Source organism: Xiphophorus hellerii, chromosome 1, assembly GCF_003331165.1.
Source record: "Xiphophorus hellerii strain 12219 chromosome 1, Xiphophorus_hellerii-4.1, whole genome shotgun sequence".
Taxonomy (NCBI): domain Eukaryota; kingdom Metazoa; phylum Chordata; class Actinopteri; order Cyprinodontiformes; family Poeciliidae; genus Xiphophorus; species Xiphophorus hellerii.
The window spans coordinates 19,228,074-19,372,252 of record NC_045672.1 but is presented as its reverse complement, the minus strand read 5'-3'; the positions used below and the strand labels follow the sequence as shown (position 1 = coordinate 19,372,252).

Below are 144,179 nucleotides of genomic sequence, written 5' to 3'. Positions count from 1 at the left end.
ATCTCACCTTTCTCTCAACCCATACAAACTCACTCCTTCATTCTAATTTGCATTCAAAAAAAACTTTTTCACTTGAAATCCAAGACCCCATTCAGAGAAATGGTTTAACCATTTTCTGAAACATTACAGAAAAAAACTTTCATAAAAGAGAAATAATTTCCTTTTGCTTTTATTCCCAGCAGATCTAAATCTACTTGCTCCTAAACATTGAAGCCTGAGCTGCGAAGATCAGGTCTAGTAACTATAAGATGTTTGATCTGATAAGCCACACTCATATAATCAGCTAAAATAATCCAAATAAAAATGCTCAAGAACTCTATGTATTTTACCTGCGTGTGTTTTGTATTAGTGTGAAACTCTATTGGCATGTGGTTAAATCTGTGCGGGATTAACATGCTTCAACATTTATTGGTCCACATGCTGCTGCTGTGTTTTCCTTGACTTTGAACTTCCTAGAAAAAGAAACTTTTCTGTCTGTATAACACCGAGTAAGATGTAAAGGGTTGTTTCTGTGTTGATGGTTAAGTGCGTAGCTTTGCAATTTTTTTATCCTTGCGAGGTAAAACCGAATACACTGGGATTATTGTGGAATATAACCAATGTCACAGTTGGGTTCATTTTGGGGTTAAGATGATCTTTAGTCTAGAGCAGGGTAAGGCTTTTTCTGGTTCTCAAGGTCTGCACCTGTACGTGTTTTATATGGATTCCTACTTGAACATCAGATTTAAACATCAGATTTAAAGGGAGGATTGTTTAGCAAACGTAGTCAAAGCCTGAGAAGAAAAAAAGACCCAACCCTTTAAATCAGGCGTATTGGAACACATACTGTACTTGTCAGGCACCCGCTGTTGGGAACTGGACTTGACCATCTCTGGCCTACACTCAGGTTCAGAAATGTAATTTCTTACCTGGTTTTCAAATTTCAGATACCTGGTTTTAGCAAATAAAATGCAAAAACTCTGACATGCATTCGTATGTAGTCCCATTTTCTTTGATACCCCACAAAACATGTGTAAAATACAGCTGGTCTGTAATTGCCTTAGAGGTTCTTTAGAAAATATTAGTGTTCAAATCGCACAATAGAGACCAAGAAGCACATCAGAAAAGGGTCTGTCATGAAGATGTGAGGAAGTGTAAGCAAAGAGAGGTTAACAAAGAAATACCCAAGCTTTGTACTGAGAGCATGATTCGTTAACGAAAAATAAGATCCCCACACAACTGCAAACCTGCCAAGACATAACTGTTCACCTTAAATACTGGGCAAAGAGGGTTCAGGAGATTTGTTCTGAACTTGGAAAAAATGCTTTTCTGAAAGAGAAGCAAGACAATAGGCTTGGTGAAAGAAAGCAATAAGAAATCACATTTGCAATTTGCAACAATCCAAGTAAGAAATCCAAAAAATATGGTGGAGAGTTCTCTTGTCAGAATTGAAACGTACTTCATCTATGTGTTAGAATGGTTGAGTCGAATCTAGATCTAAGTCCAGCATGCAAGACTTAGAAATGGCTGCCCACAAATACTCAATTATCAGTAAAATATATTTTAATATTAAGTATCCTTTTTGTTCTACAATGACTTCATTCTTCACAAAAAAAAGAAAATACTGTAAAACAGTAAAAGACTTTAAAAACTCTACTTTGTTTTCTTTTTGCATACTGACTGCCCTCAGGAAGAGATGTGGTTTAACATGGATGGAAATTCTATTTTTGTGTGTGTGGGTGTGTGTGTGTGTGTGTGTGTGTGTGTGTGCTGAATAGTGTAATGATTATGAGATTAGCATGGTTGAACAAGCACAGAGAAAAACTACAACTTTTGAGAAGCCAAGTCAGGAAATGCTCCACAATGATGCAAATAATTTACCCTTTAATCTACTGTTCAGCTTCATGCTAACATGTTAATGCCCTCCTTCTGTGTTAGGGTTTATACTGTTTGAGCTGTGACTTACAGCATGCTGCTGTTTGTTTGGAGGTTCAAAACCACAGAAAATATCCCCAGATTGCAGCAGCTATGTAGGACTTCTGATTGCAATCTGAATTTAAACCTGAAACGCTTGTATGCTTCTTGTCCGACGTAAACAGAATCTCTTTAGCTAGAACCGCATTATCTCTAGAAACAATGACATCATTTTAAAAGAGCCACATTTGAGTCTTTTTTGTCATGCTTTTTCATGCTTTCTCTCACAGCCCATCTGTAATGAGACCTCTTTGTGGGAGAGTTTAACATAGCTATGGTTGGAGGCACCAGCCAGCGTGGCCTCAACTGGGTTTCCTGATTTTCTTTTATACCTAATTGCTCACCGCATATGTGACAAATGATGCCAGATGCCACAATGAAGAGAAATCCAGCGCTCTGAGATTTATGAGCTGCAGTTTGCCTTATTTATAGAAGGCTTTTTACGAGACCTGGCCCCAGGGAGTTAAGAGTGACTGGACCAAGTTGCAAATTAGACTGTGGCACGTGTGATCCATTAAATACATTAGGTAGTGATGGGAAGGACAGCGCTCTTCAAAGATTCAACTCGTTTGGCTTGGATCGCTTAGAAGAACCGGTCCTCATGGATCTCTGATGATTTTGCATTAAGTCTCAATTAGAGCCTTTAATTCTACCTTAATTTAACAATTATATACGGTTTTGTGTTAATCATAAAAAAGGTTTACTGTTTAACAGTTTATTTAGACATTTAAAACTCAAAATATGCTAATGTTTAAATCCGGCTTCCTATGTTTATGTCATTCCATATGATTGGGGCATACCGCAAACTTTATTTTGATCTGCACATTAAAATAAAGTCCCACCCTTGCCTACATGGATCGCCAACAGCAATATTATTAGTCTATGTTATTCTTAAAGTAGTTTTTTTAGATCAGTCTCCACCTTACCTATAAAAAGGTATCAGCTAGAGCAGTCCCAGTTTTGAAAGTGAAAGAGAAATAAACATTTTTGAAAGTATTACTTTTGTATACTTTTTTTTTGTTTGCTTGTTAACTAAAACCCTAACTAACTAAAAGCCTCTCAGAATAGGATGCATTCGAGAGTGAATTTACACTATCTAGAAGAATTGAAATCAAAAACATTTTTAATTTGAGCACACTCTGCCACATTTAAATCAGACACAATATCCATGCTGTCACTCAGTTCGTCAAACATCCTTTTGTGTGCGTAGGATGGCTCATGCAGCAACAAATAAAAGTGTTTTCACGATATTGAGAATAAATAATTCTGTGTTTTCCTCAACCTCTTTTAGCTATTTGCATGCTCGTATATACATACATGCACTCACATAGCACACACGGGCAAAGCTGAGGCTGAAGGAAATGACACACTAGAGAACGCCAACTTTAGGGCGTAGCTTAGGTAGAGGCTAACAAAGGGAATAGCAAACTGCTGTTTGATGCCATTCTGTTCTGCTAACTCATAAAGGTAGCTTGAAAATTGGTCCAACTGTATTTTGGTATTTGTTATTGTAATAAGTGGAATTCATGAATTCAACTCACTAACTCTTCTTCAGTCTCATACATCAAGAACTTGGCATGGAGAAGGATAATTCTCCACAACGACCAGATTTATTGTGTTTTCACTTTCTTTCTTCCATCCATCCATCCATCCATTTTCTGTTCACCCTATGTCCCTAATGGGGTCGGGAGGGTTGCTGGTGCCTCTCCAGCTACGTTCCAGGCGAGAGGCGGGGTTCACCCTGGACAGGTCGTCAGTCTGTCGCAGGGCAACACAGAGACATACAGGATAAACAACCATGCACACACACACTCACACCTAGGGAGAATTTAAAGAGACCAATTAACCTGACAGTCATGTTTTTGGACTGTGGGAGGAAGCCGGAGTACCCGGAGAGAACCCACGCATGCACAGGGAGAACATGCAAACTCCATGCAGAAAGACCCCAGCCGGGAATCGAACCCAGGACCTTCTTGCTGCTACTGTGCAGCCCTCGTTTTCACTTTCTTGTCACACTTAAATGTTTTTGATCATCAGAAACAACAGCAGCCATTCAAATGTTTCAAAAACCATTTGAACAGTCTTCAAATGTTTTTTTCTGTTTATGAAGGGATTCAGGTCTTATTAAGGACACTTAATGAGACACAAAGAAGTTACAAACAAAAAGGAAATGAGTAACACTGATATAAGAGAAATAGATGTAAATGACTAGAATCCAAGAATAAACTAAGAAAAATAAATATTAAGTGATGAACAGACAAAATCAAAACACTCAAGAATTATGACAAGTACAGTTTTATGTAGCAGAGCAGAATATTGACGGTAAGATAAAAAAGAAACAAGCAAAAAAATGGTGTCATGCAAAAGTAATAATATGTAAAGATGTAGAGTAAGATTTGTTTTTAGCTTCCCATGAAATCCTATCTAGGATTCCACAAACTAAAGCTGCTCTACACTCTGACTAATGCAGATAAAGTACAGACTATTTTTAAAATACTCCACAAAACATTTCCCTAAAATAAAAAAAAGCATTTTAGTTAAAACTTTAGATAAAGAATCATTAGTAAATCATACTAGCTTCTCGGGATTTATTGTAATACCTAGTTTCTATTTAATTCGTGATAATACTGTCAAATGGTAACATTCTGTTTGATACTGCTGTTTTCTGCCTTTTTTTGCCCTTTCTCTGTTCACTCAGGTATTCAGGCCAGAGGTTATTGGCATTCATCGCATTCAACTGCTGCCCAGATGAGTCCTGTAATACTATGTCCGCTCTGCTCAGCTCACAGGAAATTAACCCAAGTTTAAACTCAAAAGCTCTGTTGACTGAGCTCAACTCCAGGTTAAATAACTGTGGAGACAGATATGTGATGAGATATTCATGCTGATGCCTTATTTGACAAAAAAAAAAACACATTAAAAATATTGGCAGTCAAAACTCTGTCTGCATGTAAAAGAGATTGATAAAATGTATGAATATTGAAAGCATCATCTAACAAATGCTTGCATGTGTGTTTCTGGGGCAAATAACCCAGAACATTTAGTCAATTGAGCCAAACTAATAAAAGCCTTCATCACGGCACTTATTGCAAAATAAAAGGTCCTTCTTGGCAAGCATTTCCTGCCAAAAGCTCCTGTTTTCTTCAATCATTTTCACCCCAAAGAGATGTTTATAAATCACAAACTCAACACACGTTCAGAAAAACAATGATATACAGAGTTGATACAATAGACCTCCCTTAAGTTCTGAAGTAAATCTTTTCATGCATGCATGTTAACAGCTGCAGTGAAAATCGTTTTAATAAAAGCAGTTGTTTGAATGTTTTTGGTTTATTAATCTAAACTTACTGAAAGGTTACAGAACATAGCATGGGTCTGTTTTTTTAATCAGGGTTGTCAGCAACAAAAATCTAATGATAGTGGAAGGGAGAAGAAGAAAACCAGCACAGAAAAATGAGGTTGTGGTTAGGACCCTTAGGTGAATAGAGTGCTATAGACTTTATTTCCAAGATGCAACTTTCCATCTAAGGTCTTCATAGACCACAAACCTGCATTAAGCAGTTCAGAGAATCCTGAAGCATAAAAATATCCTATCAAGTCTCTCTTCCCCTGCAAAGAAATATTACAGGAGCTTCAGCGACCACAAGCAGGATGCAATGTTAGCCGACAATTCCTTTCGAAAGTATTCATACCCATTCATTCTTTCACATTTTATCCTGTTGCAGTCAAAAAAAATCCAGTTGGTAGACCAACGCAAAGAAGTGCAAATTATGGAACAGGGGGAACCTGATGGATGGTTTACAAAATGTTTCACCAACAACTTAAAAATGCTCCTGAGTCAATGCTGTATAGAAACACCATTTGTTGCTTTTGTAGTTTTCTGCCACACAAAATATTTAGAATGTGTTTGTTGTGTCCTCTACAAAGAAAGCCATACTGGTGTAATGTCTTGGTTGGTTGCTAGGTGTTTCTTATGCTTTTCCTTTTTCTGATGATGGATGAACAATGCGCTATTTGATGCTCATAGGATATTGTTTTTTGTCTGACCCTGCATCAAACATGATGCTGTGGTTCTTGGTCATCATGATGCTGTTTGTTTCTTAATGTTTTCCAGAAAACACCAGAACAGCTGAGTTTACAATGCCTAAAAAGTACTCTCTCTACCTACCGGAATGTTTTGATTGCTTTTAGAAATAACAACAAATGGCAGTTTGTTTGACATTTCATGACAAAGCGAAAACTGATTTCTACAAAATAAGGACAATTTAATAAAAACATATAAAGTAAGTGATTGCATGAATATTCACTATCTCCAAGTCAGTATTTTACAGATGAACTATTGCTACAAGTCAATGACTCGATGCAATTAAATAAAATTAAACAGAAACTTTTAAATCTATTTTGGATAATTAATTGAGTATACCGAATGCAATGTATGTCATTTGTAAAGTGACTTGACTTCTGAAGGCAAATAATTGCATTTTATTTAATTTTTTCTTTTCAAACAGGTGGGGGTGTAAATACAAACCATTTCCACACTTACATTATTATTGAGGCTATTATTGTTAAAAATAATAATTTAAGCCATCTTTTATTTTCCTTTCATTTCACATCCATGAATATCTTTGCTTGTTACCTAAGTTTAAAGGTTATAAATATGAAAGGTTATGTCACATAACAAGAATTCATGTATAAAAAAATGTGAGCTAATGCTCTTGGACTCCAATTTCACTCTAAGTTACTTGTATAAGGCCATGTGATGGATATTGACATGACCAGCGATTACCTTCCTTCTGGTCAAAGATACCTGGAATGGTCTCAGATAGTCACATGAGCTTCAAGTGGGCAAAGGGAAATAGAAAACGAGTGACTTAGAAAGTTATTAAATCATTTTAATTTGCAGCAGTTGCTTTCCCTTTAGTTGGTATTGACTTTGGATAGACGGGAAAATCTCCCACAGAATTTAGGACTGTTTATGATACTAGAAAAACAGATGATTCACATTACAAATCTATTATGCAAATCTTGCACATGAGCTTTGTCAAAACACTAAAAAGGTCAAGATGACAGCTCTCAACAGGCTTCTTTTTTACTACATAACAGCATCTGAAATAACATCTCTGACAGGAACAAGTCCAAACTCTTTAAGATCCCGTTCCCATCATCCATTCGAGAAGAGACCTTTGACAGAGAAACTACAAGTCAAACTGCTGGGCCTCAGTCAGTTTGACCTTCAAATCTGAATTTTGGAGCATTGTAAGCCAAAGTAACATGTATGAAACTTCCTCATTAGTGGGGTGGATAGCTGGATCTACTCATACAAGCATAAAAAAAAAACTAGGACGGATCCAGTACAAACACATAATTGGGAATGATGTAAAACACACAGGAGTTTTGCAAGTCAGCTGGAAAATGGAAAAAAAGGTTCATGTAGAGGGGATGAACACATTGAGTCCAACATACATGTGTTTGGTTGTACTTTTGAGTTGGTCAGACTTGTTAGAAAGAATTTAAGATGTTTGAAGGGATTTGTTGATTATTCTTTGAATAATGTGCAGGAAGAACAATGACAGGCAACAATAAAAACGGTTAAGGATCATACATTTTTATCATTCAGCCACAAAAAGCAAATTACATTTCTTTTCTTCAGATGATATTTCCTCCATATGTCAGATGTTGCTTGCACTGAGTTGCAAGAACAGAATATGAGGTATAGGCATTATCTAAGAGACAGAAAATAACCAGCAAACTTGTGATACACTCAGTGAACCATTGCGAAGCTCTGGTCTGATCAGCTCTCTGGAAGAACAGAACAACTAATCACAAACAAACACACACAGGGTGTAAAGTCACTGTGCTTTCTTAAAAATATCTGACTAATTACAACGAAATAATCTGAGGTGGAAAACAGAGGCGAGTAAGAGCTTACATTATCACATTGTAGTGTTTTTAGGTCACCCACCGTCTAAAAGTGATGCATTTTATGAACAAATCTCTTCTCAGGAGCGGTGTTGTGTGAAACCGGCTGATTTCTTTGTATAACCAGGAAAATCAGCCTGGATTTTGAAATAGTTTTATAGACTTGATCTCCTTCACAATAAATTTAGGTACAGAGTTAAAACCTGACAGCAGCAAGAGCCTGCGGTGGGTCAGTCAAAAGTTAAACTCATGCAGACTCTACAGGTCCCATGATTACATTTTGTGGCATTTGGAGACTTTTGCCATCTGCTTTTATGGTGAACTTGAACAGCCAGACCTGGGAATGTTGGTGATTGTTTTGAATTGGTCTCCACTTGCAGATTTTTTTCCATATGGAACAATATCTGATTAAAGTTATTTTTTTTTGGTTTGTTTTAATGCTTTTGAAACCTCTATTATTTTTTGGACATTTCTTTCCACAAAAAGATTACAAATCAATCATAATGAAGCCATCTGACAATCTGTTGAAAATTTAAAAGTTGTTTTTCATCTTTTACTGACTGATTCTTAGTTGTGGTTTTGGGGGTGATTCCATCTGAACAGCTACTAATGTTACACCAAGTGAGTTAAGCTGAAACCCCATAGCTTCTTTGCTCTTCTGCGAGAAATAAATTACTGCATTATGATGGGGTGCTGAAGCAAGAAAGGGAGGGGAATCGGCTGGAATATGTGGAAACAAACAAACTGAAACTCTATATGTAAAAACAGTGCTGGGATAGAAAGCACTTCAGGACTCAATATTTACACTTTACAGATGGATAAATAATAGTAAAAAAAAAAGGAAAATGAAAAGGAAATTTATTATTCTGAGTTTATGGCCTCATTAAGAGTTGACACTATTCAAACATCCCAGTGTGAATATGGTGAACATACAAAAGCCAGCTGACAAAAGGACAGCACATGTAGTATCTCCACAACCTTTTAAGACAGAGTGGCTGATTTCTGTTGTTTTTAACCCCGAACTGCAGGAAAGGGAACCGACAAATCGCGAAGCAGCTTTCACCACCAAAAAGGAAAGGGGAACAGGAAGTGGGGCCAATTTATTTGATTGATTTATTTTAGCGAGACCATTTTAAGTGATGGACCAACACTAGTCCTTATTCCACACTGTTCCCACTCCAACACCCCACTTAAAGCACAGTAAGAATCCCGAACCCACTGACCCTGAGTGAGAGGAACCTTGTTTAAATAACAGTAATCCTTCCTCATCATCTCTGTTTTGCAGTTGGAGAGATTTCAGAAGGAGTGAGGGGGATAAAAAAAAAAAGGTAAAGATCATGTCTGACACACATGGAGAAAGTTATGACGACTCCCATTCCTATGCAGTGCTAACACGAGACACACCAGACGGGTGCCGTGGTCCCTCTGTGAAAACACACAATCTATACAGCTCATACCAGTGTGAGCTGTAGAAAACGCCTGACTGAGAAGCAATAATATTTGAACACACGATATGCAAACACTCAACAATTTGACTCACCGGTTTATTCTTTACGGACAGAGAATAATAAATACATTCAAATTTGTTACATTTAATCTCAGGAGAAAAAAGTTATACATTTTTATTATAGATTCAAATTCCAGAACAAAGAACTGATGTTTAGTTATGGAATGTCAAAAATGATTCAGAAGTCGTCCATCCATATTTTATTTTATTTTTTTTTTACATTTGACCAATTCTTACTGGACTGCTTGGCGATTGATAGTCAATAACCGAGAGGCAGGGTACATTCTGTACCCACCACAGGGCAACACAACCATGAACAGTCGTAATTGAGGGTAGTTAATCTAACAAGCATGTTTTTGGACAGAGGCAGGGAGCCAGAGAACCCAAATGAACCAATGCACTCAGGGTTAGGTTATAAAATGTTATGTTATGCTATGAAAACCTCAAAAAATGTTGTTCAATCTATCATCTGAATACAAATGATGGCATAACTGCAATGGAAGCATTAGCCAAGCCCAGAAGACAAAATAAACAAGCAAAAACAAATGTGTACCCACACTGGTATAGCTGCAAAACTTAATATGCTGTGTTTTTGCTCAGAAAACAATCAAGCGACACAAGGTAAAGCAAAGTTTTGGTATTGGTAAACACAAAATAAAGGAAAAAAAACACACAAAATACACAATAAAAGGACAACACATCACATAAAAAGAAAAAAAAATGTTAAAGCTCAAGTCGATTTGCAGCAAACAATAATGCTCAGCAACAGTTTCTGCAGAGGTTTCTGTGAGTCTTAGGTTTTCAGGGAGTTAGTTCCAGAGCTGAAGAACTTAGAAACTAAAAGCTGCCCCCGCTTGTTCAGCTCTGAATCTGGGAACACTGAGTGTTTCCAGACGACCCGAGGGGTCTGCATGGTTCATAAATGACCAGCAACTGCAAACTTTATAAGACATGACGATCCACCACCTAAAGCAACAGGATGAGGAAGGAGAGGATTAAGAACATATGAAGCCAAGAGGTCCTTGGTATGTCTGGAGGAGCTGCAGAGATCCACAACTCGGGTGTGAGAATATGTCACAAAGAGAGAAGCACTCTACAAGTATGCTGTTTGTGGGAGAGAGGCAAAAAGAAAACCATAAGAAACCTTATTAGCAGTGTGCAAACAAGATTTCTCAAGCGGAGTTGGTCGTTACATTGAAACATGATGGTGGCAGCATCATACTGTGGGAATGCTTTTGCTAAGGGACAGGGAAACTGCCCAGAATTGGAAGATGGATTTGGCAAAATACAGTAGAATTCTTGATCAAAAACCTGCAAAAGGTTTCTACAGGTTTCCAGTAGAACCATCACCGCCAGAGCTGCATTGAAGCACAATGTATTCATGCATGATTCCCTCCATCAAATTTATCTCACGTTGGGGCATTTCGCAAAGTAGACAGGGAAAACATTTTTATCTCTAGATGTGCATAGCCAAGAGAGACATAAAATTGTAACATAAAATTACATTAAATTAAGTTAAAGTTCATGGTCACAATTGAACAAAATGAGAGAAAGGTCAAGGAGTTCATAAAGTTTTGAAATACACTAGATTCACGCTGTGAAAAAGAAAAAGACAGATTGTGAGGCTATTATAGACTTAAACTTAAATGACTTCAAACTTTAAATGAGAATTTGTGGGCTGCATATTTTTTTTTAAAGAATAATATATTCAGTACTTTTTTATGTTTTTCACTTGCAAATCACATATATTTACATATTGTAGAAAAGTTGTAGAAAACTACTAAATGAAAGTTCATCATTATTTTTTATTTACAAAATAGTCAATACTATCAGCAAACACCTCCTAAGGCTCATTAGGCTTAAATGCTTCAACATCTGTGTTTTGCTAAGCCAACATGTTAATGACCGTAAGTTCACATGATGTCTCTGTCACTCATCTGAATTTATTGTAATGTCGCTGAAGGGAGAACCTTATACAGTGTATCCCTTGTGTTGCTGCTGATGTGAAGTGTTTTCCTTCTGGCAACTCTGGTTGAGAGCTAACCGATGTGTGTATGTTGGGGTGTGCACGCCTGCGCACCCCACACACATGAATGTGCTAGTGTGTGAGCCATCAGTCAGTGTACAGCTGGGCAAACCCGGAGGATTGCGTCACGCGCAAGGAGCAAAAAGCAGCCCCTGCCAGTAAACTAGTCCTTAATTGCTTTACAACTGAGAACACATTGCAGTGGAAACAAGGGGCTCATTGTGAGTCTGTGTTCATCTCAACACACCTTATATTTTCTGCAGACCACTGACCCCCGCTAGCATTTATAATAAAACACAAAGCCAGCAATTAAAATGTTTGTATGCGCACTCACATGCAGACACCACAGAAACGCCTGCTTGCATCTCCATATGCATTTTTTTTCCTGAACAGTAGAGTTGTATGTTATTGTTTTCAAACAGCAGGGATTACGGTGAATTTGGTTTTGCTTGTTTAGTGATGTGCAAATTTATGCTTCTGTGATTTATCCCGAAAGAAAGCTCTGCATGATGCATGATGTCATCATTTGAAAACAGAGATAGAAAAAAATTGTGTGTCGCATGATAGATTCAGGTTTTGGTGGTCTGGCTGTGATGTAAACCAGATGTGGTCTAAATGCAGACTTTCATACCAGCCTGAGGGTAAAAGAACCATGTGTGCATATATATATATATATATATATATATATATATATATATATATATATATATATATATATAATATACAGTATATACAGTATATACAGTACAGACCAAAAGTTTGGACACACAGTTGTGTCCAAACCTTTGGTCTGTACTGTATATATATATATATATATATATATATATATATATATATATATATATATATATATATATATATATATTTATGTAATTGCCATACTCTTTCTGAAAATTGTGATAACTTTCATGATTAACTCATATTTATGGGACTCTTCTTTTTTTCCTCTCTGACTTATTGCATCTCTGTGTGGTTTTCCAGATGCACCATGGCACACAAAAAGGCACTACAGAGAGTTATTAATGGTGCTCAGGAGATCACTGGCCACCCTCTACCCTCCCTAAAGGACCTCTACAGCACCTGCTGTTTTAGGAGGGTGCACAGCCTTCTGAGAGACGGCACACACACACACACACACAGGACATTGTGTGTTTCAGCTGCTGCCCTCTGGTAAACGTTTCAGGGCGCTTAAAACACACAAACAGGCTGAGGGACAGTTTTTACAACAGGTCCTGTTAAATGCAGATATTTGGCACTCTCAGGTGTTTTTTCAGGGACGGTCCTAGCGCAACAAATGTTTGTGAGATAGATGTTTTTCTTAGAATTTATATGCAGTACTTACATTGATGAGATATTTCACACATTTTTGTTTATAGTCCTGTTGTCCCTTTATTTGTATATAGTATATTTTTAAATGTAATATTTAGTAATTTACTAACTCTCATGAGTTTTAGTATCTCAGCCACCAATAGAGCATAAATTATGCTTTTGATTTTGGATGTATCACACTTGAAATATAATAGCACACCAAATATTGCTTCCAAAAAGTCCTTTAAGATTGCAATGTTGCATGCATTCATATTCAGCCCCTTTGATCTTATAATAGCAAATGCAAGCAAGCAGGAGTCACTTAATTAGTTAAACACATCCACATTTGAGAAATTAAATCTCAGTATTGTTAGAGAGCATTGATCAACAAACCGTAAGCAGAGCCATAAAACAGGTCAGAGATTAAGTTGCAAAGATGTTTGAAGCAAGATGAGGTTATGCAAAAAATAAACAATAATCAAAGCACTGCTAGACTCATTACTACGTCCAGCTGTAAGACACAACCATCCAGCTAAACCAGAAGGAAGGCAATAAACACAGAAACAGCCATCAGGGACCATGGAAACTCTGGGGAACCTGCAGAGATTGACACCTTCTGTAGGAAGAAATGTAGACAGGACAGCCATTAACCATTCACGCCACAAACATTGCATGGAGAAGAAAACATTTGTGAAAGAAAGCCATTAGAAATTCTGTTTATAGCTTGCCACAAGCCATGCAGCAGACACAGCAACAAACGTGGCAAAAGATGCTGTGGTCAGACGAGATTAAAACTGAACATTTTAGCCAATGTGCAAAATGCAAAATGTTATGTGTGGCCCCCATTCATCCCCCTTCCCTCAGCCTAACCAATGAAATGTGGTGGTAGAAGAACTATGCTTTGCTATTTGGCAAAGACAAGAAAACTCGTCAAAGATAATAGGAAAATGGAAGGAGCTCAATACTGGATTAATGAAAGAAAAGCTGTTAGAGTCCACAAAAGACTTGAGAGTTGCTGGGCAGAAGTTTGACTCCAGGCAGAACAATATCCCTAACCAAACAGGCAGAGCATCAATATTCTGGTTTAGATAAAAGAGTTGTGTGTTATGGTCCATTTAAGTCCAGGCTTAAATCCAATGAGGAAGTTCTAGAAGTCCTGGAAATCAATCTTTGAAGATGTTACACATCAGACTGACTGACTTGAGCTGTTTTGCAGACACAAATGAAAAAATATTTTGCTTTCTAGATGTATTAAAGCTGCTAAAGAAGTAACCCAAATAAATGCAGCTAATGGTGATTCAGCAAAGAACTGACTGAGGGAAACTGGATACAAACGCAATTTATTTTCAACTTTGTGTTGGCCTATTACCTAATAAACCTATGAAATACATTGGCATTTATGGTTATAACATGACATAATTAGTTTAAAGAACAGGTTGTGAGAGTCATTTTTCCAAGAAAAAGCCACCTGACAAATATCCCTAAAAGACCTAATGTCATGAAGTAAAAATCCTTCATGACGCAAAAATGATCTTAATTTAATAAAGTATTTCTGCTTGATTGAGAACACTGCATTCATCTGATGAACATTTTCACAGTACAGATGTTTTTGTGCACAATGCTTGCTGTGTTTGCAGCAGTCTAGATGCCATTCCCTCCCAAACTGATGTTTCCTCTTCCAGTGAAACTGCAGGAAACTCTGATGAAGAGAAAGAAAAGAGTCATTCAAGCATGCAGATGTTTAAATCTGATTAAAACAGGCAAAGATGAAATGAATAAATTGGCATTGCGAGAGTCTGCTCAGTGGATCTGCAGCTCGTATTTTGAGTCAGTGCTCTGATCTTGTTGCTCTCAGCTGCAACGCGCCAACTAAATCTTTCTTATTAAACTGGACATTAGGATGGCTATTTCCTCTTCTGAGCTTTCAGTGAAGAAGAATTAATACAGTACGTACAAATGACCAACCAACTGTTAATTATAACCTGATGCAGCAGGCCTGATGAAGAGCTTTCTGTATTTATCTTGTGCGTCGTTTTGCTTTATTTGCAAGCCAAAATACTTGGCCACAGGTACAGTGTTTGAAGAAAAATAATCCCTTGATTTTTGTATGTTAATTTGAAATTAAGAATTTGAGAGCTTGATTGCACAAAGCAATATTGATTGGGTTGCTATGAGTTATAGTTATGTTTACATTGTAATTTTCTGGTGCACAACATTAGTTTATACTGGAAGCAAGAGCAGCGGACCTCCCGACATCATTATGTTGAAGCTTACACAGGATCAACTTTGCCAGTTAGCATAAATATTAGTATTCAAATCTCACCACGTCATAAATAACAAGTATAGAAATGTTACAATATATCACAAGGCGCTTGTCAAACAAGCCAAAGGAGAAAAAAAGAAGCTTCATCTGCTACCAGAGATTCATTGAAAATGAAAAATGACCTGGACTTTGAACTGCAGATCGTTCTATTTTATTTTATTTTTTTCTATAATTATCAGTGAATGACCTTAATTATAAATGATCTATTTTTAACCAATGCAAAATGTAAGTTTGATTTCTTGGGAGGATGAGGGCTTTTCATACAGCAATTAAGCTGTTCTGACATTGAGCATGCTGCAGCAATAGGTTATTAATGAAAATGTAATGGAAAAATCTGAAAAAAAATAACTTTGACACAACATGTCTCTGAATTGTTTTATAAATGAGTGGCATGCAATAGGTTGTTGAAGTAGTGAGACATTACAGTGGGACCTGTGGCAGTGGTTCCCAAACCTGGTCCTCAAGTCCCTGTGCTCTGCATGTTAGATGTGTCTCTGTTCCAGCACATCTGATTCAAGTGATTGTATGACTTCTTCTGCAGTCACCAAATGTTAATCACCTATTAGGTTAAGTCAGGATGTTGGAAGCACCTAAAACATGCAGAACAAAGGTACTTGAGGACCAGGTTTGGGAACAATTGACCTTTAGCTTTCTGGTAGTAAAAGATGAGCACATGCGCTAACAACCTTTTTCATCATTTATTGATGACATTTCAAAGTTTGTAATCCAATTTCATTTCACACTGACAAGATTGTTCATCTGATTCTTACTAACTTCTAACAGAGGTGTTGTTGCTCTTTTCTAAGAACAGATGGCCTCTTCTTGTTTGAAGACCTTCCCTGGCAGTAAATATCAGTACATACCTAAGAAGAACAAGAGTAGTGACACAGAGGGGGAATAAGTGTGTGTCTTTGCGAACATTGTGAAATGTCGTTCCATTCCCACACCTGCCTCTTTATGACTTCATATCCTCAAGGTCCTATTGTGGAAACCGAAACAGTTTCCATCACAGGAAGACCTGTTTGACCCCTGTGAAAACGGTGAAAATGTCCCCTGTATTTGACCCCAATGTCACTGTTGAAAAGTCTCACTGTAAGGTACTGACTAAGGCTACGCTGTCTAGTCTATTTGTTTGTGTTCTTCAGTCTGAACTGCAAACAACACAAAATGTGCAGTGGAGGACAAGTAACATCATACGTAGCGAGCATGCTCAGTGGAAATAAACATGGATGATAATGGTAGAGCACATATTGTGATTTTAAAGCTGTTGTCTAACTGGAGCCAGCAAATTAGCAACTTAATCCTCATGATCGTCTACTATGGTTGTTTTACTTCCTGTTTCCACATTTCAGGATGCAGAATAATGCACACACTCACACCTAGAGAGAGTTTAGAGAGACTGAATAACTTATCGGTCATGTTTTTGGACTGTATGAGGAGATTGAAGGACCCACAGAGTAGCCACACATGTATGAGGAAAACAAGCAAACTCCATCCAGAACCCCAGGTCAGGATTCAAATCCAGGACCTTCTTGCTGCAAGGTCCTGGATTTGTTTTGCAGATATGTTTTGGTTAATTGTCATGTTGCAGGTTCTAGTACTACTTCAGCTTACTTCTTTTCTTTTTTTATATACAGATCTTATATTTTCTTCAAGCTCCCTCAGATATATTATCGAATTTATAGTGGATTTTATGACGTTAGGTTGTCCAGCTCCTGCTTCAGCAAACCATCCTCAAACCATGGCACCTTTGGCTCCATATTTCACAGCTGGTATTAAGTTCTGTTTCTGGGTTGTTGTATTTGATTCATACCAAACATGTCCTCTATTCTAATGTGCAAATAATGCACTCTTATTTTCATTTACCCAAAGAAATGTGTTCTTGAATGTAGTCTGCCCATAGGTGTAGCAATGGCAGTGGAGGAAGTGAACAAAGCCTCTGAGTCCATGTTGCCACAATTTCAAATATTGAACTGACATGAACAGCCGCCTCTTTCGGCCTGGCACTTCTCTCTTTGCAGTGGAAGATGGCAAGTTCCGGTAAGTTTCATGTTGTCAAACTGGAGCATTACATACATCACTGGCAAACCTTTGCAATTGGGTAAAATTTAAACAGAGTCCACACCTTCAGGAAATAATACCTGAAAGAATACCTTTCAGGTTTAGGTCTGAAAACACACACTGCTCAACTATCATTTCAACTTGTATTAAAAGAACAAAAAGAGAACAAAAAAAAAACACTGTATAAAGAACAATCACTATCTGTCAAAGGGTTTTGAACTGTTCGAGATGAAAGTCTGATTTCATAGTTAATGTCACATTTTCTTTAGCACTTTTGTTAAAAAAAAAAAGACTGAGAGTGACATTAATTCACAAATATGGCCGAAAGGCAAAACAACTTCTATTTATTTCACTTTTATTTGTTATGGTTGGGACTGCTCACCTGAATTGAGTTGGACTCCTTATGAAACAAAGTTGCTTTTCGAGTCTGAAAATTGTTTAAAAATCTACCAATTGCTGAGTAAATAAACTGGTTTCTCTTCATGTTCTGTACATCTTCTTCACTCAAATGTTATCTATTTGTACAAATCTAATGTTTGCACTGTAAAATAAGTATTAAAAAAACAGTTGGCAAATGTTGGGAACAGTTCATTTAAAGGTCAGACAAATGAAACTAATTGTGTTGTGTCCTGTTTTGCCAAATTTGACTCATTAAATTTGTCTCTCTTCACTACAGAACTGTGTACAAAGACTGCAGAACAGGATGCCTGTTTCATTGAGAAACACTGTGCAACAAAGAGAATAAAATATCAGAACTTATGACGAATAAAACACAATCTGGGCTTCTGTTGTCACTGTTTAACTGACACTCGAATATCCATCCATCCATCCATCTTCTTCCGCTTATCCGAGGTCGGGTCGCGGGGGTAGCAGCTTCAGAAGGGAGGCCCAGACTTCCCTCTCCCCAGCCACTTCTTCTAGCTCCTCCGGGGGAATCCCGAGGCGTTCCCAGGCCAGCCGAGAGACATAGTCCCTCCAGCGTGTCCTGGGTCTTCCCCGGGGCCTCCTCCCGGTGGGACGTGCCCGGAACACCTCACCAGGGAGGCGTCTAGGAGGCATCCTGACCAGATGCCCGAGCCACCTCAACTGGCTCCTCTCGATGTGAAGGAGCAGCGGCTCTACTCTGAGTCCCTCCCGGATGACTGAGCTTCTCACCCTATCTCTAAGGGAGAGCCCAGCCACCCTACGGAGAAAACCCATTTCGGCCGCTTGTATCCGCGATCTCGTTCTTTCGGTCATGACCCAAAGCTCATGACCATAGATGAGGGTGGGAACGTAGATCGACCGGTAAATCGAGAGCTTCGCTTTTTGGCTCAGCTCTCTCTTCACCACGACGGACCGGTACAGCGCCCGCTTGACAGCAGACGCTGCGCCAATCCGCCTGTCGATCTCCCGCTCCCTTCTTCCCCCATTCGTGAACAAGATCCCGAGATACTTAAACTCCTCCACTTGGGGCAGGACACCCCCCCTGACCCGGAGAAGGCACTCTACCCTTTTCCGGCTCAAGACCATGGCCTCGGATTTGGAGGCACTGATCCTCATCCCGGCCGCGTCACACTCGGCTGCGAACCGCTCCAGCGAGAGCTGCAGATCACGATCTGATGAAGCCAAAAGGACCACATCGTCTGCAAAAAGCAGAGATGAGATCCTAAGGCCACCAAATCGGATCCCCTCAACACCTTGGCTGCGCCTAGAAATTCTGTCCATGAAAGTGATGAACAGAATCGGTGACAAAGGGCAGCCCTGGCGGAGTCCAACTCTCACCGGAAACGAGCCCGACTTACTGCCGGCAATGCGGACCAGACTCTGACACCGGTCATACAGGGACCTGACAGCCCGTATCAAAGGGCCCGGTACCCCATACTCCCGGAGAACCCCCCACAGGGCTCCCCGAGGGACACGGTCGAACGCCTTCTCCAGGTCCACAAAACACATGTAGACTGGTTGGGCGAACTCCCATGCACCCTCCAGGACCCTGCCGAGGGTGTAGAGCTGGTCCAGCGTTCCACGACCAGGACGAAAACCACACTGCTCTTCCTGAATCCGAGGTTCGACTATCCGACGGACCCTCCTCTCCAGGACCCCTGAATAGACCTTGCCAGGGAGGCTTAAGAGTGTGACCCCTCTATAATTGGAGCACACCCTCCGGTCCCCCTTTTTGAACAGGGGGACCACCACCCCAGTCTGCCAATCCAGGGGAACTGCCCCCGATGTCCATGCGACATTGCAGAGTCGCGTCAACCAACACAACCCTACAACATCCAGAGCCTTAAGGAACTCCGGGCGGATCTCATCCACCCCCGGGGCCCTGCCACCGAGGAGCTTTTTAACCACCTCGGCGACCTCGTCCCCAGAGATTGGAGAGCCCAACCCAGAGTCCCCAGGCTCCGCTTCCTCAGTGGAAGGCATGTTGGTGGGATTGAGGAGGTCTTCGAAGTACTCTGCCCACCGGCCCACAACGTCCCGAGTAGAGGTCAGCAGCACACCATCCCCACTATAAACAGTGTTGGTGCTGCACCGCTTCCCCCCCCTGAGACGCCGGATGGTGGACCAGAATCGCCTCGAAGCCGTACGGAAGTCTTTCTCCATGGCCTCTCCAAACTCCTCCCACGCCCGGGTTTTTGCCTCAGCAACCGCCCGAGCCGCATGCCGCTTCGCCCGCCGGTACCCATCAGCTGCTTCCGGAGTCCCACAGGCCAAAAAGGCCCGATAGGACTCCTTCTTCAGCCTGACGGCATCCCTCACCGAAGGTGTCCACCAGCGGGTTCGAGGGTTGCCGCCGCGACAGGCACCGACAACCTTGCGGCCACAGCTCCGATCGGCCGCCTCGACAATGGAGGCACGGAACACGGTCCACTCAGACTCCATGTCCCCCACCTCCCCCGGGACGTGTTCGAAGTTTTGCCGGAGATGGGAGTTAAAGCTCCGTCTCACAGGGGATTCCGCCAGACGTTCCCAGCAGACCCTCACAACACGTTTGGGCCTGCCAGGTCTGACCGGCTTTCGCCCCCACCACCGGAGCCAACTCACCACCAGGTAGTGGTCAGTGGACAGCTCCGCACCTCTCTTCACCCGAGTGTCCAAGACATACGGCCGCAGATCCGATGAAACGATGACAAAGTCGATCATCGAACTGCGGCCTAGGGTGTCCTGGTGCCAAGTGCACATATGGACACCCTTATGCTTGAACATGGTGTTCGTTATGGACAATCCATGGCGAGCACAGAAGTCCAGCAACAGAACACCGCTCGAGTTCAGGTCGGGCGGGCCGTTCCTCCCAACCACGCCCCTCCAGGTCTCACTGTCATTGCCCACGTGAGCGTTGAAGTCCCCCAGCAGAACAAGGGAGTCCCCAGGAGGAGCACTCTCCAGTACCCCCTCTAAGGACTCCAAAAAGGGTGGGTAATCTGAACTGTCGTTCGGCCCGTAAGCACAAACGACAGTCAGAACCCGTCCCCCCACCCGTAGGCGGAGGGATGCTACCCTCTCGTTCACCGGGGTAAACCCCAACGTACAGGCGCCGAGATGGGGAGCAACAAGTATGCCCACTCCTGCCCGACGCCTCTCACCCTGGGCAACTCCAGAGTGGAAGTATGTCCAGCCCCTCTCAAGGAGACTGGTTCCAGAACCAGAGCCGTGCGTCGAGGTGAGACCGACTATTTCTAGCCGGAACCTCTCGACCTCACGCACTAGCTCCGGCTCCTTCCCCACCAGAGAGGTGACATTCCACGTCCCAAGAGCCAGTTTCTGCAACCGAGGATCGGACCGCCAGGGTCCCCTCCCTCTGCTGCCACCCATCCCACACTGCACCCGACCCCTTTGGCCCCTCCCACGGGTGGTGGGCCCATGGGAGGGGGGGCCCATGTTTCCTCTTCGGGCTGAGCCCGGCCGGGCTCCATGGGTAAAAGCCCGGCCACCAGACGCTCGCCATCGTGCCCCCCCTCCAGGCCTGGCTCCAGAGTGGGGCCCCGGTGACCCGCGTCCGGGCGAGGGAACACCAAGTCCAAAGTTTTCCTTCATCATTGGGGTCACTCGAATATGTCCTCCATTAACAATGATCAAAGCCTCCAGAAAGGTTTAATGTGTCTGTTCTGATATTTAAATTCAGGTTATGTAGAGCAGATGAGGATATTTTAATAAAACTACTCACAGATGTGGCACACAGGATACTCATTAAGTACAGGGATACAAAACAAAAAAGAAAGCAAAACCATTGTTTAAAAAAAAATCCAGATGTATCGTTACCAACTGTTTTACTTTTAAGCTTAACAATTTTATATGTTCAGCATTATAAGAGTAGAGGATATTTGCATGCACTTTCAGTTTTGCCAAATAAAGTAATAATCATCTTAGAAATTGCCCATATTGATTTAAACTTAAACTAAATGTAACATCTGATAAACAGATACTGCACATATAGATAAATTACAGCCTTCTCTCGCCCATCTGGACTGTCTGTTTGCTCAGACCTCTGTAAAATCCTTCCCTCCTTTTCTTTGAAAAACAGTATTTCGGTACACCACTGCTTGCCAAAATGGCCAGGTTTTGAACAGTTTTCTTTTGAGCTGATAAAAGAAACCAGGACATGATTTCACACTGCAAGGCATACTTTGGAATAGCATAAAGGAATCTGAAGGGACTATCAATCAAACCTTCTGTTCAAGGCTCTGAGTTCATTTTTATTGAGCCTTTTAGCAGTTATAAAGCCTGAATCCTCAATCCCTGGTTGAGTTTGAGTGGCTTTTGTTCAGTGGTCAGGAAGTTGACCACTTGTGTGATGTCTCTTGCAAACTACAACTACGGTTTTCTCTTTCACATCAACCTGCAAATGAAGAGTAAATAGACGAAGTTCAATGATGCCTAGTCAGCACGACGGTGAGAAGGATGTCGCCAAGCAGCCGTTCAACAAGAAGATTAGACAATCACATCTTCCATGTCTGTCCTTTCTATGTGGCATTGACAGTGTTTATCCTCTGAACATCCTTTCATAATTCAATTGTGAGGCTTGAAATGTTGCTTCAAATCTGATCTGAGTATAAGCTTCTTTGAATGTCTTGAAATTACAACAAAAATCACAAAGTATTGTTTGGGATTGTAAGTGATAGACCAACGAAAAGTAGCAAATAATTGTGAAATAAAAGGAAAAGGAGGCAAGGTGAACCTCTGCCCCAGTCTCAAGGTTTTTACAAGTGGTGTAGCTTTTTTAAGCTTTCTATACTTTTTAGGTTAATTCTGAATCACGCTGTATTTTATGTATGGATATCAAATTAAGATTGTGTGAATATGGAGGCCACACTTTGACATTTTTCTTTGCAACAAATTACGAAACCATGTAAAAGACTGGAGCTGTATCATAAAAAAATGTGAAACAGTTAAAGGAGTATTAATATTTTCCAAGGCAGTCTAAAGTTTTCCTTGAGCTTCAAACATTCGGGTTTGAAACCTTAAAGTTAAAGTTTCAGGTTTAGCTTCAATTTCTGCATCAAAACACCTCGTTGAGGGTTGTAAAGAACCCTTATCTTTTTACAACTTTGCTTGGACTGCAGAGATTTTATCCTGGGTAATTTTTCTAAAATGTATAGAGCAACAAAGCCTCTTTGATCAAACATTAGCACCTAAAATCTAAGAAGTTTCCCCTGAAAACCGAGAGGTACAGAGGGCAGTAAAGCCTGAATTTGAAAATCAAACAGAAACGCAGTATAGCACAAGCAGGTGGCCGGGTGTGCAAGTTGACCGAAGATCTTGTTAGGATATTTAATGTCTGACTGCAGTGAAGCAAGGAGGTCTATTGTGTCCAGCTCTGCAGTGTCTCAGTAACACACATGGTGTTGCACATTAGGATACATTTCATGCACAGCTGCTACTGCAAGACATGGAGAGAAAGGGAAAAAATGGGCAAAGGCACAAAATCTTTAACAAATTTAGGAGGGCAACAAAAAAAAATACATCTTGTAATCTGAACTTTCTTTGTATTGATGTGGGAAAACAAACAATAAAAGCAGTGACCAAATGACGCTGCCACTCTGTTCCCTCAGCACACAGAGTGAGTTAGGGTGGGATATGCAAATACCGGCTGTCTGCCTGCCCCTTTTGAGGCTGCAGAGCAGCACGCTGCTTCTTGTACTCACACACACACCCTCACTCGTGCAGAGAGCCGATTGCTGGGAGGGTCGAGCGTTGTCGGCAGGTCTTGAACAATCTTGCACGTGTGTATCTGGAGCTTGAATTTTAGATGCTTTCTTCCCTTATCTTCTTCTTTCTTCTGCTCTCCTCTTCCTCCTCTCCCCTCCTCCCGATCACCTTTGGGTTGTTTTCCTTGCCTTTTTCCCCTCCCCTCCCCTCTTCATCCTCTATGCCTTTCTGACTTGCATGTTTAGTGTGCTCAGACCTTTCTTGCGTTTCTTGAAAAATTGAAAGTGCACACGGGACAGGATGCTATAGCAGTTTGGGCTCCATGTGTCCTTCAGGGTCCACTAAAGAAAACAAGACTCCACTTGTAGCAAAAGATGACTTTATATACCGTTATGTGGAACTAAAGCTGTTACTTTTTTAACCTGTCTGCATCACTAGGCACTTGCTTTTTTGAGACTCTGGGACTGATCAGGCTTTTTTTTTTAATCACAACAATGTGGAGCAAACTGTGCCAGCTTTCAGCACAGATCTTTCTCTTGGGAGTGATGCTGTCAGTGGTGAACAGCAAAGGGACTTTGTATGGAGGCCACATCAACCCATTCTATGGAAGCCGATACAACCTCTACAAAGCTGGACTCAATCCTCAGTACTCACCAAACAAGCCTATGACCCGCCACAAGTAAGTGTCGATTACAGTTAATAATGTTTTCCCCTATCAGATGTTTAAACATGAGCCTAGACTACAAGCTGGAGCCAGCCCATGCTGACCATCCACCGACAGAGCCATGTCACCAGAGAGTTGCAGAAACATTGGCTCTAGTTAGGGTTTAATTGACATTTCTGTGGCTCAGACCTAAACACTATCCGTGACAGAGGGTAAAAAGCAACAACAGGCTCGCCGTACTCAGAAACAAAGTCATCATTATGGTGTTTATGATGCAACAGAGTGAATTATGGGATCCCTCGCAGTGAACGCGAACTGTAAGAGGAAGGCGTTAGTGGCAGAGCCTGACAGCGCAGCTGGATGCTTGCTGCCAGAAGGGAGTGGCACAAAGGATTTCCAGTCAATACTAAAACAATAACACTGTGGGTTTATGTTTGTGTCCTCTGATGAATTCTCTCCCCATCCACACAAATATATGAGGTGCTATTACTCAATCGTTTCTAATGAATAGAAGACAAGCTGAATAAACACAGCTACCTATGAGATGATATTAAATAGACATCACCTGTGAGGTTAATTAAAGTTTGCGTATATGTTTGTGTAGATAGCGGTGACTGCCTGACCTGCAGACAATTTTTTTTTCAAATTTTCTTCTCTTTTTCTCCTCCCCCTTTTCTTTTTGTGCTTGGCTTCCCATCAGAACTGTTATGTCTTTGGACAGCTCCCCAGCTACCTGCTGCTCCACTCAAAATGCCCCAGGAGGCCGCTGATTGCCCAACCTTACTTTATTGGCTCTCCTACATTAAATATGCCTCTCCTCATCCTGTACCAGTAAAGGGAAATCTCAGGATTTTGGAAGTGATCTTCTGTAAAAAGGTCAAAGCAGTTAATATCATACCTGCAGAAGATAACTCTCTTGGGTTCTTCATTTGGTATAAATCCAGACTAATTGGTCCCGAAGGTTGAAGCTAGCAGCTTGACTGAAAAAGAGTCAAAACTGAGAAGGACTTAAAACAACTATCTTAAAACTACTTCAGTTTGGTGAGATGGCGTTTAAAAGCTCACAGTATAGAACTTTGTTGGGATAATAACCTCATAAGCAGCCAAATTAATGTTGATATGAACATGGTTGCTCTGTTTTCCTCTTTTGGGATGTGCACTATACCAACGTGCAAAATGAGAAGTAAGCCAAATTTTGATGTTACATAAAAAAATAAAGGGGGACAGTTCAACCTGCATTAAAAAGTTAGCTAAGGATTTTTAAAGGGATGTTCTGCTTCAAGGTTATAAACATTTCGTTATTTTTAATCCATTAGATCACTTTCCTTGTGCCTTCCGTTAGTATAAATCTCTATTAGTTGTTGCTGGGGGCTAAAGTTAACAAGTTCTGTGAGAGAAGCCATGACCAAAACAAACGTCTACAATCTTAAAACAATTTTTATCGTACAAACTGCTACAGCAGTTTGTGCAAGTACTGTTTTATGAGCCTTAAAAGATATCAATACATGTATTGTGTGATTATTTAGAACCTGGCAACCTGCACCCCACTTTTTGCCCAATAACTGCCAGAGACACCAGTCGTCACTGCCCCTCCCCATAACCTCTACCCAACTCTGTTAGATTAACCATGTATAGACAATGGATGGATGGCGTTACGAGATAGTGCATTATTAATTATCAATCTGAACATGTAAAGCATTTTTGAACAGTAGTAACTAAATAATATAAACAATCACAATAAACATACATAAAGATGGTTTTAAGGTACCGTACACAAAATAGTGTTTCCTTGAACTCTTCATGGAAACACCAACTCTGCTTTAGTTTTGACCTCTCTCACACAACCCTTTAGCTTCAGCTGCCAGCATCAACTAGATTTATACTAAATGAATGTACAAAGAATATGATCACCTGCAGGTAAGTTATTAATGGCTTATAACATTGAAACAGAACCTTCTGTGTTGTTCCATTTATTTTGTTCTTGCAAAAGCAAAACTGGATTTGCTCCTCACATTAACTTGAAATGTAATGTATATCAAACCCTATAAATTAGTATAATGCATGTTTCAAAAGAAAAAGAAAAATAGCCATCATTATTAATTGGGAAAAGTAAGTGAACACATTGCTGATGGAGTTATCCAAACAAAAGCCCTGTCATGGGAGCATTTGAATAGCATCACACCAGCATACTCCAAATTACTAACACGTGCAAGCATTCAGCTTTTTATTTAGGTGGGGTCCAACCTTCAGCCTCTCTGCATTGAGTGCAAGCTTTTATAAAGTGACAGGGCTCACACAGCTCTGAATATAACATGTTATTATTAGAGCTGCCAAAGCTCCAGTGGCAACTTGCAAAACAGCGAATGGGTAGATTTTTAACAAACATATAAAGAAAGCAAGATTCTTGCTTCACTCTGACCATTCTTAGGACTTTCCTGTGAGCTCTGCATCTCATCTTTCAGCAGCTCATAGGAAGCTGCCATTCAGTACGAGTTTCCAGCATAAATAGCAAGCGCTTAGTTTTGACATTGACTCAATAAAAGCTGAATTGACATTAAAAACCATAAATTTTTTATCGGCCTTACGTCAGCGTTTATTAATCAAAAAATTTAATTTGACAATCCCTACAGTTTTGACTCTCAATCCTTCGGGTGTTTTTAGCCTCACTCCACACATCTGCAGCATGCCAGTGTCATAAGACAGAAGCATCCATTAAGGAGCTCATTATGGTGCCAAATCTATTTCTATCTTGGAAACTATTTCATGCCTGATTCTGCGTATTAACTCATTTACCAGCACTTTGAATTGCCTTGTTGCTGAAAATGTGCTACATAAATTAAATTACCTACCTACCTACCTACCACATGCTTGTTGTTCTCTATAGATTTTTGAGCACCAGTAGGAATTATTTCTTAACATTCATGCCCGTGAGTTTAACAATGATGTTTACCGAGAGCTGATGTCCTTGTTGGAGCAACAGCGCCCAAGAACGTGTAAGTGTCCGACCAACACTTGTGTTAGGTGAGCTCAGTTGTTGTCGACCTGACTGCTCAGTGGAAATAGAGGCCTAATAATAATACTTGTTCTGTAACTTGTACACAATATTACCTCCAAGTGTGTAAATATTTAATAATGTCTGTAGATTTGTGTTGCGTTGAGGAAATCTTCAAGGTCAAACCTTTTCTGTTTCTTGCTGAGCACACAGTCACATTTTACGACACACATTCCTGCTGCTGAAATATTTGGGAGTTCTCAGCTTGGTTTGTCGTCACTTTCAATTATCATCTATGTTTTGGCAGCAAAGCGAGTGATTTGATTTCACAGTCATTTCTTTCATTCAATGCAACCACTTGCTGCTGTGAGACAATTTATGGTCCTGAAAGCCTCTGACAGTGACATCTTAGACGGCTTAGACACTGTATTTAATGTTAGGATATTCTTCTCCTTCTGTTTTAAAGTTTCATTTTATTAAAACAGAGACACAAAAACAATTGCATGTGAAGATTCTCATCCTCTCTACTGTAAAACAGTGGAAGAATAACTAAATACAGAAGCAACGAACAAGTCATTTGAAAAAAAAAAAAAAGGTTTTCCCTATATCATCTCGAACCTGGCATTTGTTGGGTGTCACGTGTAACCACTGATCAGATTTGAGTTATATCTGTGGGTTTTTGGGTGATGTATATGACAGAGATCAAGGGGCAAAGGTCAGGAAGCTGATAGAGGTTAGAGGTTGTGGGTTGCTCTTGTAAGCTTGGGTTGAGTGCCCAGTGGAGGACGGGAATTGAGCCAGTCTCCTGCTAAGAATTACAAAGACTGGGCAGTAAACTCCCAAGCTCCCTTTAACCGAGTTATTAATCAAACTTCAAGCTCTATCTGGTGCAACTTAAAGGCTTTAGGCGTACCAAAGAAATGGAGGCAATTTTTCATTCTGTGTTTTACCTTTTAATGAAAGTAGGATGATTCAAATGTTCTGAATAGCTTTGATTTTATCACGGAAGAAATAACTCTACTTCCCCTTTTTCTCTAATTGAGGCTTTTGTGTGGTTTCAGCAGCTGCATCTGGTATTTCGTCAGGTTTACACTCAGGAGGTCCCATCTGGATTGCAAGTTTTGTGCAAGAGTTGGTTTTAATTTTCTATTACTACAGCACAACGGATGAAAGGTAGAAAAACCACGGATAACGTCCATTACCTTTTCTTTGAAGTATCACGTCATATTGCCATAGTGAGACCAGTTGTTTAGGACACTTTTGTTTGATGAAGAAAACTGCAGCAGAGAGTCACTCTGAACCAGTTCCTACTTGTTAATAGGAGTCATTCATTTGAGACGAGGAATTGGAGCAAAGTGAATGCAATTGACTGGACTTACTATTGCCATCATTTGAGCAACTGGATTTAATTATATAGCACTATAAAAGGATAAAAATTAGTACTGCATTTTAAATTGACAAAGGTACAAATAAGGCAGGTAAGGTATGATGCTGAATTTGTTTGGGATTTAGAGATGTGTTTAGAGGACAGATACTCTAAGCTGAGATGAGCCTTTTAGGGATAGAAAAATTAAAATTAGTACTTTAGTAGTATTTTCTCCTAAAGAAGTGGGCAAATTAATCATGTTATGAATCTTAACATCTTGCTTACTAAACAACCTTTCAGAATTTAAACAACTTTAGTCTCTAAATTTCTCAATCCATTTCCCATTCACAACAGCCCGTTCTTCTTGAAAACATATAAGTTGCAAATATGCCAAAGGATATTGTTTCTGAAGATTTAGCTGATTAGCCTGGAAATTAAGATGTAATTATTTTTGGCGTTGGGTTTAGATATTTGGTTACTGTGAGCACTTCTGCACACATGGTATCCACATTAAGTAAGTAGCCAGAGGACTACTGTCAAAAACAAAAAAATTTGTACAAATCTGTTTTATAAGCATGGCAAAACTGAAAGATTTGTTTCCCCCCCTTTAAGGGATTGCATTATAGTTCTGTTTATCTATTTTAATTATGGCAACAAAAAAAACTGCGCTCTGTTTCTTAAAATGTTAAGGTTTGTGCTGAGTTGGTGAATGAAAAGGCAAAAATCAATTAATTGAGATTCATATTTTGTTTTCAATGAAAGGCTCAGTTCTGTCCTACAGCTATGGTGTGTACCCTGCTCTTGTTTTCAAGCATTTTTATTCAGCGACTGAGAAGCTTATATCCCACACAGTAGCTGCAGTGAGTCTAACTAATCTAATAATACAGTTTAAACACATTTTTCTTCCACATGCATAAAAAGTAAAGCAGATTATGTGCTCTGGGAAATGCTTAGGGATAAGTGAAGCAGATTTTTTTTCTAACTTGAGCATCTTTGCCTCTTCCTGCTAAAAAAATAAATAAATAAAAAATTGCCTAAAAGAAGTAGAGAAGGATTATGCTGTTCAAATCCATGAGCTAATAGATAACATGTAATACCTCTATTAGCAATTACAAGAGTTGGGAATTGAAATGAAAAGCACATTATTTTGAGGTGTAATAATGGAAGGTGACTTGGCTGACATTTTCCTCTGAATGTCAGATGGATCCCCCAAGGTTTTAGAGCTGGGAGTATCTTTGACCTCCATCATTAGCCAGGAGAAGCCTCAGTCAACCAGACCATAGAGCTTGAGGATATGCCAGCTGGCATCATTAAAAGCATTTATGAAAAGAGATGGGCCCTGGAGGAGATCTGTTAGCATATAGACACAGCTGCTGAAGGCCTTATAAAAGATTGCATGGGTTCCTATCAGCCCCCGGCCAGTCGTAAATCTGTCTGAGCCGACAGCGGTGGCCCGGGTTCAAACAGTCAGGGACCCCTGCAGGTGAGAGCGTGGAAGATGAGCCACTGAGTGTCACAGTATCAAAATAAACAGAGGCTGATGATGATGAGGCAACAGATGGACGCCAAGTGGAATCTCAATCAGAAAGATAAATAATAAAATATTAGTGACATAGGCCAGCAAACGATTGGTATGCAGTGATGGTTGAACAGTTTTTACATTTTAAAAGGAAAGAGAAAGCAATGTGAAATGGAAGATTGAATGGTGAGTTAGGTTGAGCCTAAGAAGCGTAGAGATGTAATATTTTTCTGACAGTCTTTGGCGGCACTTCTGCTTTTTCCCTATGATGCTGTAAAACTGTTATTTGCTGGAACCTTTCACTAAGGGAGAAGAAAGGAGGTTAAAAAAATCAGTTAGTCAGCAGAAGTGAACCAAAAGTGTTGTGCGGTGTGACAGTGAGGACATTTCTGAAGATTAAAGTCAGGTGAGGAGGTATACAGCAGAGGTTACAGAGTTTGGCTCAGTTGGAGAGGTTACAACTGGGTGGTATGTCAAGGGTATACACCCATACTGGACATCTGTTTTTTCTTACATTTTTGGTTGTGTTTTCTTGCAAATTTCAAGAAGACAGCAAGGGAGTTTCTAATAACACATGCTCTAAAAACTGCTGGGTTAAAAAACTACCCAATCTGGACTCTTTTGTCAGTCCAGTCTTTGGTCAAATATGCACTATATTGGACCATATTTAACAAAACAGACACCAAACAACATGCAGTTGGATTAATGGGTTTAAACAGCTTACTACGTCAGGATTTCTAAAATCTAACCTTAACATACTGTATAAAAGGAACCAAAAGTTAGAGTAAAGCAAGCTCTCACCAGAATCTTGATGCAGTTTTTGTGTCTTATTATCCACAAGAGATAAATTATTGATACTTGGAAAACAGCAGGTGTCTCCTCACAGTTTTTAGAGTCATTTTGTTTTTCTTCTGTTTGTGATCCGTTTATGATCAATGAAAGACATGGTTTGAACTTCCTCTTTCTCTCTCTGCTCTTTGGTCCTGTTCTGCATGCATGAAGAAATCACCTAATTAGTAAACAGTTTCCTCCTGCATGTAATGTCATTTCAATGCGAGTTGTTCTGTGAAGGGCTGATGTTTTTTGTTAGAGAACATTAGTGAACAAACAGCATCATGAAGACCAATGAACACAGCAAACAGATCAAGGAGACAGTTCTGAAGAGATTTAAAGTTTAAGTGAGGAGTCTTCTCACAGGGCAAATACCAAGAAAAATAAGATTATTGGTAGCATATTGGGTAAATCTAATTGTTAAAAAAGGTCAATAAACTTTAAAGAAAGTCAATAAATTAAACAAAAACTAGATTATAGGAATTTTTATAATTAAATATATCAGTATGATAGAAATACGAATATGCAAAAATGCAGATGTAGGGGCAGAAAAAGTATAAAAACAAGTGCTGTGGTAAAATGAGACCAAATTTGAAAGTTTTGACCTTTTTGAATGAAAACTGACACTGAATATTACCCAGAACATAATCACTCCCTCCATCAAACAAGCTGGTGGTAGCAACATACTGAGGGGATATTTCTCTTCAAGAATGCCCTTTTTTCCTAATTAGATTTGATTTAAATCCTGTGTGCAAAGCTGTTTATGTGCAAAAAAGCATTCCCCTCCAAAACTTTCAGATTTTATTTGAGAAAAAAGTGAGTCTAAGATCCCACTTCAATTTTTTGCTTCTTGGCATTGGTCACATACAATTCAGAAAAATGACATCTATGATTCGAATTGCAATGAGTCAAATGGAAGTTTGGGGGGTTTTAAACACCTTTGCTAGGTAATTCATACAAATTCACAATGCACTACACTTGATCAAGTTATAACAATTTTGAGACACATTTACCTCTTTTTTTTTTTTTTTTTACCTTTGCTCGCCTTGTGTGAACAATATATTTTTCTAAATTTGTTCCTAAATATTCCCAACACTTGGATCTACATGAAAGGTCCTCAAAATGGAAAAATCATTAAAAAGCTTGTTCACAACCGGTGCTTGGTCTGTTTGTTCTGGGTGACTGCTGAAACATAGTTCAGCATGGAGGCTCACAGGAAAGGGAAGTCATGTCTCTTATCCCCTAAAAACACACATGAAAAGGTTAAGGGTAAAGGAGAAGCTCTGGGACTATTTTTGTATCTATTATATTTGGTCATGCAGTTGAAGAGGGGTGTTTTATTTTGCAAAATTGTTCTTTCGGGACAATCTAGGAATAGATTTTCTGATCTATGTTTTCACCGTTGATCTTCACATCCATCTCAGATCACATGGATCTGAATTGTCTTATTATTTTTCCAAAGTTCCCAGATTAGGACTTTTCCCAGCTGTGGAACACAGTGAGAGCCAAAACAAATTTCTCCCCACCCTGGAGCAGACATGGCAGAAAAAATAAAGTCTAAAGACAGCTCTCAACTTTTATATCCAGGGATCATATTTTTGAAATCAGGTTTGTGTAGACTGTGCAGGGTTTGGCATATTATTGTTGTCCTTCAAGTAAGAACTCAAATATTTTTTGATACAACAGAGGAGTTGATCTAATGTGCCCAACACCGCAGTGTGGAACAACAGGATTTTCATTGCAACAATTTTTTTTTTTTTTTCACATTTTGTCACATAACCTCAAACTTGGATGTATTTCATTCTGAAAATATGGGATAAAAATGACAAAAAATCAATAACATTTTGAAGTGGAAGAAAAAGTATACAGTACATGCTATTAAAACAATTCTTACCCCACAAAAAATTATATATAATATGCAAATGTAGAGCTAGAGTTTCACTTATTTTTGTTTCCAGAATATCTCAAGTATGGCCAAACTGGGTGGAGTAAGTCAGCAATTTGTAAGTCCTACCATTGATTCTCAATTTTATACATTAATGTTGATTTTAATTGGCCCATTGTAATCCAGGAATCAGTTTCATTGTCGCTCTGGGTATACATTTATGATTCTTCTCCTGAAGGAAAGTAAGCCACTGCTTAAGTTTCAGACCTATAACAAATTTTATTCCAGGAGTTCCTGGTACTTAATTCCAGCTATCTTTTCATCAATTCTGACCAGCTTCTCTCTTCCTGCTGAAGAAAAGCATCCCCAGATCAGCTACCACCAACAAGAATCACCATGGCGACAGAGTGCAGAGCTGGATTTCCACCATGCACAGCAATCTCAGCCAAAGAGTTTTCCAGCACTTTACTCTCCCTGGTGTCATTCTTTGGAGTATTGAGAATTAAATATTATACAGAAAAGCATCCAAATGACACCGACAACCTCAAACTGTGAAAACAGAAACAGTGATGATGAATGAGAGAGTCTAGCTTTGCCCTTTCTTCTTCTGGACTTATGTCTTCTTTGCTGATTGAGTGTCAGTTTCAAGGGCTCTACCCCCCAGATGTGCACCTGACAAACAACTCGGTGATCATGTTCACTTTTCATTTCACTCAGCAGCACTCCATGCATATGTGTAAGAACAGGGTCACACACCTCCTGTGATTTATTTACATTACACTAAGCTGCTTTCTGTCAGCTGTTACAAGTACATATGTAAATTTTGCTCAACATTCACGCTCTCAAATACAAACTGCAACTCTTTTTAATGCTCTAGATAAACCTCAGATATCAAATCTGATTTAGATTACATACAATTTTGCATCATTGTAAAACACCCTGAAGAAAAAGAGAAGTACTGTAGATAAAGGAAAAGAAGAAAAATGACTGTGTGTGTGTGTGTGTTTCCTCTGAGGCATACAGAGCAACAGATGACAGCGGAGGGAGTGATCAGTGTCAAAATTTCTCAGAGATCGTAAAAAAAAAGAGCCTCCAAGTGTGGTCCTGGGTGAAAACAACATGAAATCAATCTATTAGCAGTGCAGTCATATTCACTGTACATGTGTCAAGTTGTTTCTTGAAGGATCTGACGAGAAACCAAACATGTTATCACATTTGTTGTGCAATTTCCACCCACCATACCTAAAGTAAACCACATCTAATAAATTATTTCAGCCAAATAAATCTGCTTGCTTTCTGTTTGTCTGCAGCAACCAGCTGCAGCTGCACGTGTGAGTCTGAATGCCGCCATCATACCACATCAGCGCAGGTTGTCAGGGTCATGTGAAAGGAGCTCTCTCATTCCGGCGCCAGCCCTTTCCCATCTGATGCCATTAACATATGTCAACACTTTCAGAGTGGTGGCACTACGAAACATTCTGTCCATGCAGTCAGAATTTTGCAGCAGAGCTGTTCCCTCATAGATTCCAAACTGGTTGTGCTCCCTGAACCTGTTAACTCAACCTTCCTCAGATCCTCCCTGCTGCATCCAACATGACTATTTATGCCAAAACAGCTGGGAGGCGATGTTAAGTAACATGTGCTGTTAATTACTCCCCTCTGAATCCAAAAAAAAAAAAAAAACAATTCTTCACATACGAACCTGAAGAGTTTGGAGCCTCACTTCTCGAGTTGCAGCGAGTCCAAGTGAAAAATTTAACAGTTGCTATAGCTGCGCTGGCTGGAAAGAGAGAGTGAGGGGACAGAGGAGGCCCAACTCCAGCATGATGCAACAAGTAGCTGCAGTCAAGTTGTTATGTGTTATGTGGATTCTGAGTCCATCTGAAGGACTCAACCATTCTTTCATGTGTAGTTTAATGCAGTGTTGCCAATTCATACAATGTTGTCTTTAAACCAGTGCTTTAGTCATGGATGATTACCTATACAGACTTACAATTACCCAGTTGAAATACTTACATGAAGGAGAACCCCAACAGATAATTGGATCTAGAGGAACACAATCAGCTTTGTCTTTAGCAAATATCTTTTTTCTAGCAGAAACATTCCCAGCCCTCTGCTAAGGGCAGAGTAAAAGTTTCACAGTGGCATAATGTAAACAAGCTTTCCAGCATCTATGTGCTTGTTTAAAGTGAATCTGACAATTTTGAGAAACAAAACATTTTGTATGGTGTCCCTCAGGGCTGTTCAGTATGCCAGCACAGTTTTGTTTCTTTGAGCAGGCCTGGCAAAGACTCAAGCGCTATAGATAACGGCTAAAATGAATTCAGATCATTATATTGAATATTCCACAGGGCGAACATCAAAAAACAGTCCAATTTTCTGAACTGGTAGTATAACACTAATTTGAGAGCTTTTTCAATTAGTAGATTTGCTAAAGTGATTTCAGCTGCCGATGCACCCGAGTCTTGTCTAGAATTACAATTTGGAGAACAAAGCTTGGGATCTTAAATAAAAGTGATTTATGTTTAACCTGTCTTTGTTCTTCACTAGGCCTGATTTCACTCTGACATAATTCTTTAATGCCTGCAGAAACCACTGTGCTTACATGGTTCAGAAGAACATCACCTGCATCCTCCAGGATGGAGTGGAAACCTATGTGAAGGCCGAATACACCACCAAGTGCATCTGGGGTCAGAAATGCCCTGTAATCATGTATGTCAATCAACCTGATCAACAAAATCCAAGCATTTCAAAACGATCTTAAACTAGTGAATGTCCATCTAAATTCACAATCCTTGGATGTAATGGTTAAAGTGTGCAATTGTGACTTTATGTTTTTAGAAAAACTGCATTAGACAACTGACATAACCCATGCAAGTGCTGCCCTCTAGTGATCAAATCACATATTGTTTTACAGCTGGAGGTTTTATGCATCTGTGCCAGAGGTTGTTTTTTTAATTATTTTTATTATTATTAACAGCTTACAGGGAAAATGAGGGAAATCGGTCCTTAATTTTCTAATTATTTTCCAGCTTAGATATGGATTAGAGATTTCCAAACTATTGATCATGTGTCAGTTAACAGTTATAATTGAGTCATAACCCAATGGGTTAGTAACAAATGTTGAAAATGGTACTGTATCCTCTCTGATATTATGCAATATGTATTTAAAACACACACTGACAGAAAAATTTAACTGAACTCTATCTTCAAAAATGAAAGTTCAATTTGTGAGTGTGCGCATTAAAGGAGGAGAGTGAGTTTGATTTTAAAGAAGATAATATTAAAACTTGGGCATTGATCTGAACTCAATCCTCTGATGCCACACCATTTACACTACAATTTATCTTAATCTCCTAATCTTCCTTTAATCCACGTTTAATCCCATAGAAAACAACTTCCTGCAGTTTTTTTTCTCTGTGCCATCTATCCATCTGGAATCTGTGCTCCAAGTTGAATTATTTAACAAACAAAAGCATATTTATATAGCTGAATCATCTCTATTTGCACTGACAGAAAGCATTCTATTTTTATCTCGATTAATTCAGGTACAGAACATTTCACAGGCCAACATATAAAGTGGGGTATAAGACTGTGACAGAACTCGAATGGAAATGCTGCCCTGGTTACTCTGGTGAAGCTTGCCATGGTGGGCCCACATCACTACCTGACATCATAGGTCCCCATCGCCCCGGTATTAAGGGATTTCCTCATGGACCAAGACCTCCAGTGGACCAGAAGCCTGGAGGAGCTCCATTGGATCCAGGCAAACTCTTCCCTGGAGGAAAACCTAACTATGGTAAGAAATGAGTCATGATTGTCTTGTCCAGAAATATCTTGCGTATCAATCTTTTTCTTGAAATTCCAAGTAATAATGTGACTTTTTAGGAGTGACAGGTGAACGTTTGGACCGCATGGAGCTGGACCTACGTCGCCTCACCCAGGGTCTAGAAACCCTCAATGGTGTGGTGACTGGCCTCGAGGAGCGACTTCGAACATCCCTCCGTGAAGAAACCAACAAATTACTGGTGTCCCTGCTGACCAACCCTCCAAGAACACCGGACTCAACGGTGGGATTCGGGGTGATCCCAGATGGATTGGAAGGAGGAGGAACCATAACTGGATTTGGAGACTTAGCAGGCAGAGTGACTGAAGTGAGGGATGAGCTGCGAGCCAAGTCTCACATTTTGGAAGAAATCCAGGTACCTTGTCTAGATATGATATAAAGATTGAAATCATAACAGTTCTTCTATGATTTTTATTACATTTTTAATACATTTTTCAATATATACGTATTTCTTTAGGGCATGGTCATAGGTCATGATGGCCAGCTGAAGAAACTGTTGGATGGAGCCACCGGCAAACCCATCCCTGGTCCAGGCTCAACCTCTTATCTGGACGAGATCTTGGATATTAAGTTAGCTGGTGTGAGAGCTGAGATCCTCGACGGCTTTGAACGCCGTCTTACTGGCATGGAGAACCACTGTGAGGAGAAGATTGGGGAGATGCAGCGGCAGTGCCAAAAGGAGCACTTGGATGGCCAGGAGCAAATGCAGCAATCTCTGGACGGCAGAGAAACTGGCCTAAGGGAGGAGTTGGGCACCTTGCAAGCTCAGATTCAGGGTCTAACTCTGACTGAGAGCTGTTGTGGACAGGTATGGGTGACTTTAGTAAGGTCAGCAATTTCCCAAATTTTGTAATAATAAAAATCTTGACAATTAATTCTAAAAATATATGTTGATAATTACAGGTGAACAGCTTGTCTGAGCGCATGTTGCGGCTAGAAGAATCTGTAAAAGATATAACCGAATCCCAGAGGCAGCTGCAGACGGTCCTCTCTGACCAAACCCTTCACATAGAGACCCTAGTCGAGACACGTCTGGTGGACATGGAAGGTAGACTGAATGCCACCAATGGTGAACCTGGTGGGGTTGAAGGGTTTCATAGTGGTCTGGATGGCTTCAAAACCTTGCTTGAAGACAAGTTGAAGACTCTAGAGGAGAGGGTGTTTGTGGCAGTGGAAGAACTAAGCAATGCTACAACTCCTGCTCTACTGGAGGGTCAGGTGGTTCCTGCACTGGAGACAGAAATTGACTCAGTAAGGAGGAGAGTAGAAGGAGACTTGAGTGGAATTCAGAAACAGCTATTAGACCTGGAGCTCCTTTGCACTTCCAATTGTGCCCAGTCCACCCCACAAGAGGAAGTTATCACAGACACCTTAACAGGTGAGGAATGTAAAGGAATGGATAAGAAGATGATAAACCGTTTGGACTCCCATTCTACCCAGCTGGACCACCTAAACAACACCTTGAATAACCTGCTACTCCGCATTGCTCAGGAGGAATCAGAGGGCTCCGTTCAAGGAGAGATCACCCTGCTAAAGGTCAACATAAACTCTGTGAACCGCACTCTCAAGGGCCTGAAAGACTCTATTAGCTTCATTGCAACTGAAGTGGGCCATGCTAACTCCTCGTGGGAGCAGAAGGAACATCAAATTGTCAACCAAGTGCAAGGAATCACCAAACTCATGGGCCATCAGGCTTCCCTTCTTGGAGCAAGCGAGAGGCGATTGGCAGAGCTTCGGGGTGAGCTAGCAGCTCTGAAGAGACAGTTGTCAGGGGGGCTACAAGGCTGCCGCAGCACAGCAATGGAGGTGCAGAAAGAGGTAAAGGTCGTTGACAGCAGAGTAAGCCAGGTGGAGAGCCAGTGCAGCAGCCTTGGGGAACTTGCAGAGAACCTGGAAAGAATCAGGGCAGAGCTGGAGAAACACTCTGTTGCCATTCTGAGGCAGGTGAACGGTACAATGACCTCTCATTCAGAGCAGCTGGATGATCTGAAAGGTGACTTTGCATCCAAGGATGCCACCAAACAAAACAATGACCAGTAGCATTTAGGCTACAGTTTTTATAAGAAAGACACTGTATGTGTGCTTCTGACTAGGCCCAAGTGCCTTATTTTTTTGTTTCTGTCTCTCTTGTTCATATAGCATTTGCACAGATGCAAATTACTGCAACTGGTAAAGGCTATCTCACATAAGCATCTTTTTCCAGTGGCTCCAGATCTGCTAAACAAGAAAAACTTCTTTCCGATTCTGTAACATGGCAAAAATATTTCCATAACTGTTTTTTGTAGGGTATTTGTTTGTATTTCTCTTGAGTATTATGATTGTGTATGTGCTATCATTTTAACTTATATGAAGTGACTGCATAATGATGACGTTAAAATGTTTTTATGGAGAAATACTAACAAAAGAGAAAATGCTGCTACAGGTTTCTGCTGACAAGCATACCTGACACCATCCATGTGGATACTAGCCTTGTCTTTTAAAAAAAAAAAACAAATACTGTATGTCAACTTGGTGCTATGTACATTGTTTTTCATCTTTGTTTTAAATGTGTTTAAGAATTGCTTACATACATATCTGCTTAAAGAGTTGCCCATATTTCCAGACCCATTGCTCTAAATTACAGAGGTGTTCCACGATTGACCATAAGGGGACAGTGAGAGCACATTACATGATATTGAAATCAAAATGAAAATGAAATAAAATCTGAATTTTCAAGACTGGTGCTTTTTTCTAGTGCTTTTAGGGTCCCTTTTATTCAAAAGATTATGTCAACACTTCAAGACAGTCTACTACGTTAAGCTCAGTGCAATTGTTTGGCCTAAGAAAACACATCCATATCATTGTGTATGTAAAAAAAAGGAAATCATAGCTTTATTTTATATTTATATATACTGTATATATATATATATATATATATATATATATATATATATATATATATATATATATATATATATACACAGTACATACACAGTACAGTACATATACAGTACAGACCAAAAGTTTGGACACACTTTCTCATTGAATTCAATGAGAAGGTGTGTCCAAACTGTGGTGATCTGGTGTGAACTATAAGTGGCTTTTAATCCTCCGTTTGATGCATATTCATTTTAACCACTGAAGCAGCATCATGCAAATATATTTTAGGATGGAAGTAGATAAACCTGGGTAACAAAATGGTTATTCTTTTGACTCAGGCAAACTATTGGAGGGGGAAATTCCCCTTGGCATAAAAAAAAGCAAAGGGTTTTACTTTCACTGTGAAACTAAACAACACAGAAGGAAAAGGATAAACAAAAAAAACTTTACGTTAAACATTTCCTTTAAGATCCTGCAAAGAACAGACAGAAATAGTAAGCCAGCCAGGTAGTAAAAGATTGTCAAAGGTTTCCATATGAAATTCCACCCACAAGTTTTCACCCAAAAATAGTTCAGCATATGGTTAAACAGCAGTGTCAATTCCTCTCAGTATCTGTTACCACAGATTTAGACTGTAAATATGGTGGGAATTACAGCAAAGCCAGTTGTCAGGTTGCACTTACTGCAGGTTTCACATAATATCATCGTACAGTTTGAGAACGCAGCATCTTCTATTAATTAACTGCCTGTCAGAAGGTAATGGGGACCAGAAATATGCCATTAATATACACTGTGCGGCATATGGGCCAGAAGAATCTTAGGAACGGCTGCACAGCTGTCACAGACTCCAATAAATTAAAACACGCAGGAAGTTGTACTCACTTAATGTTTCTCAAACAGTTAGGGAGCATCTTGCAAAAAACAACAAACTGTCACTGCATGAGACGGTAATCGCATCAAGCAGACTCAGCCCAAATAAGGGCATGAGGTGAAAATGTGAGAGATATTACAATGTGTGCCACATCAACAGCTGAGATTCTACATCAATGAGTGAAGCAAGCAAGGAAGCGAGATGTGAAATTTAGCTGCTCTTGCAGGCCAAAAGCTCCGTCAGCAGCTCTTCTGTGGGCCGTCAGCACATAGCTTTAAAAGACAACATTTCACGGAAACCAGAACAGGATAAAGTTATTCAGCATAATGAAAGCCAGAGGCTGTACATAAAAAAAGACAGTGCTGGAAGCAAAACATGGAGCGGATGTAGGAGGCTGAGGTCAATGGAAAAAGAAAATATAGATATACAGAAAGGGGATACAGACCTGATGTGTGGGCAAGCTACAGCACTTCTGTCATGATTTATATATCTCAACATGTGGAATGTTTTCATCTTCTTACAGGATCTACTTGGATGTTTGTCTTTTAGCAACCTTCCCATGCTACCTGAAATTAGCATGGGAAGTTTAGGATTTAGCCACACTAAAATATCAAACTTTCCCCACATTCACTTTTGTTGGGGCAACATTTATTGCCACTCAATTGCTCTGGTTACAGTACTCTGCATCATCTTTCTACTCCTTTTATTTTCAGAATCAAACAATAATGTATTTTAATGTAAATTTATGTGACAAAGCCAAATTAAAAAATCTAACTTTGAAAGGTAGAACAAAACATTTTACTTCATTATTTTTAAGTTGTCGTCAGACGCTACCTAATTTGTTGCTGGAGTCCACCTTTGTGTAAGTTTACCACAAGTGAAGAGTCTGTTACTTTCAGCAGTCATAATCAAGACTAGATTTGATTTCTGGAATCTGGTTAAGATTCTAGTCGACTGAGTAAATGTAAATATCCTCTGTTAGTAATTGTTTGTGACAGTTGCATCGTCTTCACTTGCTTTAGTCATGCTTGGTTTTTGCCCAGTGGGGGTTTTTTTTCTTTTTTTTTGCAATATCACAATTGCTCTTCCACTTACCGTGGAAGAAACTGCGCTTCTAAATAAAAGAGAGCCCTCCTGTTAATTGATGCTTTAGCAAGAAGGATTGGCTTTTAAAGTAGTGGAGCATTTTAACAGGGGGTTGAAGACAGATGATTATATGTGCTGTAGGAACGCTATGAGGAGATGCAGTCAGAAGGACACAGAGCAGAGTGAGCGGGCATGTCACAGTCAGCTGAGAAAGAGGCAAGCTGAGAGAACAAGGCAGACTCACTGACGAGGAATACTCCCGCTGACAGACAGGGATGTGACAAGAGCGGGCCAGACAGGGGTGCCAAAGGATGGACACCAAGACAGAAAGCACAACAGTGTCAAGCACGATGAACGACGTGGGAGGTGGAAGTATAGATGTGTTTACAGCCTCCTCATTTCTCAGCTGTACGCCTCGTGTCCTGACAGGAGAGCCACAACACATGCTTCAGAAAAGAAAACGCTTTCCCGCTAAGTCTCAGAAACAAGCGAGCTAAAGCAGGGCTAGCAGCAGCCGCAAAGGTTTAAACCCCAGGGGGCTGAAGCAGCTGGATTTCCTGCCAACCATGGCAAGAGGCATAACACAAAGGTTTGTCCTATTTGTGACCTGGAGAAGATGCAGCATGATGGGGCAGAGAGGGTGATGAAAAGGAAGTGAATATGGGGAAAGGTGGAGGCAGCAGATTTTTTTTCTAATGCTAAATAATGATAAATGGTTATGTAATGCCAAAATCATGTGGCCTACACTAGTTTTGTTGCATTCTCTCCTTTCTTGTTTGTGTTTACATACAGAGTGCCACGAGGCATTGTTGCTCTGTGTTAATGAAACATGATTTAATGCAACATGAGAGCAAGGGTCTTTGAATTTATGTCAGCTGCAACATTCAGTCCAGCAAATTCTAGACGTTTTCACATTCTGTGAAAGATAAAATAGTAATGAGACAACAAAACAACAAAATTGTAATTTTGGGATTTTGGGGGATTTATTTAGGTGTCTAAAGTAGCTTCCAAATGAAAGTCTTTTCAAAAAAAGTCTGTGGCTTTGGGTTTTATTAGAAATGACTTCCTTCAGAGAGCATTTCAGATATGCAGGCAGATTTCTGAGTTACATTTCATGTTCAGTGCAGAATTATTTAGCTCCCCTCATCTTTATCTCGCCACAACATCAACTTCAAGTCATGCTACAGTCACAGTTTCTAAGAAATAGGAAGTCAAGAACTTTTTCACACTTTTTTTTTTTGCTTTTAAAATAAAAGTGTATTTTTAATGTACCTTCAGAAAGAAATACATTTGATTGCTGAAAGTAATAATGATTGAGGTGGACCAACCAGAATACTAGATGTCACAAAGGCCCTCCAACCTCAGAGACTTGTAGTTTATAGACAGTGATGAACCAACAAATGTTTTTTTTTATTATTGATAAACATTTTACTTTGTTTTTGTTGTTTAAAAGGGGGTGTATTTTGCTTCTATTCTGTTTAAACAAACTTTCGTTAGGCTTGGTCAGCATAAAAAACAGTTCTTGAAGATAGCCTTCACCTAAGATCTGTGGAAGAGTGGGTAGTTTTAGTGAACCTTTCAAATCATTCAGAAAGAAATTAGTTGCCAATTCTTTATGTCATGTTTGACATACATACATATGCTTTGGTTTTGCCAGATAGAAATTCTTATGTTATATTTTGTTTATAAAACTAATTTAGACTTTCTGTCAAGTCTCTGTGAAGAAATAGAGCAGTGTAGCAGTGCAATTGTTATGTCTGATCTACCTGCTTGGCAACTTTAACAAAAGGTATGCATCATTACTTAAGGGAAAAAGATTGGGGAATTCCCACGCTAGAGGGCTGTTGACCTGTGTGTTTAAGAAAATCGGCTGTTTTAAAACGCTTGCTTTAAATGGACAGGTCATCAAGACTAGTGAAAGACCAAATCAAGACAACAATTGACTTTAAATCGATAAAAATGTGACCTATATGACCTAAACAATTAAGTTTAGGGAAACCCTCCTAGATCCTGCAGAGTACATGTTAATCTGGAGGACTGATGCAAGCTGCTGATAGGCAATATATAATTTTCTTTCCCAGCCAAATAACCAAATGCTACATCTTCTACTCAAACTTCAAACTTTATTGCAGATTGTAAACAGAAAGCCTTAAATTATGGGAAACTCGAAGACGTGTCTGTTTCTTTCTTTATACACAAGGGAAGGAGCACAGAGGACGTGGAGAGAAAGGGAGGGATAATTATTCGGCACAACTGAAAGCTACAAATTCTGAAGATCCTGATACAGGTTTCGGTCTGAGGCGTCCTGTAGGGAGAATTGGACTGAAACAGATACGCAAGCGGTGCACAAAGGCTGAGGCGCCACAGATCATATCAAAGCCTCTGAGTGGCACAACACTCCAGGGATGTGCGTGGATGATTCATAATGGTTATGCATGTGTGTGTGTGTGTGTGTGTGTCCTTGCATGTCTCTACACACATGCCAAGGAAACTCTTGAGATCTTAAGAGCTGCCCTCTGTGTGTGGCTGACAGCTAAGTGATACTGCTGCAAGCATGCCACAGCCTTATGTTTCCCAGATTCCATTAAGATGTAGCTGCACTGGGCTTCTTTGTCTTTATCAAGTTTTTTTTTTTTTTTTTTTGAAATACACCCATGCCGTACTGTTTCTTAACAGGTCTCATTTATAGATAAATAGCCTTTTCCATGTTTTTGTTTTAAACTTATCGTGGGGAAGGATCCATAGTTCCTGCAAATATTCTCAAAGCAGCATCATTGTGTCCAATCCCTGCCACATAGCATTTTCTTTTCCGAGAGCGTAATTAAATCATTAGCTGTCACTTCCGTTAACCAGCAGAGATGCGCATCTAATGTGCTAAACGCCACAGGGCCGGAGCTCCTCTGATTCAATGAATCTTAAGTGAACTCTAGTGAAAGCATTTCGTTTTGCGTTTTATTTTACTCACTGGGTGACGGGCTGCAGGACAAGAACAAGCGTCACCTCTGTTTCTGGGTCCGGATGTGTGTGCTTGGTGAGGGGGTGGTTCCTTTCAGGGATGTTATGAGGCGACATGGGTGTTGAATAGGACAATTATAGAGAGTTCGCAAAGTCGACAGGAATCTGTTCCCAAGAAGGGAGAAATTTTATTATAAACTGGATTAAAAAGAGCTGTGTCTCTGAGCCAAAAGAACAGAGACAAACAAACCTTTGTTAGGGCGTCTAAGAGGGGAAGTGATGCCGTTTATATCTCTGCTGCAGTGCAAAGCTCCTCAGTGACTGTGCAAGCATGCACTCCTCTTAACTAAGTGAAATGGGGATCCTGACATATATCACTGTAATGTATTTAAATTAGCTTTATGGAACATTTAAGTTTTGCATCTACTCCACCATAATCACCCCCCATTATCCAACCAGGCTTCAATGGAGAGCATGGTTCAAATGAGATTTTAATACTCCTATTTTAGCTATTACTGGCAGCTTATGTCCCCAATTGTGGTCAGTGCATGTATAGTTCCTAGTTTGAGCAATGAAGTGAAACCTAAACATCAGTTTAACAGGAAGTTGCACATTTATGCGTGTGCATATGTGTGAACACTCTGCACAGTTTAAGTTAAAACCACATAATTTTTTCCACAGCATTTAATAGGTGAATCTATTCCCCAGAACCCACAGTGTGGGTTTTGGGGAACTCTACACACTAACGGACAACAAACAGACAAACAAAAAACATAAGCTCTTAAAATAAAAATAAGATGTGCAGAAAGACTTTACAAGTTTCCATTTTATTGGTGTACTTCTGACAATAACAATGATGGTATAAAAGAAAATCTCCATCATACAAATTTCAATAATCAAATGATAATATGCCAATACACAAACAGATCCACATAAGGCTGACATCAAGTTTTGACAAGTGGCTTCGAATGGCTTCAATTCAAGGAGACGGGTCTCTCCTTACAATCAAAGAATAAATATTTTGAAGATATTTTAGTTATCTTGTCTCCTTTTCTTCTTAAATAGTTCATACAAAAAAGAAAATATCCGTGATTATTTTTATGTGGATTGTGTCGCTGGTTTGGGTGCCTTTGTTACTTTGCGATGTAAGACTTCTTTTTTTTTTTTTTTGGCTTAAATAAATAACAAAAAACAAACTATCTTGCAGCGCTTTCCTGTGACCTCCACCTAAACTCAGATGCCGTCACACTCAGAGATGTCCCACGGACATTCTGCACATGCGAGAATCCATGCCGATTTACAACATGATACGCTTCTCGCGTTTGCCACAGCAAGTTAAGCATGGTGGAGACACTGGAAGTGCAAAACTCTGCAATTATGAGAGAAATTTTAAATCTTATGGAATTTTTTTTTTTTCTCAAAAAGAAGAAAAGAAACAGCTTGTGCTTGGAAGCAGTGATGTAAAAACATTGATGTGTAAGCTCCACTAGCACTTAAATGGCACCAGATAAACCCCGAGCCAACCCCCCCCGTCCCTCCCCGCCCTCCTGAAGCCTTGTTCTTTATGCTAGCATCTGTAGTGATTTAAGACCTTAATAGAATTTCTAAAACACTACACACAACAACGATATTTACAATGATCATTTTCTTGATATGCACTTCTTTTTCAATTTAAATATTCTTGCTTATAAAAAATAAAAACTCAAGTGAAAAAACAAACAAACAAAAAAAAAAAACAGAACAAAAAAAAACTGCAATAAATTAAAAAGCTTTAAGGCTGCCAGTCTTGTCAGATGCCCAAAAAATGGTCCCTTCATTTAAACTGGCACAAAACGGATTAGGACAGGTGAGATTAGGATATGAAGAAGCCTCTTTAGAGAGTCTGTGCCTGCTCTCCTCACACTGTAATCAAATATTTACCATTCTAAACACAAGTCCCTGGTGAGTAAACTAGTGGCCAAAGCTGTTCAGTAGTTTCCAAAGAAAATAAGTGTCGAAAGTGTAGAGCTGATGCGGCTGCCTATCATGTATGGTGAACATAGAGCCTAATACTGACTCTGAAAACGCAGAGGGCCTCTTTAGATCGAGGGTGTCACAGTCTGAATCTTCACCTGAACACACACACTAAAACCATTTGGCTTTTGCTATATGTCCATTTAGCTTTTAATTTTAATTTAAAGCAATGAAAGTTTATATATATATATATATATATATATATATATATATATAGCTGTGTTTAGAGATAATATACAGCGTATCATGTAAATGTGAGGAACTACGCGGAGAACTTGCCAGCTGTTCACTACCAGGAAAGAAAAACTTCATATCAGTGCTGGTAAACAAAATCCCAAACATAAAAATACAAAAAAAAAAAAAAAAAACTTGAAAAGAAGGTTCATATGGAGGATGGTTGCACCTCTGAAAGGTTTTAGCCATTTCACTCAAACACACATGGAATAGAAAACTTAACACAATTGCTTGCTACTGTCCCTAACTTCCACTGGGCACCTCCGTAATCTGGAGCGAGGAGGTTTGCATGATTCGTTTCTGAAAATGAGCCACAGCTCTTTCTAAACACACAGATCGTCTCTGAAGTGTAAACACCACTGTTAAAATTCCAGGCTGCGGTGATTTCAAGAAACAAAACTGATTTTACTTAAGTTTGCGTCCTTAATTCAATACTTTGATGAAGCATATTTTTGATTCAGTTTCAGCTTTCATTCATTTTAGGTTCAAATCTGCCATTGGTTATTGTGATTCTGATAATGTGAAACAGAGGTCAGATGTCCTGATGAGATTCTTTTACATCTGTGGGATTTAGGTTAAAGGAGCAATAGCTATTCAATATCTTGTGAAGAAGTTAGAAAGAACCCAAACTCAGTCAGAAGATTATATGTACTCTTGTGAAAAAAAACTCTTCACTGATTGGAGAAAATAAAGAGGCACCATAGACGTAACAAAATCTGGATATTTCTCCAAAACCGAAGACATACCAAGATGGTAAATTGTCACTGTGGTTACCAATATCCTGACAGCAACCCTGAAGGTGCTGCAAGAATTTCTGGCTGGTATTGCTTGTTCTCCACATTTGAAAAGAGTATTCTCCATATGTGCAATGTTTGTTTTTGTAATGCCAATGTCTCCTAAAATGTTACATAGTTCAAAACTTCGACTATTGTGCTGCTAAAGATATTTAGAACAACCACAACTACACACCACCACACTGAAGCACAGTGGTGGTAACATCAAACTCTGGGGGATCTTTTCTTCTATTTGTTTTTTGGCAAAGGTGGACGAAAACATGATTCATAGTTTAGATTAACTTTGCTATAAAGCAGAAGATGAGGATAGATTTCATTTTTCCAACAGTAATGTGATTCTAAGAATACTTCAAAACCAACAGGAAAAATACCTCACTGTAAGTTTTTGAATGACCAAATCCACAACTACTGTAAGTGTGACAGAAAATATAAAGAATCACCGGAGCCGGAACATGGATAAGAAATGTCCTCACAGTCTGACTAATTTATAGTAGATTTGGAGCAAATTAAGATGTGACATGCTCCTTGCAGACTTTTTTTTTTTTAGTAAAGTAATTTAGAATGCCTCATTGTTTTAATCAACAGAAACCTTGTATTTGAACAGGGGTGTAAGCACTACTGAGATCTGTTAGCATAACAATTCACACATGGGTTAGTTTAACATGGCAGGATGAATAAATTCACTGAATGATATCATAATAGTATCTAGCCCACATGATGAATAGACTAAATGAAAGAGCCAGAAGTCTCAATAATGTTTTTTTGCCACTCAGTATCACATCATGTCCTGGTAAAATTGGCTCCAGTAAGTACGTCCCCCAAAGGGAGCTGTGGAAGGTCAGTACCATTGATTATCATCAGTGTAATGGAGGTGATCAGTGAAAGAAAGTGTCCACTAGCATTTTTAAAACTCTGTCTTGCTCTTCCTGTGGTTATCACACAAAATGGCCTCCTCCAACACCTCTGCTCAGAAGAGTAATAACACCAAGCTACAATATGGGTGCCATTCCATTTCATTTCATCTCATTACGGCGGTGCAAATGGCGCCGCTGCTAAAGAGAAATAAGATCTGTGTCTGAATGAAACGGAACTGCCCCCATTTACACAGAACCGAACCTCAGAATCCCACACTACTACACACAGCTATGTTTCAGTGCACCTAACACAGTCTGTCACTTCCTAAGTCATCACGTCAACCCGCAAGAAAAATAAAAACTGAACAATTAAAAGTAAGTAATTCGTCAAATAAATAGACAAGAGGGCCAGCCCCTTTTAGTTTGTATTTTATCGTTGAAATCCAACAGTTTTTTTTTCTTTTTCGATTACGTACATGCCTCCTAGGAGAAACATGTTTAGAAATGTATACAAGGCGATTTGTGTGAAATGATGTAGCTGCATGACAAGAAGACAGTGAAGAGTATATGTCTGTGTGATATCTTAAAAATGGAACTACATTGGTTTGGGGATATTTGACCCCAAAAACGAACACTGTTAAACAAATAGAGAGAAGCTGCTGTGTAACTTGAGAGGACTGTCAGTGTGTGTCATAGCAGAGTGTTAGGCAGCACGCCTCTCCAAAATAAAAATAAAAATCTCTACATAGATCAACACTTCAAAGTTTGATTTAGACGAAGAAAAGCTTGGACATAAAGCCAATCAGTAGTAATCACACAACACCATCATTCAGATCATCTTTTTTTTTCCCAATCAGATCATCTTTTTTTTTTTCCAATGCGAGAAAATAAGGGTCAATTTAACAAAAAAGGCAGCCAGAAAAGGGTTGCTGAACAGATAAGATGCTTGAAGCACCCTGGGTGGAGGAAGGCTGGCTACAAACACTAGACAAGTTTGAGATTCTGTAAACACCAGTGATGGTGACACAAGTCAAGTATCTGCAACCTCCAGTTTTGTGCTGTAAAAAAAAATTGAAGGTGAGTAAACATTAAGAACGTCTAAAAATAGACCTGCACCTCTTTCTTTCTGACCTAGATTTACACGCTGCACACAGAGTGAGGTCTAAAGTCGGCCAAACAAGAGTTGAGAGACAACGTCTCCTCCTTTCCTGGTGACCAGACGCATGCAGGCCATTTGCATAGCTTGCCCTCACTCACACACAGATGTAGACACAAGGTAGACGTGAGTTCTGGGAAAAAAACAAAAAAACAAAAAAAAAAAACAAGGGGGCGCCACGTTTTGCTTAAGCAAAGCTGAGCTCAATTTAAGGTTTGCATACGCAGTCACACCTTTTCTTTAGTCCAACAAGGGAATGCTAGCACCCATGCTATTGCATCTGTACAATAAGGAAGTCAGGGCTAAGTTCTGCTGTCTGATATTACAGCTTATTGCTAACAGGATGAGCATTGCACTCCAACATACAGCCATTAGCAGGCAGCCAGAACATTCAATGAAACAACGCAAACACAAACATCACAGTCTTTAAATGGTATGTTCACAAGACGGAATACGAATGATTAAGGAAATAATTTTTTTTTTTTTACTTGGAATAAACTATTTCTCGCACAATATATCATCTTTTCTATCTATCTTTACTTTTAGATTTGGCATTCCTATTGCAGAACCAGCTGCATGAATCCACTCAACTGAAGTCGCTGCGTGGTGCTGTAAGGGTTGTGTGCACATGCAAATGTTTTCACAGGCTTACTGCATTTATGAAATCAGAAGAGCAAAACTAAAATCAAAGATCTAAGCTCCAACGCCCTCCCACCCCCATGTCAGCACATGCAAGTACATAATCCTGTGTGCATACATGTGTGGCCTGTGTGTGTGTGGGGGTGTGCGTGTGGGTGTGTGTGCGTGCTTGAATGTGTAGCCTAATTCTGTAGTCAAGCACAACAGCTCAGGGCGGAGCTAATCAAAAGAGAAAATAAGGAACAAACTTGACAAATGGGATGCTGAAGGCCAAAATGGTGCAAAAGGCATGTGGAGACTGACGTGTACACAAGCCCAGATGAAGAGTAATGAACTGTGGCACGAATAAGTGCAGCATTTATCCCTACTTCTTTTTTTTTTTTTAAGATGATTTATCAAATCTGCTAATTTGAGTCTCCATTTCAGTTTTTTTCTGTTTTTGCATACAAACAAACAAACACAAAGCAAAACAAAACAAAACAAAGCAAAAAAAACAAAAAACTAAATAAGTCCTAAGCAGTGCTGCGACTGGTGAGATATGGCTGATGTCCTAAAGGACTTTTGATTCCCAGGTGTTTTTGCAGTCCAGCTCTGCCTACGTCAGTAGTCAGCCACAGGTGCAAGCTTTCTGCTCAAGCTGACTGTGATATTGGTGAAGAGTCGACTTCTTGAAATTAGGGGTGAATAGTTTAGGTTATTAAGACCATCCACTTTCTGTCTCTCCTTTGAGTGACGTAGTAGACTATACCTGTGAGTAAAAGAAACAAAAACAGATGCAAAATAAATCAATCATCTGAACAGCAGAAAACCACAACAGTACATGCACCAATTAGACAGAGGCAATATATGGTGAAATACAACAGAGGACTGGGAAACAATGTCGAGAAACAAACTGGTATAGATTAGCTGAAATAGTTAAAGGTCCAATGTGAGAAAGACCTCAAGAATTTATCCACATTTTGTCATGCTTCAATTGCAAACTTTAAGGTATTTTAGAGGGATTTAATGTGACAGACTAACATTGGTCAAGCATAACTGTGAAGGGAAAGATAGAAGATAAAACGATTAGAGATAAGTCTGGAGGAGCTACAGGAGAGCTACATTTTTCTCATCTATGCACCTTTGAGGATGCCAATGACCAGTCAGTAATAAAATGGGATGGTTAAGGTGAAAACATATTCAAATGCTAGATTAGACTAGTCGAGGTAAAAAAACAAAAAAACAAATCTTAATGAGAATCTGTTTTAAGACTTGTGTTATTGTGTGCGATTGTATTCACACACAATCTCCATCCAGTCTCACTGTTCTTAAGTTACACCGCAAAGAAGAATAAGCAAAACAATTCACTCTCTAGATGCAAAAAGTAGGAAGACATACAATGGTTTCCCTGGTATTCCCCGGAGCTAGGAACCACGGTCAGGCCCAAATATTAAAAATCCATGAATATGTGAAACTGCCTCTATAAAAATATAACTGCCTAATTAAATAGTTAAAACACCAAACATACCTTAATGTTCATTAATACATTCAGTGGAAATTGTCTTAGCACTACTGCAGAAGCAAGGTATTTTAACGTTTATTTCCAATCTGCATATTCTTTCGAATATTGCAGAAAAAATGCGGAAATAATTTTGTCTGATATTGCACATAAAAATTCACTAGTACTGAGCCTTTAATAGGTGGGGATCCACTGTACCCCAAAAGGCTGATAGCTGTAATTGTAGTGAAAGGTGATACAGACTGCTCTCATGGAATTATGGATTTTAAGTTTTGGAAACCGTGCATTGTTTTAAATATATTTTTTTGTTTTCAAAAGAATAAAAAATGTAACTTAACTCTTCTTAAACCTTCTCAAAGTAGCAATTGTTCCTGCTCATTTTATGTCACATATGAATCCAGCCCCACAGCATTCAAACACGTCACATGAAAAGTCTTTAAATGAGTTGAAATTCACTCAAAGTCACCACTTTGCCTTCTCATGTGACTGGCTTACATCACATGAGTGTAAGCCTCACTGGAGTTATCAACTCCTTCTTTAACCAAACGCTGTCTGGTGGATTTTGCCTTTGGAAATGAGCCGTGTGTATTTGAACACCCACCTTCCCAGGAACTGGGCTTCTCCACGATGGTGATGCGGAATAGACATGTAGCGTCCCAGGTCTCCATATGGTCTGCTTACACTGTAATTGGCAAACTGCACCCTGTGCAAACAAATTTAATGATTTTAAACCAGTAGTCTACACAGTTAAATAGAAGGTTTTCAATATTAGCGCTCACTGAGACATTTCCATAAACCACTGTGCTATCGTGTTACAGTTTTCAATAACATGATATTGGCGCTTGTTTGTCCAGTCACTGCATGCAAAAGAGGCTCTCTTGACAGGAAAGAAAAAAAAGAAAGAAAAGCATAAGTCGATCAGTTGAAGTCAGCAGATTATACTGGAAGCCCAGTACAGCTGCCTGTGTGCTGTGTGGGCGGTGGGAAATGCTGTGCGGCAAAGAGCCACATGGAGGAAAAAAAAACAGCCAACACAAAGGCCTGCTATGACCGACCTACCTAACTTATCTAGTAAGAAAGTCCAAAGCTAACAATGCAGCAAGCCTGGTGCTACAGCAGCATGCACTAAGCTGGAGTCTGTGTGTTTTATGTGCTGTTTTCCCTACCTGTTCCAGAGGTCATCGTCCTCGCCTCCCCAGCCCCAGAACGCATTGGGAAATCCATTAATTCTTTTAAACTGCTTCACCATCAGGCCACTGACACCACCAAAGAACTCATTATATGGAAGCCTTGGGGGAGATAACACATATTTGAGAGATTCAGTATTATATATATATATATACTGTATATATATATATAAATTTACATATAAATTTAGATATATATATATTATATTATATATAATATAATTTTTTTTTTCTCTACAAGGAACAGGGCGGACACTCACATGTAGGAGTACTTGTCAAGTTTGACTGCAAAATGTCGGGGCATGTCCGTGCAGCCGTAGTAGTTCCGGTCGTTCTCCATGAGGTGGTCCACGTCATGGAAGATCAGACAGTCCCAGTCCAGGTCCTTTATGGCCTCCTTATAGCCCACGTTGAACAACATGGCTCGGTTAAATGGTTCTGTTCCTCCCTGAAGAAAAAAAAGGGAATAAAAGAAAAATATTCAGCCATTTCTGACAGAAAAACACATGGAATTTTTCCAAGCATGGTTTTAAAGAAGTTTCTCTTCATGCATGTGTGTGTATGTGTGTGTGTGTGTGTGTGTGTGTGGGGGGGGGGGGGGGGGTTCCATACCTGCTCAATGACATAAAAGGCAAACTGGAGTCTCTGCTTCTGCAGCACAGGCACCAGGTGTCTCAGTAGGATGGGTAAGTGTTCGTGACGATTCCTGAATGGAACAAGGATTGCCACCTGGGGATGGAAAACAGCAGATAATACAACAAATATCAACTAAGAAAAAAGACAAATAGAGCAAGCTGAATGTGAAAATATACGGGGCTGCTGTATATTTAAAAGGGAGAGCTGTTTAGTTTGCTCTACTGAGTTTGTTTAGAGTTTGTTAGAGACTTTAAGTCTTGTGTCCTAGAAAGAAAATATGAAAGTCTGACAACAAACAGAACAAAAAATTCAAACATAGAATCTAATCTACACAATTAGATCTGATATTTCTGACTTATAATGAGCACATGCAAATGGGAATTTTTCCAAATTCAGTGGAATGGTCAAAAATAAAAGGGCTTATAGGTAGTTCATAAAAAAAAGATAAAGTGGCTCTTGCCTACTAACAAATTACTGATCGCTTATCTGACAGTTTGCAGAATTACATACAAAAGGAAGAGGGCATGATTTCTCTGTTGAAATAAAAAAAAAGAAGGCTTGCTTCAAATCAAACAGTAATGTGTTTTTTGCATTTAGAGTCAAGTATAATTGCTTTGTTTGCTTCTTGTACTGTGTGTGTGAGTTGTTCCTTTTTTATGGCAAACTGATTGGCCACATAATTTTCCATCAAAGCATAAACAGCAAAGTGCACAGACCATATAAAACAATTTAATGCTGGTTAATTACGCTCTACAATAATTCCAGTGAAACACAGGCTAGATGAATCCTTTTCTGGAAAGATGTAGCTGTGTTGTGCTATCAGAGATTGAAAAAAAAATAGGGCATGTAAGAAACCAAATGCAGTTCAACAGTTCAACCTCCAGCTGATTAACATCCCCTTTACAAAATGCTAATAGAGAAGTGTTGCAACCTTAAAGCGGAACCAATCTTTTTGATTGCCCTCTCCTTGGGCTGCCACCTTATCGTGGTGGAGGGGTTTGAGTGCCCCAATGATCCTAGGAGCTATGCTTTCCGGGGCTTCATGCCCCTGGTAGGGTCACCCAAGGCAGATAGGTCCTAGGTGAGGGACCAGACAAAGCGCAGCCTGAAGACTTCGATGATGAACGGCAACTTTGGACTTGGTGTTCCCTCGCCCGGACACGGGTCACCGGGGCCCCATTCTGGAGCCAGGCCTGGAGGGGGGGCACGATGGCGAACGCCTGGTGGCTGGGCTTTTTCTCATGGTGCCCGGCCGGGCTCAGCCCAAAGAGGAAACATGGGTTCCCCCTCCCATGGGCCCACCACCTATGAGAGGGGCCAAAGGGGTCGGGTGAAATGTGTGATGGATGGCGGCTGAGGGAGGGGGCCCTGGTGGTCCGATCCTCGGTTGCAGAAGCTGGCTCTTGGGATGTGGAATGTTACCTCTCTGGTGGGGAAGGAATCAGAGCTAGTGTGTGAGGTTGAGAGGTACCGGCTACAAATAGTCGGTCTCACCTCGACGCATGGCTCTGGTTCTGGTACCAGTCTCCTTGAGAAGGGCTGAACATACTTCCACTCTAGGGTTGCCCCCGGTGAGGGGCGTCGGGCAGGAGTGGGCATACTTGTTGCTCCCCATCTCTGCGCCTGTACGTTGGGGTTTACCTCGTTGAATGAGAGGGTAGCCTCCCTCCGCCTATGGGTGGGGGGACGGGTCCCGACTGTTGCTTACGGGCCGAATGACAGTTCAGATTACCCACCCTTCTTGGAGTCCTTAGAGGGGGTACTGGAGAGTGTCCCTCCTGGGGACTCCCTTGTTCTGCTGGGGGACTTCAATGCTCACGTGGGCAATGACAGTGAGACCTGGAGGGGCGTGGTTGGGAAGAACGGCCCCCCGATCTGAACTCAAGCGGTGTTCTATTGCTGGACTTCTGTGCTCATCACGAATTGTCCATAACGAACACCATGTTCAAGCATAAGGGTGTCCATATGTGCACTTGGCATCAGCACACCCTAGGCCGAAGTTCGATGATCGACTTTGTCATTGTTTCATCGGATCTGCGGCCATATGTCTTGGACACTTGGGTGAAGAGAGGTGCAGAGCTGTCCACTGACCACTACCTGGTGGTGAGTTGGCTCCGGTGGTGGGGAAGGATGCCGGTCAGTGGTGAAGAGAGAGCTGAGCCAAAAAGCAAAGATCTTGATTTACCGGTCGATCTATGTTCCCACCCTTATCTATGGTCCATAGATAAGGGATAAGGGACACCATAGGGTGTCTGGGCTCTCCCTTAGAGATAGGGTGAGAAGCTCGGTCATCCAGGAGGGACTCAGAGTAGAGCCGCTGCTCCTTCACATCAAGAGGAGCCAGTTGAGGTAGCTCGGGCATCTGGTCAGAATGCCTCCTGGACGCCTCCCTGGTGAGGTGTTCCGGGCACGTCCCACCGGGAGGAGGCCCCAGGGAAGACCCAGGACATGCTGGAGGGACTATGTCTCTCGGCTAGAACGCCTTGGGATTCCCCCGGAGGAGCTGGAACAAGTGGCTGGGGAGAGGGAAGTCTGGGCCTCCCTTCTGAAGCTGCTACCCCCGCGACCCGACCCCGGATAAAGCGGAAGAAAAAGGATGGATCGATAGAATCTTTTTGAAATCTTTTCTTATCAAGTTCTGCTTCTGCCTGTTGGCTCCAGTGTACTACAGAGGAAACAATTCAAGTTCAGATTTTATTTTTTTGTATTTAGGATTTTTAGTTTGGTTTTGCACATCTAAAACTTTGAGCATTGGGGTTAATAACAGCTTAAGGCTAAATAATGCATACAATCAGATCTAGTTAATCAACCAGCCATGATTTTGATGTGTATAGCATTTATTTGGTGTAATACCCTTACAAAAAATACCACTGTTGTACACATCTGATAGATTTAATTGAAGTTCTCAAGAGCTTATTTTGCAGAATTTTACAGTTTTTACCATTCTGACATGTACACAGACTGAATACAAGCATAACATGTTGATTTTAGTTGGCAAATGGATTGTGCTATCTTCTCCTGTAATTATCCTGAGGTTGGCTGTAGAGACATGTTCCCTGTAGCTTGCTTACATTAGGTACCCGAATACAGGTGATTGGTGGCGCTTACTTTTTACCATGACTGTATTTTTCATGATGAGAAATATTTCCAAATGAGAATTGAGCAGAATTGCTTAGGAAGGCAGCTGTGCCTGGATAGCACAGTAAATATTCTATCTGGACCTTCCAGAAAGGATGAACAGCAATTCTGTAACAAGTCCAACAATTTGTAAGACGCTTTTAGTAACATTTTGTGCCCCAAACAGGAGCAGTCATGCATTTGCCAACCCCACTGGCCAGTCAGTTTATGCTCATCAACCTGCTCTGCTTTTGAGAGTGCCACACACACAAGCACACTTACCTTCCAGCGAGGTAAACAGTCTTTGGGCTTCCAGAAGCCTCCCAGAGCCATGGTGGGCTCTCGCTCCAGCAAGGACCTCTCCACCTCCTCCAGAGATATTTCACTCATGTTCACCTCCAACCTGCCCTCTGAGAGTGGAAGGAGGAAGGGAGAGGAGCAATAAAAGTCAGAGATTATAGGAGGCAAAAAATGCCATAACAGTGGAAGAAAAGAGGAGAATACAAAGTCAGCAGAAAGACAAGAAGTGAAAACGATCAAAGTAACATGAAGGAATATTAATGAAGTTGAGCAAATTTGGACATACATTTCTAAATAATTATGTAATAATTGTGTACTCAGTTTGTAAGCAAAAGGAAGTCTAATCCAAAATGTCAACAGTGTGCTTACTCATAGAGGGCAGCTTCTCAGGGCAAACCTGCGAAGGGAGGTATGTGAAACCCTCAGGGAGGTAAGTGGTGGGAGGAGCATCGCTCTCGCTCTCGTTGAAGTCATAGGAATAATCTGGGGCCACAAATGAACAAGTTTCAAAAAGACATCAAAGGAAACCTAATCTTTCTACTGAATAACTGTTAAGTTATCATTCTTCCACATGGCTGTGTGTAAGACATACGATAACATTTCTGTATTAAACATAGTTTGGTGAAATTAAGTATTCTTATTTTCTGAGAACTGAATTTTGGTTCTTCATTAGCTGTAAGCCACAATCATCCAAATAGACAGACATAAGCACATAAGCATCAAAGATCCACTTATTCAAATGACGTAATAAAATAAATTATATTTTCAATGATGTTCAAATGCATCTGTATGCTTTGCTAGTTCAATATACGTTCACTTCCCTAAATATTTACATCTAATTTAGATTTTAGTTACAAAAATGCTGAAGCTCAGAGAGGGTGTTGGGGAGAAAAAGAGGAGAGTTAAAGCTTTTGATTAACCACAACTGATATCATCATTTCAACACTGAAAAATAATCTTGAAAGAAATCACAATAAAAATCTATAGAAAATTAAACTTGAAATATGTCACTCTGTGCCTAGTGACTCTAGCAAAGTATCACATTTTGAAATAAATTATTGAAAATCTATCGACATTAAGATATGGCTGTATGCGCACGTATTTACCTGTGCCATTGATGCTGTAGGCCCCTCTCACAACTTGCTCCAGAACCTGAGCCCCTATGTTCTTCACGTTTTCTCTAATCTGGATGCCTCTAGCTTGGACCATGAACACATACTCATTCACTGTAAGCAGGAGAGAGAAAATGAAGTTGAGTTAAATTATTACACTCAGATAGGGTCACAATACAAGAAAAATGCTAAACACTTATTCCCTTTTTATTATCTTGTGCAAGACCTTCCTCATTTTAGTTAGTCACCATACTGTTGAACAATAAAAGTCAATACTCATATTTAAGGAAGCTCGTGTGTACTTTGCGCAAGAAAGTTGTCCTTTATATTAAGCACAAACATATTGTGTGTAGAGATGATTCAATAACGAGAACTTCCTAAGCATACACCAAGGAGGAAAAGGGAACAACTGAATGGTTAATTTTTAAAAAAGGGATAAAGTAGGAATCAAAGAGACTGAGATGATGTAGCTAAATTAACTGACTGGTTACTGCTTTCAGTGCTCGATAATGGGAGCGCTTCATCTTATGATGCACCACCTTTTCCATTCAACACTGTAAATAGTTGAGTATATTTTTGATGGTAATAGGAAAACATAAAAGGGGACAAAAATGATAAGGGAACAAAAAAAATAGCAAGAGAAAGAGGCAGAATGAATGTGGAAGCCAATAAAAGTTTTTAGGAGCCATTTTTGTTTTTTGGTATTTTTAGAAATGATGCCTTTAAAAAAATGCCATTTCAAATCTTATGAAACCTCACCCCATGTCTTTTAGGGGATGTTTAGGGGGGTGTCTTTAGGAAATTGTCTTTTAGGAGAGCATTTGTCATAGACAATATTTTTTCAAAGAAGCAGATTCCACTTGATGAGATTGGGCTGACCTACATAACACCACCGCAAAGGTTAGCCTCCCGAAGAAAGAAGCAGTAAAGTGGAACATTGAGTGGTGGTTTGTGGTCTAAATGAGTCAACGTTTTAACGGAAAATAAAACCACACCTTCGCTCCAATGAAACCTTGCAAGCAAATATATATGCATAGTAAAATTCTTTTTTTTTTTTTTTCTCCGAAGAGTTTTTGCGGCGCTAGTGGCTCGTATTTTTTCCACAGTAGGCAGACAGGAAGGAGGGTGAGGAGAGGGGGGAAGACACGCGGCAAAAGTCGCCGGGACCGGGAGTCGAACCCGCGACGTCCACGCCGAGGACCAAGGCCTCCAAACGTGGGGCGCGCCAACCCCCCGCGCCACCACAGCACGCCCCCATAGTAAAATTCTGCACTTTTTGTTCACTTAAGCTGTTTCAGGAAGAACAAAAGCAAAAAAAAACAAACAAACAAAAACAAAAACATTAAGTTCCTCCATTGACTTATGCAGTTGAGAAGTACAGTAGATGTCAAGTGGTGCACTGCTACAAAAATGCAGAAAACCAAAGTTCTCCCACATTAAAGAATCCTGGTCCTTTTGATTCTACTTTCTATGCACAATCACCGGCACAAAAAAAAAAAGCATTCATGTTAAATCAATCCCAATATGATCTACACGCTTCAGTACAATAGATGTCCATGCGAGTGCAGTGTGTGCGAACTCAAGTGAAGCACTGCTGAGCCAGAAATCCTTGGGATGTGATTTGTCATTAGTAATTGTATTACAGTTTCCATCACATTCATCTTATTTTATACAAACTGCCAGGCTTGCAAGAGTCAAGACTAGCAGCAAAGCGCTTACTAAAATCAATGTTCCTGTTTTACGTCCGCAGCATGCAAAGGCTACAGAGCAGCTGGAACAAAGAATCTGTGGTAGATGGTGACAAAAATAAGGGAACCATGCAGAAAAGATGTTGTTCACTGCTCGTTAGAAACCAGTGAGGGTAAAAAAGGAACTGCATTTAACAACTCGCAGATAACCTTCTGAGACAGCATATGATGGAAAATCGCTGAGAGACTTCTTCGCCTAGGGCAGGCGCAGACATATTCTGACATGTTTCGTTCTCATGCCTTCCAAGCATATGGAGATTTATATATTAGCCTATCAGGGCAAACCTGACCTACATACATCCTGAACACTCAGATGGAGCACATTGCCAAAACGCTTTGACATTTGCAGAGTCAAGTATAACTGAAGCTGTGTGTTTTTTTTTGTTGTTTTTTTTTTTACACTATTAAAAACATCTGAAGGTCAATAATTGTCTTTTCTGGTGGCAGAATAGTGGGGTAGACTTTCTGAAGTGGTTCTAGACATGTACTCTACACTTGATCTGCTCTCAAGGTTCTCACACTGTGGTACAAGTACCACTACTATTATTTAGGCTGCATTCCCTTATACTTTGAGGAGTGTAAATAGAAAGCTAGCTAACTGTGTGGCAGTGCTATTAAGCCACAACCAAAAACAACTAATCACTTGTTTCAAATTGAAGATACTCAAAAGATAAGGTCAGAGCAAAACTGTTTCAGGACCTCAAACACTGCAAAACTAAAATGAGGGCTGGTCGCTACTTATTCATCACTGCAGTCTGAGCATGGATCCGGGAATGAGTTCCAAACTTATGGTGTTTCAGTTAAAACTTTAAGGTGTGCTGATTCCTCCACTAAGTGATAAGCGAACTGCACTGTTAATTTGTATTTTATATAATCAAATTAGGCAAAGGAGACTCTATTATCTCTCTATCAAGTAGTCTAGCTCTAAGTGAAGCAATATTCTATTTAATGGAGAGATGGAGCTCAATTTGTGAAGGTAGGTCAAAGTAAGACAACGTCTGTAGTGTGTGAGGAATCAATGCTTTGAGACTCTTCATAGATTTTCTAAGACTGGAGAAACTGTGAATAAGTAAAGAATAATAAATTTGACAAAAGCCAACAATTGCTAGTCACATATATAAATCTCCATATGCTGCATATGTTTAGCAAAATGTATTCGTAGGGTAACCTGATAATAGATCTCTAGCGTCTCCAGGCAAGTCCAATAAACATACAAAGCCTTTACCCAGTTAATCTGTCTGTATAAGAATATATCCCCAAAGACAGAAATTCTTCTTTCACCAAGTTCAATTTATTGAAGAACTTTTGAGACCATTATGACTCAAAATCAAGATCTACATGAATTATGAAAAATAACTAATATTTTATTTAATTTACAGATTCAAATTACTGGCATGCATCTCAAACGTTTACATTTATGTTTCCAAACTTATTGATGACGGCTTTAGCTACAGACATCCCATGTGACCCAAAAAAAGACAGAAAAAGAAGAAGGAATAAATAAACAAACATAGGAGATCAACAAATGTAAGATAGATCTAAAAGTATTTGAATACCTAGTAGAGAAACCTTGATTATAGTTAAGTCTTTATAACTTGCATTAAGATAAATACGGTAATTTGGAAACTTCATAACTTTTTAAAAACCTAATAAGTATCAAGAGTATATAAGTATACCCATTCACATCCTACTGTTATTGGGAACAAAAAGACTGACTCCAACAGTAATCATCGGAAACTAATTCCTGGTATAGTTCTTGGAGAGCTTTACAATTTCAAAGTTTTATAGACATACAAGCTATCAAATGTGCAAATAAATGCCATATTTCTATAGCAAGTGTTACGTTTATTTCCTAAAGAGACACAAATACTGGATTTAAACCAGTTCCATTTCCCTTACAAATCCAACTTCATTGAGCCTTCCTCCTTTAACTTCTGAGTAAAAAAGTACACCAATCCTGACACTGAAAAAACTAAATTTAAAAGCTGAAGTTCTGTTTTCTTACCACTTTTAAATGTCAGTAGTTGAAAAGTTAAGTACATGCTTAGATGACACAAAAAGAATTATATAAACAAAACTTGAGAACTGGTGATCTACAATATTCAAGGCAGTTGGCTTGCAATTTCTCGCACTTCACCATGTTCCCTCCAGACTCTGAAGAAATGGTTCTTGCTGACGTACTAAAGCCAAGAAGCTGTGACAGATGCAATGAGACACGGGAGACCTGGACCTTGGAGGAAACTAACATAATAGGCTACAACACAAGGCCATTAGCACTCGACATATAATACACACATACACGCGCAGCACTTTAATGAACTGTAGTCAGCAAAAACAATATGAAGACCTATAGATTGAAAGGACTAGCCAACCGCTAGTGTGTTTTATCCCATCAGGCTCCCACACCCACTGTAACCCATCAAGAATGGCAGTAGACCTTGAACAACCTTGTCTTCCAACAGCTCACAGAACATGGTGTCCACGTGCCTCGTTTTGTTGTCTCTCTCTACATTACGTCCTCGTACCACTTATCTGTCCATGCCCCCATATCGCTCTTCTTCTCTCAGTGCTGCTTTGTGTCACTTTATGTCAAACGTAATTGTTCTTATTTCTTAAGTGAATAATCTGAAGAGTGGGTTTGCAGGCTCATGGGGACAACTCTAAGCAAAGACCAAGTCCAAATGCTGTACTACATAGAGTTAAAAAAGACAGGAAAAAATGTCGGCAAACAATGAAAAAGACAGGATACATGGCATCTTCCTGTTTTTCTCTGCAAGGCAATTAACTCTACATTGATAACTCAGCAGTGGGAGATGATCTGTCCCGTTCTGCTGGCGCCCTGATAAGAGCTGAAAGGCAGTTCTTCTTTACTCCAGGCTGAATTGGATTCTGTGGGCACACATGCCATGCTCACTCTCATAGCTTTGAGGGTTTAAAGCTGTCACTCTGAGAGAGGGTCAGTTTAATGCCGCGGTCTATCAGTGACACCCACAGATCCACACATTCAAGGAGATAATCAGAGGAGAAGGACTCCATGCAGTACAGGCACATGCTCTTCATATTTGAGTGAATCCTGAGAGTATATTATGGCGGTGTAATTAATTCAGCTGTCATCTACACTATCAGAAATCACTATTACATAACTTATCGATGACTAAGCAAGTCAATTTCAATACCTTATTGGAAAGTAAACAGGCTATTACTCAAAGCATTAAGAGTAAATCCCTCACAATTAGGTCCTACTGCTGCGAGCCGAGTATACTGATCCACCTGTGATGTTGGGATAGGCATATGACAGGGTAAGTTCTTTCTTCTTTTATATATATAACACAAGAAACATGTTTTAGCTGGGGGAGTTATGCATATCATTGCTGCTCTAGATAAAATAAATGAGGCACAGAAAGCTAGTGTCCTTATTGGATCAATAATTGCATCCTGCAGCTGTTTGACTCAGTTCTATTAAAAAAATACTTTATTATTCCAAGAGGGATATTCAATTTTGTTGAAACTCATATATTACACAATTCACTTCAATGAACTATTGTAGATGCTGAATGATCAGATTCTCAATAAATGCAAAACCAACGCTCTGAGATTTTAAGTACTATAGAGATTAAATTGTTCCTAGGTGTTACAGCTTAAATTTCCCATCAATGGAATTATTGTTTTAAAATTAAATTACCATTAAAACATGCATGACTACAGTGCAATCAAACTTTTTTTGTAAGTGTCCATCAAACCCAGTGTCGCCAGAACTTTATTGCATCCACAATCAGAAGGTAGTGAAATCACACCAATTACATTGACTCTTAAATTTAACTTTATTACTGTATTACATCAAAAAGGAATTATGCTAGTCACCTGCTTTGAACTGCCACTGGTGGCTTAGCGGCAAATGCCAAGGACGTAAAATTGCATCTGAATGTATGAGGTCTTTCAAAAAGTCTTGTTTGTCTATTTCACTTGTTACCAACTTCACAATGGATGGGGTCTGCCTACAATACATCAGATGATCTGAGACATACCTCCCTGTAATCTTTAAAATAAAAGCCCCAATATATATTCTGGTTTTTTTTTATTTCATAAACAAAATGAACTAGAAATTATAAAGCTACATATTTGACATTTTAATATATACACTAGTTCTTCGACTCCTTATTTCCCACAAAAATGTCATTTTGCGCAAATCCCACATCTGATGGTCCCAGGTTTAAAATCAAATCTGGAGCATTGACATTCACCTCCTATGTGTCATCTTTGTTCAGTCTTACAGCTAGTAATCACAACCCCCTTTTTACACAGCCAAGCCAAAACTATGCAACCTTCTAGCCACAGTATGTTTAGAAAGGACTTTATGATAAAAAATTCAGACTTCTGTGGAGGGACGTTTTACTATGCAGGATTAGGGTTCTTATAAATCAAAGATATTTTGCAACAAACCTCAAATGGTCTTTATCCTTTAAAAAGCAAAATGTTCAACACAAAATTGATGCATAGTTTTCTAGATCCAAACCAATAATTTCCAATCCACGCCTTCTGTAGTTCCACAATGTTGGTTTCAATTATAAAAGCTCAATGGGTTTTCACCATCAAAAACTGACCGTCAACTCAGAATGCCAAAACATTGCCTTGGACTGTCTGATCTTAGGTGGATTATATTCAAATTGATAATTATGGGACGGTATCTGTACGGATTGAGTTTTGTTTCAACAAATGTCATCAAAACACCCCAAGAATGGGAATAGAGGACATGTTATAAAAGGCAGTGTTATAACTCCTTGCAGGGTTCTGAAGAACATTGCTGCTTACTTTTTACAGACCCAACTGCTGCTCTGCTGTGGAGGTTGACACATGCAGCATAAATAATTGATTTTTAAAAAGTGGTCTTCATTACTGGCCAAAGCAAAATAACAACCATAGCTTTTTTAGAAGTAGTATGGGGTACTGCTATTTTTATCCTATCCATTGTCAAAAACCTATAGTTCAAAGGTCAAATGAAAACATGAAGACAGGATGTTTTAGTTTGTGCTTCTGGTTGTCCAGTTTCCTGTGACTGATGGTTTCTACGTCAGTGTGTCCCACAGACAAACACAGAGGTAAGTTTACATCCTGTTTGCCACGTTCAACCATTTAAAGCTAACATCCTCCTTTTTGCAGGCAATGTTACATTTTGCAAAACCTTTCAGATTCATTTTACAAGATTCACTGTTGACCATCACCAGAGACTCTCTGGGTTCTGTAAGCGATTCTGAGAAGTACAAGGATATGTTAAGCCAAGACATCCTACAGGGTGGAGCCTGCGTGAAATTCTCTTGAAAAAGTTCTGAAAAACATTCCTAATCTAAGCACAGCCTTTGTGCCGAAACACATTTACTTCTACTTGTAGATTTGTCTGATAGCACCTCTGGTATTTCTAAATGTTTGACTCCCTGATTAGATATTGTTTGTACAATATTATTGGTAACAGTGGAGCTCATATGGTCAGGGGGTAGCTACAGGTTATGTAAACATAAGCGTGTGTGGCATCTGTAATTCTTTCCCGAAGAAATTGCCATTTGAGGCACACATACCGATCCATCACGACACTGAAAACACTAACATGCAATTGTGTTGTAGTGTGGTGCTGTGCAGAAAAACCTTGGGTCTAAGTGTTCTTGGTAGTTACTATTTTTAATAGTACATGCTGCAGGCAACAACCCCCGATGACTCCTAGAAGCACTACTATTGTTACTGGGCAAGGGAGCGCTACTGGTATCAAGCAATATTAAGATTTTAAAGTTAAGCTAAAAGTTGCAAGAAAAAACATCTTTATGGCTTTAATTCTTTTATTGAAAGGCAAGGAAAAGAGTCTTAGAGACCGGTTTTCTCTGGCTGTCTGGAAAAAACAGTAGCAACACAGTGTCTCCACCAACCTGTTTCAAACTGCTTTACAGCTTATATGAAGAAGGATATTACATTTTTCCATTATTATAATAAGGGGGAAATGTATGTGATTAGCAATATTTACTGTTCTATTGCAAAAAAATATATATATATTGCAGATTGTAGAAAACTTAATACTTCTTCAGAGCAGTAGAAGGCTTAGAGCTAACCTGATGAATCTCTGTTTTAGCTGATTTTAGCAATGTAAAAAAACAAACTAAGAGATATTCATGTTCACTGCCCATATTAGCAAATATAAAATATCTACACTATCACAAGACAGTTATTAAGTTTGTTTCTATTTTCTTATTTGAACAACATCTGTGTTGCTAAGTACATGCTATTTTGACAGAGGTTGCCAGCTGTTTTCAGTCCCCTTTATGCTACATGCTATCTGTCAGTTCTAAGTTCACCAACAGCAAGTGAACTTTTGGATTTTGAAATATGTTTCTCTATGTGTAACAGAAATGGTATGTTCTTGTGCTTTAATCCAGCTTCACAATCAGCTGATTAGATGGACTGATGCGAACAGCAGTATCTGCCAGAATAACTTCACTTTTGTACAACAAAAGTTGGAATCAAACTTAAGTCTTGTGAAAGTGTAGAACTGATCAAAACTAGTAAAACTAGCTCAAACAATGAGTCATACTTGCTGCTAGCTTTTCAATGCTCTGACAATCTTGATTTTTCTAGGAATTCACAGTGATAGGATATCCTTATAGCTAAGGGACCTATTATTCAAAAGTATTTTGAATAAACGCCTTCAAAAAATGTGTCTCTTTAAGTGTATGTAATGAAAACCATGATAACAAATACTGTAGAATATCATAACTACTATAATCAATATGCTATATAATTTCAGAGGATTTGGAAATATTTGTTGCTGAAAATCAGTTCATATTTTACTTATTTACATTTCTGAGTAAACTCTAAAAATATAGCGAGGCCTTTTTACTCGAAGTTATCACACAGAAAGAATATCATATAGGTCCATTCCTTATTATTACTGTAAAATGTAGCTGGTGTAACATTGGATTAGCACTGATGTACTGACAGGGCCAGAGGACATTTATGACAGAGACTTTATGAGCAAATTAGTTTAACCTTCGTCTGTTTCCTGAAGCCTACACAAATAAAACACAAGTAGTAGCAGCTATGACAGGCAATATAAGTCCAGTGCAAGTTGTGGTCACATGACATTCAGTCATGCGTGAATCATGAGGATTCCTCCAAACCCACCACTGTTCTGCACACACAGGCCAGCTGGCATGCACCCATTTCAGATTCTGTCTGAATTGACTGAAAAGAAAAGCATGTGTGTATGGCTACAACAACAATTGCAAGTAAAGTCATGTCTACATTCATAAGAATTCTCATGTGCATGGCAATCCAAAAATTTTCTCAGCAAAGCTCAATTTCTGAAATGGACAAGACAGGCAAACTGGGTGGCAAGAGATAAAGAGCCAGAACCATTGGTAGTCTGACAAAAGAGACAAGGTTCTGAGAGAGCAGATGTCTTCTTGACATGCAGAGTGTTCATTTATCTCCACAGAAATGACAGAATTGCTGGCTGACTGCCCACTTCCTGAAGTGCTTTCAAACTACTAGCACAGCAATACTCTTTCACCCTCTTCCTACTTTCTTTTTGGAAACACAATGTCACTCAGCCATTCTTGTACCTCATGTTTAAGAGTTCTTCCTTTGATTTCTCCATGCTCACTCTGCAATTGAGTTAACTCGCTACCTGCACAAGTAATCTTGACTCAGACTATCAAGATGTTCTTAATGGGGCATCTGATCTACCACAACTTCTTTAGAGGACTTTTTTTTTTTTTTTTTGAGTCTTGCACATCGACATTGACTCAAGTGAATCAAAAGTCCATCATATTCGTGCTTGCGTGGGGTGAGTCAAGTATGCTTAAATAACTCCAATAAGTCCACTGAAAGGTAAAACAGCTGAAGCATCCGGGAGAACTGTAGGCACTTCCCTCCCTAAATTAGTTTTATATTACACACTGCCGGTTAACATCACATTGCTTTTAGCTACCTCCACCCACAAACCTAACAAAGTAAAGCTACGCACAAACACAGTTATAGTACTGACAGGACTCCATAAACTGTGAACCTAACACTCTCAAAGCCATATTGCCCAAATACATTTAGTTAGCTACTTTTTTCTCATTTTTTTTCTACAAGGGTGAGATTGCAGATAGCGATTACATAACCAAGGGTTACATTCTTCCACTATGTCTGCCATTGCAGGTCAACTTAATTCTGCAGGAGTAACATAGAGGGAAGTCCAATTGTGTGGGCAATAAAACCCTCAAGTTAAAACACAACATGCCATCAGCAAAAAACAGCAATCAGAAGGTCTCTGAGAAAAGCTTTCTTCTGCTCATCTGTAAAAAACATAAATGCGTTTTAAAAAGTAAAAAAAAGGGAGCAATTCTCTTTCTTAAATTGATACTTTTTGTTTCAAAAAAGTATCAGTATGATACATTATGTATCATATACAGTAATTCATCATGGTAGAGCACATCAGCTGTACAAAGCAAATCATGCTTTGCACAGCTAATTTTTAATAACCACTGTGTCTTTACTTGTGCTTGGCTTGCAAAACTGTAAATAAATAACACCCCGTATGCTGTCAATTATATCCAGAAATTTCACTTAAAGTATCATCTCATTTTCACTTTCTGCAGTAAAGTTCACAGAGCGAGCGAGAGAGAGAGAGGCTGTAGAGGGTTCTTGTCTAAGTCATGTGACCTTTTCAGCAGCTGTAACAATATATGCTCCTTTTTTATGATGCTGAGTGATTTTCTGGAACAGAAATATGTTTTGAGTCAAAATAAAGACTCAACATCCTAATGTTAGCCTAGCATTGAAGCACATCAACAAGTGAAAGACAAGTTAATTGTGGAGTCTGGCTGGACCTGCAGATGTAGTTTCATGTTTAAAATCCAGTGATCAAACTATTAAATCTTAAGTGATGCTTTGACTGAGAGATATAGAAGTCCTCTTAAATTAGTTAAGAAGAGAAGAAGATTGATGATGAGCTGCAGAAACTCCAGTTGGTAAAAATACATCACTGACAAGAAAAGTTGAGGAAGTTGCACCACTGGATCAATGTAGTGAGTATTTTTTATTTTTTTTAACCACTGAAAACGAGAAAGCAGGTCAGGAACAGTGGTATATGTCTATTAATAAATGTGCAGCTTTTACTCTTTGGATTTGTCTTGCAGCAAAATAAACCTGATTAAGACCTGATTAGTCTTGAATGATATTAGCAAAAAACGTTTTTAATCTATCTAAGACTGTAATGATTTATAGAATGATTGGAAAACCTTGATTTTTAAAATTCCTTTACACAAATCATCTGCCTCGATAAATTATGTTTTAGTACTTAGCACAAAAATAAACAGCAAATGATAATTTGTGGTGCGCAACGCTCTTACTTCCTCTGATGAGCTGTTGATGAATGCTAAGTGCTATTTGCTGCTATGGACTGAGTCAGAAAGAAATGCCACCAAATGTGTCAAAGGTGTGGCAACACTTTAAACTCAGTTTCTAAAATAGTTGTTTATACACAGCCCTAAATCTATCATTAGTGGTGACCCTTTACAAAGAATTACAGTCCAAAATTGTCTATGAAATACTTTCCAGACAATAAACTGTGGTGTAGTCAACACAAAGATGCAACTTCCTTTATTGGAAGCCTAGAAAATACTAACCAAATTGTTGCAATATTTGAGAAAAAAATTCATGTTAGATCCCTACTAAAAGACAAATTACTACAGTCAGTCTAGACTCTAGACTGATTCCATGTGATCAGTGGGTGTTCATGTGAAATTTCTTTAAATGTAAAATACAACAAAACTATTAAAACTAATCTCCTTGGTTAGGTTGTAAGAATCACAAAACTGCGGTGGAGCAGGGGGTAGCGCACCACCCAAATACCGAGGCATTAGTCCTCGACATGGCCATTGTGGGTTCAAGTCCCAGCCTGATGACCTTTGCCGCATGTCTTTCCTCTCTCTCACAGCCTGCTTTCCTGTTTGACCACTCTCAAATGAACACCCCTAGAGCCAATAAAACCTTTTTTTTAAAAAAAAAAAAGAAGCCTTAAACCTATACCAGAAATAACCTCACTAGAATAGTGGTTAAATAAACTATTGGCAGTTATTTACAGAGTAAAACACATCTGTAGAGCTTAAACAATTATTTTTGACCATTCCATGAAAAAATGTCCAAGACTCAATGGATGTTTTACAACATGTTATGAAGCACTGTTAAGTCTCATCTCTCTTTGGAAAGGTTTCATTCTTTCTTCGCCTTGGAATTTTTTAAGGCTATACTGAATGACTCGGGGTTAATCAGTGACACTAAATGACTAAGTTTCCATACAGATAACTCCTAAGCAAATAAATAATTTGTTATATATTAACATCTGGGTGTAACTCAATTGAAATGTCATCGTTTCCCACTGATAATGATGTACACCAAAGAACGGACAAAGGGATTAGCCTGATAACCTCCAATAACCTGGTATTTTGCAACTTGAGGTGTGTTGTAATGGAAATGTGTGTCATGGAAAGTTTATAGTAAGGAGGCTCTCATCACTGTTAAATTATCAGAGCTCCAGTCACCTTCCATTGCAAGGAAACAAAATCAGAAAATGACACTTTCTGTTGCACTGCAGTCATATAAAAAAGCATGTTATGTTCTCACAACATAAAATGCTTTCTCGCAAGTTGAATCAAGAGCTGTGTGAAAAGGGTTACTGCTTTTAAGCCATTTCAGCAACATTGCATGTGCTAGCTAGCTGTCTCTTCTGCTTTGTTGTGCATCCCTCCAATGACACATATTGAAAGACAGTCTCCCACTATTACATAATGAGACAGGTGTGCATTCAGAGATGTAAAAAAGCGTAGGAATGTAAATAGAAAACAATGATTTGCATATTTAAAAAACAACAGTCAAAAGAGAAAAATAGCTATGCTTGAATTAACATAAGTAAAATTGAAGAAAAAAATAAAAGCACATAAAAAAATTACACTTTAATTGACTTGGTTACTCTTGATCCTATAACTTTCAAATCTCCATATGTGCATGAGCTTAAACATATGTCATATTCTCCCCTCCGTCTGCCGCTCTGCTGTCCTAAATGTGTGTTTGCCCATATCAGTTTGTGCATGTGTGATGCTTCCATGATGGCCACTGAGCAACTGCATGGCAGAGAAACACAAGGTCCAGAAATGGTGAAGAGAATTACATAAATGGCACAGCAGTGCCAGAGCCCCCTGTTTTTACTCTGCTGCAAGCAAATACTGGGAAACAGATCTGAGGGGAAGAAAGTGAGAGATGAAGAGACAGGGACAGAAAGACTGTGTGAACATATGTATGTGTAAGCCTGGGAGAATTAGAAAAAGCTTTCTTCTCCTGACAAAAACTATTATCCATTAACATAGCGTGGAAAAGACTGCAGAGAGAAATGCGGGGAGTTATTTGTGTAAATGTTAACTCATTTGTGCCAGTGTTTATCGCAGGTTTGAACCATGGTTGAAAAGTAATTTCTTCCACCAAAACATGCAATTCAGATGTGGATAATATTTGCAAAACAAAAAAGAAGAAAAAAGCTATTACAAGTAGAAGATCGTGAAGAAACAACCATCTCTTAATTAAAGATGCACATGTAAACATGCTGTCAAAGTAGCCATTTTTTTAGCTTGATTGCCCCAGATTAGTGGTCAGAGAATCGGAATTTTAAAAACTTGTTTTTCCCCAATCAGTGAATTCATAATGTAAAGCCCACTAAGTTATATGTATGTGTATAATCGAGTGCCATGTGCTTCGAATTAGAAAATCATATTTTCCATGTGACACATCAAGACTGCATTTGCTCTGTTTCATCCTTTTGATCTTTAAGTCTTTACCCCTTTTCAGATCATAGTTCCACAATAAACTCACAACCAGGAAATTCTCCGATACGTATCGAATTGTAATTTCAAATTACACCAATCAATTTACAGAAACCGAGTGCCATGTGTGCTTTAAAATGACGATTGACACAGATTTAACCTCTGTGTCATAATAGTCATCCATACATTTTATGTGCATCGGATTATGTTCCATATATTTTTCATATCAGGTGAAGATAGTGCCCCTCTGCTCTGGTTGCACCAGCAGATCATTCCTTTGTTTAACCTCACTTAGACACAATTGTTTAGCAATACCAAACTACCCCTTACAGTTCATCATTCCTGAGGGTTTCTTACATCCTCCTGAGGTGGATCAGGTGGATACTATAAGTGGGTCGACTTTAACCTACATTCTATGTTGGGACCTTGATTGTGAGATGTAAAAAAATATGTGTGCATCACTGAAGTCTTATTATTGCTAGCCATGATATTGGCAAATAAATTGCAAAAAACTGTTCACCATTTGACCTAATCTTGTCTTAAGTTTCAAAATACTGCTCCAAATTCACTACAGTGAGGATTAAAAAATAGTGAGGGGAAAGGAAAAAAGAAAAAAAGTTCTTAGTTCTTAAAGAAAAAATTAAATAGCCAAAGTGGGTTTCAGAGGATTGTAGCTTTACATAACCTACCAAGTATTTCAAAAATGTTCCATGCCATTTCTCTCCTAAGCTTGTGTATTGAATACTGACACCTAATTTGAACAATCCACATTTGTAAAAAGGAACTGCTACTTGTATAAAAATGATTTAAAAAAATTTCAATACATAAGGCGCTTTTCCACTACAGCGCCTCTAACCGAGAGAGTTCACCACAGCTGCTGCATGCTCACGACCCGCCCACAATAGTGAGGAATAGAGCGCATGTAGAAGTTCACTGCCTGGGGTAGATCCAAACCGCACATTAATGGGTTAGTGTGCGACTACTCAGTGGAAAAGCGCCTATTGTAACAATTATATACTGACATTAGGAAAGTGGACGTTACGATCATCTTTTATATTTTAAAAGTAAATGTTTTACTTATTTGCTTGTCTTTTTATGTGCAATTAGTTTCCTTACTATTTACCTTATTTAAATCTGTTATATTTTTGCTCCATTTAATTGATGTCTGGAACTATGATCTGCATCCATTACAGAAAAGTGCTCTATAAAAAGGCTGAGGCAGCAGTCCAATCTAATTTCCTTTGTGTAACAGGAAGTTGGCCACTCTTGATCTAATGAGTCAACTACTATACTGTTCTGGTTCAAAGTTATTCATCTGAAGCTGTTATTTGTAAACTTTAAGAAACTGATTTTTTTTTTTTTTTTTTATTACAACAACTTCAAATGTCACACAGGGACAGCTTTGTGACAAAATCAGCGACCCTGTAATGAACTAAGCAATTTATTTAATGATTTATTTTGTACAACCCCTCCATAACAGGACACTATTTACAGAGTGATAAGACTTAACATTCACATTTTACAGCACTAGAAGGACTGAATTCTGAATCTAGGTAATGTCAGTCAAGTATATTTAAATTTTTACACGTATCAAAAACAAAATTGAGAGAATATAATGAAAACAGGCTGGATAGTTTTCCACTGCCTCTCCACAATCTGGAATTTTTCAGTTTCACCTGCATGGTTCCCTCAAATGCAGGTAGAAGGAACTTCCAACAATCATCAGCAGTATGCTACGACATGTCAATAACTCTACTTATGATTTATTCAAACCCTTCGTTAACTTGTTCCGTAGTTGACTCATCTTGTCTCATTCCATATCTCTTTTCAAGAATTTTATCCACCGGCCCAGCCCTTTTAACCTTGCTCAGCTCGTTCATTCATTATCTCTATTGTAAAACATGGCACAAAAACAGCTTTGGTGAAACCAGTTTATCCACATGATCTCAAATTGTATAATAAGTTTCCAAAGCTTCATTGCTTTAAGAAACCCAGGTAATTAATACCTGGAAATAAGGGGCTGTTTGTACAAATCTTTTCCTGCTTTATGCCGCACCCTTCTGTCCAGTTCTGCCTGATTTTGCAGTTGGCTGCCCTCCAGGACATTCTTGTAATATTGTAGAGGCTCAGCCTGCAGAGTGCTAACAGGACATGTGTCAGGTACACTCAAGAGCCACACAAGTCACACAACTGCCACATGATGAACCACCCTGCCCCCTGCTTATACTCCATTCCTCCCAATCCCATTCCCAACCACACATACCATACTGTTTATTTTCCCCTGCTTCCTTTATATTCCTATCCCCCTGGCAGAAAGATGAGGTCTTTTCACAGCTGGAGGTTACTCCTGCTGACTGAACAAATGGGCCAGAGCAGGCAGCTAGTATACCGCACTGCCACAGAAGCTACACTCAGTGGAGCGAGCCCTTCCCAATGGATTATTAAATTTAACTCTTTGCAAAATAACCATATAGCTTCTGTGCCTAAGTGCTTCTGGTCAACTTAATACATCTTGCAAAAAGCAATGTGGTTGAGCCAAACACCTCATCTCTTTGAAATAGTGATACCAAGGCAAATCTCCATTTGAATTTCAAATGTCATGAGAGATACCATCAAGTTAAGACTGCATACTGCATGTCTTGTACCAAATATTTTCATTTAACTCCAGGAATCAGTGAAATCCAAACAGGTAAGATAACAGAAGAACGAGGGAGTATGAAGTCACAGAACAACAATGCAGGATGTCTGTCTTTCTAAGTAATGCATCTGCGTTTGCAGTTTCAGTTATTCTCACATCGCCTTTCAAAAATTTTTAAGGTGAGGAGAGGTGGCTGTTTTTCTCATCACACCTTAGTTCTGTATAGTGCAGGTCATTAGCACCAATTCAATCTGTACTGTTGAGTGATGTTACATCTACTGTTTCCACGGCTACGCTCTGCCCTCCTGAGGTTTAGTCAGAGAAGCCCTCCAATCAAGCTCTTACGTAGGTTGTTTTTGTGCAGATTTGTTTGCATTTGTCACCACAGGAAATTCGCAGAGCATAACAGAGTATGTCAGGATTTGGGAAAAGATTGGAAACTAAGATATCGAAGGAAAACTCAACCAAAACAAGTCGGTCCACATAAAACTGTTATAGTTGAAAGCCTCACAATATTCATAACGAAATATTATGAGGTTTTTTATGGTAGGATGAGTAAAATACCACGGTATCACAGTATTTAAACACAAATTTGATATATACATCACTTTTATTTAAAAGAAAAGTGCAATTAGTCCTACAGCTACTAAAATAATACTGATTGATTATTAGAGGTCTGTAACATCTGTATCTGTAGGATTTTTTTAAACACTGACTTGTGGAAATACGGAATCAAACCACAAATTTTCGTGGTAGTATACAAGTGTGTTTTATGCAGAATATTGCACATTTTTGACATTTTGTTCCTAAAAAGTAACACAAATATAATAATTAATGTTAGCTAATTCATTAGCTAGTTTATCAGACAGCCAGCCTGCAATTTGCTCCTTAACAGACATGCTGCTCAGATTACTTTTATTTGATATTTTCAGGAATCTTGTTTTATAATGTTTTAGTAGTACTGTTATCTCTTCAGTATATTTAAACAGGTTTCTCTTGGAAATTAAAAAATCTTTCTCAAGGAGAATTACCTGTAGAATAAAAATTATGAGTTTGGGTGGTGCTCCTTGGGTGGTGATCTCAACGTGGGACCAAAAAGCCAAATGTCTCTGTTGGATAGTAGTTTCTTTCAGCTAGTTGACCAACAACATGCAGAACCAGATGGGGGATGGGGAAGGAGTGCATTACTTAATGCCCTGTACAGCCAGAGAAAACACACTTCAGCACTCTCTCAGGCATCTCAATAAAAGAACTTTACACTTAAAAGAGCAATACTTAAATTGTAGTCATTTTAAAACAGATATTTTTAAAAACTTGAACCAGTAACTTGCCCATGGACAGTTAAAGATTCAGTAAGTGAAAAAGATTAAGAGAATACTTTAGTAAAAAACTAGCCTTTATTTCATTTTGACAATTATAGGTTGAAAAAAAGCAGAACAATGCAGTGTTAATTCTCATTTTCTAAATCTACTGGGATGCATTTACATCCAAATGCAGCTTAGCAACTTAGCCATGTACATAAAACACAATAGGGAGCATGAAGTTGTTATCAAAAACTAATGCTTGCCTAAACTTGTCTGTCAGATTGCTCAAGCTTCACATTGTTTTTTGGACCATGCAGTTTTTATTTCATTTGCCCCATGCTCAGAAAGTAACCCTGGCTATCATTCCAAAGGCACTGATTTCAATTATAAGGAGGAGTGGTGCTTCAATGTAGAGATGAAAAACGCTGATAATGGACAAAGTGTTTTCTTCAAATGAAGCAAACTGCCATGTGTAAAGGTGCTCAAATAGTGCTTCAAAAGAAACCTATACTTTCAGCAGATTTGCAAACATCAGGCTTCCCGTGCTTGTTCAGAGCACGGGAAGCTAAGTAAGGATTAGACAGATTGTTCAGTGAACATTTATTGAGGGCTAGGTGTAAAACCTCACAATAAAGATTCCTGACCGTCAGCAGTTCTCCATCGTCTCACTGTGTTTGGATTCTGCCTCACCAGCAACATCAGTAACGTTCACCAGTTTATCACAAACCGCAGTTGTAGACACCCCTCAAACGCATGACTAAAAAGTAACCACGGTAACCATCTCAATAACAAAGGAAGGCTTAGTATGGGTTAACAAAGAGAGGGGATCTCCTCAGGATGATTAGGTTACATAAATGATTAGAGCCTCCACACGAGACCCCACGTCCACCTCTAAAATGACTCACCCCTCTCTGTCTAAGCAGTGATACACCTCCACCCCCTCAGCTCTTCCACACTCAGCTCAGCCATCTGTCTACGGTCAAATATCAAGACTACAGCGGCTGGATAGGGGTCATCTTACAGACAGCAGTTTAAAACATAAAAGCATGATTGCTATGTGCGTGAGGATAGCCTCTGAATCAGCAGTGTTTGCGGTATCGGTTAAATGATATTTATTACAGGAACATGCAGTCAGTATGATGGAAGCTGACTGCATGGAGCTATATGTACAGCACACAATGTAAAACCTTAGGAAGTAATTCAGAATATATGCAAAGCAGGACACCTTAGTGAAATGCACATCAATGAAGGAAAGTGCTGCTGATCTTTTCAAAAAGGTATGTTGTTCAATGCAATTTCTGATTTTGGTAAAGTAAGAACAAAGTTAGGGGAAAATGCTTTGGTGCATTGTCATTATCGACTAAGAATGGGAAAGCAACAATAAGTAAACAAGGGTTCTGTCACATCAATGCCCTGCGTGATTTAAAAAGAGATGCTAAAAACTACAGGAAAAGGTGTGACTAAAAAAACTTTACAGGGATTTCACAAAGATTTTTGTGTTCACTTCTAAAGAGAAAGAACAGTTTACACAGCTCTGGTCAGGAAGAAACCCTGCTATTCTAACAATAAATGTGTGATACTTTTGACAGTGTTTCCTCTGTAAAACTGTATTTTAATGTTTATTTTAAAAAGACAGATAATTTCTACCTTTCACAGATATCCCATAAGTAAACTCGGAGTTTTGGTTAGAATGTGATTTGGTTTGTTAAATGTGATTTGGTAAAGTAAATCTAAGATTTTGATATAAACCTGCAAAGTAAAAGGTTTGCGCTTTAAGCTGAGCACATTTTCTATCTTCGAGACTCTTATTTTGAATTTCAAAAACATTATGTTATCAAGATTCTCAGTTGTGCTGACAAATGACTTTTACATCGTAAATCTGGGGTCATATTAGGTGTACAGTAGAAAAAAGAAACTGCAGTGATGTGACATCTTTCTCAAAAATCCCAGATCAAGTAGTTCTCAAAATAAGACAAGCATGCATCAAAAAATAATGCTCCTAATACAGATATTTGGATATTAGAGAATCGAAGAACAGGGCAGTGGACTCTTGCTCTATTGATGTTTAACCAAATTCCTTTGTGAATAGAATGCTCAGGGTCACATGACTGTGTACTGTGTTCATGCATTTGGGAAAGCTTGGCTGCAGCATCACAGCAGAGCCACGCACAAAACCAGAAAGGGTCTAGACGGAAGCAGAAGTAACCATTTTGATGTGTTTATTTAAATAATGGAGGCAAGGGCTGTCTGGTGCTGTCACTGGTAGAACACAGAACAAATCTAGCACTGCTTAAAGCTATTTATACATGCTGTTATGACGTTTACGGGGGACTGTTGTGTGACAAAAAGAAATGCCCCTGTCCAAAATGACTGTATCCTTAGCGGATCTGCTGCCAACCAAATCATCATGAGAACGAGGATGGCATGTTTCTGTGGTTGCATAAAAATGGAGTCAGTCCTCATTGGGAACAGGTCCTGAGGGAACCATGGCAACTGCAGAGAAAATGTCAAACAGCAGACCTTAAGCAGTCAAGCAGTGACAGTCGACATTCAGCTTTGTACGTTCTCACTTTTCTCCCACTTTATTGCACATTATTTTGTTGATTTTTTCATCCTGATGGAAAATATCTGAACCAGTGAGCAACACCAGTAAAACCTCTCATCTATTGAAATCAATTTAATGAAGCGACTGAATCAAGCTCAAGGAGGGATTTAATCAGCAGTAGGAAGGAAGAGGAAGAAATAGTTTTACCACATTGGACCTTCAGCGCTCGAGATGGATATGCACAACAGACACAAAGACAGGAAAGTGGAAAAAACACAATGCAGAGAAGTAGGACTACAGACAACAGCATGTGTCATTCTCTGGCTGGCACACACTTGCACATTAAAGCAGACACTCTCTCTCACCACAGTGCAGTGCACAGAGGCGTACACTGCCATTACCACAAACATGTGGATCTGCCTCTTCTCTCTACTTAGCTCTATGGCAACTGCCAACAATGCAATAAAGTTTGATTCCAGCAAACTTCTGAGGAGCACCGAGTTTACTCCACTCTGAACCCGCAGTAAACCACGTTTAGTAATGTTTATGGAGTAGTGTAGTCAACATATACAGATTTATTTCAATATCTAGCAAGTGACATAAACACAGGCTGTTTCATTCCTAAAAAATAAAACAATTAACAGGTCAGCCACATGAATATGCCAGAACCTGCTCTTTTATAAACACCATCACTTCCTCTTAAGCTGCACACAACCTCAACCATATTTTCTGATCTTGATAAAACTCTCTTGCTTTGCTTTCACTTCCAAATAATACTTTTTAAACAAATTAGGATTCAAATTGTCCTGAGGTGAGGCATCCATACTCGCGAATACACCGGGAAAGGAACAGGAAGTGGCTGAAGGAATAATCAGACATTGAGGTGGGTGAAGCATCATGTAGGTGGGCACAGGGACAGCAAAGAGAGGTGTGTCTAATGTAAATGTGAAAGTACCTCTGGGAAAACGGAGTTCTATGAAACATTGAGGAAAGAAAACAGCAGCATGACTTCACAGAGATGGCTTTAAAAGTGGTGTCAGAGCAGAGGCCTGAGCGTATTAAAAACGGGCTTCTACTGCTACACTCTGCTGATTAATCCACTTATGTAGACGAGAGAGAGGGGTATGACAAAAATATTCAACTTTCAATTGTTAGCTAACTCTATTAAACTGAATTTGAGTGAAAACTAATTACAATGAGCAGAACCACCAGTCTTGAGTCTACTTTTGGAAACATAGAGCGAGACTGTACACTAAAAGCGATACTTTTTGTATTAGCTTTAATTAGCTCTAGATCGCCATATGCTATTGTCTTAAGCGCAAAAGATATCATCAGCTCGACTGCTGCCAGGCTACAAACACAATAACCGAACTGCGCCTGTAAAGATTTCAACCTCCCTCTCTGCTACAGTTGCAACTTTCCAACAGTTTGTCAGCTGCTTTTAAAGAGAAAAATAAATCCTTGGATTCATGTATTCTAAGTCTAATTGAGTTCTTCAATAAAAAGACTCCGATAATGACTCCTATTTTATATTTTAAATTGACCCTTTTTGTGTTAACTGTATATGTTGGAATAATGAAATTATGCTTTGGGGATTAATTAAGCACCATTCCATCAAATTAGAATAAATTACTGTATGGTGTTTACTATATTGTGATGTTTTTAAAATGTTTTAATATGCAAAACATATTACAAATTTATCAGCACAACAATATCAGTGCCACTAAGAATTGCTTGGACTGCAATACATGCTACCTAGGTATGTTTACAATGCTGTGCATATCAGTAACAAATTTACCACAAATGAAATTTGTGGTTGATTTATTTTTTGTTGTTTTGATAAAAGTACCTTATGGCAAAAACACTTGTTCCATTGAAAAACTTGTATTTTTCCAATTAAAATGTATTTGTTGGTTGAGCAGGAGAGCTAAGCATGTGGATTGTATCCAAGAAAAAAAAAAACTTGTTAAATCCTTTCTGCCAATACCAAACAACCTTTGGTGGAGGTAGTATGATGGTGAGGGGTGACATTCCCTCATTGAAAAAAAAGTTACCATCTTTGGAGACAATCTTATTGCAGATAAATATCAAAATGAGATTCTGCAACCTGCAGGCAGTCCCGTATCCCCACTACTCTCCAAGATGTTAGTGTGTGCCCACACAGAGCAGGATCCGTCATAGACTAAATTCTGATTTTCGGAGCAGAGAGGATGAAATGAACCCGCCTGCCTGTCCTCAACCTCACTGAACACTTGAGGGATCAGCTTGAGCATCCTGCTCATACCAAGGGGACCAACATACCCATTTTGGCTGACTTATGAAGAAACTGGTTGAAGAATGGAATGCCATCCCACAGCTATTTGTGACCAAGCTGGTGACCAGGGCAGCTGTGTTTCTGTATGGTATTTCATTACACTTTTGTGTCCCCTGTTTATTAAATCAATAACTGAATACTTTTTCTAGCACCCATCACAAAAAAGACATGAACACTGTAGAGTTAGGTATTTATTTATTTACTGCAAGTCATCTGGTCATCACAACATTCACTAACATAATAATTTCCTGACATTGTGCAACCCTCTTCTTTTAGGAGAAGGAGGTGTAGGTATTATACAAAATAAAACTTTTCCGGGCTTTCTATCATGCTATGATATCATTTCCACATCAAACATATCCAGAGTGTTGTTTTGACTCATACATTTTCCAGAAACCATTTAATCTCCTATGGATGGGTTTGCATAAACAATACAGTGTGCCGCCTATTCACCTAAGTTCCCATTTGGACACCTGGTGGAACTGCTGAGCTTATCAAACAAACTACAATGCTCAGAAAAACAATTGTAAACAGCATCAATGGATCAAGTGGAGATGCATTATTGTGATGACTGACGGAAGGGGAGTTTTGGAAAAGGTAGGAGGTTCTTAAGGAGATTGTTAAGGCATCAGTTTCAAGGCCTCATATATGACTTTAATGCAAAATCTAATTTCTTTTGTTGTTTTTGATATGTGCAGTATTTTTAGACCAACTGATGGTAAAATATTTACTTGATTGTGGCATAAAATGACACTATGTGCCTGGAAAATACATAATACTCCTCATTTAAATACATGCAACATCATGACAAAACTTAATGCCAAGTCCAGGAAAATACAAAGAAAATGTTTTATGAGACATGTAGCTTAAAAGAACACAATGCTTATTAAAAGTCAAAGATCTTCTATAGAAATGAAAACATTTGCATTGAGGTTTACACATTTTTCCACCTAATTTGCCCCTGCCTTCTATTTGCATATTTTCAACCCTGGGAAGACATTGCTTCTCATCTGGCAGACTTGTGAGACATGTAATCACCTGACCTAGTCACAGTCACCAGTTCTTAGAAAAGGATGAGTAGGCGTGATTACACTAGGTATCATTGCAATGATGATAGGCTGCTAAGGTTCAACACACCATCACACACACACACACCCTCACACGCAGTCAGTCCATCACACATATAAAAACAAAGCTTACACTACTGCTGACATAGAGTGTTGTTACATGTCGAGTAGAGGCGACAGCTTTGTCTGAGGATTTGTTTGCGTACCTCGCCACAGTGAGACAGCTATGCACAATTCTCTGTGGCAACTTTAAAGCCGCGGCGGATCTCTATTATGCTTGGTAACTTTGTGCAGTCGTTGCTTCATTTGAACTGAAGCAGCACCTAAAACACGGTCTATACTGCACAGAGCTATCCGCATCTACAGAGGAATCAGTGATATGTACAAGCTGAGATATCCACAGTATCAAAGACAGATACAAACCACCACACAGCAGCCATTTAGGCAAGGGGATAAGGCCAGTCTCTTGTGACAAAGCAGAAGCACCTGCTCTCCTGTCTTTGTTGCACTCTCTGGATCTGCCATTGTCTGTGTGCGGGTGTGTGTGTGTATGTGTTTATCTGCATTCAAACCTATAAATAGAGGAAACGTCTTCCCTGGCGCTCACTCCAGTGGGATCCTCTCATGTTTTAATTAAATAAACTGCAGCAATAAGGCCCAGCTGTGCCCTGCATCCCCGGCCTGCGTCAGTCAGCATCCGTGCTCAGGGGTGACATACGTAGAGGCCGGGACGACGGTGCATTTGAATACATAAGGATGGAGGCAGATGGCGAAGAAGAACAGTGAGATGGACCATGCCATATAACTGGGGCATTCTGCACAGAGGCCACCTGGGTATCAAAGGATGCCCTGTTCAGGTGTTTTGGATGGGTTCCCCGATGTGCAAACCAGGAGCTTGATACATTCCTTTCATCGTTCTCCCCATATCATCTTTCCTTTTAGTGGTGTTCACTTTTTTTTTATTTAGTCTATACTACTGTTTAAAAAGCTGTTTTCAATCTATTGTTGACTTGCAGTGAGGAAAAAAATATATAATAGTATAAGCACAGCCAGAAGTCAAGCTCACCCTGTTCATTTAAAACAGTCACGGTTTATTTTTCCTAACGTTTATGCATGGTAAACCAAATGAACCTTCTGTTCAGACCCGATGCTAACGCATATCCTGGCTGAATGGCTCCCTTTTCTGCAGCGAAAGTGAACAAAGCAGATGTGAGTGCACCACCAAAGCTTTTCAAACAGGCCTTGCCCCACATGCTTTGCTGCCAAGCCACACATTTCTGCTCTTCAGAACTGGAGTCTAAATGCAGCAAAAATGAATCTACCTTTTAACACAGGAAAGGGGCAGTGTGTGTTGTTGTGAATTTAAAGATGCGGAGTGCCTACATGTTACATGTGGTGAAGTTGTCGTTTTCCATTAGCAAAGGTAGCTTTCCTGGCTTGTCTGCAAAGGCTGGTTTGAACTCAAGGTTGGGGTTAAAATAGTTCCGTTTGTGAGTGTAGCAAACTGTCTGTATGAAGAGTCATACAGACACAAACCATGTGTTACCGCTTTAAAATGTCTCATATTACAAGTTACTGGCCACATTTCACTTTAAGAATCAAACTCTTGTAACATTTAGTTTGTCCTGAAAAAATACCACAGTCAGCACTTGGACTACAGGATAAAATATAATGTTCAAACAAACCAACGTCACTTTCTATGTATGGCTAGTACACCAGCATCATTTGTGTTTTCCACAGAAGGAGCTCATAAATAGGACCAGGACAAACTGAAATAACCAACTTATGACGGATCCAGTCAAACCAGTTAGCCCCACCAAGCCTCTGCTTGCAGGACAGACACCAAATAAAACAAACACCAATAAAAAAAAAAGAACATGATTCAAGGTATGTTATTAATTGCAACATAGTAAGGTGTGCTGTTGGGAGGTAATGATCTAATATTTAGCTCCTTTTTGTTTGCACAGATGAAGTCATTTGCACAGATAGTCATCAAATCTGTTTAGGCAATTTGTAGAGCTCTAAATTTGCATTTCATAATATTTATACAGCTGCTTTATGGGCCTTCTGCGCTATACCAGTTGAAGCAATACCAGCCTCAACTGGTATCAGTTCAAAACATTTATTACAGTTTGAGTTATGAACAAATTTATTATACTTATCACAAATTGTTTCAGTGTGATTATTCATGTTTCCATTCTTATATTATGGCTTGTGTATGGTCAGAGAAATATTCTGGCTAATCTTTAGTCCTCTGTCTTATCTAATTCATCGAAGTTGTATTCCTCAGGTAGAAAGTCAAAGACCAGATCAAAATGCTTCATAACCCAGCTGGCATCTGTCCAAAATCTCTTGTTAAGAATAGTGTTTCCAAAAAATAACAAATTATTCACTCTCAATGATCTTCACTGTTGAGTACAATTTTTGTGATCTGGATGTTTCTCATAATGTTCAAATAGCTTTGCTGGCATTTTTTATGATGTTTTTAAGTTGCCCAGTTACTGGGAGGAAAATACAAATTCTTTAGACAGTTGAATTAATTTTCTGACCAATTGTGAACTGGCCATTTCCCCTGTACTTTGTTTCAGTTTTGAAGAGAATAGCACCAAAATGTTGCATTGAATATGAATTTTACAAGCATGACTGGGTTGCACAAATCAGCATCAAGCTGCCTTTACTAAGCACTGTACAATTACTCAGGAAGACTCAGATGCATTACTGGCATCCATAGCATTTCTGTTAACATTCCCATTTAGCACTGCAAATTCTGGTTTTGCAAAATACTTGCTCAAAGACTCATATCTGACCACAAGTTCAGAAACCTCATCTAATGCTTGTGAATCAATATCTCTGGCTGGGTCCTTTTTCTGCTAAGCTTCCTCTCCAAACCCTCACATGATTTCCCAGCTAGGCCCTGCTGTAAGAAAAACACACACTTAAATGGCAGTATTTAGTAACAGCAGCAAAAAAAACCTGCTTGGTTCCCGGTTAGCATGTATAATTAATGGACTGGTGCTGCTGGTCCTTGTACTCTTTTTAAGCTAATCCCCAAAAGGCCATGTGTCCATTAAAGCCCTGCAACAGTCAACACCATGGAGGATGAATACGGCCGAGTACAGCTCTCATACACCATCAATGCCCGAGCTAAAAAAAAAAAGTGAAATGACGGTATGATTATATGTCAATCATTTCCTGATTTGCTTGTTTTTGTCGTATTTAGCAGAATGGCCACTCTCAGTAACTCTGGTTTACTGTCAGACATGTTCTGCATTTAAAAATTGACTCATTCGACTAAATTATCCTCAGATGGTAAGAAGTAGAAATCAGTCAATACTCATTCTGATGAGTAACAGTGATGACCTTTCTCGTTGTTCATTTTAAAAGAGCTAAGTGTTCAATACCTATAACCCTGCATAGAGATGCGCCAATCAAGCTTTCAGTGGACAATACTAATTTTTTTAAGGTATGACCATTCAGGATTTCTTTTTCCAACTGAGGACTTTACCAAAGTAGAGAGCATCAACATGTACATGGTGTTGGACATGTTAAGGAGGAGTTCCTAATTTAGATTGTGCCAATACTTTTAGTTACAATGATAGAGCATAGTCATCCTGATTGCTGATGCTCAACTTCACATTAATCTGTCTACTTGACAGTAGTAAGATAACACTTTTAAAATGTGGTAGGCTAAGACTCAAAGACAGAAGCTAATGCATTTCCCATCTTTAAAAGTCATGCATTTAAAGTCAAGCTCCATGCTTTAGAGACAAATAACAAAGGGGCAATAGTTGTGGTGAGAAGCCCCGTAAACAGGGGACCACTAAATGCAAAGTGAAATGCAATGAATTGCATGTCACGCTCCCTCATGAGGTTATCCAATGGGAGAGGAGTGTCAGAAATGGCAGCATGAGGGTGATAGGTCAACACCATTTGATGATAGCAGTACATGACTAAATGACAAGTGATGCCATAACTGTAAATAGTGTTACCAAAGCAAGAAGAGAAAGATTTTAGTTGTGAGTGCTAATAAAGGGTAGCATTTCAGAGCTTAAGCTAGAAAATACTGGTGGTGACAGAAAAACTGCCCACAAATTTAAAGGGTGGAGTTGCAAACAGTAACTTCCACTATTTATGTGATCACATAACATGAGCCTCAATTTTTAAACAGAATATTTGAATAATATCTAAATTTAAAATGAGTAATGAGACATTTCAGAAAATACTGTGTTTTATAGCAGGATTTAAAGGCACGATACCTCAATGTTTTATTATTGTACATTTTTTCAATACCTGAACAAGTTTTATTTTTTCTGGACCAAGTCATAAATATATAGAAGATGAGAGAGGAGAATATTGGAACTAAAAGATCTCAAAGTATTTGTGATTCTTTTCTTTGGAAAAAAATATGAAACTGTAGGGTTGGATTGAATTTTTGTCCAGTAGTGGAGGAGAGATGTTTACCATTTTTCTATGCAGAACCACATGGCAGTAACGTCTTTCTTCAAAATATGACATGTTCTGTAACTGGGCCTATTTACTTAATGTAAAACATGCTGAATCCAATTTCATCTGGATTTGTATAAGTGGGTGTACCACAGGAAACAACATCCCAATATTGCAGTTACAACTTGATAAATGTATGTTTGATGATGCTAAATCCCAACAACAAAACACCGGCTGCCCTGTTAGAGTTTAGCTACACACTAACTTGTCTAAAATCACTACAGGCCACTGCCCTGCTCACTAGTGGTTTTAGCTTCAGAATACTGCCCTTAATATGGTCAATCACCAACTGGTGTAGGGTTAAAGTACAGGAAAACAATGTCTTTGTTCCTAAGATTTAGCTGTCTTATAGTTTTAAGCTAATGTCCACCTTGGCCAGGACACCCTCACAAGTCATTTTGTGCACAAATAATAACGTACAGTAAAAATGAATTAAAAAAAGACTAATTCAAGAGCTCAATTCTTACAACACCGAATTTGAGCAGTCAAGTTAAGCAGGGATACTGAAGTTAGAGTTGCATCGTTCACACACGTTTTCCTTGATCTGCTCTGATCTGCGATCGACAGCTAAATGACCAAAATCTAAGTGCTACTTACAATTTAAGTTAATGACATAAAATAGTCCTTAAAATAAAGAAAATCAAATTTGGTGCAGAATAATTCAAGAAAAACATACAGGACATGAGAAAAACTAAACTTAAATATTTTAACTTTTTCGCTGATCATCCGGCAACACTACTTGCACAACTGTATGTTGATGCAGTCTACATCTCTGCATTTCTTCTCTCCAAATGCTCTATAGTACTTTGAGACCTAATTATTGTTTCTAATGGCATACTATGCAGCATATTCCTGAATAAACAATGAAAGAAGTACCTTTCGCAATATGTCAAATCTTGCTACTTACAATGATTCAGTCTCTTACATATGGTAAGTTGGGTAGAGTTGCTTTTAGTTATCTCTATGAGTCATTCACATTTACCGCTCATTTTCACTATTTATATTTCTGTTGTGCTCCACACACCCACAAATACATTTCTTGACCCGCCTCTGGTAAAAGGATATAAAATAGAAACATGACTGCTCTAATGTATCTGGGCTGATAAGATAAGTGGACATTGCTGTACACTGGAATGCTTCAAAAACGGAAGATGGTTAATTGACTCAAGAGCTGTGATATGACTGGTGTTGCAACAAATAAGGAGAGGAACAAAGAAGCAAAGGAGAGGAAAAGACACATTAATGAATTAATAACTGGCAAATTGTGGACATGTGATATTACACAACTACATGTGACTAACAGTCAGCTTATGATGTAAGGAATGCATTGCTAGGTTGAAATTTACTTTGGCCTCAAGAATGTACACTCTTAATCAGATCTTTGCCCTGCCAAACACAATCAGACAACAACTGAGGCTGATGACTTAATGGTTTCCAAACGTGTATCAAAGGGTATTAATAAGAAGGCCAAAATACTGCATTTTGGTCTGTGTCTCCAGACATCGGGCCACTGTAAGTACTGTGATCCCAGCCAAAAGGCCTAGTAACATCAGCCAGATTATAATAGCCATGCTCATCAGTCGCACTGTTATTATCACGGCCAGGTACATGGATATTATGGGATCAGCATCCAGCCGAGTCTCATCATCAACTGGGTGATACCTAAGCTAAGCAGAGACGCATGGTCGAGCTGTCACACATGACCTAACGGCCCATACAAGCAACCTCACATCCTCATCATCCTCCTTCGGTCGGCCAATTCAGAACAAAACCTCCCATTTCATGTTACTTACCGATTCCGGGGGCGGAGTAGATGAAATATAGTACCGAGGTGGAGAGCGAAAAAAGGAATAAAAGCCCAAGGAATGACCTTCTCCGGAAACGCAAATGTGTCGGCATCATACAGGCAGCAAAAGCACACACAGGCACGTTTTGCTTTTTTCCAACGACGACTGACCAGCCCCGATGTGTCCAGATGCCTGAGCCAGCGAGTCCGTGGACGGTCTGGGCTAAATGAGTCGAATCGAGCGCTAGGTCTGCGGCAGCAGCAGATGAACAGGCGACGAGGAAGTCAGTCTATTTCCGCGGCAGGTTGCAAAAAACAAGGATGGGAACGCCAGCATTCAGCCGAGACACTTGAGTCCCATTCCTGAAGAGAAGGTGTCGGTTTAAATTCGGGGTATGTCCTAATGGGAGGGAAAATGGCCAGCGAAGATTTCGCGGATTAAGGGGGCCTGGTGGGCTCAACGCGAGACCATCCTTTCGGTTCCACCGATGGTGTTTCTTCCACTCTTCGTTTTCTGCTGCCTGCCTGCCCAACCCTATGAATGGAGCGGTCTCTCCGCAGAGAGAAAAAAAGAGCAATACCTCAAGTGGGCGTTAACGCAGTAGCTCCTACTCAGCGCAAAGTACGTACGGCGTAGACGACGTAACCTGGCAACCAACATTGGAATAAAAAAAGCCTTCTCGATAACCTTCTCAACGATACTGGAAAGCCAATGACGTATTGTATGACCGTAAGCTATTTGCCTCAGCCAAGATAACAAGACATGGATTCACTGATTGATTAATCATTTCATTTCAGTTAAATCAAACTTTTCGATTCTTAAAACTAATTTGTCATTCACAGAATTAATTATAGGTCGAGAGTACTTATTTATTCTTAATTCAGTAAGTATAAACGGAATTTAACACAAAGTGCCACAATGCAACACATAAAAAGAAAATAAGTGTATATTTAAATAAGGGATCTTTAAAAAAAAAAAAAAAAGACTACAATCAGAAATGCAAGATTCAATTTCTGATGTGATTAGAGTGTGATTATTTCACAAAAATATATTTAGTTTTAAAATAAGAAAAACTGAGTAACTTGCGGGAGGAGAGCCGCAAAGGCAGTTTCGACACTCTGTACTGCAGGGTATGAATGGTATACAACCCCTACTCCTGCCTCCCAAAAGATCTCCCTCCATATGAGAATCACCAGCAAAGCACTGTACTTAGAGTTCCTTTGTTGCTTTCAGTGGCGCCACCATAGGAGGGATGGGCTGGGGGTCAATTTACATATCTCAGAGTGTTTTCTATTTACAAAATATAAGCAGCAGATATGGTGAGTTCTGTGAGGTTTGGAATAAAATTTAAGAGTTTATTTTAAGGCAATATTATAAAACTAAATTTTCTTTTAATATGCAAATAAATTAAGTCACCCACCTCTGGTCTTACATACATGATAAATAGTTTAAATGACTAATTTAAGAAACAACACTTAATTGCATTTATTTATTTATCCGAAATTATTCAGTAGCTTTTTATTTCACTGTATGCCACCTCAAGATTATAAACGCTCCCCCAGATGCTGTGTTTCTTTGCTTTGTTACTGAATTTATTTTTGCATATTATTTACATTTGTTTATGTTTGCTTTGCATCTGTTTTATATATGAAATCAGCTAAAATACTCAAACAAAAAAGGACAACTTTTTTCCGTGTTTTGGGGGATTGGGAGTACTGGAGTGTGCATTTGGGAACCAATGTACTTTTCACTAGCCCGGAGTATGGGGCTGTAAATAAATAGGAATCTAAAAATATATTGATACAACCTTCCTCTCATAATACCCATAATTTGTTAGACATTTCCCAGTAAACTATTTAAAACGTCATGTTTTTATTGCCTCAGCTGAATAAACACTGTTACATTCAAATGGGGGATATAGTTATTTTGAATAGGGACACAGTTACGTTTTTTTGGTTCGTTTTAAAAGCAATTTCAGGATTAAAAATATTATAAATGACATCGCAACACAATGCAACACAGTGAGCTAGAAAGAAAAGAAAAATAAATTCGGCCTTTCAATGAGAAATAAATAAACTAATAAAATAAAGAGGTCATAATTACATTTAATTAGTCTTATAAACTTGAGGAAACATACAAGTTGAAAAAACATAATAAGACATACCTATCTCAGGATTAAAATAATCATAAAATGATGTGAATAATCACACAAGACAAATTTAAACTATTAATGACAAGAACAGATTTCTTATCTTTTTAGTTTCCTGCATGGCGTGTGAAGCAGAGGGTTGACAGAACAGTGCAATGCCACATGGGAAATGGAGTCAATAAAAATATAATCAGCGTTCACATGACATTTTACATACATTTTTGGGGGGGCTTAACATTTACTACAACATAAAAGCATGTGCACATTTCCTACACAAAACATACACCCACCCACGTCTGATTTGTTTACTAGGGTCGTTTTAATTTTATCAGTAAAGCTCTTGCTGTCGACTACAACTCCCATCAAACATTTCTGTAGGAAGTAAGGCCGGGATGTCAACAGATACGCGAAGCTGAAGATATGAATCCGTCTGTGTTTTTTAATGCAATATATTGTCTTTAGGCCTAAAAACACTTAGTTGAGGATGAGAGGTGTTAGGGTTAAACTTTTTTCGTGGTTATTGTTACTGTTTTTCGTGAAGCTGTGCCTGTCAGACAGACTCGAAAAGCCCAACTCTGTGGACCTTTACAAGAGAAATGACAACGGCGACGAGAATGTGCTACATAAGGATAATACTCCACTTCAAGACAAGCAGTTACCTCATGATCATAAACAGAGACGACAAAATAAACTTGGCTCAACCACCTCGCAGGGCGACGGAAAGCTTTTCAGGTTGTTCGTCTTTTCCTGTTTTATCTACTGTAACTACGCTAGCAAGACTTTTTTTTTTCTTGTCTTGTCACTTTCTCGACTATAACACTTAAATCCCACACTCAGTGACAATCTTTCTGTCCTATAAAGAAAATGTGTGCATTTTATATAAAATAGTGGCGACTGTTTATTTCAGGTCAAATGTGGTAACACCTAAAACAGTATAATATTCAGTCTAAGTGTGTTTACCTTTTGGCTGTTTATTGTCTCGTAAGCCAAACATGGTCAGTTTTGGCTAACAATAAGCATAAAACCGCCATTATACCTGTCATCTTCACTGTTCTCTTCCAGAAAGTCCAATGAAACTACTGAGAATTACAGCAATGAGACCCATCACTCCACAGCAGCTGCTGCCAAGCCAACCACACCAGCACCCCCAACTCCGAAGCCCATCCTGCCTGTGCAGACCGGGGTGAAGGCCCAGGAGGAAGAACAGTCCAGTGGACTGACTATTTTCTTCAGTCTGCTTGTCATTGGTGGGCTGCTATTCATTCATTTTACTGACTAATCTGACTTTGGCATTTTCGTACATCTGCAGAAACAATAGGCTATTACAGTTGTTGTAGTGTGATCTATCATTTATTTAGTTTGATTTTTGAAATGGACTGAAGCTAAAAAAAAAGAACACTTCTTAAATAAAGTAATAGTAGAAGTTGAACAGGCTAATAATAGGTGGGTATTTGTCTGGCTGCTTACCTTTTCCTACTTAACAAATGTTCCACATCAGTGTTGCATTGAAAAGTATAATGTCTGAGGGCCACCCTGCTATGTCTACACTACCCACTGGAGCTGTTTGTCAATTGTAATGGAAAACCACCCAAACTGTATAGAGTTGAGCTGAGTTCAACCACGCTGTGGACATGTAGTGGAAAAGGGGCTTTAGTTTCTACCCCACAGCAGGCCATATGCGCATGACCTCAAACATGTCCAGCCAGCCAACCCTCTATTGTTTGTGAGGGAAAATTTTTAGCAGTCTTCTTTCAGGTGGCCAATCAGCGGTCAGTAGCAACAGGTGAGGAAGGGTCAGCGCTGCCTCATTCTTGGCTACAAATAGGAAGAGACAAAGCTTGTCATTCAGGGTCTTTCTCTGGCATTTGATTTAAATTATAAAGAATGCTTTTACATAACATTTTGACTTTACTTGTTCATTCTGTTGGCTAACCTGTTACTACTCTGAATTTAGTTTTGTTTATTAAATGGAGATTAGCTGTTGAATTTGCTTCTTGTACTCTGAGAACTGCTTTCCAGGGAAAATATAATTGTCTCTAAAAAGATTAAGGACAGAATGAAAAGTGAAAATGCACAGCAAGAAATATACATAGTGATTCACACATTAAGCATAGCCCTTCTTAGTGCATCATACAATTTAAGAGGTAAAAGTGATCAACAAAGAAAAAACATTTTTACTAACTGTAGCTGTAAATTGTTACTTTAGTCACACCTATTATCCATAATGCGCAATAGTACTCTTAATCTTTATTAAACTGTAGACATTTTTCCCTTTTACTCTGTGGAATCACTACATTATTATCCTTTAACAAACTCATGTGTTGTTTGCATTCTGAAGGTATAGTAGCTGAAGACTGGTGCATGAGAAACCATTTCTTACAAACCACGCCTTAGGCCTAAGTGTGGTTCAAATATGCCTCTGAAAATTATTTAAATGTCATTACGTCCCAATGCTATTTCTTCATTCCTCTACTCACTGCCGTTATCTAAATCAAACATCTAGAAAAGCCTTTGTAGCAGCATATTAGGTGGTAGCTTTTTTAGGCCTGATGTGAGCAAGTATGACATCATCTTCTGAACGTAGATGTATTTGTCCTAAATATTCATTCAGCTGTCTCCTACATCCTCTCTCCCTCAGGTATCTGCATCATATTGGTGCACCTGCTTATCAAGTTCAAGCTGCATTTTCTTCCTGAGAGTGTGGCTGTTGTGTCTCTTGGTGAGTACTACTCATGTAACTTGCTGCTTTGTGCACAAATATGTCCTTGATTAAGCAGTTTCAGTATTTAACAGCAATTCTATGCAAATATAAAGGGCAGGATAACAATCGGAAAGCAGAATGGGTGAGGCTAGATTATTGTCAGAATCAGCTTTATTGGCCAAGATTGTTTGCACAAACATTTGCCTTTTGTTTTGAAACATTCACAGTGTACAAAGTGTAAAGATGTTAACTTCACAGGAAACAAATTAGGCAAGGCAAGTTTATTTGTACAGCACATTTCAGCACCTAGTCAATTGAAGGTACTTTTACATGATGTAAAGAAGAAACAAGCAAGAGACGTAAATTTTTTTTCAAATGTCATAATCATCAGCATAAATTATAATGAAGACTAAATGTAATCTTTGTTCCAGTTATTTATCAAAGACAGCTCTAAGCAAACGGGGTTAATCTTGATTTAGAGGAGCTAAGTATTTCAGCATTTTTCAGTTTTCTGGGGGTTTGCTCTTGATTATTGAAGCATACAAACCAAATGCTGCTTCTTCAAGTTTGGTTCTGATTTTGGGATGCAGAGTAGACTTGAATCTGAATACATGAATGGTCTGGATAGTTGATACAGTGACTAAAGGTCCATAATGTATTTTTGTGCTTAGACATTCAGTGATTTATGAACTAACAAAAATATTTTTAAAGTCTATTCTATGAGCTACAGGGAGCCAGTATAAGGACTTTAAGACTAGAATAATGTGCTGTATTTCCTAGTTTTAGTGAGGAGGCGAGTATTAGTGTTCTGGATCAGCTGATTGACTTTTTAGGCAATGTAATCCATTGGAGAAAACTTTATTACAAGCAAAATAACTAACTTTGCTCTTTTTCATTCAGTTGATTGTTGATCTAAAGCAGGGCTTTTCAGCCTGTGGCTCCAGAGCCAGATGTTGCTAATAAATCCCTAAAAAGTGGCTCTTTGTGACTTTAAACCAAAATTATACAGAGACAAGCAAAGTTGTAAATTGTAAAGGCGTACTAAAGAAAAGGTTGGTTTTAGCCCTATGAATGTTGTTACGTGACACCTTCTTAAAATTCCTACATGACTAATGAAGTCATGAAGCAATTTTTTTCACCTTTTTCTGAAATGTTTTTGTAAACGTTAGTGTTTATTTGTTTTATTTTGTTTGTTTGTTTGTTTGTTTTTTTAAAGTGTGCTGCGTATTTAACATAAATATGATAAGAACTCAGCTGGCTTCATTCTATAAATAATCAATCAAGTTTATTTGTATAGCACATTTCAGCAATAAGGCAGTTCAAAGTGCTCAGTGTTTCAGCTGCTTGGCAGTTTTCTGGACGTTTGTTCCAGATTTGTGGTGCATAGAAGCTGAATGCTGCTTCTCCATGTTTTGTTCTGGTTCTGGGTATTTTAAACTGTATTCTCTGAGCTACAGGGAGCTCTGAGTATTATTCCTGTAGTAAATGGGTAAATGTTTCTTCTTATAATGGAAATAATTTGCATTGTATATATATATATATGTATATACTGTATATATACTTTTAGGGTTCTAGACTAATCTTGTTTTGTTGAAGTAAAGGTAAACATGACCATTAGAATCCAAAAGGTTGCTGATCCCTGATACTTTTTACTGTCAGTAAAAAAGTACACTCATTATTAGTTCTGGGGTTTAAGCATTGAAATAAAAAATCTGGCACACCAGGTTCTGAAATGGCTTAAAACTAAACACACAGATCTTTGGTATTTGTGCTAAAATGGATACCAAAGAGCCATCATTTCATTGTTTTTCAATGAAAGACAAAGTCAAAATGTAAAGGTTTATGATTAGCTAAGTATACCACATAAACCTTAGATTTTTACAGTACACAAAAAATCCGGAATCTAAGGGTTTGTTCTTGTTTTACATCATTACAGAAAGTTAAGACGATCTATGTCACCTTTCAGGAGTGGTCCATTTCTGTTTTGTTTATTTTCTTTTTTTAAAGGAGCGGTATTATGTACAATGGACTTTTCCGAACTTTATACCATGCTATAATGTTATTTCCTCATTGAAGGCATACCTGGAGTATGTCTTTTGATTCTTTTCATATTTGAGAAATCTTTGAATCTCCCCCTGGCAGCCATCCGAGGTGCCAAATGCTTGGTCTTACAAAGTGGCGTCTATTTACACATAGCTAACTGGAATTGCAGTCGCCAGCCAACCTTCCACCCCACAAAGCTCAAAAAGACTAGTGGCAGCAGCAATTAGCAAACACCTGATGAAACAGTGTTTGCTAATACTGCACTTATTATACAAACGTTTTAACGCAGTGAAGAAAGAACATTTGTAAATGACATCATGTCAAACCACTGTTGTTATAATGTATTGAAGGAGTGTCTTCTTAAGACCTTATTTGATTCTGTGGTGGCATCATCCATCTTTTATGTTATAGTTGTTGGAACTGCGGCTTATCTACAGCTGGTAGAATAAGCTCGTCAGGTTGGCCAACTTTATGCCAGGACGTCCCCTGCATCCCATCATGCAGCCTAACTTAATAATCAAGTGTGTTGTGTTATGTAACAAAAGAGATAGGGCTCCACACATTTTGAAAAAATCACTTAAGGTGAATTCTCCTCCTTGTAACTGTACTCTCTCTTCACATGCTCGCGCATGTGTTTTCTCTACACCTCAGTGACACACAGGCATCTTGACCCTTAAGGGCTTTTCTCTTTTTATGGCCTGCATACTGCACAGGGTCAGAACTTCTGTTTGAGTGCTTGGAGCAGCCAGGGAGTCTGCAGTGGAGAGATAACACAGTGTTAACAAATCAGAAGAAATGCTCCCTTTCATCATTTCCTCTTTTCCATCTGCCTATTGTCTGTCTTGGTCTATGTTATCTCTTAACATCTCACAATAAATCAGCATCCAAAGATTTTTTTTGTCTCCCTGTGTCCTTTGCTGTACCTTGTACGCAGTGCTGTTTTCTTCTTAATTAATGCACCTGCAAACCCTAAGTAAACACTAACTTAATACTTTTTCTTTTGTGCCTTTTTTTGTTTAGGTATGTTCTTTTTAAATAAAGAAGGAAATATTTCAAGAATTTTTTTTTTTGTTTGTTTGTTTTCAAGGGAGACGTTAAGCTATTTAATCAGATGGGTGTTCTTTTTTGTTCTTACCTTTTCCAGGAATCCTAATGGGAGGGTTCATTAAGATCATCGAGTTCCAGGAACTGGCCAACTGGAAGGTAAAGTTTGCATCAACTGGATCCATAACTCATGTTTCTTTTTTTCACACTGTAAGCTTTTTCTATGCATTGAAACAATCACACACCAGACAAAGATATACAACATGTATGCACTGCAAAATATTTGGAAAGTACTGAGTGATCTAAACTGGCATAGTATATTAGGACAGAATAACACTTCTTTTTGTACAATGCAGTTACAGCAGGGAACATTTTGGTCCATTTCCTTATCACTTAGAAATTAATCTCATTCCACCATCTCTATCACACGTCATTATCTGGTGGCTGTCTCTTTCTCTTTATCACTTCTCATTTTTGCGCCTTTCATTAACATTCCTCTTTCCCCGCCAACTAGTGAGAAAATGGACAATCAAGGGGTGGAGAGAAAGCGTTGCTGAGTGAGAGAGGAAGGAAAAAAAGAGGGCAGGTTGTTGATGTTTCTTATACACAGGGACCCATTGTTTTTTTTTTCCTAGTTGTGGGCCCCGGGGTGTTGCTGAGTCATTGGCAGAAGTAATTAGAGGCCCCAAGGCCCCTCGGCCCATGTTGTCCCATCCGGTAAATCTGCAGGTGACCGTCTCTGTGATTGTAGTTGATTTTCAACAATCAGGCTGTGCACATAAGCCTGAGGCTTCATAATGGGTTAATACTAAGAACCATAAAAAAGGAAAACAGAACAATCTTTTCATGTTACAAGCACAAACTTTAATCTACTTGAGATTTTTTTTTTTTCAAAATCTGGAAAGTGTATCGGGCCTTTATATTCAACTTCGCTGTGTGGAAACTTTCTAGAACCAATAAGTCTTTTTGCATATTTCTAACAATTTTGCACATAGAAATTAAAATTCTTACACATTGTTCTTTGCAAAATACCATTAGTCAGACTTGATTGGAGAGTGATTGTAAACATAAATGTATGTTTAGACTTTGACTTGCATACATTTATGGAGAAAGCCATAAGGTCATTGTTCCACTGTAAACCACGTCAGGTTTCTTCTTGGATTTCCCCGTATTAAGAATTATCCATGTTCTAATCAACTTTGACAGATTTCTCTTTCTCTACTGAATAAAGCTGTCTTCACAGCATGAAGCAGCTGTTGCTGTGTTTCACTGTGGGCATGGTGGATTCAAGCTGTGCAGTGCTAAATCCCCCTTAATGTTTGTATGTTGGTAAAATGTTTTAATTTTTCATCTCATTTGATGCATTTGTGGCAGGACTAGAACGCATCTAGTTCCAAGATGACTTCTTATGTCTTTCTGTCAACATTGTCTATTTTTCTGTCATGAAGAGAAAATTTGTAGAGTGCATATCTAATAGTTGTCATGTCAACAGATTCGTTCCCTATCTATCTTCTTTGGCAGTGCATCAACCTGAGTTGTGGAAGACATTTAAGGGCCTCTTGGCTGCTCCTTGTTCTGCCTCTTAGTTTATATGGAAAGTCATGTTTTAGTAGCTTGTAATTGTGCTGTACTCTTTTTATTTTGGATTATGGATTGAACAGTGCTCGTTGAGATGTTCACAGTTTGGGACATTGATTAATAACTTAATACTACTTTAAGCTTCTCTACAACTTTATCCCTGACCTGTCTGCTGTTGGTCTTCATGATTCTGTTCTCTAATAATCTGAAGCCTTCACAGAACAGCTACATTTAGCTAGTGATGTAACTGATTGCACTGAATTGTATTTGGAATGTAAATGAGGATGGTTTAATATGCACTCAACAATTATGGGTTTTTTTTTCAAAGTTTTAAAACTATGCATTTCCTTCCACTTTACATTTCTGCACTTTGTATGACACAAAATCCCAAGAAATTACATTGCATTACAGGTTGCTGTTGTAATGTACCAAAGATGTAAAAATAAAAAAAAAGTAGTTCAAGGTTATAAAAATGTTTTGCAAGTTTTTGTAGGTGTGGGCGATATGACAGAAATTTATTTTATTTTTTTTTTTACAGTAAAATCCCAATCTCAATTTCTCCACATACAGTGGAGCTCTTACAGAAATAATCAGTCCACCATCATTTAGGACAAAAAGCATTTCTAACTAAATTGAGCTTGCACTATTATGTGTCAAGCAAAATTGACATTTTAGAAATACATTGCTGTTTTTAGGACACTGTCTCCAATTGTTCTGTATGACATTATAAAACATTATCTTTAAATAGAAAAAAATTCATACAGGTAAAGTTTGCTCTTGTTAAATAATATGTAATAGTCTAAAAGTGTTGTATCATGTTTTATGGGGGAAAATTAACAAATTTACCAATTTAATATGATAATTAATGTTAGCATTATTCTTGGTAACAGTGGTATTTGTAAAATTTTTCATCATTTCATTAATCTCTCACCAACACACTCAGAATGTTTTCTGTATTAAGTGAAATCAGCCAGGGATAAATTACACCCTGTAGCCTGAAAACATAATAAACTCCGCATTTAGGCTGTGAGGTTTTTATGAGCAGTAAAGCTACTGTCAGCATGTTTAATTGACTTTATGCTCTTTGGAGTTCAGAGAGCTTTATGCTGTATTTAGATAAGGCTTTTATCATGAAGTTTTGTCATATTAGCTCTATGAATAAAGCCATAAAATGTGGTATAATTGCCTTAGCTGCTCTGCCAAGTGTATTTAGTCAAAATGCCTTTTGCATTTTCATTTTGAGTGCTTCTTGTCCAATAAAGTTGACAAGCTGGTTGCTGGTTAAGCAAATAAACCACCAATCTGAAGTGTGTAAACATTCAGCTACATGCTTATTTACTCACCATTAGATCTAGAAGGGGTTGGGAAGAGGACAGCTCCCTTAGTGAGGACAAGAGCACTTATTTTGTTATACACCCAAAAACTCAGATTTTGTTTTTTTAAAGCATTATTACTAAATATAGTTTTATTGGTAATATTATATTCAGTTAACTATATTAATGCTACTACCATGATATATTTTTTTTAATTGAGGGAAAAAGTGGAATACTAAACTGCTGTTTGTCTGAGCAACCATGTAGAACTGCATTGCATAGAATGTACCTTATAGAAAATTTCCCTATCTATCTTCTTTGGCAGTGCATCAACTTTTTTTAAAAAGTTTTATTGGCTCTAATGGCCTTTATTTGATAGTGAATTGACAGGAAAGAGGGTAATGAGAGAAGGGGAGGAAATGCGGCAAAGGTCGCCAGGCCTGGAATTGAATCTGCGACGGCCGCGTCGAGGACTAAGGCCTCCATATGTGGGTTGTGCTTAACTCCTGCACTACCACAGCACCCTGTGCATCAACATTTTCTAATCCTTTTCAATCTAATACACTATAACACTATAAAATTGCACAACACTAGTGTTACTCTTTCTTGGTCATGAATACTCTAAATGCCTTTTGCATTTTCTGCTTAAACTGCCAACTACATTTCTACTGACACTATCCTACTTGGTCCTGTTAAGTTTTTGTACAGTGCAAAGGCATGAAATCAAAATGACAATGATTGGCTGGAAAACATGATGAGGAAACCTTCGCTCTGCCCCCGTCTCCACTCCAAATAGTTATTGATGCCTGTTACTGAAATATTTTGAGAAAAACACTGGGATTCCCACAGTTCTTAATGTGTGTGTATGTGTGTCTGATAAGTTTCTTCAGAGAGCTAATCAGACTTGCACTTCAACATTTGTCCATGCCATATCACAAACTGTGTCACACACTGACTTCAGCCTTCTTAAACAGTGCCCAAATAATATTCATACCTTACTAAAAGTGTCTGTAATCTCTTCCTTTAAGGACAATTTGGTCTGTGTTACAAACCTTCGTGCTCTCTCTACAAGCCACCAAAAGTGTCATGCAGAAACAAACTGTTGTTGCTGTGGCTACATGAACATGTGCACGAGCAATTTCTTTAAAGGTTAGATCTGAAAGTGAATTCTTGTTTCTTTTCCTTTGATGTATTGATGTAGCAGCAATGTCTTGTGCAGAATTATGTGGTGAGAATCACACAAGTCTCTAAATTGTTCAAAAGAAAAAGTTTTCAGAAATCACCTCTTCTCATTTTGTTGCTACACATTAAGTATGAGCTTAAATATGAGCAAGTTTAGGTATGTAGCTTTTTTCTTTCAGCTACTTCCTCATCAACCAAGATCAACACATTACATTCATCGTCGTGTTCTATTGTTTCAGAGTTTTGATGCCGTCCTCAATTACTAAATGAAACATTGCTTGTCATTCTCCTCACCCTAAAAAAGTAAAGGAGAAAAAAATAAACAAAATATTTAAGTTAGAATTATTTTTAAAGGAAATATGTGGCCTCTGTGTTTGTGGCATCCTTTTTATTCCTAAAAACATTAATTTTGCAACTTGCACTCAAACTAGTAGTTGGATTTATCTCCAGTTTTCAGTGTAACATTATACTACCATAAGAAAACATTAATTTAGCTCAAGATGTTTTTATACATCTGTGCAAATGCTCCTGATGCTTGTAAATGGTGATGTGTTCATGCAAGCTGATTTCCCCAACAATGTGTCACAGCTGCTGGTATGTTCTAATAGTTTAGTTGATAAGTGCTTCAAGACGAATGTGGAAGAATACCACATCAGATCCCATCTCCATTTTATGAACTATTGCTCCAAATTAAAGATACTTACATTTTGAATGGTGGCCTATCAATGACCCCTTTGGATTTACTGCTGTTGATAATCTGTGCGCATGTGCATTTTAAACAAGAAAGCCATTTTTGGTATAGCCATTTTAAACAAGAAAGTTAGTTTTAGTTATTCATACATCTTGCTTTTGTTTTTTTTCATTTTCTCTTTCAAGTTCTTTTTTGTAATTTTGTTTGACATAAATAAATATTAACTCATTCAGTTACATGAAAAATGATAGGTGTGATACCCTTAAAATGCAAAAAAACTGCAATTATTGCAATAAAGTTCTGCTGAAATGAACAACCAACTTTCTTTTACCAATTCTCTCTCTCATCAGATGAACAAACGTTTCCCTGTGTGCTCTTCTCATTCGTTTTACTCCTTTTTTTTCCCCTCTCATCTGCCGATTTCTCCCTTGTGCTCTGACACAGATTGAAGAAGAAATAGCTCGCTGGTACAAAGTAACCTTCTAGCAGCAATATGTCTCCTAGGCAGAGAACTGACAAAGAAACGCAGGTGAATATATTTACAACCTGGCTAATAATTTTGCATTCTCTCCATTATAGTGCTGTGTTGTCTGTACTGAAATAAACAGGCTCATCGGTTTTCCTCAGTGGCTACAGTGGTGTGTTTTAAGCCCCAAAGGGCAGCACATACTTTTAATAGATGGCTCCCACGCCAGAGAAGGAGAGAGAGAGAGAGAGAGGAAGACAGAGAGAGAGAAACTGACACATAGAGACAAGTTTTAATTGTGGTTTCAGGGGCCTTTTTCCCTTGTGGTGATGTCACTGGTTGTCAAAGCCAAGCCTCCAGGGACCCTCCGCTCTGAACAATGTTCTCGCCCATAGACCCTCTCATATTTATTTTTTTTCCTGGTATCTCTCAGCTCACTTTTAACTGCATTTCCTTCATCTTTAGGCATTCATCTGTTTTCATTACCTTTGCTTTGCATTCAGACTCAGCACATACGAAGACCATATCAACCCTCTGCTTTCTGGGTTTATCTATTTAATCTTTTTTTTGTCCTAAAGTGTATATTTCTCTGCTGTCTATTAATATACAGTGCCTTATGGAAGCATTCATACCCAGATTTTGCCTCGTCTCTTTCACAAATCTCAATGGATTTTTATTAGAATTTAATATGAAAGATCAGCACAATTGAAGTCAGTAAAATAAGAGGGAAAATATACATGAGTTTTAGATATATCGTACAAATAACAAATCTGAAATGTGTATCATCCATATGTGATTAGATCCTTTTATTCTAACATCCTTGAAGAAAACCCAATGGAACCAATAGTAAAGGTCTTAGTGGTTTGTTAGAGAAAGTCAGTGAATAATCAGCATCGTGAAGACCAAGAACCAGAACAGATGGGTTAGGGACAAACTTGTAAAGATGTTGTAATCAACATGAAGCCAGAATTACATAGAAATGCTTAAATGGCCTAGTCAAAGTACAGATGGAACTCCATTTGGAAATTTGTTATAGAGCTTGTAGCTCAAAGACACACCACAGAATAGTCAAATATTTCACTCTCTAGTAAGCAGAGCTGGTACAGATAAACCACAAAAACCTGTAACTGTTCTTGCATTAAGATGGCAAAATTCAAATGTATTTCACAAATGGAATGTATCCTTTTCTTTCTATTTCACAAATGTGTACTACTTTGTCTTGCTCAATCACACATTCTAATTGTTACATGACAAAATTATAAAAAGCCAGAGGACTATATTTGTTTCTACTAGACACTATATCCCCTATGACAGATGTGTCCAAATTCAAGCCTCAAGAACCGGTGTCATACATATTTTAGTTTTCCACTTGGCGGTAGTTACTACCTCCTCAGCATGTCAGTGTTCTGGAGATACCTGCTAATGCGTCCTTATTTTATCCATGTGGTGTTGAACTAAGGCAATAACCAAAACATGCAGGATACCGACCTTTGAGGACTGACTTTGGACACTTCTACCCTTTGCTGTTTGGTCTCATTTTTTGTTGTAATTCTGACAGAACCGGACCCAGTGTCTAAGCATTCCTTTTTGTGACGTGGAAATAAATAACTATTTTCTGTTTTCTCAATCAACTGTTATTCCAAGAAAAGATGAAATTTCCAAACCCCGTGACGCTAGATTAGACCATTTCTGTTCAAGTTCTTCTCTGTTTAGGTGCTTGTGTGAAAAGATGTTTTATATGCTTGATCTATCACTCCAGTCAACAATCCTGTGTGTGTCAGTGAAACATGTGAAACATCTGAACGCATGCATGCGGCAGGAGTGCAGCTGTAGATGTCAAGTTGCAGTTAATGCACAGCATGCCTTGCTGTGTCCGTGGCTGTAAGCTGGACTGAAAGGTGGAGCTCTACTGGAGATAAATGTCAAGTCACTAACATCAACTTTGCCAACCTGGAAGCAATAGTTGGCCTACATTTCCTGAAATTTGAATGCATTATTAGTAGACAAACTAAGTGAAACCTTACCCTTTCACCTCAGTTGCACGTTCTCTAATGCTGAGTGTTTTTTTTGTTGTTGTTGTTTGTCTTCTAACTGGAAAATGAGTAATTCGAAATTTGTTTTGTAACATGCGGTCTTGTGGGGTCCTCCCTCTGTTTCTGTTTTTATCAACATCTCATATTCTCTTTACTATTAAACAGGACTGATTGACTATAAAAGTTACTTAGATAACAGTGGCAGGCCATGCATTTGGTACCTGGGCTTTCAGAGGGACCCCTATTACATTACAATTATACAAGCAACCAATACTAATAAATCCAAAAAGCATAATATAGGATGACATGGTATTTTCAGAGATCTTGCTAAAACCTTGCATCAATATCATTATTGAGTGATCAGATTTCAAGCATCCTGCTCTAAATACGTCATTCAGACCAGGTATTTTAATGTGTCCTTCTGAGTGGACACATGAACCAGATATCACTAACTGTGCTGTGTGCAAATAAACACAAGAGAGAAGACAGCTAGGATTTTCTTATGAAGGTTTCCCTCAGATGTTTTTTTTTTAATATAATAATATATTAATATTAATATAATATAGAGCGAGATGGAGAGTGGTGTTTATTCAGCAGCCTGGCTGCTGAGAGACCCTGCTCTCTTTTCTTTCAGGAAAGTCTGCCTGTCTTGAAAATGCATTTTAATCATTCCTGAGAAGGAGAAGCCAATTTCTCCTTTTCTGTCAGCCATTGTGGGCATGGAATTAAAAAAAATACAAGTATTAATGTCCACAGTACTAATTGCTGAACACATCCTTTACTAGGTAAACTTGTGGCTGATACAGTTGTTCTGATCATCCAATCAAAGTTTGGAAAATGTCTGACATCACGTGGGCCTTCGAGGAGGTGCTGTGAGGTGAATCTGTAAGCTGGTTAAAAGAACAGTTCCCCTGCTATATCGATTACAGGATGTAGGCTTGCTCTATGGATTGTGAAGACCCTGGGCAGATTAGATTAACCTTGGCAACACAGAGAGACTGAAATCTGATTGAAAGTGCACTAAATTTAATTGAACAAACATTAGAATTTAAGTTATAGATATATTTGTTAGGGTTTCCTGGAAAGAAGATTTTTCAGGCCCTGACAGCCCACCACTGGTAGATCATTAGGAAACTTTTAAAACTGCTTATGTCAGAGTTTTTGTACTGTGACCACAAAAGCCCTCTGAGCCCCTTCTCGTAAACCTTAATTTTGTGATATTTTCATAGCAGTTGTAAGATACTTCTAAGTTTAAAATTAGATTTGTGACTGGCCAATACAATGCTTCTGATTCAGATCTTAGAAGTATTTTTGTGAACGTGCCCCTGTACTTTTTTGTTAATATCGAGGCGATTGTTATCGCCAACTTCTTGTGGACTTATTGAGGTGGAGAGTCAGGCTCTACCAGCTGTCAAAAATCACTTCCATTAAACAAAGAGGAAGATTGTTTAGCAGCTGCAGCAAACACTCACTTGCCTCTTTTCTGTTTCTCTGATAGAAAACAATGCCAGCGTCTACCAGGAATAAGAAGATGAAAAACTCTTGCATGCATAATGTCTTTTGATTTTTGTTTTGCAAACATGAAATATGCACAGAATAGGTACATGCACACACAACTACACACATGTCGCTACTACAAAAACACATGTGCGTCATGCACAGCCAGAGAGTAGCGCACGGGCACATGATGCCAAAGCCTTATCTGGGCGGCTGGCCCATTTTTCTGGGAAGCAACAATGACTTCATTATACTGCAGAAATAATCACAGAGCTAAGGTCACTGGGATTCTGGGTGTGCATACGTGGGCGTGTTTGTGTGTTTGTGAATGAATAAGACACTTGGAGATTAAAAAAAGAATTGTTAGAAATTTACTGCTGTTTTTATGGGTTGTGTTGCTAATGGAGGTTGAAGGCATGTGTTGGCAGGCAGGTATTCCTCCTGACAAGCAGTTGATGTCTGCATGTGGCCATCCTGGAGTCAGCTTTGTAAGATGAATAGATGTTAGTAGTTGCTCATTGCATTATTTCAATTGTTGGTTTATTAGTTGCTGTTTCTATATGTCATGCATTTCCTAATTCTTGCTGGGACAACTCAGAGCCAAAGTTGATGTTGCGGATTGTTTCATGCATATTTTTAAAGTGCTTCTTCTTTTGCCTTTCTCTCTTTCTTCTCAAGGAAGAGGAAATGTTTCGACCCAACATGTTTTTCCTCCTGCTTCTTCCACCCATCATATTTGAATCTGGATACTCTTTACATAAGGTATGGTCACATTTTGAACTGTGCACCCTTATTTCCAGCACATACCCCTTGATGAGTTAAAGTGGCAATTCCAGGTTCAACCTGTGGACAAAAAAGGGTAAAATGCAAATAAAAAGTGCAGTTTATGTAGGTGGTAAAACAATAATCACCGTAAAAAGTAATGACTCCAGAAAAAATGAGGCAACAATGTGCTGAATGAGCATGCAACTCACAAAGAATGATATATGATATGGTTTTGGGTTGGGCCGCCTTCTGACTGAAAAGTCAATACAGTTGGGTGTGCTTAGTTTCTGTGGGTTATTATTCATGTTCTCGTCCTTCTCCTCCTGTTTAAAAAGGCTGCTGAACGGCAGCCATTGCCATGCCTGTCTACAAACAGTGGCCAAGTTTATATATCCAGCAACCATTCAGTCTTATTGGGACCACTGGTAGCCATATCTTTAACTGCAGGAGCATAATTGTGTGAATGCTTAGAACATTAATTCAGTGGGGGAAAACACCACCTCAAAGGACAGCTGTGTTTTACAACATTTTTGCACTTTTTACCACATTTCTTTTAATACTTTGTAAAACCTAATTTTTTAAAACAATAGCATTTAATCTTTTCCTGTTACACTTTACAAGGCTGGAACAAACAGGGATCTTTTTTTTTTTTTAACTATTTCTCCACTTTCTTTTAAACGTCTAAAATTTCCAATCCTCTATTTTACATTCGTCATTGTTTTTTTTAAATGGGATGTAAATTTAGTCCAGGGATATTTAAATCCAGGCCTTGAGGTTCTGTGTCCTGAAGCATGTAGGTCTGTCTCTGGTCAAACATACATGAATCAAATGACTGAATCACCTCCTCAGTATGCACTCAAGTTCCCCAGAGTCCTGCCAATTCCCTCAGCATTTGACTAAGGTGAGTTTAAGCAAAGACGCGTCTTAAAGTTGCAGAACCCCAGACCTAAAGTCCTGGAGTTGAAGGCCACTGTTATAGCCAATAAATGCCACAGAAGAAAGGTTTAGTGTGTTTGCACTGAACCATTTCTGGGTTAAACTTTTGCATGTATTTTGAATCATTCATCTGCACAACTGAAAATTGGTCACACTAAATTGTCTAATGTCAGAGTGACCAATTAACTTGACAGCCTGAATGCAGAACCTGGAAAGAACCCAAGAATTTAAACTCTTTGCAGATACGCAACAGGTCGGATTTCAAACGCAGAACCTTCTTCCTGTAATTCAACAATGCAGCCTGTGACATATTTATGTTGCAGGAACAGGAAGTATTTCCAGCATTTCCAGACACAAACTGAATTCATAAACTGAAATGTAAATAACAGGAAATACTTTTTTTTCCCATTTATTTTAGATGACTTTCTTAGGGTGCCAGTCAGTTTGGCAGTGGGGATTCTATAATTAGAATATTTCTGAATGTGGGATTTTCGTTGCCCACTGAAAACATGTACTTAAATTCAGGTTAAATATTTTTTATTTCCTGTGTCCTATTTAATCACTACTGTGATTAAATAAAAAAAAACATTCTAATGTTTTGGTGTGCATATCTGTATTTGTATCTTGAGTGTCAATCAATTTAGGAGTGGCAGTGAGTTATTGCCAAGTACAAATCATTTCATATGCCCACAGTCTTTTTTTACATGCGTATGTACAGTACCTGTACTGTGGCCTAGCTTTCATTATAATGCTGGATACATGCTATATAATAGTGCTATTTGACATTGCATACTGTCCATGAATATCTGAGCTGTGTATTTATGTGTGTATTCAGGGTAACTTCTTCCAGAACATTGGCTCCATCACCCTCTTTGCTGTGATTGGTACGGCTATCTCTGCCTTCATAGTGGGCGGAGGTATCTACTTCCTAGGCCAGGTGAGACAACCAGCTGTCAACAAGTCTGGTATTTAGGGAAAGATATTTTTAAAATTGCTTTTCCATAAATGAAATGTTAAGGGAAAAACTGTTAATTTTTTTTCTACTAGAAAGCCAAATGTTAATGAATCATGTCTAGAATCTCTCAGTTGACCTTTGTCTTTTCTTTTTTTCTTTTTCTGACAGGCTGATGTGATTTATAAGATGACCATGACTGATAGGTAAGGTTTGAATAAAACCATTTGCAATTTTGTTCATGTAAAAGAAAATATTTCACGTATAAACATTGTTTCTTTCTGTAATTACATTGAAGTAAATTTTAGGATGATGTCCTTTGCTGACACAAACTGCTTACTATGAACATGGTTCGTTCTGACTGAATGGTTCTAGAAAGTAAGATGATATATCAGACGTGTCTCACAAACATAATTACGTACCCATGTGTTATTAGGGTGGAACTTTGGGTTGTTCAAAATTTTTTCTTGGTCCACATTCAAAGGTGTGTAACTTGGCATTAGGCACAGTGTTTGCTATTCATATTCTTGCCTTTAAGGAGGATATGTCTTTCAGCCTTCCTGCTTGCATGTTTTTGTACGATTGGTCACAAACTGCTCAAACTATACTTTTTTATATAATTTGCAGAATAAACCCTTACAAAACCAACAAACAAATGTTTGTTGAACGTGCCTGAACACCTTTGACTAAACACACAGTCTTTTCTGCTCACAAAGATCTGTAGTATTTTCAGTCGTGGTAAATTATTTTAACTTCTCCTTTTTGTACAATAGTAAGCCAGAATTTCTGTAAATGTCTTCTGATATTTTAACAGTCAAATTTGCTTTCCCATTTCAATCCAACTTCCTCGTTTAGGTCACAAATGTTTTTACTTTTTTTTTTTTTCATGTGAACTCTAGCGTTCTTAAAAGTTGGAAAACTTGTTTTGCATGGGGCTGTTTTATGCTTATGTTTTGCTCCTTTGCTTCACAGATACCATTACATTAAAGTTATTTTAATTTGTTATAGCACAATCTTCTCTTTCTAATTCTCTTCAATCACATTGCAGCTTTGCTTTTGGATCTTTGATCTCAGCTGTGGACCCTGTAGCCACTATTGCCATATTCAATGCTCTCAACGTGGACCCAGTCCTCAACATGCTGGTGTTTGGGGAGAGTATCTTGAACGACGCCGTCTCCATCGTTCTCACCAAGTAAGAGTCTTCCTGTAGTTGCTTTAAGCTCTTCCACACTTTATGATGACACAGATTTACATTACCAACTGCCTTCATGATGACACACAGAGCGTATTTATCCAAAACAACATTACCAGAAGTCCATAATACTCAGACATTACATAAAGTTATGGGTAGTGCATCTTGCAAATATTTTCGTATTCTAAAACTTGTTTCCATTCTAAAAAATGGAAACACTAAATTGTTTTACATTTAGTGACATTATAACCGCAAACTTGAAAGTGTTTTACTGGAATTTTATGTGATAAATTAACATTATTAGAAAATGGGAGTATTAATATTATGTCTAGTGTCTTCAACATAACATACCTCTGACAAGTAGATGTATTTGTCTTGTGCTTTTATGTAATTTCTGAATACAATAGGTTTTACCTTATTTTTCCTTTTGGAATTTCAGAATAAAAGAGGGCTGGATGCTGACTACAGTTGTCAGATTTTTGTTTATTTTCTAGTAAATTTTCTAAATCCTTCTGCTTTGCTATTATGCACTACTTTATGTTGGTCTATCATATGAAATCCAAATAAAATAAATCAGTTTGTGGCTGTAATGTGATAAATTGTGAGAAGGTTCATGGGGTGTTAATACTATTGCAAATCACTGAACATATAAAAACACAAAGTTGTTTTTACAGAATCTAACTGATGCATAAATCATGTATTTATAGCCTTGTAACTCAGAATGTTGTGCCCTAGCCTTGTTTAAGGCCAACATTTAGTTGGGTCCAGTGGAATAAGGTGCAATTTTAAAATCTATTGAAGCAGAAAAGAACACAGAAATTGTCATAACAGTTTTGAGAAATATTTTATTATAATGCATAATTTACAAAAAGAGATACTCGTCTTAAAAGGGGTCAGCAGCGTGTACCTTTAACCTAAATTTCCAAACACTGTTGCTATGCTAATTAGACAATACGTCTAGATCGTGAAACATTTTTTTAACCTAAGTGGTGACAATATTGCTGTATGTTTCATTAACATGAAGTCAAAGGCATAGTTTTGAAAAAGCTAAAATAAATGACCACAGCAGGTGATCTTAGAAATATCTCACATTCACATTTGAGGTAAAGCTTGTCAAAAAGGGGCTTTAGATATTCATTGATTAAAGAAGGCTAAAAGGAATCTCCATGGTAACTTTCATAGTCATTGACACAGTGTTCACACAAGGTTTTTCTCAGCAGTTTCTTATATTGACAGGGAGTCATAAGTGTGACTAGTTAGGAAAGTGGTTTTTGCAGAATTGTTTACACCTCTTGAACTTAACTGAGAAATGTAATATGTTTCATTGGGACATTTTAATTCTTTAAAGGAGCAGTATTATGTTAAAGCAACTTTTTTGAACTTTACATCATGTTGTAATGTTATACCCTGGTCAAAAACATACCTGGAGTGTTGCATTGATTCTTTCATGCATGTTTAAAAAATTATTTGATCACCCGTGGCAGCCATTCTGCTGTGCAAGATGCCTGGGTGGGCCTAGTACCCAGAGTTCGAGACGCAACTCTTCCTTAGAGCTTCACTTTTTAAGCTTCTGAGTTTTCGCTTCACAGAGTGCCCCCCTCTCAGTTCCTGCAGACTAGCCAGTAGCAATTCGCAAATATCTGGTGGAACTGCACAGTTGCACAAGCTACTTCTTAGTGCAGCACTGGTAAAAATGTTGTTAAAGGGCTAATGGAGAAGTTAACATAGCAGTTACTTGATTGAGCTATAAAATGGTCTGTCTGGAGAACACATAATACTGTCCCTTTAAAGAACTTAAACAGCTCAATCTTTGTTACTCTGCATGTTGATTCCGGACTATAACTTCATATCAAGTTAGCCTGAGGCAATGTCGTAGATGTAAGAAATACTTTTTTTTACAGTTTTTGCTGAAAATTTGCAATAAACACAATTATGCATTAGCAAAAGATGAATAAAAATGCTGTTGCTTTTGAGTGAATTTAAACTTCAGGAACTCTTTAAAGCAGGCTCGAAAGATAAAAACAGACTTTGAACATCTCAGAGTAGTAAGGTCAATGTAGCATTCAAAAGTAAAAATAGGAGGACGCAGCAGCACAGCAATCAAGACGTCACCACCCATCTAAATTGACAGGCTGTTCACGCAGAGCATTAATCAGAGCAGCCAATCAGCACATGGTATCTCAAGAGGAACTGCAGAGATTCACAGCTCTGTTTGGAGAATCTGTTGACAGGTCAGGCAGGCATGCAGTCTAGTCAGTTTTGAGAGTCACAAGAAGAAAGCCAATGGAAACTTAATTGCACTTTACCACAAACCATCCAAAAACATAAACAGGAAACACTTTTATTGGGAGAGACGAAAATAAATCTTTTGGCCTGCATAAAGTCTAACACCGTGTATTACCCTAAAGTTTGCTTTGGAATATCACATAAAAAACCCAATAAAGTCCATGCAGGTATGGTCATAACAAGACAAATTGAAGAATTTTAAGGGATATAAATAAGCACAGAATTTATTTATTCTTGGTTGTTTTCTTGTTTAGAGAGCCTAGCTTTTTTAGTTTTTCTGCTTAAGGCTCTGAAGCTAAATTTCACAGGTTTCCATTTGGGAAGGTGTTAACCGTGTGCACATGGTTCAGGTTTCAGACGTCACTCTTCTCATTCACTTTAAATGAGGCGACATCTTGCTTGCTTTTTCCTGACCCTGCTTGTATTTGTGGGGTGAGACACAGTCTAATATTTAATTAATTCCATGAATCAGATCAAATGGTAGAGTGAATGATCTACAGTATATATATATTTTTTATTTTCTTTAATTTACTGTTATCTAGATGATGATTCCCAGCCAAGAGAAGCTTGGTGATTATATTTAACAATCATCACGTAAATATCTCCTTCTGCCTTGTCAGTAGCATAATTAAATATATATATAAGATCAAAGTTTTATGGTAAATATTCTTGTCCTTTTTCTGATCACAACACCACGCCCTCCTTTAAAAGTGTTATCTATTTGAGCCTGGTAGACTGTAAATTGTTCAGTTTTTCTTTTACAGATTAAACTAGTAAGATTGTCTCGCTCCATCTGGTTCTTGAGGGTTACACAATAAACTGCGACAGGAAAGAAGGACAGTGGTTTCTATTGTCTACCAACAGGAAAAAGAAGCGTGTCATCAAAATCTCCCCACCCTACTTTTAGACACATCCACATTGTCACCTGTTGAGGATTAATTTGCTTGAAACCTGACGTGTTGAATGTACAGTAGAGTGGCTTACACAGCATTCAGCTTTTCAGTGTTTTTATTTTTTTATTTTTGTAGATTTCTTTAGATATTGAGAGATACAGTATGTTGATTTAAATGTCTTTGACACCAGACACTACTCTCTGTTTTTAGTTTCCACTCAGAGCAAAAGGACTGTTTGCACTTAATCAGCAAACATACTGAGCCGCAGACAGAAACTAGCTAGACGAGTTTCATGGAACCTAAGAATTTACAGTTTGTTTGTAATCATCAGTGACATTCTATCCTCTGTCTTTATGCTCACTCTATACCCACCTTATCTCGCAGTTACTGTAGTTAATAGTGTAAAGTGATCTGAAGTGTCAGGGTGCCCCTTCAGAGTAAATGAAACCATTAATAATAGAAGGACTAAACAGACCTGGCAGTTTGTTTGCCGTTAACACCTCGCTTTGTGACTTTCTTAGAAAGCAACTTTACGGTTGAACCAGATTGTTTACAGCAGCAGGGCAGCTGGTTACTTCACTTGGCAACCTGATAATAAACAATACAAAGAGATTATTAGTTATAGAGTATTTTACTGCTGTTTTTCACGTAACTGTATTTATCAGTAATTACAAAACCTCTGGTATCTTATAGGTTTTAGGAGAAAAATTGGACATCTACTACCTCCTCTTCAAAATTTATACATTACCTGGACATTTTTATTCTAAATATTCTTTAAAAATGTAATATTACTGCGTGGGCAAAGTTTCTCTGGTTTGTTTCTCTTTAGGTTTGTGTCTATGGGTTTACTATTATCTTTTTAAACTTGTTTTGATCAATAGTGCTGCTGACTTTCTGTTGGCCTTTCATTTTCCTTTTAAAATTTGAATTTGTTTCACTTGTTCGGTTTCAGTACCTGACCAGGAACACATATTAATTTATCTTGTTGTTCTAAACTGGGCCGAGTGCATCAGAAGAATAGTACTGGTCTCATTTAAATTTGAAAAACCTCCAGCGAAGATCTGACCAGTTTCCAGCTAGCAGCTCTTTCAAAATCACCAAGTTGGCACAAAAAATTTGCTGCTTTATTTGTAACATTTGCTTAGTTTACTATTTTGATCTGTTCGGCTTGTAAAACAGGAATCACTTGCCTGGCTGCTGGTTACAAGGTACGTACAGTCAACCTGAAACAGTTTACTTTTTTATTTTTTTAATGTCATGTAGTATGTGTAGACACAACCACTCATCCTTTAAGTTTAAAAGCTTTTTTTCTGATTCATAAGCTTTTTTTTCTGATTCATTGGCCACTATCTAGTGGCTTAGTAAACCAAAAAAGATTTCTTTTCAAAAGACCTCAAAATGATTTTCATAGCCATTTTCAAGCACTACAGAGGAAGCCAATATAAATAACTGAAGAATGACTCTTGACTTTTGCAGTGCTGATCATGTAAAAATTAATGATTGTGGCTTAGAAAACATCCAGTTTTATTTTGAACAGGTAATTTCCCATGTCATGAAATGTACGAAAGGGTATTGCAAAGTAATCTTTTTTTGTTTGCCCAACAAGATTTTGATGATAGGATTACAAACATATTTTAATCCGCTCATGGACTCTTCCACCAGCATCAGTGGTGGAGTTTTACTGCCCTCTCATGTCAGACTGAGGTATTACAACACAGAAGGTACAGGGATTTTGCCATCATCAATCATTCTCTCATTTTCTTGCCTTTCAGCACAGCAGAAGGCTTTTTTTCTCGCTCTGATAACTCCATGGTAACAGGCTGGGAGACTTTTGTGCAAGCGCTGGGGTATTTCCTCAAAATGTTCTTCGGTTCTGCTGCTCTAGGAACTCTGACTGGACTCATTTCAGCTCTGGTATCCTGACTGGTTTGCTGAGTGTGGCTCTTTGTGTTTCATATTTGTGTTTCCCTGCTTTAGTTTAAATTTCTTAACTCAGCTGTTTAGTTTCTAAAACACTTTGACTTGAGGAAGACGCCATCACTTGAGTTTGGCATGATGATCATCTTTGCATATCTTCCCTATGGCCTAGCAGAAGGAATCAAACTGTCAGGTGGGCACACATGTTAAAAGACATACACTTATACACACAGTTGCAAGTTTTCAGTTTATCTGCAGTTTTTGCTGAGCTCCTTCTCCCACCCACAGGCATAATGTCTATCCTATTTGCGGGGATTGTGATGTCTCATTACACCCATCACAACCTTTCACCAATTACACAGATCCTCATGCAGCAGACGCTGCGCACTGTCGCCTTTATGTGTGGTGAGTAATTTCCTGCTTAACTTTCTGGTTCCTCTCTTATTTAATTTCATGACATTTTCAGTTACTATTTTTAATTTCTGTCCACAGAGACTTGTGTGTTTGCTTTTCTTGGCCTCTCCATCTTCAGCTTCCCACATAACTTTGAAATATCCTTTGTCATTTGGTGCATTGTAAGTAGTTTTTATGCAAAGGCCAGCACAAAATGTTGGTGTGAGTTGAGTTGGATTCAAAGTGTTTGATTTCTGTGCTTCTCTGTGTAGGTCCTGATTCTTCTTGGCCGAGCAATCAACATTTTCCCTTTGTCTTTCTTGCTGAACTTTTTCAGAGATCACAAGATTACGCCAAAGATGATGTTCATCATGTGGTTTAGTGGTGAGATAATAATCTTGCAAGTTAAGTTATTTTATAATTGCTGGTCAACCCACATCCTGTTAAAATGCTTGGGCAACAAACTCAGTCAACAGGAAATGATAGACCATTATTTCACAACACTGTTTAGCAAAAACCAGTTTGCAAAGAGTGCACACAAAAGCAAACTGCATTTCTGATATACATATATCTATTTTTTTAAAACTAAATTCACAATATTACTGTCACTGACATATGTTTTAAGACACCACTCCAGAAACATGGGAGCTCCATTTATTCCTTGTCTTACCGTTTCATGTGATTGGATTGTGGAAAATTTAGATGTGGGTAAAATCAGTAGTCAGTCCTTGATCACATTTCAGAATAGTCCAAAGTATTCCAATTATCTGGAGCTTCTTTCTCCATGCTGTTGTTTGTTATTAGTCTACACTACCACCAGTCTGTGTCAGGCGGACAGTGGCTGCAGCTTTGTTGTTTTATATTATTATTTGTGTACAGATATAAATAGTTGTGCTTCTTTGTTATTATAGCAATTGCCAGTGCAGGTGTTAGATTAAACTGCAAGCCTTTGCATGTGTGAATTACCATTCGTTCTATTGCTGAGTGTAAAAACCACACCGTACTACAGGCCAGAAAAAAACTGAAAATAAGAAATAGTCACTCAGCCTTTTTGTTACATATACATAATTTATTCAGATAAAGGGAGGCTATAATGTAAAAGTGGCTGTTTAGAGCTTTATGACATGTTATATTATTCCCTCATCAAAAACATACCTGGAGTTTGATTGTTTCATGCATATTTGACGTATCCTTTAATTTTTGTGGCAGCCATTCTGGAGAGCCTAAACGCTTGTTCTCAAAAAGACCTTTGTGTCTGTTTCCACAAACCTCTTACTTGGAGCTGCAGTCTCCAGCTGAGTTTATGCCGCTCAGAGCACCCATCCACTGCACTTTCCCCCCTCCGCTCCTCCAGACTAGGAGCAGCAGTAATTAGCAAACGTCTGGTGGAACTATTCATCTGTTGAGTGTCAGAAAGAGCAGGGGCTTCTTAAAGAGACAAAGGCCCAATTTTAGGACGTCAAATTAAAAAGTAATTTTTTTTTTAAGACTTTTTTGATGCATACAGCATTATATGTAACGTAGTTAGTTGATTGTGCTTTAAAATGACACTGCGTGCCTGGAAAATGAATAATTCCCTGTCATAATAGCAATATTAGATTGTGTAAACCTCAGTTCAAGTTAATCCGTTTTATGATTTGCTTTATTTTAGAATCAGAAGCCTTCATTCGGAGCAGTCATAGAATTTTCGTAACTTCTAAAGAGAAAATGTAATTCTCTATCTTCTCTTCTATTCACAGCCACATAATTATAGTAATAAGACAAAAAAAATAGTCAGATAGATACTCCATAATCAGTTTATGAAGATTAGCAGCTTTTTAAATACATTTTCATATCTTTCTTTTTGCTAGGGTTACGAGGTGCCATTCCTTATGCTTTGAGCCTCCATTTGGGCTTGGAACCCATCGAGAAGCGTCAGCTAATCGGCACCACAACCATTATCATTGTATTATTTACCATCCTCTTCCTTGGGGGCGGGACAATGCCGCTCATCCGCATTATGGACATTGAAGACAGCCAGTCACGGCGAAAAAACAAGAAGGATGTTAATCTCAGCAAGACGCAGAAAATGGTAATGAAATCAAAGCAGCACTTTGGTTGGATGAATTGTTAGTTGGCTGTCTCCATCTATGTTAGCTGGGCCATCTTTTCATCTGCAATCTGGTCCTTTCTGCTCACCACAGAGTGGGAAACATCAAAGAGGTTGAATGTGGCTTTGTGATGAGGACACTGAGTCAGCAGGGAGCAAAGCTCTCTCCCCACACAGATGCACTCCATGGCATCGATACAATTTCCTAGGAGCAAGAAGACCAGCCATTGTGTTAAATATTTCAGTTGCCTTTGATGGCTCTAACTCTAGATAATGGATCATTTATTAGATGTACATTCCACTGTTGGGGATTCACTGTCAGCATTGGGTAGTGTGTCTGCCTTATGTCTCACCTATTTCCAAAGCTAACCATCAGTTGCCTGATAAAGTAAATTCTCATTTTCCCTCATTACTCTTATACCGTGTTGAAATTAAATCTTTGTTTGCATGCATCATTTTCAGTAGTCTCTTTTAGGTTTTTTCTTTTTTTTTTTAACCCAGTGTTCATTCTTAGGGCCTCTTTCCTTTTTATTTTATTCTGTTTGCCTGACTGCCTTCTTTCTCCTTGGCTTTTGTCTCCAGGGTAACACTATTGATACAGAGCACCTATCAGAACTGACAGAGGAAGAGTATGAGGCTCAGATTTTCCAGAAACAAGATCTAAAGGGCTTCATGTGGCTTGATGCAAAGTATCTTAACCCCTTCTTCACTCGCAGACTTACACAAGAGGTAAGAAAAACTTGTGTAAGCTAGATATTCTCTATCTGTTCAACACAGTTTGTAGTTTTCCACTTGTACCACACTCATACAATTGATATGTCAATTTTCCTGCTTAAGTTTGTCATGATTAAACCAGCACCGTCAACGGTGATTAGTGTAAGACATGCAGAGATGCATATTTGGCTGTTTGGCTTTATGCAGTCTGTCAATGTGTCTTGAAGTTCTGGTTTGGTGCAAAATCTAGGAGTGAATACAAGTCTCCAGAAGAAGTCTTTTGCACACTGGGACAACTGTGGCTCGGTCAGAAAAGTATTCATCTTGAACTCTGAAGTTGTGGTTTTGAGGTCCTCTTGACGGTTGTCAATGGGCCGCTGCACAATGCATTTATCTTGTCTATAGATCAGTGTTTCGCCCCCATGGTCTAGGAGTTCAGGGACGGTAACATGAAAATGTGTCCAGAGAAAAAGTGGAATGAAAAAATGATTTATTACAAAAAGATGGCTTTCACAAAACCAAAACACAATACAACTTAACCCAATTAAACAAAAGTAAAGGACCAACAAATTCAGAAATCACTGAGTGCAAATTAAACAAGATGTTCAAACACGTCAGTCTAAAGTAACTCAAAACAACCCAAAAGAAAGGACAAAAGGAAGCACCAAAACCTCCCAAACACAAGCCTCTAGCTTGTTCAAGATTTATCTAAAGCAGATTCAAACCACTTAGCAAAATAAGCAAGAACAAAATTGTTCAAACTGTCCAAAAACAGTTACCAAACACGGAAGGTGGGGGTCAGCTTTACACAACCTCTTCCTGCTAGCTGCCCCACTGGAAGAATGAATTCAGATGTATTTTATATGGTGCAGGTGGGCCTCATCAACGTATGATTGGCTTTGCTGATCCAATCGGGTGGCTGCTCTCCTGCAGCCTCTAGGCAGCCAATCAGAAAGGTGTGCCCGCACAGCTGATCCTGCATAACAGAAAAAAACAAGGAGCCTGCACAGCCTCAAGAGGCCAGGGGCCGTAACAATCAGCTTGTCAGTGTATGAATGTGTGCACATTTGTGAGTGCAATTATGTCAATATGCCTCCAGTGTAAAGTGATTCAAGTCAGCAGTATGACTAGAAAAGCACCAAATGAATTCAGTCCATTTATGGACTTAGTATTTATTGTCAAAGTACTTATACAAGTTTGTATTTGCATTACAAACTGTATTGAATTCTGCTTATTTCAGATACATCCCTTCTACAACACACCTAGATCAAACACTTTTCACATTTGTAAAAACATAAAAAGGGTGTGGAAGTATCTATGCTGTAACAGCAAAGGCTTCAAATGCACAACTATCATTATGTAAACAGGACATGTGAAACATAAAAAACTGGAATTGTCCTTGGTCTCCCCCTGTGGGCTGAGCTACTGTAGCACAGATGAAATCTTCCATGTGATCAGCCTGCTCTCCAAATTGCTCCTAAGTTTTGATGATGTGATGTATTTTTTAGCATAATCAAACACATCACTGCCTCAGAAAGAACAATCCCTTTTTTCCCCTCTAAAACATAACTTTTGGTGATTAGTTGAGGTTCGTTCTGAGGACCTCACCTCTCTTTGTTACTCCACCCGGGTCTGCTACAGCAGGAAATCCTTAGAAGATTAAAGATTGGGGGAGTTTGGTGTTGGGATCAGCAAGTAAGCTCTGAAGAGAATCACATTTCATCATCTCACTCCTTCAAATATATTCTGTGTGCAAAATGGAAGAAGATTATGTATTTGCCTGTGAGTGTGATGCACAGAAGTTGCCATCAAAACTTTACAAAGCTTCAGTGGAATCAAAGAGGCACCTAAGCATTAAAAATGCAGACAACCCACAGAGCTAGACAGCTTGTCTCTGGGTGGCTGTTGAACATTGATGCTATGAATTACATGATGTAAAGGTACATCATCCCTCTACTCTAATCTTTGAAAAGTGACCTTTTAAAATTCTTTTATAATTCTCTCTGGACATGTTGTGACAGACAGCAAGAGACACTTCAAGATAAAATTCTGTTTAGTACTGGAACCACAGATCATTGCTGCAAAGGGAGCACAGTAAGCTAATTAAGATGAGAAAATCATTTAGCAGTATTCCAGAAGACTGAATGAGCTGCCCTGATTGTTTAACTGTAACATTAAAATAATTAGTCTAGTTATTTCTGTTTAAAGAAGGCTATGACTGGCATGTAACTAGAGTTTTTGGTTATTCCTTTTGGTCTCTTGCACTGAGACACACTGACAAATCTTGTTTCTCATATACTTTACTGCTTTAGGTTTTGTGATGGCAATCATCAGTGCAATGAAGAAAGCTAATATAATTAATTGCAAAGTTAATGAAGTTCAACTTAATCACAAAAACCTTATTTGTGTCGTGTTTTAGCCCTGCAGCAAAATGAGCTAATCAATAGATGGGGAAAAGCGTTACTGAGCAGTGTTCATTTTGATGGCACATTTTCATTAAATTTAGTCAAAACGTGTTTGGGGTTCAAATGCAATTTAGTTTCAATCCCAATTTCATCCCCACTCTGACATAAAAAACTAACAATAAAGCTTATGATAAATAAAAAGTTACATTTTTGTCCAACTTAAAGAGTAAAGTGATTTAGTTACTGTACCCATGATTACATTAATTGCATCTTCATCCTATCGAAAGCTGTATTATATGCATGGATCGTCTCATATTTACGAAAATAAATATATATTTTTTAGTTTTACTTTTCTTAACAGCCTCTTAAAGCAGAAAAATCAAACAGTCAGATTCTGTGCTTACTTGTGGACTTCCTGCTCCTGTTTCACTCTCCCTTCTGTTGTCCATGTGGGGTTTTATCAGGTGACAGTCTCTGCAGTAGTCAGTCAGTCAACTCCTTAGTAATTGACACACACCTTAGTAGAAAATGTGCTAACTGCAGATAAAGTTTTTTTTCTCTACCAAAATTATCTGTGTTGACCTGGTGTAAGGCAAAAAAAAACAAAACTTAAAGTTTCAGCAGAAGGAAAGCTGCAACAAGCTGAATTTCTGCAGCTTGTTGCAGCTCTGAACGTGTCAGTCATGTTGCTGCAGCCTCGTCTGTCGATTAATCCCAAACCACCTCATCGTGGTGGACAATATCTTTCTTATCCACTTTCTATTCCCTTCATGGTTCAAAACTGGATCACGATATGATAACATTAGTAACGTCTCAGAATTCCTAAAATTTTAGGAAAGGGATAAAACATAGAAAATTGTGCAAAGCACAAGTAGGTAATGTAACATCTCTAGAAGCTCATAAATAATTTCTTCTGTAAAAAAAAAAAATATTCAGTCTTTAAAGTCTCCCAGTCCTGCACACGCCATCTGCAGTGGGTATCACTTACAATTTTAGCCACACCATGATAAAGTGTTGCTGAACTAAACATTATGCAAACATTGGCAGTGCTGAAGTTCTAAGTTTAGTCAAACTTGCAGGTTTTAATATTTTATGAAGATTTCTCACACCATTGACAAAAAATAAAATATTAGGTGCTTTAGTCAATGTAGTTTCAGTGCTAAACTTCTATACTCAAGCTTCAGTCTTTTCGTCACTTCCTCTATTTATGAGCATGCTCGTAATCTGTATACCTGCTTGCTAATGTGTGCAACGTGTGTCTCACAGGACTTGTTACACGGACGGATCCAGATGAAGACGCTGACCAACAAGTGGTACGAAGAAGTCCGCCAGGGACCGTCAGGATCTGAAGATGACGAAGAAGAAACAGAACTTCTATGAACAATTTAGCTTCTACAAAAACAAGAAACAGATATTATCTGTCCTTGGCTGTGGATTTGTCTTTCAGTGAGGGCATGATTTGTTTTCACTGTTAGTCGAAGGAAGCTCATATTTCTTTGCCTGCTACCAAATTCATGTTGGTGAAACATCTCTAGGCAGTGAAGGTGGAGAATTATTTCTCTGCGATTAAACTGGAATAAATTATCTTCACAGTAAATGAAGGGAAATTATAACACTGGATAAAAAAGAAAAAATATATTCTATTATTAGTTTCTTAATATTATTGAACAGATGGGCTGTTTCACTGGGTTTGGTTTTCTTTGAACAGCACACAGGAATGTGTTTAGATTAATGTTTTTTTAAACTTTCATGAAGGTTTTGTCCAAAGGGAAACTGGCAAAGAAACTGTGACGGGAAGTTTTTCTTATGTGAATCAACACTGCGACACATTTTTCCTCTGTGTCTTTGAATTTTGTGTTATCAATATTTGGTTAAGTCCCACTTAAAGTAAAAGTTTCACTTGGGATCAGAAAGGAGAAGTAAAAATAAGTCTGACTTCAAGCAAGATTTCAAAAGTGGAATTTTTAATTGGCTACATGTTTGTGTATCTCCTTGTTTACCAGCATTAATTCTCTTTGTGCCTCTTCATTTGTAAGCTTTAAGGTGTCCGAGTTAATTTATTTTTAAAAACATATCGGTAAACCATATGCCATGAAGCTGAAATGCAAATGACAAATGGGCTCTCCCCATCAGCAACAACACAGCCAAGATAAATTCAGAAGAAAGTTAAAACAAGTGAGTCATGTCGAGGAAAAGTAGCCATTTTAATTAGAAAGCATAGTTACGACAGCATGATTATGTCCCAGAAAATTGGAAATTACTTTCCTTTCGGAGTGCGATACCTGCACCTATTTTCATTTTCTGGTACATTTTCTGAATCTACACTGTGTCTGAACCTGGCCTTAGAGGCTTCCTTATGCATTTTGCAAACAGATGCATACATATGAATGTGGGGTAAAGGGTATTGTTGTCATATCGCATTCGCTGCTGTTTTCTTTATTTATGAGAGGTTTATCTACTTTTTGTTCAATTTTGTACAAATTCTGTGACCTTCACAGGATTACTGGAAAAGAAAGGAGCTATAATAAATTAAATCTTATATGCACTAAATTCTGCACACTTTTTCTTCTTCAAAATCATCAATGTCTGAGAAGGATCATGGATCTCAAATTAAAATATGAAAAGTTGATTTTGCTAATTCAGTTAGAAAAATAAATAAATCAGAGACCCATTTAGATTCTTTACACACAGAGGAATATATTGAAATCACTTACTTATTTTAATGGAGATGATTATGGCTTCTAAATGATGAAAATCCAAACTTGAGTTTTTCATGACCAAGAAAAGAAAAAAAAAGAAAAAAATGTATGTGGAGGCCAAGAATTAAAAGCTCGCAGATTTCATAAAGGTCCCAGCTGCTAGTTTCAGTTAACAGATGTCTTGGGACATTTATAGAATTACAGACGTTTGTAGAAGTTCAGTGTATTCCCTTAATACTGTTGTTCTTCTTTTGAATGAATTACTGCAATACTGTTAATGTAAGCCTGTGATTGCTGAGAAGCCCAGGTTGCTTTAACAATGGCAGCTACTAACAGCTCTTATCCCTTAATGAGTCTGGTGTCTCTCATCTTCCTCTTAGCGATACTCTGTAGATTCTCTGTGGGATTTAGGTAACCAGAGTTAACTGACCAATCAGTCATAGTCAAACCATGGTCATTAAAGCAGGTATTGCTACTTTTGGCAAGTGGCAGGACCTGCTGGAAAATTAAATCAGCATGCCCATAAAGCAAAGCTGCAGAGGGAAGCATAAGGAGTGCTGACATTTCCTGGCAGGCCGCTGCGCTGTCTTTGGACTTGATGAAGCACCATGGACCGACACCAACAGATGACGTGGCTGCCAAAATCATCATTGACTGTTGAAGCTTCACATTGGACTACATATTATGTGCTTTTCCATTGTTGAGCTTGACTTCCAAATGAAAGGCAGAAATTTGTAACGTCTGATAAGAGACTCTAGAGCAGAGATCCTCAAATCCAGGCCTCAAGGCCCGGCGTCCTGCAGGTTTTATACGTGACTCCGCTTCACTACACCTGAGTCAAATGATCCGGTTATAAGCAGCACTCTGGAGGATTTGAGTGGAACTCATTCAGCCATGTGATTGAGATGTGTCTGTGCCTTGTGGATTGCGTCCAAAGTTCAGATGGGTTTTACTTTACAATCCTCTCCAGGATGCAGGATGTCAGTGACTCTGCTGGTATCTAAGTCTGAAAACTTTCCTCATGAGATAACCTTTGTGTATCAAATAAAAGTTTTACTTATTATTTAAATAGATAAACAGAAGTTTAGGCTCTAAATTAGCCATAAGTTGAAACTTTAGTTGAAAGTGTATATGCCTTTTAAGAGATTTGAATAAATTAAGGTTGCACTTAAACTGAAAACCTTCAGCTGTACCCACTAATTGATCATTATTCTGATGGTTTTCCATTTCACTTTCCATTTTCTTTTCATATGATGTCTAAGCTAATTAGCTGATAGATTACATGAAGCGGGAGATTACAAGGAGTCTGGACCGGACTGGCGCAGTACTCTGTGTAATTAAAAGACATAAAGAAGGTTAATGCATAGTCCTGCTGAAGGAAAAATACCCTGATTGACGGTCAAAGCTTTTATGTTCAACCCAAGTGCAACACCATGCTGTCATGGTCTGAAAAACCTCTCCTGAGATCTCATTAGGATATTGATGAGAAGGCGCTGATGGTAGACAGCAGAGAAATAAATAAATAGATAAAAAGTCATATTGCATTCTTCAAGTCTGCAGTGTAATTGATGTTGGCAGCAGCAGGTTTGAGTGCATCTCAGGGAAGAGCTTATAGTTTATTTAAAGTAGGAGGAGATCACACTTCGCTGTTTGAAAGACTTTTTAAATGTGCTTGAGTGGATTAAACAACAGCAACCCTGAAATTTGCCGATTGAAGATTTGCAATAACAATTTAGAGCCAGCAGGGGGCGTCTTAAGCCACCACATTGGTCCATAAAAAATAATGACAGCAGGTAAGAGTGGATGATAATGCTTTATAACTGACGGTCCATTAGCCAGTTATATCCAATAAATTACAGTGATTATAAACCATTGGGAGAGGAGTAAATGACTTTCACTGAATATGTGATTTAAAACATAAAATAAAATAAATCAATTTTCACAGCATATTAAAACAGACTGACTACACCATGACTGATCACAGACCTTCAGCTGTATTCCCTTTATCAGAATGTTTTACTCTCACAAACCACATAAACTCGATCTTCCCCTCATATGTGCAACTGTTTTGTTCTGTTTGCTTCAGCGGTCTAACACAGAAACCAGAGAGCATCAGTAACCACATTCTATCATGTTGCTTTGATTCTTCCACTCCACTGTTTCTTCTGATCTGGGGTTTATTCATCTATCCTTTGCTGGAGCCAAATGTTCTGCCTGAAGGGAGAGCAGATCATGACTCATGTTATCCTACAACTTTTTTTTTTTTTAATGAAAAATTCAATGAAAGATTAACAATTAGTCAGTATATTAAGCTACAGCCTCAGCCAGATACAAAATATCACCACGTTAGTTAGGAAAACACAGAGAGGAGCAGCAGCAGTGATATTTTACTTCAGTTTCCACACTGCATGATTCACAGTCACACATGGATGGTTTCTGATTATGCATGTTATTTATGTGCCCCCCCTGCTTCCCTTTGGAAAGGAGAATGTTGATGAATTCTTATTTGTCTCCAAGTCTCTTGTGGGGATTTCTGAAATTGAAATTTCCTGACAGCATTTATTCACCGTGGAAGTGTGGAATCCTATTTTCTCCTGCGCTTTTTCCTGTTCTCTTCCTTGAGGTTGTGATTGGTACCGACTGGAATCACAAAAAGTGCTGAATCACTTTGTCTTTAAAACTCACTTATTGGCATCTTTAATATTCCTTGTATGAAGTGATTCCCTCATATTGTCTTAGTGCAAACTTTTATTTTTTCCCCCGTAAAATAAAATAAAAAAAATAAAAATAAGAGCAAATGACACATTTTCAAAGTAAACATTGAATATCTCAAGCAAGTTGTGAGAAAAATGAATTCCATCTATTAAACACAGCATATATTCATAGTTAATTAAGAACAATTAATTAATATAGTGATGAAACATTTTAACAGGAAATGTTTTACATCCATTTATATTGACAGTGTTTTAGAGTTTATATATACGTTATTTACTAAATTCTTAGGGGTTACTATGACGACATTTTATTGTAATGTTGTCAGACAGGGGCACTTGTCACAGGTGCAGGAATAAGAGGACAAGATCAGAATAAGCTGCACAGCCAGGGAGCTGAGATGACCGAAACTGGACCCCGCTGTGGAGCTCAGGAGATTTTGAACCTGGGTCAGATTTAAACAAGCACACAAGGCACACCTCTTACAATACAAAAGGGAAACAATATACTGGCAGAAAATAGGAAGGTTAAAATTTCTCTGCAGTGGTGCTCACAAAGTTTATAGTTCATACAAAACATGTTTTTAGAGTAAAGCCAAAACAGTCAAACTGGGCTTGAATTTAAAATGCACTTCATGTGAATGTTTGACAGAATCAAGCAGTGAATATTACATACCACTAATGTATGAGAGAATTTGGCAAAATGTGAACCTAAACATGTGAAGAGACCTTATATATTAAAGCATGACAAAACTAAATGGGAAATATTATGTTTAGAAACCATAATCCTCCTGCATCTTTAGCCAACAATCCTAACACAACTAAAAGGGTAAAGTTGCAAAAATGATTATTTATACCGCTCAAAAAATATGTTTCATTGTTTCAAGTTTGTTTTTTAAATATTAACAGCACATAATATTTGTTATAATTGCACCTATTTCAAACTAACAATTGTGCTGGTTTTTTTTAGGTTTTGAATGATCTGTTAAAATAAAATAAAATAAAAAATTCCTTAATTTACAATCTCTACTGTTTATTGTCTCTCTCTCTCAGCTTTGTATTTAGATGTCAGCTGAAAAATATTGAGTGCAGTTCTTTCCTCCTTTTATGTCTGTTACAAAGAGAGTTACAGATGGATACAGAAGCTGGGCCAACTGGACTGGCGTCATTTGGCTGTCATCAGTGAGGAAGAGAAATTTTACACAAATTGAGATACTTTGTGGTTGTCCTGGCACTCGAGGTGATATGTGACGTGGGGATTTGTAATAATCTCTAACAGCTTTCCGACACATAAAACACGGTGTTTTATGTGAACAACAATGAGTGTATGCTCTGCGGACGGTTGAGTGTGTGCTGACTTGATACTGGTGTAAATGAGAGAGAACGCAGAGTATGTTTTCAGGTTGAATTGGCCAATCAGCAAAGGGAGACATAAAGTCAATGGTGGCAATAAGAGCAATCAATGATGTGCAGCATGGACTAATGAATAACACTGTGATTTGAATCACATGATCAGACTAATAAGTTTGCGTTAGTTGCACACACTGTTGGCTTTTAATCAGTCTCCCTTTTATTTCAAATGGAGGATCATTAGTTGCAGTTTTAAATCAGACTTCCAACTTTAGCTCCAGTATGATGCCTTAATTTTCTGCGAATTGTACTTCCTTCAATTTAGCCAAGATGATTGGAAATTGACTGCTTAACAGAAAGGTAATCTTCTAAGAAGCACCTTGGCTCAGTTCCAGTGGAGCCATTGTAGCAGCAGCAACAAAAGAAAAGTTTTGCTACAGAAAAGTGTTCAACAGAGAAACAGAAACTGTTGTGCATCTTCAACAACATACGTGGCAGATTACTGTACAAGTGTTCCTAAAATTCTTCCAGTTAATATTCCCTGTGACTGATGTCATAATGCATCTAAGATATGCATACTCCACACAGCATAATTGAATTACTTACACTGATCTCATTTAAATGACAATAATTGGGAAATGCTGTTGAGGCTGCAGTGTCATTTCTCAGTCAGTCTTAATTTGGTTAATGACAGAATAATGCCGTGAATAGAAGAAGAGCCATGAATGCACTGAAGAGCAGAGTAGTTAGATGTGTTTTGGACACTTCAGATGGCTTAGCCAGATAAGATCTAAATGGGGTTTCACTGAATGCCTTAAAGTCAAAGTAATTTAAATCCAGAGAAATCTGAAAACAAGCTGTCTGTGGTAGAAGTTGTTAATAGATTAAAATAAACTTTTTTGTATGCAGTCCAAGCTCTCTACTTATTTAAGTTGTTTTGGAATCGTTTTGCTGCAGCCTGGAAGCAAAACCCATTTGACCTTGAAGCTGACTTATTTGGATCTCCTTTGAATAATAATTATGTTAATTAATTGCCTGAATTTTTTTTTGGATTACACTCCAGAAAGGTTAAACTGGGTCATTGAGTGAAATTGTGAGTAAATCCAAGCAATAGTCAAGAAAAATGAAGTAACTGTTACTCAAGGAACAGTATCCCTGGTATAAATACAGTTTTGTGGTCTTCCCCCATCAGGAGGTAAAGGTTTTCCTCTGGGTACCACAGTTTTCTTTCAAAATCCCAAAACATGCTTAGTAGGCAAAACTGGACTCCAAATTGACTTTAGGTATGTTTTTGTGTCTGTATACTTGTTTTTTTTCATTTGTGTTACCTCTATTAAAGACTGGCAAACTGTCTAGAGTGAACACAAACTGGCCTCCTGGTTACAAAGATGAACTAATATCAACAACCAGAATTCAAACCATGGTAATTTCAAGCTACTGCAGATAAAGGTCCAACATGACAGCCCTAATAAATTAATAAAGATATCGATTATTGCAATTTAGTTGCATGTGTGTCAAAAACTGACATTTTTCTAATTCTAATGCAGATTTCCGGCATGTCAGCATAGTCCAGTGTTGGAAGTTTTTCATATTTCACATGCCCTTAATTGTTATTAATTTGCAGAGTCAAAATAAATGAACAGATACAAACACATGACTGATTACATATAAATATGCATGCATATTTTGCTTCATTGCTCAGGGTGTTTATCTCTATAATATTCATAGTGCTTTCCTCAAAACCATTAATAATACATTTTGGGTTGTTTCTCATTAATATCTTGCATTGAATCTAAAATGAATGCTAGATACTAGGCAACTGACTCATTTTTTGTCTTCTTCTGTGAACTTGTGGAAGCTGCTGGGAAAATGCAGCGGAGGACAAGACGGAGTCGTGTATCAGAGCCCTAGGCCGGTTGTCTGGGTAGGAGGCAGGAACATCCAGGCTTCCTGATTATATTTGCTGTTTTATAATGATAGTCTTCATGACTAGGATCTGATCAGGAGACCAAGTCATATCAGTTAAGCTGACCGTGAAAAAATAATGTACTTGCACTCTTCAAACACAATAGGGAAAAGCTCTGCCAGAAGACAGAGTTATACAGCAAGTAAAATTTCATGTAATTGTGTTTTTGTTTCCAAATTTGCAAGAGCTGTTAAAATGTATTACATTATTTCCTTTTGTGTCCTCTCTTGGTACTACGATTTCCTTCCTCAGTAAAAGAAGAATGACTGATTATTGGTCTCTTTAAGTTACCTTCATATCGCTTTTGATTGACTAGCAACCGCTCAAGTTTGTTCCCTGCTCCTCAACCAAAGACCACAAAAGATTGTTACCAGAATGAAGGGATTCCCATCTCTAAGCTCATTTAAGTTGCCCTGCTACTCCTGTCTTTTAAACATCAAAATCATGGTTACAAACATTTTTATTTATTTTTATTTAAATACGCTGTCCTGCAGTCTTCAGTCCTCAAACAGGTTTGTCACAGCCCTCTCTGAAACTGACCCCCAAAATCAATAAGAGTTAGCATAGGGCTGTCCAACACAACTTTTCAAAAGTAGTTTTAGACATGTGTTCCTTTTAATTTTTAGCATTTGCCCAATTCTGTGTTTGTATGTAAAGCATCTGATTATAATGTGGACATAAACAAATCATGTTTTAAAGAGGTGAAATACGACATCATTCACGTTAATTATGAAGTAATTAATTAAGTAATTAGTTGAAAAAAAAAAAAGCAACATTCATAAAGTCAGCCAATCAGACAGCTGCTTTAGAATAATTGACTTATATGGAACCTGAAAGTCACACAGTCTTCACATTTTATTACATAATGTGCCAGTTTTCCCAAGGACACATACAGTAACTGTCATGCTGTGGTGTAAAATGAGGACAAAAATGTAAACAGACTGGCACTGTTATCTCTAGAGCAATGGTTCTCAAACTGTTCAGGCTTTGGCCCCTTTATTTAATTTTTCTTTGGAAATAAAGTATTTTTGAATTTTAATTTGAACTCACAGGAAGAAGGATCAAAACTATTTGCTAAATTTGTTTATATATAATTCTATTTTTTAATTTAGACAATTGGAAATCTTTTAAATGTTCAGATTTAGCTTACCTGTAGCGTCAATGTGGGAGGTGAACTCATTTTTTGTTACATTTAGTTTTTTCTACCTGTACTTTATCAAATGAAAGAACAATCAATCAGCACCTTCACTTTGCTAATTTAACGAGGAAGTAGGCTGCTACATTAACTGCTTCTTATTCAAAAATAGAAATTAAAACTGTCGAACTTTCTTTTCAAAACCAAAAATATAAAATTGAATCTGTCCCAGTAATCTCAACAAATTCTTAAATCTCAATGTTTTACAGTGTGTGTGGTTTCTGTAAGTCTCTTTCTATTGTAAATCATTGTAGCACTTATGAACATTACTGCTGAATGCTCTAATTGGTTGTATTTCAACCTTTCTAGTTGTCATTTTTAATCTTTTAGAGACTCATCTTGTCTATTTAGTCATTTTGGTTTCCTTTCCTTAATCTCTTCCTCTTCCACCAAATAACTCAGAGCTGAGAGGAAAAACATATTTGTAAGGATAGCAAACTATTCAGGAGGAAATGATGCTACTTGTGAGATTAAATGTAGATCTCATAAGTAGCATCTGTGGCTCTATTTTTTGGTCCCATGATCTACTCCTTTTCCTGTTCCCATTTTTCTCAGCTGCATCTCTCTACATACCAACAACTTTGTTGATGAAAAATCTGATGTAGTTAATTTTCTCACATGACCTTTGACTTTGCAAAGCTGGCCTCAGAGATGATCTAAACTCTTTGCATTGCTATAATGTGTTGCCTCTTTCCACAACTCTCTGGGTTGCTTCATTAATCATTTGGCTTCTCCTTCTTGTCTCTTGCCTCAATATGTTCTTTTTTCCTCCTTTGTTGCTGCTTCATCTCTCTCCAGAATTATTGTTTCTACAATAAACTGATGGTTCTCTCTGAAGGGTTCTGCCATTTCCGTCCCTTGCAGTAATAGTGCAGCAGGCAAAAAACATTAACGAATAAGATAAATACCTTTGGAAGGCAAAGTGACCACACGTCATTATGCCTCCCACCTACTAAAGACCGATGGCTAATTATCAAAAATCAAACAAACATTTATCTCTTGAGATCAGCTAATCCATGAAGCATACAAATCAATTTTTTTGTTAAATGGCACTTTGCTTGTCTTTAGTTGGGTTTATTCACCCAGTGATGTAGATGAACAGTTCTTTAAAGTCTGCCCTATTTGAGCAATTTTAGTTTTAGAAATCTGATGAGGACCAGATGACCAGACTCGGTGGTCTATTTACATGATTTAAAAGAAGCACAGAAACTTGAAGGTTGGCTTTTAGACTGATGTTGTAACTCTACTCTATTCAAAGTCTTCAGATAAAAAGCCATATAGGATTAATGTAATTATTTTTTAAAACACTTTTATGCTTTCTGAATACCAGTGTCAAACACTACATCTGGACTGCTTAAAGAGATGCTGTACTTTAGCAATGCAAAATCTTGCCAGCAAAACTGCTTTATTTTGTTCTTTGTCCAGTTATATATATGTATTTATTTGTGTTGATTCTTTTTATTCTCTCAATCTTTTGCCAGTCAAAAAATGAAATCGAAAGTTTATAAGGCAACAAAGGTCGAAGACTTTTGACATTAAAAAGACTATAAAGTGGAGCTGCCCTTGGTCTTTGTGCTCACAAAATCGTTTCCAAACTGCCTGATGGAATGAGAGGCTTGCATCTCCATAAAAAAAAAGGATGAAACTTTGATCAGATTTATACAGTCTGAATAAACACAGAAGTTAGGGCTACAAAATAAAAACTTTGAGATATTCTGCGATACTTGTATAAATAAGTGAGTAGATGATCCTTTTTGGATCTATAAACAAACTGAACTGTGGAGAAAAAAGAGATAATTTATAATCTATTAGTAACGTCATCACAAGTAACATAATTAGACAAAATATCAAGTGCATTAAATCCTGCTGGTAACATTAGCTAATGTGCATTTGTAAGACCCATTTCTTTGCAATGAGGGACAAAATTGCCTCAGTTATTAGATTTTATACTTTTCTATTTATTTCACTGACAGAAACAGAAACTTGCTATAGAAGGAAACAAAATTCACCAATAACCTCTTATAAAAGTTAAAATGGCTTTAAGGGAGTGCTAACTCAAGTTACTTTTGTTCAAATGTCTGTTTTATACTGAGTGTGAACTTTAACTGGCCCTTTAATTGAACACATTCAGGGCAGGTGATTTAAATAAGATGCCTTCTGAGTTTTGTTCTCTGCCATTACGCCATTGAGCATTCTCTCCTTCCACCGAATTTATGCAACATTTTCGACTGAAGACCCTGTTTCCTGCCACAAATGATCTCCGGGGGACTACCGTTCAGTTTCATTATCTCATATGTTACGCTGTCATATTACACAGCATGTCTGCTAGTACTCTGCAGGAGTTCTGGCAGAAAAATGATCAGTCGTGATACGGAGGAGAAACTGGTGGCAATATCTTCATGGATAAAGGGATTAAGAATATACCTGCTTTCTCAGTAGGAGGATACACAATTAAGATACACCAGATGCATGGTGGAACCTCTTTTTAAAGTCATTTAAATTTCAAAAGACATCTAAGTATGAAGCAAAAAGTTTGACAGAACACCGTCCTTAATATCTGCATTATATAACAGATTTGTTACAACAAGATGGTTAGAGAGCTGATTTTGTCGTTTGGTTTTAGCCCATGTAGTGATGCTTTTTCCTCATAACCACATACTGCTGAACACATTGAAGGAGGTTTATGGTGCAGCAAAATATACTATGACAGCCTGTGAGGGTGAACAGGGGTGTTTGGAGAATGATGGTATTGAGGAACCTTGAGGTGAATACTTTAGTCCAGAATGTTATTACACTGAAGAACTGAAGCAGAGTCTGATTAGCAGTACCTGGATCCTATTTCATCAGGCAAATCTGAAGGTAGCAAAAATGACTGTTCACATATATCTCTCATTTGAGCTTCATTGTTTAATAAATTTTGGCAGCTCGAAGTGTGTTGTGTGTGCTTGGACACTTGAGGTTAGTGGATCATAGACAACGTTTCTCAATTCCAGTCTTCAGGGACCACAGACCTGCATGTTTTAGTTGCTTTCCTTCTACCAGGATTCTGCTAATCTTGTTGGCATGCAAAGGAAGTCATACAATCATTTGAATCAGGTGTTTCCGGAACAGCAGGCGTCCCTGAGGACCAGAATTGAGAAACACCGTTCTAGAACCAAATAAAGAGCAGATCAGTTTCATTTTTTTCTTGATATAAAAAGTTGAAAGTATATTTTATCTATAATACGTCTGCATGCTCTCTCATTTTGACTTTGGTCCTAAATCTGAATTAAGTGAGTTATTTATAAACAATAGGTCACTACATTATGTACGTTCAAAGAAACACAACCTGACACTATTGCATTAAAGTAAAATAGCTGAGGGCTATTATTTGGAATAAACATAACATACATGATACAAAAGTAAAACTACACTAAGACAACGCCAAGCTCAGCTCATGCCACAAGAAGCACCGCATGTTTAATAAAAATCACTTTGATTGGTTCTTTGCATAATCGTGCTGAGAGTCAGAGTTAGAAAAACATGGTGAGATTTCTCTAACTGAGGTGATTATCCATTGCTGTTTTGAATCGCTGTCACTCCAAATCAGGTGAACTCCCTCATGTTCTCTCAACCCTGGACTTGAAATTTTCTTGTTTATAAATTTCCAGCTTTTGATGCATCAAAATGCAAATAAAGTCTGAAATATGACACTTTCAGTGTGCCTTTTTTGGTTTCGAATGGATCTAACTTGCACTGTCAGCCAGAGCGTACACAACAATCCTATGGGTGGATCATTGTTTTAATAAACAAAGCATGCAGAGTGGGGAATATTTTGGAAGCTTCAACCATTTTTAGTTATCATAGGGGGTTGAGCAATGTGGGGAAGAATCTGAAAATCTATTCACAGTTTTGGCAAGCAAAATTATTCAACTGTTTTGTCTTTTGTGTTTATCCTTTATCACAAAGACCTACAGATGAGAAAACTGCTGTAGATTTCTTTCTTTTTTCCTCAGTGAATAACATGTACTAGCATTCTCGGAAACTGTCACTGTTTTTATTCAGTGATATATCATATCACTGAATAAAAACAGTGACAGTTTCCGATATATGATATATGATATCACTGAATAGCCAAAATAGCCAGGTAAAAGTATTCAGACCCTTAAAACTTTCATATTTTGTCATGTTGTAACCACAAACCTCAATGCATTTTGCTAACTAAAATGCAGTTTTTACATGCTGTTTATTGTTAAGGGAGAAAAGAATCAAAACCTAAATGGCACTGTGTGAAAAATTGCCCACCTCTGTTAAAATATAACGTAACTGCAGTTTATCACACCTGAGTTTACTGTCTCTAGCTGCACCCAGGCCTGATTACTGTCACACCTGATCTCAATCAAGTTATCACTTAAATAGGACCTGCCTGACAAAATGACGTACACTAAAAGATCCTCCAACGCTGGGCATTACAAAAAAAAGAAGAAAAGAATGAAAGTAATTGAGACCTATCAGTCTGGAAAGGGTTACAATGTCATATCTAAAGTTTTGGGAATCCTGTGAACCACACATAGAGCCATTAAAGAGGTTAAAAACAAACACAAATAGTCAGTAATTGCAGTTATAGGTACCAGTAAGACTACCTTGAAACACCAAATAGATGTAAAATTTATGTACCACTGAAAAATGGTTTAATCTAACTTAATACCACGAAGAAAGACTCTGCTGCACTATACAAATGTAAATAAATTAAAAGGAAAAGGCATCTCATAGCTTTGTTGGTCATGCAGCTGATGCTATTCAGCTGCATGTATTTAAATATCTTCTGACAAGGATCCACAGAGGTGAGGTGACCTTGGACTTCGCATCATCGACAAATTTCTCTGACCTGAAGTGATGACAAAGTGCTACAGAGAGCACAGCAGCAGAGCCATGCGAGTCAGTGGGAGGCTGAGGTGTTAACGGGAGGAATATGAAGGCTGACAGAACGAGTAACGGAGAAAAACACAACCAGAGTGAGGGACAGAAAGGAGGAAGAGAGATCACCAGCGATATGTTCCCTCTCTCAAGGCCGTGGCGTTGCACAGCCATAGCATAGCCTCATGGTCACATTCCCCAGTTGACATCACCAAGATGAAGTTGTTCTTTTTTTATGAGCAGGACTTTAACTTTGCAGCTGCTGTATTGTTTCACTCATGTGGAAGATGCTGGAGTAATAAATCACAGCCCCATCATCTTGATGCTAAATAAAATGACATTTTGAGGCTGAAATGAGGTCATTGCTCCGGCAGTTTATCATTCACCTTAGAACTGTACTGAGTGTTGTCATGTGAAAAAAGATGGATGGAAAAGCTTCCTGATTGCAGAATAAATGTGGTAACACTTTATTTGACGGGTTGTGAATAAGACTGTCATGACACCATCATAAACATGACATAACACCTGTCATAAACATGAATAAGTTTTCATGAATATTTATGACTGTAGTCATAAAGTGTCATTCGGTAAATTATGACACTTTTAATACAAAGTTGACATTATTCAAGATGTCTTCATTATGACAACTTGTCATTAACCAAGAAATCATGGTCTGACATAAATTTGTTATAAAAGTATTACTAATTAAACTTTAGTTTTAATAACATAAAGCTACATAATTTTTAAAGTTTAATCAGTAATACTTTTATAACAAATTTATGTCAGATCATGATTTCTTGGTTAATGTCAATTGTCATAGTGAAGACATTTTGAATAATGTCAACTTTGTATTAAGTGTCTTGATTTACCGAATTACACTTTGACAACAGTCATAAATATTCATGAAGACTTATTCATGTTTATGACAGGTGTTATGTCATGTTTATGATGGTGTCATGAAAGATTTTTTCACAACCCGTCAAAGTGTTACCAAGAAATTTAGCCAAAAATTAACAGTGAACCAGTGAAGAGAAGCTAAGGCAGGAGTAATATGAGCTCCCCTGCTTGTTCATGTTAAAATTCTTGCTGCAACATTCTCCACAGTCTGAATTCAATGCACTGCAGCACAACATCAAAATGATTATCACTATAAATATTTTTTTTATTAGGTCAAATGATGTGTGTAAGATTTGAAATTTAAAAATTAGGACTTGGATTTGACTCAAAACCTGCATGCTTTGACTTTGGACTTTCATGCAGTTGCTTGGGACTCGACTCGAAACTTAAGTGGAAAAAATAGAGACTAGCTTGTGACTTACAATACTATGACTTGTTCCCACATCTGGTGTAAAGCCTATAATACAATACAGCAAGTACAGTGAGGTCACAGGTCTTGCAGGTTGACACTCCCACCTGAGATAAACACACAGAACATGAATAACATGGATGTACAGTGGAATTCTGAGAGTGAGCAATCATAACTAGACCAAGACATCTCTAATTTCAAATAATGACAGATTTTTTGCTAAACTGAGACTGGGCTGAAGTACTGGGCTGAAGACGGCACAAGGGAAGTTTGAGTGCAGTCATGTTTCTCAAGCAGCAACAGTAACTACTTATTGTAGTATAAATATTTGTTATAATTCATTTGGCTTTGGTTTCAGTTGTGTTTGTCTCCTTTCCACTTCCTCAGTGTTTATATCCAATTTGGCTTAGCTATATTATACTTGATATAATTGCCAGAAAAGTCTTGCCATATCAGTTCCTTCCTTTGGGTTCAGTTTTTGTATTTATACAATGTTTTGTTCTGTTTACTTTGATCAGTTTTGCTCTTTTTCCTTATTTGGATATTTCTCTCAGTCTCAGTTCAACTTCAAGTGTTAATCATTTTTCCTCAGTCTACCAGTTTTCCTCCTCCACAAGCTGCTTATGCTCCAGAGGGTTTTTTTGTTGTTAATTATGAAATATTTCCAGTTTCCCTCCATCCATCTCTGCACTCTGGTCCTTTCTACAACCTACAAATGTCTTAATCATTTAGTAAAATATACTGTGCTCACAACCATGTGTACAGGGCCTAAATCTCAAAGACTTTGGTCAGACTCTGCCCTTTATAAAGCGTGTAAGTCATAGATTTTTTTAAAGTAGGAACGTCAATTTACCCAACAGGTGACTGTACAGCTGCTTATGGCCATATTTTCAGCGATAAGCCAATAAAATGCCTCTGATTTTATGCTCAGAGGAAGTTGAATTTTCTTTTGTGGGATTTGTTCTTCAACGCTGTGTAAGGAAATCAGTGGAGGTTTTCACAGACTTTGGTGTGGATAAATTTATTTGTGAAGATAAAGAGAGTGTTCTGCTGTCATTGACTCAACAGTAGCATGTCCTTGAACATAAACATCCCACCAAACAACCCCCTATAAAGTATGGAAATATATTGTAATTGACCATAAGTAGTGGGTGCTGGCATCTATGTTACTGGAGAGGGTGACATGACTCGCAATGAGCTGCAGAAGTCAGTTGTTAGGGTTATAAGTTAACATAGCACATCCTCAAGGTTGAAACTTAACTTCACCTGCAGCCCATTTGACCATATGAGTTAAAACAAACACTCAGAGAAAATGAATGAGGGAAATGAGCCTTTAGTCCCACATTACAGGGTTGGAGGGGCTTGACACTCTTTATAATAATCTACATTAGTCTCCCACCCAAACTACAATGTCTAGCAGAAGTACCTCTTGAACCTTTCCACATTTTTGACATGACAAACTCCAGGTAGCACATGATAATGATGTAGAAGCAAAATAATACATGGTTTATTTATTTATTTTTTTAAGTGCAAACTATGAGTTTGTATTCAGTTAGAGCATCAGTTGAGGTAAAGCAACAAAGTCATGGTTTAGCTCAAAGCATAGTCATCTGCTTGAATGGCCCAGTCAAAGTCCAGACCCTAAATCTGATTAAGAACCTGTGACAAGACTTGATAATCGATCCAGAATGAGCAATAATTTTAGTCTGCAGCTGTGCAACCCTGCTAGTCATACTCCACAGACTAAAGCAAAAGGGAGCAGTACACAATCCTGACTCAGGGTCTTACAAATCTACATCACACCCTTTAGATTCTTGCATTCAAAGGAACTCAAAGGCACTGTAGATTAAAGAGAGGGCTTTTGAAATTCAATGTTGTAATTTGTAACAAATTTAACTAAAGCTGCTTAAGCTGCAGAATAGATGTGTGGTGTTTACCTGATGGATTTATGGGGATTATCTGTTTTTTTTTAATTTTTGTATGTCTTTGCAAGCAATGGATTAGATTGAATGATGTTATGAGGCACTAGCAGCTTTGGTCCTCCTGCACACATGATGTCTAGGTTCTGAGGTGCATCATGGAAAAAACTTCAATTATTGGCTTAAAATGCTCCCACCGAATTCTTTGGTCAACTTTCCCAGCATCATTGTGGACAGATGTGTAGGCAGGACACTAATAATACCCACACAATGCAACAAACAGAGAGTGCTTTGAGCTACTTGAAATAGGACAGTTGTAATTAATGTGTTGTGCTTTGAAATACAAGCCATTCTACACCAGATAAAGGATGAGAGAAACTTTACGATAGAAACAATAGACGGTGACTGCAGTATAGACTTCTAATCTAACTCTGAGAACCCAAACACCAGGATATTTGACAGCAGCAGCATCACAGAGTGTTACATTATGTGTCAAAGATTAGTGATGTCATGATAAATGGTGTTTGTGTTTTTGGTTTTCACTTGTTTTTATGTTTGGATGATTCATTATTGCCATTAAAGTTTTTTTGTATCTTTTTTTTTTTTTTTTTACATATAGTTTGAGTTTTTACCACCTATGCTTTTCAACCTTATGCTCCACTTTTTTGTAAAAAGCATAAATTGGAATCAAAAACTTTCACATTAATTTCAAAATTTTTCACTTTTGTGTGGCATATAAACTTTAAAATTAAGGACTCCATAAACCTAACCAAGCTGGCAAAGGTGGCTAGTTAAATGATGGGCATCCTACAGACCTCATTAACGGCTGTATGAATAGCAGGTGGTCAAAGAAGCGAAAAACACTGTCTGCATGAAGATTTTGAACTGCTTCCCTCAGGCCATAGATACAGAGGCACTCGAGTGATTAGAAATCTGTTAAACACTCCTTTTTCTTGTTATATTGTTGTATTTTTTTTCTGAGGACCTGATTGCAAACCATTTCCCATCAAGAACAATACAACTGATTGATTAATTTATCGACTCATTGACTGGATGAGGGACAGCCTCATACATGAATGATCTCAGAATGCATTTCCACTGGCTTGACAAAGGAGTCACGGTGAACAATCGCTACTCTCTGGCCAGTCTTTTTCTATATGCCCTAAGCAGCAAGAAGAGGGTTTTAATGAAAAAAATAAATAAAAACTTTACTCTGGTCCTTCCCTTCATGCCCTCATAGACACAGGGCCAGTGTCCAATAATTTCTGCACAGCAACCGGTTTATTTGGCTGAACTCTTCCAGGTCTTGCGAAACACATTTTCTTCACTCAATTTTAAAGCAGACTTCTGCTCTTCTAATTCAGGCAGAATAACAGAGTATCAGCTGTACTCAGTAACACTTTCTTTCATCTAACATAATTGAAATTACATTAGCAAGGCTAACAGTCATTGCAATGTAAGATTTTTTTGTGTGATTAAGTTCATTTTCATTAACTTTGAATTGAACTGAATTTCAAGGAAACTCTATTGACAACGCTCCATTGTCAATGCAAACTTGCATCATAAAAAACTGAACCTGTAAAACTATAAAATAAGATTGCGTGTCAGCTTCAACACTGTTAAACCAAAACTGCAGAAACATATCAATAGCATAATGTCTTAGGAGGTTTATCAGTTAGAAAGAGTACAAACAAAACAAAACAAAAAATCACCAACGCAAATATTGTGGTATTTTAAGAGCACAGATATTAAATTCGCAAGACTTAAAGCATATTACACAAATAAATTATCCAAAAGCAAACAACTTTGTATAACTAGGTGAAAAAAACCCAAAATAAAACTCTAGTTGCAAAAGTTATAAAATGTTTACAGAAATGTGGAAGAGAAAGTCAGTTGAAACATTTAATATTAATAAAAATCAATATAATTTGAAACTGTCTATTCTGAGGAGTTCTGACAATAATAGAACCTTAATTTTAAGCTCATAAATACTCTACTTTTAAGATGATGGGTTTAAACAAAAAAATAAAAAATAAAAAAATAAGATACAGCAACAGTTATCGGGCAGTAATGAGCTTTTTTCTCATTTGGCTCAAAATGAAAATAACAAATGTGTTTTTGACTTAGTCCAAAATCATTAGAATTTTTTATGCGTTCATTTTATTTGTTCATGTTCATTTCAGTTGGTGTGTGTTGTGGTAAAAACAAAAAAATGTTGAGCAAAAAAACATTCAATCCTCATCACTGCTAATTATATTTCTCTGCTCTGGAGTAAATCAATTCTCTCTGGTTCTCAGCTTAGGCTAATAGGCATCTAAAACACCCGGAAGACACAAAATGGCCCCTGACGCTTGGCTCTGAAACATCTGCTCCCTCCAGATGTTTCTCAGAAAATACATTAAGGGGCGAGTATTGCATTGTTGGAGATCTAAATGCTGCAGTGTGCATGCATGTGAGCAGAATACAAAAGAATGGAAATAAAATTAATCAGAGAAGGTAAATATTCTTCTGTAAAGATAGGGATCACTTTGCAGGTTATATTTTTTAGGAGACTTTGCCAAGAAACCTAAATTCCAATTATATGATAAAAAAGCAGACGGTGGCAAGTCTGATGGAAAATCAGTTCAATCCCATTAAGCCCAATTCTGAACAGTATTGTGTCACAAAGTTATCTATTAATTTTCTCCACCCTGAGAAATGTGGAAAGAAACTTTGAAAAGCTTACAGAGGGAAAGCCATGTGATTTTCTGGATCTAACATAAGGGACAATTTGAAATTAAATATGCTTTTTTTTCCTGGCAGATAAAGACAATGAATGGTGGGTCTGATTGCCTTATAGTGTCAGAGGAAGATTTTCTACACCAGGCTAAAAAAAAGAGAAATTCTCTCTGCTGCACAATTGACTTTAATTAATGACACAACAGGCCATGTCTGACTTAAGTAGCAGAGAGAAAGTATAGGGAAACAGGACAGTATGCATCTAAGTGTCTATGGCATTAAGCCACTATTTAAAGAGCCAGTGTGAGAAGACATCAGTTCATCAGATTACTATTTCTTGAGGAAATGGAAAATAAATTATAAGACTATGGGAAGAGAAAAGAAAAAGGGACCATAAGACCAACAAAGAACACAAGGGGAAACAACTGACTTGGAGAAAAAAAAAATTTAAGATTATCTGACAAAGAGAAAACTGGAGTCTAAAATCCTGGGGAGATAATTACTGGGAACTGAATTAGGTAAATCCAGTTAACCTGAATTTTTGCAGCTGAATAGGGATTGTGATAAGGAGGAGCAGAGGAAATAACATGTAGATATATAAACAATACAAAAACTTTTTATAAATATTCCCATGACTAAAAATAAAAAAAGAAAATAAGACACAGGAACACAAATTCTAGATGACAGTTTATGCAAATTAAAAGTGTGACATGTAACAAAAAAATTTATGTATCCAGTATTTCCAAGTGTGTAAAAATCAACATGTCAGGATTGTCTGTTTACTTGAAAGGAATCAAAGAAGTCAGTTTTCTGTACTTAACTGAATACTGACTATAAAACCTGTTTGAAGAGCAGAAATAATCTGGGCACGTTCTTACTCCACAATGCTGGTGCACCTTGTAATATCTGAGTCGACAGTTAATTCCTGCTTATTCTATATTATTACGGAGTCAAATTTAAAGGCATCTTTAGCACATGATTGCTATTCCTAGACTGCAGCAAAAAAGAAAAGCTGAAAAAAGTAATCAAGGTGCTGCAATGGCCCTGTAAAAAGTGCAGTCAGGAGATCAATTTGATCTCTTCAGGAGACTGTTTGGACTGCAGAGTTTTTGTGCAGGAGGGTGGGTTTGTTTATGTGCTTCCTCCAACCTTCCACAGGGCTGGATTGGCTCCAGCTGGTTCCAATTTACTTCCAATCAGAAAGAACTAAGAGGAGCAGTTCCATAAAGCAGATGGTTTTCTCGCCTAGTGTGGTAAAAAAAAAAAAAACGTCCCACCTTAGCACTTTTAATATTCCAGTGACTATTCTCCTTCCTCTCTTAAAGTCTGCTGGTTTACCTTCGCCGATCATCTGACTGCACTTACATGCAATCTGCTCACTGCACACCTACATCCATCTACCTGTCTCCTCCTCTCATCAAAACCATAAGACTGCATCCTTAGAATGTACGTAATCCTTTTTCAAATTCCAAGAAATGATCTACTTGCCTGCTTCCTATGTGCCAAACTGGAACCTTTTCAATTATTTCTTTGCTCATTAAACCATGTTTAGCCATTATTATGACAGAAACCTGGATATAAGACGAAACCAAAGAACCAAAATAAAGTGAAGTCATTAAAACAATTCGGCCAAACCTCCTTTCCACATCAGGGCGTTAGGGGAGTGCTTTGTAAAGGGATGTACATTTTTTTCTAGATCAGTACTCCCACCTGGATTGTATGGATAAAACAAACTTGTTGTCTTGGCATCAAAGAAATGTGTGTTGCCAGCTGAATATAATTACGTCCAGGCAGTAAATGCTGAATTAATTGAACTGTATATCTCTGTGTCTGAAATTGTATGGTTTATATGTTTTTTATGAAGGCCCATGAGAATGTTGTTTAGAAACAACTCAAATCTATGTGAATTTTTGCACTTTCTATGTGACAGCATTATCTCTCCCTTCTTCGTGTTACTACCCGTCGCCCACTAGGGAGCTGGAGCACCGGCTACAAAAAAACGGTTTCTGCTTAAGCATGAATGGAAAATAGTGGGAAAACAAAACAGTCTCATTATGGTGAACATGTACAGCGAAGTTCAAAATTTGTATTATTTTTAGATTCTTTTGAAAAAAATACCTAAACTACTTACAACAAAGTACAACAAAAATTATTACTTAAATTCAGCATTAATGGTCTATAACAGGGGTGGGCAACTCCAGGCCTCGAGGGCCGGTCTCCTGCAACTTTTAGATGTATCTCTACTTCAACACACCTGAGTCAAATAATGAGGTCATTAGCAGGACTCTGGAGAACTTGACTGCACTTAGGAGGTGATTCAGCTATTGGATTCAAGTGTGTTGGACCAGGGAGACATCTAAGAGTTGCAGGATACCGGCCCTCGAGGACCAGGATTGCCCACCCCTGGTCTATAATAATGATCTCTCCTCTATGATCTCTAAGGAGAAGAATAATAACTACTTTTTAAACATCTCGGCTTTTCTTCTCACAAAAACTCCTTTGACATTAATCCGTGTCTCACCATTAGCTGAAGTCCTGATAGTGTCCAGATGTCATGTCCTCAATGGGCACACATGCAAAGTGTTTGTTCATGTGTGATGCTGAAGGACCTCCCACGTGATGTGCTGGACAGAAATAACCTCCCTTCAAATGAACCATGAACAAAGCCCGGCTCCATAGTATGAAGATAAATCTTCATATAAGAGTTGACATCGTATGAAACCGCTCATATATGCAGGTTGTTAGATTAAAATGCTTATTAAACTCTTGATATCAGTTTTTTTTTTATTTGGGTTTTCTGTTCTGTTGGAAAAACACAACCATACTGGATCAGTGCTGAAAGGGTATAGGCATCAACTTAATCCTCCACAGCAGTTTTGTCATCGCACACCTGTCTGGTGCACACTCTTCTTTAGCTGGGACCTGAACTGGGGTCTTACTGAGTGTGTGTGCACGTGTGCATGTGTTGCAAAACCTGATAAGAGTTGCTTTGACATGTCCTTTGGATTTCACAATACCCGGAGGAAGAAGGTGTCACTGAGGAGGATATCAGCCCAACACTGAACCTCTCTGCTCCCTGGTTCTTAAACCTGTTGTGAGGCTTCACCTACAGCCCACTTTCTCAATTCATTTCTTACCATTATTCCAATGAATATGATGTATTTTTAAAGAAATACATGGGTATTCCATGCTAACTTATGCCTGGATATGGTTTGAAATTTCTCACTCTCAGGAAATAGCTTGGAAAAGACGGGAGGCCAAAAAATGTAGTTTCATATTTTGCGTGAAAAATACAACCTGAGAGACAAATACAAGAATATCCTACACTTAAAAGGACATTTCTATTCCTTTTAAATCTGATACCTATTTCAATCAAAGTATTCAAAGAGTGAAATAGTGTCTTTAAGTATTCATAACACTTGAACTTTTCCATATTCCACATTTAGCCACAATGCAGCCAAAAACCTTATGTGATAACCAACACAACATAGTCAATATTAGTGAAGGAAAAGGAAAATATTAAATTGTTTCGAGACTTTTCTTACAAATTAAATTCTAAAAATCTGACACATATATATTTTATATCCATATATATATTATATCCATATATACTGTATATACTGTATATTATAGCTCTGACGGTAAGTTCACAGTTGTTATACTGCTTGAAGGAGAATCTCTACCACAGTCACCAGTCTTTTGCAGCCACTATCATGTTCAAGGAGTGAATATTTTGGCACAGAACTAAATTTCACTATTTTGCTTTCTGAGTTTGCACATTTTGCTAGATTTATTTTTTAGATGAATCTCACTCAGGTATCATTCTTTTCAACTCAAGATCTCTTGAAAAAAATGCGTTGACTTCCCTTTGTTTTCAAGGCACCTTCAGAAATACTCTCACTACTGCTATGGCAGGTGTCATAAATACACATCACTGATTGACACAAAAAGAGCAGATTCTAGCTGAATAGCTTAAAAGATCTTGAGGTTTTCTAGAACATTCATTTTTCCTGAAGTGGTAGAGCTGACTGATCTCTCTATCAAGGTCAAGACCCATTAATTTTAGTGGTGATGGTCAGTGTGCTCATCTCCACTGCAGTTTTAATGAGAGACTTTGTGAAAGAAGCTAGATAAACTCACGCAGAAAGCTGGCAGTGCCTGACAGGAGGCTGACCTTGTTAAGGATTATTGCTGATATGCACATTAAAAACCAGGATGCACAATGAGAAGTCACTCCACAACAGGCTGGCGAGATGAAAAAAAGGAGCCACAGTGGACAGATGTAGAACTGAACATTTCAAGATTTTGTCTTTACAGTCATCAGACTGTACACGATATCCACTGGTAAATATTCAACAGCAATTTGCAGATGAAACGCTCGTGTCTATCATACACGTTCAGCAGGAATTCAAAGCTATTCAGATGTAAGACTCCAGATTAGCACATCCAGGTAGTCACATACAGCTGTCCAGCCAGCCATGATGTCGACAATTTATCAAACCCCCGTTAGGCAAACATTAGGCAGCTGATTTATTTCTTCTTATCTTTGACTTTAACATACAGTGGATTGTTGTTGACTCTCTGAGCAACACAAGGGGGCTATTTAAGGATCTTGTCTCGGGTCTGAGCCACAGGGAAAAAGATCTCATCTCCTACTGTCTACTATTTTCCCCCTGTTATGTTTCTCTCTGCTCGGTTTATGATTATGTAACTTTGCTCACAGGAGCAGAGACACAGATGTGAATCAAACTGACGAATGCAGATTTGCAAGGACTTCTTATCAGAACACA

General features: G+C 38.3%; 3 protein-coding genes across 3 annotated transcripts; 2 read left to right on the top strand and 1 right to left on the bottom strand.

Annotated features, from left to right (window-relative positions):
* The first annotated feature begins 23,224 nt into the window (after nucleotides 1-23,224).
* emilin3b (elastin microfibril interfacer 3b) lies at nucleotides 23,225-39,050 on the top strand. Its single transcript, XM_032576077.1, has 6 exons — nucleotides 23,225-23,908; nucleotides 35,076-35,198; nucleotides 36,035-36,285; nucleotides 36,375-36,688; nucleotides 36,791-37,141; nucleotides 37,237-39,050. Exons 1-6 carry the CDS (start codon nucleotides 23,724-23,726, stop codon nucleotides 38,371-38,373), a joined length of 2,361 nt encoding a protein of 786 aa, XP_032431968.1. The 5' UTR covers nucleotides 23,225-23,723; the 3' UTR covers nucleotides 38,374-39,050.
* A 5,862-nt stretch (nucleotides 39,051-44,912) lies between these two features.
* Nucleotides 44,913-88,362, bottom strand: b4galt5 (UDP-Gal:betaGlcNAc beta 1,4- galactosyltransferase, polypeptide 5). The gene is made up of 9 exons (XM_032576064.1): nucleotides 87,397-88,362; nucleotides 57,639-57,758; nucleotides 56,902-57,015; nucleotides 56,515-56,642; nucleotides 53,092-53,208; nucleotides 52,740-52,927; nucleotides 52,459-52,581; nucleotides 51,894-51,995; nucleotides 44,913-50,542 (listed from the first exon to the last, which is right to left on the bottom strand). The coding sequence occupies exons 1-9, from the start codon at nucleotides 87,503-87,505 to the stop codon at nucleotides 50,395-50,397; spliced, it is 1,149 nt and encodes a 382-aa protein (XP_032431955.1). The 5' UTR covers nucleotides 87,506-88,362; the 3' UTR covers nucleotides 44,913-50,394.
* A 1,449-nt stretch (nucleotides 88,363-89,811) lies between these two features.
* On the top strand, nucleotides 89,812-121,183 carry slc9a8 (solute carrier family 9 member 8). The gene is made up of 16 exons (XM_032576049.1): nucleotides 89,812-90,271; nucleotides 90,602-90,786; nucleotides 92,178-92,258; nucleotides 95,428-95,486; nucleotides 104,766-104,849; nucleotides 106,624-106,725; nucleotides 106,912-106,946; nucleotides 107,789-107,932; nucleotides 112,884-113,025; nucleotides 113,116-113,221; nucleotides 113,317-113,433; nucleotides 113,521-113,603; nucleotides 113,694-113,805; nucleotides 115,272-115,492; nucleotides 116,093-116,239; nucleotides 119,896-121,183. Exons 1-16 carry the CDS (start codon nucleotides 90,024-90,026, stop codon nucleotides 120,007-120,009), a joined length of 1,980 nt encoding a protein of 659 aa, XP_032431940.1. The 5' UTR covers nucleotides 89,812-90,023; the 3' UTR covers nucleotides 120,010-121,183.
* The last annotated feature ends 22,996 nt before the right edge of the window (nucleotides 121,184-144,179 follow it).

Bases quoted from the DNA above. Each gene is read 5' to 3' on its own strand.
- b4galt5 (XM_032576064.1), bottom strand. From the start codon at position 87,505: ATGATGCCGACACATTTGCGTTTCCGGAGAAGGTCATTCCTTGGGCTT. The intron at 56,643-56,901 runs GTAAGCACACTG...TTCCACTCTCAG, and splicing joins TGAGAAGCTGCCCTCTATGA to AGGGCAGGTTGGAGGTGAAC. The intron at 52,928-53,091 runs GTATGGAACCCC...TTTTTTCTTCAG, and splicing joins CCTTTTATGTCATTGAGCAG to GGAGGAACAGAACCATTTAA.
- slc9a8 (XM_032576049.1), top strand. From the start codon at position 90,024: ATGAGAGGTGTTAGGGTTAAACTTTTTTCGTGGTTATTGTTACTGTTT. The intron at 113,026-113,115 runs GTATCCTGACTG...TCAGCTGTTTAG, and splicing joins CTGGACTCATTTCAGCTCTG to TTTCTAAAACACTTTGACTT. The intron at 115,493-116,092 runs GTAATGAAATCA...TTTTGTCTCCAG, and splicing joins TCAGCAAGACGCAGAAAATG to GGTAACACTATTGATACAGA.
- emilin3b (XM_032576077.1), top strand. From the start codon at position 23,724: ATGTGGAGCAAACTGTGCCAGCTTTCAGCACAGATCTTTCTCTTGGGA. The intron at 35,199-36,034 runs GTATGTCAATCA...CGATTAATTCAG, and splicing joins CAGAAATGCCCTGTAATCAT to GTACAGAACATTTCACAGGC. The intron at 36,286-36,374 runs GTAAGAAATGAG...GTGACTTTTTAG, and splicing joins TGGAGGAAAACCTAACTATG to GAGTGACAGGTGAACGTTTG.